Genomic DNA, 117,216 nt, shown 5'->3' on the forward strand with positions numbered 1-117,216 from the left:
TTCACTATTTCACATGCGTCACATTTTTATGCTTAATGTATGTTATCAGGCCCGTGTCAGTCAGTAAGTGTGTAAACTGTGGACAAATCCTTTATCCACCACACTGCAACAAAAAAGTCTCCTGACAAGGCATTTACACATATATGTATCTATATGTATGTATATGTGTGTGTGTGTGTGTGTGTGTGTGTGTGTGTGTGTGTGTGTATATATATTTATAGAAAGAGAGAGAGATTTCTTTCTCATTAACATTCACTATTAAAATACAGTGTTACACAATCTTTTTCTGCCATGCCTCCCATAAAGCCATTATATTTTCATGAACTATGAACAGTAACTGGTGAAATAACAAAATAAGGTCAAGTTTATTGAAATAACAATTTCTAGAACATAAAGTGCACGTTTCTGTTCACACGTTTCTTAGTGAGTTATTAAGCAGCCATCCAGAGGTTGCACGGTAGAAAAAAAATATTGCTGTGGAAATCCATGTGAATGGATGAATAAACTGTAAGCAGGGATTAACAGTTTAATACAATATTAGTTAGCATTTAATAGTCATGTCAGCCAATTGAAAGCACAGAATTATAACTGCTCTCAAAAAATTATTCAAATACTATAATACATGTTGTATGCAATAATTGTCAAATATGACTGATAGTGTCTAATTCATACTCTGTTCTGATTGGCTAAAGGTCACTATATTAAAGGACAGGTTTTGCAGTATTCAGTTTGAATCCATGCGTTGATGAAGTGGGTATAAATAAATGGCATTCTGTAACAGCCTCCGGTATATCCACGTATGCCTGTCCAAAAATCTAAAGTAAACTCTGCACTGTTGTGTAGCCAACTGTGTAGTTGCTAACTGAAAGCAGCCCAAAGTGCTGATCAGTATTGCTGAAAGAACGTCCAATGTAGTACAATATTTTTTTTTTTTTAAAAAGTGTTCAGGGGACAAGGACAGATGCAGTAAATGTCATAGCGATATTAATATGGTTAATAAAATAGTATTTAAAAAAATCAGTATTTGTAGCCATCTTAATAGCAAAGCACAGACACCAACCTATTCCATCAGTTCCTCTTAATATCAGAGACTTTTTTAACTGTAAGTAACTTCATTGTGTGCATGGATTTTTTTTTTTAATGAGAGCCTGCCGGGCTCTGTATATATCCTTATGCTTTGCAGAGTACTTGAATTCATGAAACATTAAAATAGGGACACACTACATTGAAATGTTTGCACATTAAATAGCCGCAAATGTCAGGTTATTTCTGTAAAGGTGTCTAGTTGCCACTAGTGGAGTTTATCTGTTCTACAATAAGTGTGGTGTTGTACTCTACATCTTTGTAAGTATATAGCCGTCCTGATCACGACTAAACACGAGCACAGAATACTGACACTCAAACACAGAGCATGTCTGACAACCTGTGCTACTTTTTTTTTTTATTGTTGTTTTTCAGCAGGTGGATGTGTGAAAGTCTCCCTGTAAGATGCTGACGGCCACACCGTCACCGTGAGTGGAGTTTCCGTAAATGCCAAAAAGAGGAAATCCGATCCCTTCAGTCATCACTAAAGGTTTTTAGAAATGCACTAAAAGTTTCAGTTTTAACTTCATCCATTCAAACCTGGCCAGTAACATTCAACAGAAAGTTTGTTTTGGTTCAAATAAATGAAAAGACGTAGATGATTAAATAGTGGACAACTGTGCAGCCCTACTGAATATTAGTTTAAATGTAGTCTGTGTCTATGATTCACCTGCTTTGTATTTCTGATCATATGATTTTAGCTGTGTGAAGCCAATGGAAGACACTACAGCACATTCACAGACACAGAAAGCTGCTAATAAACTGACCAACTTAACCAAGCCTGCCTCAGTACTTATTCAACAAGTACTTGTGTCTGGATATTCTTTGATTTCTGTGTGTGTGTGTGTGTGTGTGTGTGTGTGTGTGTGTGTGTGTGTGTGTGTGTGTGTGTGTGTGTTTTGAGAATAGCAGTCAGTGTGTCAGGCTGTAGCAGCACATCATTACTGGTATTTCTCCTCTCTGTATTGCCAGTATGATATGTGCTGCTCCTGTCAGACACACACACCTCTTCACCCACATCTTCCTCCTCCAACAAATAAGGAAATATATTTGTACATTTTAGACTTTTCTTGTAATCGGAAAAAAACACATCTGTACAGTGTAACTTATTAAATATGACCTAGTTCAATATGTGGGTCTTTGAAGGATTATCAAGATTTGTTGGATACTATTATACTATTAATAAAAGCTCAATATTGGAAAACAAAGTGTCTGCCCCATTCATGTTTTATATGCTTCTTATATACTTAACTAATAAAGGTGCATGAAACTGAGCTGAAGTGGCAGGTTTCCAAAGCCACTTTCACTTAGGAAAAATAATCCTAAAGTGAAATCCTAACTTCGGAAAAGGACGCATCTCAAATTGTTGCACTCACAGAAAAGAGACTATACAGATAAAATTGTGACTGAAAATGCGAACGCAGGTGGGCCAAACTGGGCCGAGGAGATGACTTAGGAGACAGAATGTAGTTTGATGAGAAAAAAAATCATCAGTACAATCTACAAATCGGTTTTATTAAATAGCATATTAATCTATTAATCACTCCCTCTTAAAGAATGGTTCACTTCAACATGGATTTGTCAACCTTTAAAGGACACCACCACTGGTTTGGTATGTTTTCCACAATTTAAAACTAATAACCTATACTATACATTCCTACCAACCATTTTCCACTGAAATGAATTCATGAAATCTGCTATCACAGTGAGCATGATGTCTGCACTAGTTGTCAAAATCATGTTCATGTGGAATAATATAGACAGGGCTGGGAGATAAATATGAATGTCTCAATAAATTCAAATTTAAATGAACAAGTTAATATTTTACCAAAATCTTACCGCATGGGAGCTTAAATGCTTTTTTTTTTTTTTTAGGTATTTTTTTAAAATTAAGATCTGCACTAGCTTTACCAGTGCTTTCATCCACATCGCAAGGTCTTCATCAGCAGGTGGAATTTGCTCAGTTGTCATGATTTTAGCAAAACATAATATTTGCCCAAACTCTTTACTGTGTTGTTCTGATAGTAATTTATCATTAATGCTGTTTGTTCCCATACCATCCAACTTTCAATGTAATGCAGACTTGTCTAGTCTAACTATACTTATGAATGCGTCACTATCTCATGATAACTACAACAATTAAAGCAGACATGATGATAGACGGGCAAACTTCAGCTTCACATTAACTGAAATAAATGGAAGCCAATGGCTGCCTCAATAATAATAATAGTAATGTCAAATATGTATGATGTTGAATGCAACAGGCAAAAACGTTTGACAGAAGAAACTACAAGCTCACCTGTTATGGCATTTCACCTTCCTTCATTATGTTTTATATGGAAGTCTGGTATAACTATGGGTTATTGCTATAGGATGTCCACATGGAAATACATGATCTTAAATGTGGGTTCACTTTCACACAGATGAACTGATGTCATGATACAGAGCCAAGAGAGTATTTCCCATTAGTCTTTATGCACATTATTTAAATTAATCTGTCAGACCTCATGCCATGGTTATTCCTTAAGTACAGAAGCTGAGATTAATAAGTAATAATGTTAATAACATTTAAGACCTTTTGGTTTGAGGTGTTGGTAGGTGTACTTTTGAACTTTAGACAGTGCCAAGCTAACCATTTCCATCTGTTTCCAGTCTTTATGCTAAGCTAGGCTAATTGCCGTCATACTTAAGGCACAGACATTAGATTGATATTGATCATCTAACTGTCAGACAGTAAAGGAGCATATTTCCAAATTATTTTCTTGAAAAATAATGCCGTTAAGCATTGTTCTTTCATTTGGAAGGGGGGAAAAATGTATTAGCTTTTCGCTAAGCTTTCACACACATTTCGCAGTCTTCATCAGCAGATGATGCCATCTCCACATAACACCTGGGCCAACTCCACCCACTAATGAAGACTTTACGATGTGGTTGAAAGCTCCAGAAAAAGCTTGTAGGTTTAAGTTAGGATAACTGGTGTCCACACCTAGTACCTACTCATATGTGTTTCTGCCATTTTGATATCTCTATGTCTTACAAATGTATACCATCACCATAAAAACATATTTTATCCAAAGAAAATTAGATAATTATATCTCAAAATACCAGCCACATCCTCATTATTCAGTTTCTCCTTGAATGACACAGAGAGTATCAACTGTATGATCTAACCCTCTGTGTTCTTATAACCTCTAACACACTTTAGCTGGCAAGTTAAGAGGAAGGAAGGAATTTAGACAATTCACACTGAAAATATACTGGAAACAATCACTCATACATGAATCCAAAATGTCTTTGTTCTACTTCTAACTACTCTAATGTTCAACACTGAGAATTACGTTCATATCTGCTAATACGATCATTTGCTGAATTGAACATGAAATACTATAAACTAGTACAGACAAATATTTGTTTTATCATCCTAAACAGCCATCTTTTAGAAACATGGGTGCATCTGGATAAGTCGGGAAAAAAAGGCAAAGCAGGACTGTTTCTTCTCATTGATGCAGGCGTTGTAAAACGCTTCTGCTGGGTCGTTTCTATTTTCCTGGCTTCTCTTTAAAGAAACACAGGAAGTATGAATGGTAGAACAGCTTCCTCACTGGATACTGTCTTCTATATTTATGATTTCCTGGATGTTCCTTCAAAGCAAAATCAATTAGCAGAAAGAGAAATGATCTCAAACTAAAATGTCTTGCGGTAAAAAGGAAAAGTAGGATAGGAGTTGTGCGTGACCCAATACAACATCCAATGCTGCTATATTTACTCTGGTGCTCAGCATCTTCTGTCCAGTTTATTACAACTTGTGTCTTATTTTCATAGTTTTGTCCATCGTTTCTATGAAATCCACAGGAAGTGAAAGGTCAACGGGACAGCAGAGGAAGGTCACTGGGATTCATGATGAGGCTGGAGTCCAGGTTTAGGTTATCTATGGAGTCACACAAAAACAGCATTTGTAAAGTCTGGTGTTAATCAATATTTTTCTCACTGTCAATAAAACCCATAGGCAGAACCAAACCAACAGTGTGTTAGTCCATCTCTCAGTACTTCTTTAACCTGTCTAGCTAGATTTATAAAACCATAAAAGTACATACAAGACTGCAGTCACCCAGTCCTGATGTACAATTCAATTAAATTATCGAGGATACAAACACAATAAAGCTCATGTCCATTGTGGCTCTTTACACTAACTTCCTAAAACAGATGGTCACTGTAGTTTTTAGGAAACATTTATCAAACAGGAAGAAATTTGAGAAAAATGCATTTGTTGGGGACTATCTTCGGCCGCAGATTAATCCACATTTAGTGCTTTAGTGAGCGTTTCTGGCAGCGGTGTGGTTCATTGATGCGTTTTTAATAGTTTTTGGACAAAGAAGATATATCAGGCTTTGGATACATACACAACACTTTGCGGTTTGGCTCTGCACATGGGATTTGTTGACAAGACGAAATATACTGAACATCACCAAATATACACTTTGAACATGTTTAAACACATGAATTATGTGTTATCACAAACGTAAACGTGCACATACCATTAATTAAAGCTCCTGTGTAAAAAATATTTGAGTCTATAGAACCTTTTCAATGATTAAGATCTACTAAAAGATGCTATAATCACATTAAAAATCCATAGGTGGGGACTTTAAGCTAAGCATTCAACTTTTAGTCATTTGAGAGTACACACAGTAAACATGATACTTTTCTTGATACCTTTGATAACAATGGAAGAAGCAAAAGTAAAATGTTGTCTAAGCACAAGCAGCCATACAAGAACGCTGTCTATATAAAAATACAGAGTAGAAATGACAAACTGTTGATTTAAATCAGGATCTAAGTCAAGAAGATTATCAATCATTTGATGACAACATTTGGTGACCATGCATGTCAGTCAGTGCCAAAAATAATATTGAGGTTTGATCCACAGTCCTTGTCAGAACTTCCCCTGAATCAACCCCTGTGTGTGTGTTTCAGTAGTTCCTCATGGACTTCACCTTGATCAAAGTTGTTGAGTTTTTTGGAGTTGGATCCTTCACCCAGTCCCTCGATGTCCACAAGATCACTGTTGACATCTGAGTCATTCAAAGCACTGAGTGTCACATCTACACACACACACACACACCAGAAAGATGAAAATGTGTTGTATTATTAGTGAACAATGTAAAAAAAAAAAAAGTTCAGTTAAAAATGCTTAAATTAAAAAAAAAAAAAGATCTCTGTGGTGATGGAGGTTATGCATATCCTATTTTTTGTTTTGGTGACACCTGGAAGTTACTTGACAACCTCCTGATCAGATTCTTATATATTATCAGTCCATCTATAATTTATAATTTTGTCCCTGCAGTATTTCTGTCCTCTTGGTCTATTCTGTACACACACAACATCTATTGCATATACGTCTGTCCTGGGAGAGGGATCCCTCCTCTGTTGCTCTTTCTGAGGTTTCTTCCATTTTTTTCCCCCCGTTGAAAGTTTTTTAGGGAGTTTTTCTTTATTCACAATCAAGGGTCTAAGGGTAGAGGATGTTACATTTCTCTCATAATGAAAAATACAGCTGTTTAGGTTTTACAGAAACATCAATATTGATCTGTTTGTTGCAGCTATCTGTATGTAGGATTTTGTCCTTTGAGTGTATTACATATCTGTAGCCCTCACAGAGCTGCAGCATACATGCATCCCCAAACTGAGGGTTAGGGTTAGGGTTAGGGTTAGGGGTAGGTCCTGGGTTAGGGTTATAGGGTCAGGGTCAGGGCCAGGGTAAGGGCTAGGGCTAGGGTTAGGGCTAGGGTTAGGGTTAGGGTTAGGGTTAGGGTTAGGGGTTAGGGGTTAGGGGTTAGGGTTAGGGTTAGGGTTAGGGCGTTAGGGTTAAGACACATGGTACAACAGGTGACTTCATTCATTATGTAAATCTCCCAAAACGGTGGCAGGACGGGTCAGGATCTAATGGTAATTTCTACACATGAGAGACTTTGGACCAAACTCTGGATCTTCTAATTCCGTTTATTTGTATTATGTTTATTATTACAACGAGATTTCACTTTTGCTGCTTAAATGCAATGTCTCACCATATTTACAGTAGTGACACTACAGAGTGCATGGAAATATATCCATCTACTGAAGGCACTCTCTCTAATCTAATGAGTAAATAATAAAAAAAATATAGTAATAATGCGAACATATTTTACTGTACCATAAGCTACCGGAGTTTTGTCTCATTGCGTGTTTTGTAAGATAAATTATAAATTCAGCTAGTAAAAAGATATTCTCTAGCATTGTCAGCAGATTTGGGCTGATGTATGTTCATATTTGGGATTGTATTTGTGTGTTTTGGGACTTCACAGAGGTGAAACAGTTTGCTCCTAAAATACACCGCAGCCTGTCACTCCCCAGTCCATCCAAAAGGTACTAAAAAATTACTAAAAAAGGAAAAGAAAATGTATTTTCTGTGTTACATCTAGTGGTTTTATTTTCACAGGTTTTGAGATATTTGTCTCTTGAGATTTCTGCCTTCACCCCAGTACACTAGAGGTGAGAATAGAGAATGGAATTTCTTATGTGATGCTCACAGCAATGGAAAATCAACATCTATTTCCATAGTAAATGCCAAATACAATGGAAGTGAAAGTATAATCCATGTATCACGCTGACTTGCATGTATCAGTTTGTCAGGTAAAGTGCTGCTTCACTCACCTGCAGTCTTCTGTTTCTTCATGGGGGGCCGGCTGACAGCTGGACGCTGTAGTCCCGATGCCACGACAACCTGCGCTGTGGGCACAGAGATGACGGTTGGAGTGCCCTGTGTTGCCATGGTGACGGCGGCCACTGCTTTCTTGATAACCTTCTTGGGCCCATCGGAGGAGGCTGGCAGCGCACCATCTTCATACAGCTTCCTTTTCACTGTGCTCTTCGTCTGACCGCTGGAGAGAAGATGGGAACTAACCTGACTTTAGTATTTATACCAGGTTAGCTGTCATCATTAATTAGTTGATCATTAGAAAATTAACCTGCAACAACATCTTGCACTATATTTGTTTTGTTTGTTTTTTTGGTCTGGAGGGTTTTTATAAAAATCATGTATGAAAAAGGTTTGGTTGGATTGCAATAAATTTCTGATCCTCAATAAAGTTTAAGAAGTGGTGGTGTAATTACACTGTATTAACATATAATTTGCAAGCTATTTTCTGCAATGATATATGATATGAAATGATTTATACAGTATATATACACACTAAAAACACAACCACCATCACTTGATAATAATATTTAGTTTAGTTTAGTTGATCTGGTGCTGAACAGGAGTACTGATCTAATAAGTGGCCGATGTCCCTGATTTATGTCCAACTGGCATTCCTTACCACTATATGTTTTATTCTAAAAATGGCCAAATATTTGCTACAATGCAGCAGAAGTCAACCAACACAACAGGACATGTTACCACTTTCAGCACAGACAAGTTAATAGACAAAATAATTTAGTGGAGTGCCTCCTTGTTGAACTGAAAGATAAGGTTGATAAGGAGAAAAATATGCTTAATTAGGCTACATATATGCTAGACCTGTCTGTGCTGAATGCACGGAGATAAATATGATCATCAAGTCTTCACAAGATCCCTGTCGGCTATCATCCACTGAATCAATCAATCAATTTTTATTTATATAGCGCCATATCACAACAAAAGTCATCTCAAGGCACTTTTCACATAGAGCAGGTCAAGACCGTACTCTTTAAATTTACAGAGACCCAACAATTCCCCCATGAGCAAGCACTTGGCGACAGCGGTAAGGAAAAACTCCCCTTTAACGGGTAGAAACCTCAAGCAGAACCCGGCTCTTGGTGGGCGGCCATCTGCTTTGACCGGTGGGGTTGAATACAAAGTGTCGTCGCAAACTTTGCTATTGAATTCACCATGTATTTTATACATGTATAGTCTGTGTGTCTACGTGTGTGCGTGTTACCCTGCAGGACTGGAGTCAGCCACTGGGTGAAGCTGCATGGTGAGCTCTCCTAGTTTGGTGAAGGCGGCTCCAGCTGCAGAAAAGATTTCCCCAACCTGTGCAAAACACAAACACACACTGTAACACTCAGTGTGAGCAATGCAGTACATGGCCAAAAGTATGCAGACATCCAAACATTCCACCCATATGTGATAGTTAAAACTATTAGTCTGATTCCATGTTCATTAATCTGCTGCTACAGCAGCCTCCACTCTGCTGGTTTCAGGGTTTCCAGCAGATGTTGGAACCTGGCTGCAGGGATTTGCTACTATTCAGACACAAGAGCATTTGTGGTGATAAGGTCTGACTGGTGCTGGATGGGGTTTATGTTCCCCCACAGCAAATTTGGAAGACCATTCCTTTATGAGGCTGGCTCTATGCACAGGAGTCATGTTGAAACAGTAGAGGGACAAACACAATCTGTCAGAAGAACACTACTGTCTTCTGTCTGACTGTATGCTCAACAGGGAAACACTGTCTGAGGAAACACTAAGAGAGAATTTGATGCTAAAAAGAATGTAAATGTGGTAGATATCCACTTGATATGACTAACTCAGACTGCTGAAGCCTCATATGAGCTTCACATCAACTTTTCAATGCATTTTTTGCACAAAATTTTGTCCCCCATCACTTACATTGAAAGCACATTTGAAGGATCTTTTAATATCCAGTATGAACAGGAGGAATGATTACAGCGAAGAAACCCCTTTCACTGTTCATATGGACACCTGACTGTTGTTTTAAGACACACTAGAAAACGGTGAACCTATCCTTTAAGACAAAACCAACAGCAACATCCCAGTCGTTCAGTAGAATATGTTTTATAGAACCGTTTCGCCAAACAACTGATTCAAGTCTCTGACTTTCCTGAATCCATCTCACAACACTGACTGATATTCTTCGTAGCTGGAAAACTTGAAGCGGCTCATTTGTTTGTGTAACGTTACAAGTTAATTGGATGCTATTCAGACAGGGCTAACTTCACTCTGCGGCGACAGACAACAACTCAGTGGTTCATGTCTTTAGAGGACTTACTTTAGTGGAAGCTGAGGTCATGGTGCTGCTTTCTGTAGCACCATAGACTGAATACAGTCTGTGAGTGGGATTCAGTGATGCTTTGAAGTGGACCTTGGAGCTGCTCAGATGCTAACAGTGTATGTTAGCTAGGTAGCATTTGGCTAAGTTACAACCTGTGCTGCTGTTCTTCCACTCGTGGTGTCGACGTCTGGAAAAGTCCAACATCTGAACAGGCTGGGGGACAGTGCTATGAAAGCTTTAGCTACAGTAAATTACATTACTGCTGGAAGAAGACAGGTCATTTTATACATCGAATACAATAAATGAGAGAACCGGTGCTGCCTTCGAGGTCTCCTTGTAAACTCCACGTTCGGGTATCCGAATTTATTGTGTGCTCTGTTTCAGAGGGTTTAGGTCGAAAAGTACATTTTGACTCGTGTGTATTATTTTTGACAGGAATTAAGCGCTACGGACTATACAGTTATTTACTTCTTAAATTACTGTCCACACTACAATAAAATAACATGGAGTATTGCTTCTTGTCGCTAAAATATATGAGGTTTCGGGCTTTGAACTCAGCAGCACAGTGACATCTGGTGGCAGAAAGTATAGCAGCAATTCAAGACGACACGTCAGTGATTTCGTAGTTGCAATACTTCGTGTGCTGGTGTAGAAGATTACGTGCTGTCCAAGTTTAACTACAATATGATAATACTACAATAATCTTTATTGTCGATCATTGTGGAAATGAGTCTTTGACTATACCCAGAATAAAACTTTAAGACATAGAACATTAGAAACAACAACAGCATGTAAAACAACAGACCATGCAAGGGCACAAGAAGTATTCAGATACTTTATTTAAGTAAACGTTGCAGTGCCACAGTTTAGAAATAGGCTACGTCATTGCAAATAAAAGTTATTTAAAAAGTTAAAAGTTTATTATTGGTAAAAATGTATCCTGAGAGTATCAAAAATAAAAGTACTCATAATGCAAGAAAATATACTTGGTCAGAGTTATATATTTTAGCCTATCATTTTATTATTTTTACTGATGCATTAATGTATAAGCAGAAAGAAGAAATAGAGTAGTAAAGTAGCATAAAATGGAAAAAATTACTTAAGTACAGTACTTGGGTACTGAGTAGTTAGTTAGTGTCCACCACTGCTAATATGTAAACCATGTGATGCTCTCTCACAATAGTATCCGTGATGATAATAGTGGGAGCAAGCAAAAAAGAGAAGAAAAAAAACAAGAGACAAACAACTTCTAATGAAAATAAATAGGTTGAAATATATATGTAAAAATATATATATTGTCGTCTACTGAATTCAGGAAATATCACAACATACCAGTATATACAAGGAGTTTACTGCAAGTTATCATCACTCACTGGTAAAAACACCACATTAAGTGGATCAATGAAAAAGCCAGTGCAAGGTGCAGGCTGATAACATAAATTCATGCTCATGTTGTTCACTACTAAAAAGTTATATGGGGGTATTGACATTAAGTTGATAACTAATGTCCACCATGTGCTCAAGTGAAATCTCACATCTTGTAGACAACTGGCACTTACCACTTTGTCAGCTGTTGAAACGTCCTGGTTATGTTATAAATATGGAAAAATATGACTTTAGAACATGAGGAGGACCTGAATGCACCATTTTGAAGTCTGTTTGGGAAGAGAAGCCATGTCCAGAAGACACAATGAGAGCCACATCCTGTGGTGGCCCTTGATTTTTTTTAAAAAATAGACAAAGCTAATAAAGAAGAGTGTAAATAAATAAAATGAATAAATACGAAAAAACGAATGAACATGTGGGTGGATGGCCAGATTCAAGTCTTTTGGTATTTTTAAGTCAATGTTCAATTAGAATGCAGCTACTGTGTTATTACCATCTTGCCATGTATAAGGGCTTAAAGGACGTGTTCACAAAGTTTCAAGTCTGTCTTAAAACAACAGTCAGGAGCCCAAATGAACATTGAAATATGTTTTTCTTGCCACAATTATTCCTCCTGTTCATACTGACCATTAGAAGATTCCTTCATAATACATTTACAATATAAGTGATGGGGGACAAAATCCACAGTCCTCCTTCTGTACAAAATCATATTTGAAAGTTTATTTGTAGCTAATATGAAGCTCCAGCCATCCAAATGAGTCAAATCAAGTAGATATCTTTCAACATTACTGAATGTCAGGCTTCCAAAAATGATTCATAGTCCAGGATGTTCATTTAGCTCCAGGACCCCACAAAGCCCCCCATGGTAGTCAACTGACTGCCTGACTGAAAAAAATAAAGAAAATAACATTCACATTCAAGATTATTCACATTACAACATTCACTCCCCCCATAGTCCACAAAAAGTCCTTTCTGTTTTTTGTTTTGTTTTTTTCATTTATGTGAAGTCAAGTCAGTTTAATTTATATAGCATCAAATCACAACAGAAGCTATCTCAGGGCACTTTTCACATAGAGCAGGTCTTGACTGTGCTCTTTAATTTACAGAGACCCAACGTTCCCCCATGAGCAAGCACTTGGCGACAGCAACAAGGAAAAACTCCTCTTTAATGGGAAGAAACCTCAAGCAGAACCAGGCTCTAGGTGGGCGGCCATCTGCCTTGACCAGTTGGATTGAGAGGGAAAGAGAGAAGAGGAGATAATTGAAATCTGACTAATAATAATAGCTGTAGCAGTGGGCAAAAATGACTAATAATAATAGCAGCAGCAGAGGGTGTCACACTGGAAATCCATTGGTCCACAGTTGAAGGTCTCCTGTGAGACAAGAAAGCACAAAATTACAGGGAAGATGTCAAGTTAGTAACATGCATTAATGGTACATGAATGCGTACAAATGGAGAGAGAGAGGACAACCCTAACTATAAGCTTTATCAAAAAGGAAAGTTTTAAGCCTACTCTTAAACATAGAGAGGGTGTCTGCACCCCTGGACACAAACTGGGAGATGGTTCCACAGGAGAGGAGCCTGATAGCTTGAAGGCTCTGCTTCCCATTCCACTTTTGGAGACACTAGGAACCACAAGTAAGCCTGCATTCTGGGAGCGCAGTGTTCTAGTGGGGTAATAGGGTGCTATGAGCTCTTTAAGATATGATGGTGCCTGACCATTAAAGGCTTTGTAGGTAGGAGAAGGATTTTAAATTAAATTTTAAAATTTAAATTTACAGGGAGTCAATGCAGAGAAGCTAAAATAGGAGAAATATGATCTCTTTTTCTAGTTTTTGTCAGTACACATGCAGCTGCATTCTGGACCAGCTGGAGAGACTTGTTAGGGCAGCCTGATAATAAAGAATTGCGATTATCCAGCCTAGAAGGAACAAATGTGGGGACTAGTTTTCCTGCATCTTTTTGAGACAGGATGTGCCTGATTTTTTAAATGTTACGTAGGTGCAAAAAGGCAGTCCTTGAGATTTGTTTTATGTGGGAGTTGAAGGACATATCCTAATCAAAGATAACTCCCACATTCCTTACGGTAGTGCTGGAGGCCAGGGTAATGCCATCTAGAGTAGCTATATCATTAGATAATGTGTTTCTAAGGTGTTTAAGGCCAAGCACAATATCTTCAGTTTTGTCAGTTTTACCTAACCGTCAGTTTATAGAGTATTTCCCAATAATATTATGTAAAGGAAGCATATATATAATGTGAATAGTATTGGTCCAAGTACAGAACCTTGTGGAACTCCGTGTCCAACTTTTGTGTGCGTGGAGGATTCTTTGTTAACGTGTACATACTGAAATCAATCTGATAAACAGAACGTAAACCAGCTTAATGCAGTTCCTTTAATGCCAATTAAATGTTCCAGTCTCTGTAATAGGATGTGATGGTCAGTGGTGTCAAATGCAGCACTAAGATCTAACAAGACAAGCACAGAGAGAGATCATTTGTCCAATGCAATTAGGAAGTTGTCTATAACTTTCACTGGTGCTGTCTCAGTGCTATGATGCACTCTAAATCCTGACTGAAAATCCTCAAATAAACTGTGGGTTATGTAGAAAGTCACTCAACTGATTTGCGACTGCTTTCTCTCTTTCGCTCTTAGAGAGAAAGGGAAGGTTAGATATAGGTCTACAGTTGGCTAAATCAAGAGTAGGCTTTTTGAGAAGAGATTTAATTACAGTTACTTTAAAGGACTGTGGTACATAGTCTGTTTATAAAGACAGATTGGTCATATCTAGTAAAGAAGGGTAAGGCTGTTTAGATGAAGAAATCAGTGAAGTTCAGTCAAGAAGGTCAATTGGAGAAAAACTGTCTAAATATATATCAGGATTTTATAGCTGTTTCTAAGGTTCCTGTTTATTGTGGATAAATCAGTGCCTGTTGAGGGCAGGAGGTGATGAATTTTGTCACTAATAGTTAGAATTTTATCATTAAAATGGCTCATGAAGTCATTACTACTGAGAGCTATAGGAATACATGGATCAATAGAGTTATGACTCTTTGTCAGCCTGGCCAAAGTGCTAAAAAGGAACCTAGGGCTGTTTTTATTCTCCTCTGTTAATGATGAGTAATAGGCAGCTCTGGCATTACAGAGGGCCTTCTTATATGTTTTAAGACTATCTTGTCAGACTAAGCAAGGCTCTTCCAATTTGGTGAAACGCCATATCCTTTCAGCTTTTTGTGATGCTTGCTTTAATTTATGGAAAGGGGCGATAATTTTTAAAGGGGCAATGGTGTCGAGTGTCATTCACAGTGAGCCTGCGGTACTATCAACAAGATGATCAATTTGGGAGGGGCTAAAGTTAGCATAAGAGTCATCTGTTGTATTGAGACATGGCATTGAAATCAATGCTGATGGAATCGCTTCCTTAAATTTAGCTACAGCACTATCAAATAGTGAAGATATTTTTGTCTAATGGCATTTAATCCAGTAATAGAAATTCAAAAGTTATTAAGCAATGGGCTGATAAAATAGGATTTTGTGGAAAGTCTTAAAAAAGTATTAAATGTTCAATTTCGATGCCATATGTCAGAACAAGGTCGAGGGTGTGGTTAAAACAGTGAGTGGGTTTATTTACACTCTGAGAGAAGCCAATTGAGTCTAATAATGTTTTGTGTCCCTGGCTATCATTATCAACATCCACAGGAATATTAAAGTCACCTACTATAATCACTTTATCTGTACTAAGGATAAAGTTTGATAAAAACTCAGAGAATTCAGATAAAAATTTAGAGTACAGGCCAGAAGGGCGGTACACTATAGCAAATAGAACTGGCTCTAAAGTTTTCCAGGTTGGGCGTGAAAGACGGCCCATGTCTTGAGTAATGTGAATATTAATATGACTGGGGGGAGTGGATTAATTTGGGCTAACATATTCTTCATGACAGAACCAGGTTTCGATAAGACAAAATAAATCAATATGATAGATCTAATGTTTAAGAGTTGGTGGTAAACCATGGCCTTCTGCTTAGGGCTATGCTTTCTTTCGACAGTAACCCAGCTTCCTGGCTGCTGGGTTGGTTCACTCCAGCTACTGGGGGCTGGCTAACTAAAGTAGCTAATGATTGATTTTCCACGGTGCAGAGCTGCGTTTCCAATTCACTGAGCCCCGCCTCCAACACTGCAAATAAAAAACATTTATTACATGTACCATTATCACTACAGGAGGCAGAGGAGTAGCTAAACATATGACACACCGAGCAAGAGAGAGGGAGAGAGAGAAGCCATCGCTAACTGCTAAGCTAAGTTAGCTGCTAAGCTTACTGCTGAGCTAAAGTAACTAGCAACTGAGGGGTTAGCGAGAAAGTCGCTAAAAGAAGGAGAGAGTTAAGAGTGCTTGAGCAGAGCTAGTGTAAGTTTAAATGTACAGTGGGTAATTATCCACAGTAATGAGGAATATATCAAAATTAACTGTTGAGAGAGAACTGTTGAGTTGAGAGGAGCCAAAATGCTATCAGCAATACAGTTGACATCCAGAAATGAGACAATATCCTTACCACAGAACTTCAGCAACACATCAGCACGTATGTGACATTGAATTCGAATCTACACTACAAGTTAGGGGGTAGACTTCCCCACCTCAAGGCACCCAAGGGGACTATTCTCCCCCTACAATAACATAGTCCTTGAGTCTAAGTGGGTGCCTTCCTAACTCGCACTGGATAATGTGGCGCCATTTCAGGACCCCTTTCTGGGGGCACCAGCATGACTGCCTCTTGTGCCTGATTCTCTGGTTCAGGATTTGGTGTTTCTTGTGATGCTGAGTCCACCAGGAATCTCTTATCTTGAAGGCTGGATTCAGTCAGTTTCCGGTCATGACATGGACGACTCTGATCCTGATGCCGTCTCACCAGCTTGCCATCCTGTGTTGTCACTCTTCAAGATACTGGACAAGAGGCCCAGTAGCGGTTTGTGGTCTGTCACAATGGTGCAGTGTTTTCCAAACAGATACCAGAAGAGTTTCCTAAGGCCGAAAATAACAGCCAGCGCCTCTTTATCGAGCTGGGAATAACCCTGTTCTGCTAATGACAGTGATTGTGACCTGTATCCAATTGGTCTGTTGGTGCCATCTGGAAACCGGTGGGATAAAACCACTCCAACGCTGTGAGGTGATTAATCACAGGACAAGTAGAGAGGCTCTGTGTCATCAAACTGCATAAACAATTGCTCTGACTGGAGACACTTTTTGGTGGCCTTAAATGCCTGGTTCTGATGTTTTCCCCATCTCCATGGGGCTTCCTTCTGCAAGAGCACATGTAGTGGCTCCAGCACAGTGGAAACACTGGTCAAGAATCTGTGGTAGTAATTAACCATGCCCACGAAAGACTTCAATTGTCAAATACACATTTATCTCTCCTCAGATGAAGTCCTGCAGCTGAGAGTCTGCCCATTACCACCCCTAGGTTCTGGTCACCAGGATACTACTCTCACAACTACCTGGGGAAATCCTTGTAATGGGTTATCCCTGGTGTGCTGAAAAATGCCTTGGTATGACAGCCCATAGGGTAGCCTGGTAGACAGGCCGTGGGTTGTGTTAACTGTTCAAGATTAAAGATTTAGTTTATTGTCATTTTCTTGCATATTTGCATACACAAAAAAACGAAATGCTGTTCCTCCCAGCCCACAGCAGTGCAACAACAACAGAAAGTATAAAGATATACTGTATATCTAAAAATTCCCTTTAAAAAATGATAAAAACATATCCCAAGAGAAAAACAAAAAAAAGAACAATCAGTCAGCAGCACAGTGCATTAAAATGCATTTAGAGAGAAAAGTATATGACTCCGTTCCATGTAGACAGCTGGTGCATGTCAACAAGTGACCAGCACTGATGGGGGAGATACATATATATAGAGTTTGTATGGATTAACAGTTAGCCTAGCTTGCACTTCTCCACGCTTGCCCTGCTTCTGCATCCTGTCGCACTGCTTTCAATGTTTCCTCAAGGCTATGGTCTCCCAAAAGAATCGACTTGGCTCTCCAAATAGAAAAAAAGAACCCAAAACAAGTGACCTTACCTACCACAATGTGAGAGAGAGAGGCAACTTGATCAATTTATATGTATGAATTTATTTTGCATTTCACAAGAAACCATTTAAAAAATACTGTTACTTGTAATTTTACATGTTTTTCTTTTTAACTCTAAAGAAGTTGAATGAAACCAATTGGCCAACAAAAAATGAGGAATGAATAAATTATTGAATCAATGAAAATGAAAGTTAAGAAGTTGCATATAATGAATTGGCCAATCAGTGATATCAGTGAAGGCAAAACAAAGATATCTTGTTGGCCTTTTAAACAAGCATAAAAAATACACATATTGGGCCTTTGACTGGCCACCTCAATTAATGTATGGAAAAAAAAACTTGTCTTGTCCTTGTCCTCCTTGTCTAGTCATCAGCTTTGTTCCTCTGTAACATACACATACACTGTACTAACTTTTATCCCTGATAGTTTAATCTAAAATGTCTGCTAATAACATTACAAGCGGCTGTGGCTCAGGAGGTAGAGCGGGTCGTCCACTAATCGGAATATGGGTGCTCATCCTACTGATGAGCAGGTTGGCACCTTGCATGGCAGCCCCTGCCATCAGTGTATGAATGTGTTTGTGAATGAGTGAATGAGGCTTGTAGTGCAAAAGCACTTTGAGTGGTCGAAAGACTAGAAAGGCGCTATATAAGTGCAATCCATTTACAAGCGTGGTTGTGACAGCAGGCAGCAGGCAGACATACAGGGAGCAATCCCAAATAAGTAACTAAGCTTTGGAAACATGCCCAAAAAACCGCAACCTTAGACCAATATTTGTAAGCGACTTTATAGAAAAACAAACCCAAAGTTGCTTATAATAAGCAGACTACACAATCCCCACAGACACAGCTTATCGCCTGGGTAGCCTATTGCTACCCAACTCCAGTACCCCACAAAAAACAAACCATCAAACAAAAAAAATTCCAGTACCCCACATAGGCCCCCATGGTGGTCATCTGACTGCCTGACTGAAAATAACACTCACAGCAAATAATATTACATTACACCATTATTAACAGTCTTTTTAAAGTCCCTCTTTTTGTCACTATACTTCCACCATTGCTAAACAGGGAAACACTGTCTGAGGAAACAGAAAGAGGGAATTTGATGCTAAAAAGACTGTAAATGTGACAAATATCCACTTGATATGAGTAACTCAGACTGCTGAAGCTTCATATCAACTTTTAAATGCATTTTTGCACAAAATGACTGTGTGGACACACTGTGGATTTTGTCCCCCATCACTTACATTGAAAGCAAATTTGAAAGGGATCTTTTAAAAGCCAGTATGGAAAGGAGGAATGATTAAAGCGAAGAAAACCTTTCACTGTTCATATGGACCATGGACGTATTATAAGAGCTGGATACTGGACAAAAAATGGTGCCCATTCAGTCCTATAAGAATTGCTTGGCTGGCAAATACGCCAAAAAAAGTTTCTAGCTTCGGGGTTAGCTTCCACATAGTGCGGCCCACTGAATATGCGCAGTGCTGGGGGATTTTTCGTTGCAATACTGCCAGTGGCTACAGGGAAAAATTGGCTGCAAAGCTGAGCCCTGTCCAGCTCTTATTACACATCCATGATATGGACACCTGACAATTGAAAAATAATGAACCTGTCCTTTAAGGATTGTATTTCCGACAGTACCTGAACGCAGCGTAGTAGTACCCGCGGCACGACCGTTGAGAGGAAAGTCACGTGACCTTAGACTAGGTCACATGATTTTGTATCAGACAATTAATTTTAAATATTTTGTATCATGCCATGCGCTGTTTTTGTGTTACGCCGATAATTGCCAGTTATAAATTACATAGAATAATAGAAATTCTAATGTATTTATTTACCTTTCATTTAAATTAAATTATCAAATTAAATGTATATAGTTCCATATATTTAAATTCAACAGCATACTTGAGGTGATATTTGTTCTTTCTGTCGATAATTAAAACCCCCAACTTTTAAATTAAACTTCAAAACTAAAAGTAACCCTTTCGACGTCACGGAAACTTCCGGTGTGCAGTCAGAGTCATCTGACTGAACAAATGACACAAGTTTGAACAACAAGTCAGCTTCTCTTTCCTTTCTAATACAACTAATATTAATGATGCGCGTCTTGATTTGTGGACCGAAACTCGCCGCGTGTGGGATTGTATTGAGCACGTGGGGGGTCATCATGTTGGTGAGTTTGACTTTTTGCTGCCTTTTCTTCTGTATTCTCGGCTATATGATTTCTGTCAATATTCAAGTTATATTCAAGTTCAAAAAGGCTCTGAAACCATGTCCAGACAAGACAGACAGTTCCCCTGTGATGAGTTTAACCTGATTTAACAGCAGCATAAACCACAGCTTCCATAAAGTTCAGTAAACGCCTCTCTAAAACAGCTGGAGCAAAAATGTTATTGTTGCTCAATCAGAATGCATTCATTTTAGCCGAATACTAGCAGCATACCTGCTAGTATGGGGGTATGCTGCTAGTATTAGTATATATATTTAGTGTGTGTGTGTATGTGTACATATATATATACACACTGTGCATGCCCTGTCTCCATCTTAGGACTGTTTTTAATTTTGAGAGGTCATTGAGCTCTTTGAAATCTACTCCAGTTGACAACTACGCTCGTTACTGTAGGTGCAACAAAACCGTTGTGAGTAAAAAGACAATAAATACTTTATCAAACCACCTGTTCAACAAGTATAAACATGAAAAAAGCGATATTTTCAACTGCTCTGCCCGCAGTGTCCCATCCATCGCCAAGCTAATAAAACGAAAGCTGTCTGTATGTAGCCTAAATGTTTATCTGAGTACACTACGCATCTTAAAATTTGGCAATTTTTTCATGTAAACTTAGCCGCTGGCTGAGACAAACCAGCCCTCCTCTTTACTAGCAGTACCTGCAGCAGTGATTCACATCAGCAGCAGAGGGAGGAGGACAGAGGACAGAAGGAAAGACCACCTGCACAGAGAGCAGCTGTGCACACGCCACTTAAATCGGGTTGTGGTGACAGATATGTTGAAATTGTATGTCGTGCGTGGATTGTATGTGTGTAGAGTGTGTTTCACAGATGATCTGGCAAGTTGGGTAAGGTCAGACAAACATACAAAACTTGTGGATCTGTGTGTATGACGGTTATTCATAATAAAGTTCATAAAGAGGGACATGCTAATTCCCCCGTTTTGTTTGTTTTTCCCGGGAGAAACAAACAAAACGGGGGCACAGCTGGAGAGGGGGTGAAAATACGAGAGAAACCCAGAAAAGGGGAACTAGCAGGAGAATGTACATTTTGAAACAATGACGTAAAAAAAAAAACACCTGTGACGTCACGAAAGGCTTCCAGCTGCTCACCAAAAATTAACTTTTTTCTTTAAAGTACTTTTGTTTTTTTATGTTGACCAAAGAATTAGTAAACTTAATTGTGATAAATGATAACTTACGCATAACTGTAATTTTTTTTTCATTTTTTTAAAAAACAAGAAATTTTGTTTATATAAGTTTATATAGATATATAGGGCTGCAACTGATGGTTATTTTCATTATCAGTGAATCTGCTGATATTTTCTCGATTGATCGCTTTGTCAATAAAATGTGAAAATAATGAAAAAATTCCTGTTATCATTTCTCATAGCTCATGGTGATGTCCTCAAATATCTTGTTTTGTCTGATCAACAGTCCAAAATACACACAAGACAATCAGTTTTAGTATCATGTATGACACAGAGAAGGTTCACATGCTCACATTCAAGAAGCTGCAACCAGCAAAGTTTTTTGCATTTTTGCTTTAAAAAATGACTAAAGCTGTTATTCATTTAACAAAATAGATGCTGATTAATTTTCTGTAGATAGAATAATCAATTAATCAGCTAATTGCCATACAGATATATAGCCTCACATGTGTTTATAAAAAATCACACAAAACTCTGAATTGAATTGAACTGAATTACTAATCTTAGTTTAGGATCTGTTGTTTACTTTATATAGTGCCCTTCAGTAACAAGTCTCCCTCCTGCCTCTCAGGCCATGCTAGGGATCTTCTTCACAACACATTCAGCAGTTCTGATTGAAGATGTGCCTGTGACAGATGAAGACATCCATGAAGAGTAAGGCTTCTACTGTCACACTTCATTCCAGCTCTCTGCCTAAACACTGTACTGTAGCTGTGATGAGATCAGACTTTCTGTATAGATGCAGTTGGTGGTATTCAGTTCTCCTGTGACTCTCAATGACCTGCAAAAGAGTTCTTTTGTGGGTCTCAATGACATCTCTAGCAGCCTGTGTCTGATGTGTACTTGAAGTTGTGCAGACTGTAATGATGTTGTGTGTGCGCCCTCAGTAAGAACCCTCCGCAGAGGATCTATGAGCTCTACAACAAAGTGGGGTACAACTGCTTCATAGCAGCTGGTATCTACGTCCTGTTTGCAGCCTTCTCCTGCTGCCAAATGAGGCTCAACAAGCAGAGAGTGAGTTCATTCCTTTTGACTTTTTTTGAGTGTACATGCTGTTTTTAGGCCAAATTATTTTCCTCTTTTGGGATCTGTGCTTAATAGGTCAGATGACAGTGAATCAGAGGCGAAAAAGAGGATGGAACCTGACTACATCTTAGCTGTAGTGATATCTCTCCATTAAGATACTATTTCTACTACAAAAGTAGTTTCAGTGAAATCTAAAACGAATGATTGTAAAGCTCCACTTGCTTCCTCCATAAGATTCAGTGATTATTACACAAACAATATGAATGTTTTGGACAGAGCAAACAACATACTTGTTTTTTGTTGTGTTTTTTTTACATGATTACCAGTAATGAGGCTAAAAATGTCTCATTTTGAACATTAAATCTGATACAGTATGAGCAGCAGTTCAGAGCAGAATAAGTGTAGTGCATTCATGATACAATTCTATGTATTTTTCTTACAATCAGTATAATATTAAATGTAACCAATTAAGAATGTTTTTTGCCTCAGCGTGTAATGTGCACTCCTGTTACTGACTTGTTCTTTAGGAGTATCTGGTGCACTAGTGCCACCTGCTGGACTGAGGAGCTGACAGCAGTACTCTGACAGCAGTGGTGGCTGCGTCCGAACAATCACCTGTTCCTTGATCATTGACCTGCCCTGGGGTTTTAAATTGTTAATCAGAAGCTACAGGGAAGAGTCTGGATGCTGTGTGACAGCAGATGGATGTTCTGCACCTTCATGTAATATAACATTTTTCTACCTCTGATCATAAGTGCTTAAATTATTGGAATTTATATCCACTCAAACTCATCTGTTGCATTGTTCTCCAGAGTCTAAATGATTATTCTTGTTAAACATTTCAAGTTGTAATTTATTTTGTCTTTGTGTTTCCCAGACCTAATGTACAAGAGAATGTATTCTGATTATTGCCAGTATCCAACTGGGTTTGGAATGTTAGTCATTAAATCAAGTTATTCATTTCTTTCAGCTAATTTCTGTCCGTCCGTTTCTGTACAGTTTGTCCACTTTTGTCTAATGTCCACCAGATGTGATCCAGCTGTGCTGCAGCTGCTGAAGCAGATCAGTCATTCTAGTGGAGTGTCTTACACTCAGTTCAGGTGCTGCTCTTTTGCATGCTCTGCTTTTCTTAAGATTGAAAAAATGACTTTTTTGTGGATAAATATTCTATTTCTACAGCATTTCCATAGAAAAGTATGTTTCAGGGTTCAGTTACATTTACAGTCCAGTGAAAGGTGCTGTGGTGGACATGTCAAGCTAATGCCTGGCTCCTGTGATGGTTGACCTTGTGTACTGATTCCAACACATGTACTTCACTCCATGTGTCCAGCTGTTATCAGTGGACACAACCAAACTGCTTCAGGTGGACATTCAGGTTACACTGAGTTATAAATGAAACATTGTCTAATTAATTATAGACAAAACATTTTTGCTAATAAATAAAGTACCAACAAGTGCACTTGAACTTTTTCATATTTCTTTCTTTCTTTAAAACATTCACTCATAGATGCAGTTTTGAGGTCCTCTTTACAGTCTCTAATAGAGGTTATGATCCGTGTTAATATGAATGACATAGCAGAGGAAGCCTTAATTCACCAAACCAGAAAAATTTTCCACAGTATTTCATGCCCATTACCCATCCCAAAGTGGACAGGCTCCCTCCTGATAGCTCTGGAAAATGTTGAAATTATAATACATGGTAAAAGAAAGTAAGAAGAACAATAATTAAATCAAAATCAAAGAAAATGACCTTGACATCAAAGCTGTTAAAATTGCAATCAGTTTCCATCCACCTTCTTTAAAAACTCTTACCTCTCAGTCAGTTTAAAAGGCTGAAGAGGATTTGTGAGACTACATGAAAACAACAAACTGAAGAGGATGGAGAGATTTGGCACAATCTGCAATGAGATCCACAACTGGAAAATGTTAATAACAAAACTAATGGTTACTTTTTACAGCAGGAGGAATGTTAAAGACAGGATTGTCAAAGCAGGTCCACATATCCACAATGCATTAAACTGGTCACCAGTGACATGCCTGTTAGGAACTTTATGTGTGGATATTGTGTCAGCTGGAATTTCACAAAGAAAACTGAAAGTTTCACTCATCCAGTTGCAGATGTAATTATACAGAACAAAAAATGTAATATATGATCATCTGTCCATGCAATGAAGTATATTTTGATGACGCTCCATTAAAATAGATTTACGAGCCATTTCCTGAAAAACAAAAAATAATTTAATGTACAAACAAAACAAAAAGTGAAGCTTGTACTGGACAGTCTGTTAGTATTTCTATATAGTGATGCTGTTTTCTATGCGGCTGGGCAGCAAGAAAAGGTACTGAAGCTCCAGTCCTTCATTCTGACTCAGGATGTGGCCCTCGATCTCCTTCAGCTCCTTTCTGAACCTGTCAATCACCTCCTGGGCCTGCCCTTCAGTGAAGTACTCCTCTGTGTATTGGCCTAAAGGAATCTAGGCAGAGGAAAACATGAAGCCAGTAAAACAAAACTAATGTAACATGTGATGTGTGTGACATCATGTACGTTAATGGAGAACACTTTTCAATATAATCCACTCTAATAATGAACATAAAGTAGAATAATCACCTTTCTGGTAATGTTAACAAAAAACACAAAATGTATAAGCTTCATTAAAGTGGAATTTATGGCAGAGCTGTTGAAGTGGATTGCTTAGGTGTTCCTAATAAAGTGCTTGGTGAGTGTAGATAGGACCCTAGTCAAACACTAGATGTACTTTTATACCCTCAGTGTTTAAGATCATATTTTTGCACGTCATTTTTGCTCAAGGGCCCAGCTGGGTTAATCCACACTCTCAGCCATTCATCTCATTCATATTTTCTTCTTAACATGTTCATATTGTCACTTGCATGTTTATACAACCACAGTGCACTTCAATATTTATATCTGTGCTCTGTGTCTGTACTTATTTTACTGATAACATGCAGACCTCACATTTGTCATAGGGACTTCTTTATACTGAAGGATAGTATGTATGAAAACAGACTGTTCTGTGGATTATTAAAATTTATAGGGACCTTGGAAAGACACATCGCTGATTTTCTTTTTCATCGTTTTTCTATACAGTGAGCACCACAAATGAAAGTCCATTCACCTCCATTGTTTTGTGGAGTACAGTCTAGGCCTGCTCTCTGTGAAAAGTGCCCTGAGATAACTTCTGTTATAATTTGGCGCAATATAAATAAAAATTGAATTGCATTTTGTGGATGCAGAATGAGACACATATCTGAAAACCTGGAAACAATAAAGCCAAAACTATCTGCTTGAATAAAAAATCACAGGGGGTAAAAAAAAAATAATTAAAAAATACAATAATTTGGTAAATTATCAGTGATATCAGCTTATTAAAGTCAGATTTTGGAGTCCTCAGCTTTACAAAGCAAACAGAGATGGACTTACTGCATCTGGTTGTGCACGTCCCAGATGCCATGTGATCGCCATCTGCACGCAGGACTGGCTGACATCAGGAAGAGTGGCCATGATCATCTCCATCGTAATGGAATCCTTGTCTGTTGGTGGGGGGTGTCTCATAGTGCAAGGTGTGTTGGGTACCCAGGCACACCAGTCAAACTAAACAATAACATGGAAAGAACGGGTTAACGCCCTGTGGTGGGTGCTGAATGTTCATGATGAGCCAATTCCATCCTAAATTTTAAAAAATTCTAGTTAATTCATGATGTTCTGAAAGTAAGAAGAGTGGACAGTTGAGTTTCAAACCGTCAACACTGAGCTGGGAGCTTTCAGCATGTCTGCAACCATAATTCGCAGTGTGTGAGTGTTACGCACCTGTCCGTTGTTAGTAGCAGCATGCTGGGCTGTACTGGTGAAAATGGCGATGGCCAGCAGAGTGTTGAGTTCCTCTCTGGTGCTGAGCTTACTGGACAGACCTGAAATATGAGTGTAAGACACACACAAGCGGTAAATCATCTCTTCTGCTGACAGTAATGTGTGTGTGAGTGGTTTCAGGTTGTCACTAATGATGTGGTTAGCTTAGTTTAGCATAAAGACTGGAGGCGGTTCCTGCTAGTTCCAACTCATAACTCCCCTACAAACACAAATAGTTAAGGTTCAAACCCAGATGGGGTTAGAACCATTCTTTGTTTGCCCTGGTTTATTATATTATTGTTTTATTATTGTGAGAAATGCTGCAGGCTGTGTGATGGTGAATGAAGTGTGCGATTGCTTTCACTCCTATAAACAGAATTCATTTTTGTTTGTGTATAGATTAAACAAACATGATAGGAAATGTGGAGTAGTGAACTTTAAAGGTGTCTGAAGGTGTACTTTTTGGACTTTGGACAGAACCAAGCTAGCCTTTTCTCCCTGCTTCCAGTCTTTATGCTAAGAAGCTAACCACATCCTGACTCCAGCTCTGGAGAACACACTCACTTCCAGAAAAGAAAGCAAATAAAAATATTTCCCCAAATATAAACTATTCCTTTTTTTAAAGGATGATTATAAGTCCACTTGGACTAGTCCACTCTCTGTTGGGTGTTGCAGTTGAAACTGACCAAAGTTGGGGAGCTCTGTGAAGCCTTCTTGTGTTATGTCTCTGATCCAGGCTTGGAGCTCCAGGTCTTCCTGCACATCATGGTCTGACTGGTAGAACAATCCAACCATATCTGAGACAAAACTGAAGGAAGAGTCACAGTTAGAGTTATTACTCAAAGTCATCTTGTCCTTAATGGTGCCCTAAAATTACAGAATACATTCCCTCAAACCAATAGCCATAAATTAACTCTGAGCCTTAAATTAACCTATTGTGTACAATGCAAACATTTCAGAATTTGGTGACTTTGGCTTAGCCCAACATACTGAAATGCAGAAGAGCATGCAGACCAAAGCACATTGTAATGAGGCTGACATCGCTCAATGCGTTTTACTGATCTTTCCTAGATCTTATCATACTCTTTTTATCCTGAAATCTCTTTTGATAGAACTTGATGTAAACAGTTCAAAATCTCAATCCTCCAACCCTCTCAGATGAGGAGGTGAAGGCTCTAAATGCACCAATTATATTACAAAAGTGGAATCAGGGTACATGGCTACATTTGGGGACCTACTGGGAAAGCTTACGATTGTATGTTTTTCAGATAAAGGTTAATATACATTCAGATATTAATACACAGCCACCTAAGCCAAATAAAGACTGGGCACTGACCATTATCACTTCTAAAGCAATTTGGCCAGGTACAAATGTTATTAATATGATCAATCAATCAATCAATCAATCTTTATTTATATAGCGCCATATCACAACAGAAGTCATCTCAAGGCACTTTTCACATAGAGCAGGTCAAGACCGTTTACAGAGACCCAACAATTCCCCCATGAGCAAGCACTTGGCGACAGCGGTAAGGAAAAACTCCCCTTTAACGGGTAGAAACCTCAAGCAGACCCCGGCTCTTGGTGGGCGGCCATCTGCTTTGACCGGTTGGGTTGAGAGAGAGAAAGAGAGAGGGAAAGGGGGAGGGGGGACAGAAGAAAAACAATGACAACAACAAACAACAACAAGCACAAGCAGCAACAGCCAGGGAAGGATGCCATCAGAACTGTGAAGGACCGCGAAGGTTCGGCCCGGGAGTCAGGTTTTTCTGTGAGATGAGAAAGCACAAAAAACTCCGGGGAAGAAGCAAAGTTAGTGACATGCATTGCTGTTACATGAATGCATACAGATGGAGAGGAGGAGGAGGAGAGAGGAGCTCAGTGCATCATGGGAAGTCCCCCAGTAGTCTAGGCCTATAGCAGCATAACTAAGGGCTGATCCAGGCGAGCCTGGTCGGCCCTAACTATAAGCTTTATCAAAAAGGAAAGTTTTAAGCCTACTCTTAAACATAGAGAGGGTGTCTGCACCCCGGACTGAATCCGGTAGATGGTTCCATAGAAGAGGAGCCTGATAGCTGAAGGCTCTGCCTCCCATAAAAGTTATTTTTTCCAATGTGTTCACAGTCTTCATTACAGTCACTTTTCCACATTTCCAGGCACCCATCAGGGCTGCCTCTGTTTAACACTTTTGTTTGCTGTATAAACTGAACTAAATCTGTGCATCCCATCACCTTCACCAACACCTCAAACTAAATATCTCTTTACGCACACACAACAGTTTTCTTTTTATCCAGTTGTAAAATTGCCTGGAGTCTTTGTGGCTTTTAAATATGACTGACTGCTGAGATTGCTCTTCCTTCATTAAAGTATCTGGGTATAACCAACATATTCTACAGCATTCAAACATTTTCAAGGCATACCTGTCTATAACCAGTTGTCTCAGATTTTGACCATTTGTCAAACCTGCATACCTACAGACCCGTTCTAAAAGATTACAACATGCACAAAAAACATAGATTATCTCTCAGGATTTCAGGGAGCTCTGTACCTCTTAAAGGATAGGTTCAATTGTGTCTTAAAACAACAGTCAGTTGCACATATGAACATTCAAAGGGGTAATCATTCCATCCATTCATACTGGCTATTAAGAGAGCCCCTTCTCATGTGCTTTCATGGGGGCCAAAATCCACAGTGTCCACAGAGTAATTTGCATTTAAAAGTTTATCTGAAGCTTATATGAGGCTTCAGCAGACTGAGTTAGTCATATCAAGTGGATATCTGCCACATTTACAGTCTTTTTAGCATCAAATTCCCTCCCTTTGTGTTTCCTTAGACAGTGTTTCCCTGTTGAGCTGCGGTGGAAATATAGTGACAAAAAGAGGGACTTTGGCACTAAAAAGATGGTAACTGTAGGAATACACTGGACTTGACTTAATGGATATGAACACAGGAAAAGCCGTCAGCAGGTTCCATTTCAAAGCATTTATTCTCCTCTACTTCAGTCAGAGTAAGGTGGTGAGTGGTTTCATTTTCTACAATTGAAAGAAAATAATGTACAAATTAAATTCAATCACATTATCTTGAATACAAAATCAATGATCAGCTTCATATTAGCTTCAGATAAACTCTTAAATATATTTTTGCACAGAAGGAGGACTATGGATTTTGTCCACCATCACTTACATTGTAATTGCATTATGAAGGAATCTTCTAATGGTCAGTATGAACAGGAGGAATGATTACAACAAGAAAAACATGTTTCACTGTTCTTTTGGCCACCTGACTTTGGACACACACACTTTGGACTTTGGACGTCTTTTTATTCCTCACTGATAACCCTTTCTCCATTATCAGTTACCGCAGTATAACACATTTTAAAATGTTACATGGAAAGGTAAGGAGCCCTGTATAAAACGATGTAGTGTAATCAGGTGTGGTTGTATCCTGGCGGTCAGTTGAAGAGAAATTTAGGTAACCCTCATTGATGACAAAATGTACTTTACTCTCATTTCTATGAAAATAGCCAAATTATGTCCAGAACCAATTTTCCCTTCTTCTCTCCATCTGGTGAAAGGTTGGAAAACACTCGACTAAATCTTAAAATGGCACTTATATGCCACAATTCTCTTCTCACTGATAATATGCCATTTTCACTGAGTATGGAAATTCATGTCCAAGCTACTGTATATTTATGGAATGAATATGACCTCTCTCAATCTTTCAAACAAATTATTGGTGAATAGAAACAGAAACCGTTATCTGTGTTCTGTATTCACTTTTTCAGAGGCATTACATAAACCCTTACTAGCTCACTAGTCCCCTAAAGACATATCCAGATCTGCTAGATATTGGTTTGCACACTGAAAACTATTTCATACAATTTAATACTCTAAATTGAAGTTTTAAATCCCCCTACCAGTTATACCCCACCTACATATTCCATTTCACTGAGAAATTTATCACATTACTGACATTCATTTCTGTTTCACTGTGACTTTAAATCTCCTAAATCCTTTGGTCTTTTTCAGAATAAAGCACACCCAGCACCATGCTAGAATGAGCAACCTGTGTATGGCGTCCCACAGCATCAGGCCATGTTCCTTGTAAAAATAGTTTGGGAGGTGGGAAACTCCTCTGTCAGTGAAGTCGTGGCAGGGGTGGAGGGAGCGGTAGGTCAGCTCCTTGTACTCCCTCTGAGCCAGAATCAACAGACCATCACCGCCTGTAGACACAACCTACACACAAACATGACCATCACCATTAACATCGCACCCATCAACAGAACTTGTTTTTCATTTCTTTTCAGAGAGAGAGGCAAAATGGAGAGCCTGGTCACTATAACAGTTTCTGGCAAAGTACATCAAGCCCACATTAATTTGAAAAGCCTGACAAACCCGTTTGAAGATGCCGTTAGCTGAGATGAGCTGAGTGCGCCCCCTACAGTTGATCTCTAGGGTGTAGCGCAGATGAGGAGCCAGGAGCTGCAGCAGGGAGACACACAAAATGATTCAGGGTACAACATGTCTGTGTTGGCTACAGCTTGATAAAGTAACATTAAACCAAATTAGCACAAATTCTCAAATAAAAGCCAGTATGCAAATAGTCAAGTAGAGTCTCAAATCATAGCACTACTCTTGATTCAGAGGAGGAGAGGTGGATGGAGGCATTAATCCAACAGTGGACTTTGCCACAAGAGACCGCTGTTTGTTTGCTGTTTCCAACTGCAAGTCGGGACAGTATTTTAAAAACTGTAACTATGATTGTCCACTTAACCCTAACCCTAACCCTAACAATGTTTTTTTCCCTAAACCTAACCAAGTGGTTTTTGTGCCTAAACCCAACTAAACCTTAACCACAGCGTTGTCACATCATAAAACATCAATGTTTTTAACAATGATGTGTAACAGGTTTTGAAAAGCACATACACATGATGTTGTCTTGCTGATTACTGCTGATAGAGGCGCCAGATTAGAAAATGTTCCAATGTGAACTCAACACTTCTGCACATAAAGCCAGTCAAGGAATACTGTGTATCCTTTGAGAAGGTGGAAGTCTTTTAATTGAAACATCTTAACAGGAAGTGTTAGACTGATTGTAGCTCAACAAAAAAGCAAAAAACTGCAAAGTGGAAGGGACTTAAAATAAAGAGTGAATGAAAAATAGTATGTGTTGAAAAGAGAAAGTGAGAGCGCAGAGTGGTGAGTGCAACATGAGTCTGTTGCTGTACCAATGGAACAGGTGCTGGGGAAATGTACATTATACAGTTTGTCAAGACAACAAGTCAACATGGAGGGAGTGTTGAGTTTGCATTAAGCAGTAGTAGTAGGAGAAGTAGAAATAAAGACATGATTAATATAAGATTGTAAATAAGTACAGGTCTGGTTCTCTTTCACACAAATATAAACTTACAATAACTCTGCTCAACTTTGTCCCCACAGACATCATGGATGAAATTTTCCAACAGAAAAATACAGTTATGAATAATATTGTGTGTGTGTGTATGTTTACCTTATATATAGGGTGTACAGCAGGCAGCTGTCTAAGAGTCGCCACACAAAACACCTCTATGACCAGGTGAGTCCTGAGCAGGTGAGACAGCACCTGGAACACCTGGAACTCAGAGTGACGTACCCACAACTTAGCCATTACCCAGGCCAGGGGTGGGTCTCTGGGCAGGAACATGGGCGTGTCCAGGCCTGGAGTCTGTCCAAGCTGGAGATGAGGAGGGGAAACTGTTACTGTTCCATATCTAGAACCTCCCAGACCATATGAAGCTCAGATATCAGTCACCAGTTTTGTTTTCTCTGTTCTTCCACTATCTGCAACCCAGGGGAGTGTGTCATTTTAAAAAAAAAAACGTCATCTATGCAGCCATTCTGACGTTCATTTTGTATTCTCAATATCCATTAAGTATTTTCAGACATTAATAAAATGTTCTCAGATTTTCATTCAGTATTCTCAGGTTTTCATTTACGGAAGCAAACCTGCTAGTTAGTTCAGCCAGACAGATTTTTCAGATGTTCATAAAATGGATTTTCCTTCTGTATGGTCAAACTTTCATAAAAAGTTGTCAAGCAATAGTCTCAGATTTTCATTACAGTTTCTGTGTTTACATCTACCTGTATCGCAATAGGTATGAGTCCTTGGTCTGGATGTTGGTAAAGCAGACACAGGGGAGCAGCGATGTACTGAGGTTTTCCCCTGATTGTGTTGGTGGGAATCCCATCAACGATGGCATAGTCCAACAAGAAGATGTTCCCTGCCTGGATGGGAGAGGAATCGATCAATGAGAAGAAGTGAGGACAGTGAAGGAAACAGTGATGGAAGAAGTACTCAGATCCTTTACCTCAGTAAAGGTACCAATCCAGCAATGTAAAAATATCCCATTACAAGTACAAGTCCTGCATGAAAAATCCCATATGTATAGAAGTAGCCTACATAAGTATTAGCAGCAAGATGTAGTAAAGTATTAAGCTGAAAACACACTGCCGCACTGCAGCGCATCATATGTCGCTCATCAAGTGATAGTAGTTACCTGGATGTAACTCCAGTTCTATGAGTACAAAGTGGGACAACAAAATGCCATGAGTGAGTCGCCTATTGTGGTTGTCCATTTTTGATTAATAACTTGAAAAATAATACTATTCTGAGCCTTGAAATCATGTTTTGAAAGCAGCTGATCAGCCACCAATACATTTTTGCCTTGTATAGAAGCACAAGTGAAATAGTTGAAACTACAGTGAAAAGCAAGCAACAAACTAACGTCTATAGTTGGGCAAACATTGTATTGATGTGCAAAACAGCTTGGAAAAAAATGTGTTTCTCCAGGGGCGGCAACGCTGGAAATAGGACAGAGGAGCAAAGTGACATGTGCCTAACCACTGGTGTGGGCGTTGTACATATGCACACCATTGGGCAGCGGTGTGCTTTGGACCTTAAAATAAAAATGGTTTGGTCCCTCTGACTGATATATTATTATATATGACATCATTAGATTATTAATACTGAAGCATCAGTGTTAGAGCAGCATGTTACTGTTGTAGCTGCTGGAGGTGGAGCTAGTTTCAACTACTTTACATACAGTTAGTTAGTTTAGTCCAGTGGTTCCCAACCTAGGGGTCGGGCCCCTCCAAAGTGTCAGCAGATAAATCTGAGGGGTCGTGAGATGATTAATGGGAGAGGAAAGAAGAAAAAACAAAGTTCTGATACACAAATCTGTTTTCAGTTTTTTGACTTTTTCTCTAATCTTTGATTTTTGCTGAAATATTGGATCCTTTGAACATTTATTGAAATGAAAGCATGTGAGAAGTTTAGAGGGAAAATCACTATTTGGTGGAGCTGTTAACAACTCATAGACATGTGAAATGTGACCCCGACTACACACTGCTTTTTGTAAGACATCAAAAGCCAAAAAGGTTGGAAACCACTGGTTTCATCTTTAACAATGTGTTGTATTTTAAAAGCTTGTTATATTATCCATTGTGTCAAATCTTCATCTGAAAAAGTAATTAAAGCTGTCAAATAAATGTAGTGGAGTAGAAAGTGCAATATTTCCCTTTGAAATGTAGTGGACTGGAAGTATAAAGTAGCATCAAATGGAAATGCTCAAGTAAAGTACAAGTACCTCAAGATTGCACTAAAGTACAGTACTTGAGTAAATGCACTTAGTTACTTTCTACTGCTGGAAGGAGGAGAGTATAAGATGAATGAACACTTTCCAAACAGAAATCACACAGACAATTCAGAAGTTGATCTCCATGAACTGCTACATTTGTGGTGTCCCATCAAAGCCTGCACAGAGTATACAGACAGATGTAGAGTATTTCTCCACCTTTAGCTCTTTGTTCAGGTTGGTCCTGGGAGGCAGGGAGCTCTGCACCATGTCTGGTGTGACAGGGAAGTTTCCTGGCAGCGTCTTGCACCTCTGGATCATTCTTGGGTTGGAGCCATTCAGACACTGGTATCCAAAGAACCAGTCCTCTTTCCAATGCTCCATACAGTACTCTGAGTCAAACACATATGTCATACTCGGTGAGTAATCAACACTAGTGGCTTCTGTCTTAAAGAGAAATGTGTATAGACTGTACATGCCAGTAATGTTAAGGCAGCCTGTTATATTAACAAAGATAATAGTTATTTTGTTAGCACTGAACAGCAGCACCTCCCATGGGGATTTGATACAAGCTCTATGTCTTAGACTCATATTACATCTCAAGACAGCCTGGTCATAGATACCCTCTTTGGGAAAACTCATTGTGTAATAGAGGCTTTTGGAACAGAAGCTAGCCCAGGAAGTAGGGCAGGTGTAGCTCCGTCTTTGATTGTAGCGATGGCTTTCAACCAACACTGTTCCCGTCTGCTTTGGCCAAATGTTTTTAGCTGCTCAACCACCTCACAGAGGAAGTACAGGGATTAAATAGTAAATTAACTGTTAACTTGGCCCCTTGTTCTGTCAATGTAAAGAATCCTGCAGACTCAAAAGGTGTGATTGGTTTGCCAAAAACACACAAGAAAATATATTTAGTGGTTTAGACAGCTAACTCTGGGTTTTGGTGTCGCAAAGGTCTAAAGGCCTCAGTGTGCTGCAAATGAACTAGGCTGTATGACAATTCATCCGACCACATCTAAAGGCAAAAGTGAGGATAATGGTGCACACTTTCACACAGTCTCTCCTCATGTTGTTGCATGTGTTGTTTACATGAAAAGTGACAGAAGTGGTTGTGGGACAAATGAAAAAAGATAGGTTGAGAGAGAAGTTCTGCACCAGTTCTCATTAGGATTTTCTCATTTGTCTATTAATAAAAACTAAATGCCATCAGAATAATTTAATGTGAAAATGCTATAATCTCATAAAAAAAATGTACTCATCGAGGCTTTACAGTTTTAATCCTTAATATTTTCATGAAATCAGACCTCATTTTGATACTATTTTTCAGCAATAACCATTAAATGTATATATATTTTGCAATTACCTCTTTATGTGTTATTTTTGATAGTTAGTAGCAGGGTCCACCATTCTCACTCTGGATTGAAACTGCACTCACACATGAGGGATTGGTAGGAAATGATGCAGCATGTAATCTTGGGGTTTGTTATTTGAGCTCACTAATATCAACCTTGCTGTTTACTGTTCACTCTCCTACAGCCGTATCAGAACTGTATCAATTTAGTGCTAATCCTACTGTTGCTGCTTCACATTCAACTGGTAAAACATGGTGTGACTTTTTTTGTGAGCAAGCCACAGAAAACAGAATGTATTTGTCACAGATGTTAGCCTTGACAACGTTAATCAAAAATCTGTTGTTGTGCTTCTGTTGTATTTCTGACAATGCAGCTGCTCAACGTGTGTTTGCTGTAGTATGAAACCACAGGTGTCACCAAATCAACCAGTGACAAGCGATAAAGAGCACAGAAAAACTTGCAGACTGACAGAGCGGATGTGTGTCTGTGTATGTATTTACCCACCAGCAATGGGACTTCTCAGCTTCCAGAAGATCCGTTTAAAATCATCCAGGTCATTCCAGGACTTCCCAAACCTGATGGCCATCTTTTTCAGTGACAACTCCAGCAAGCTGATGATAAGGAAGGTTGCATGCGTAATTTATGTTTATACAGGTGTGATTATACAGTTACATACATGAACTCCACTGTCATCCCCTTAAAAAATGTTCTTTCATCAGTTTTACCATTTTATTTGGGACAAAAATCAAGTCCCCATAAAGTTAAATATTAAATTTTAGGGTGAAGACCTGGTTTAAAGTTAAGGTATGGTTAGGGTTGGGGTTAGGGTTAGACAAATAGTGGTTAAGTGGCTAGGTCTCTTAAGTCTTCTGAAGTGATGGAAACACGACTGTGTGTGTGTGTGTGTGTGTGTGTGTATGTGTGTGTGTGTGTGTGTGTGTGTCTGTGTGTGTGTGTGCACACCACCTACGCATAGTGTAGGGAATGTTCAAAGTCACTCCTCTTCTCATTGTCAAAGCGGACATCTTGGGGTAAATCTGCTTCTGTTTTAGCATCGATGCATCTGGGAATCCCTGGAGCCCACGTCACCCATCTGACAGACACGCCCAAACAATATCATACAAATATCTATACAAATGTGAAGCTGTGTCTATGTGTTTTTATTGTGTGTGTATTCGACCTGTAAGTCTTCTGTCTGTCCTGCAGCTCTGTCTGTCTGTGTGCCAACAGCAGAGGTAAGGAGTCATCCCTCAGTGTCCTAGCTAAGGAGACATGACAGAGAGAGAGACAGGAAAGTCCATCTTTAGCAATAGTACAGACCTACAGGGTCTCATGCCCACAGCCCCAAGGTTTTGGAGGGTCCTACAGAGAGGAGGGGTAGAGGTGTGGGTAGAGAATCTACTCGCTAATTAGTGTTGACTTTAGGGTTTAAACTTTTTGTCATGTTTGCCTCTGTGTGGAAAATACAACACCTTGACAAGTATTAGTTGGTTAGTAGTTGCTTTTATTTTCATGTGAAGTTGCTTAGTATAAAATTGGCCTCTGTCTTTAATTTGAAATTTAAAGTATTTCAGATTTCTTTTATTTACTTTTAAGTCATAAAGTTATAACATGAGTCTTCCTCTTAGATGCTCTCTGATGTTGGCCATTGATGAAACATCAGCGGAACCCTGAATATCTTTAACAAATTTCATGGAAATGGAAATGGAAAGCAGTCATAGCAATCCCAGCATTCCAGCCTTTGTGCATGAAGATACAGACCTCTCTGGTTTGATCTAGATAATGACATCTGATCCACAGGCCTTGGCATTTATATTTGGTATTAATAAGTGTTCTCATTATCTCCATTCTGACCACATTGTCATCAGATCTCAATATGTAGATCGGTTAGTCAGGTTGGTAGACTTGTCAACAAACATGGCACATCCCAGGTTAAGGAAAGCAGTGCCATTGGCGGACATCATTCACTTTTAAATCACTTTTTGATAGGAAAGACCTGCTACTGCCACTATTTGTAGCTTTTGCTGGCCAGCTTAAGCCAGTGGGAGGCAGAGTCAGTTGACCTTTTGACTTGTTGTGCAGATATGACCGCTTAAGAATGCAGTCATACTGTACAGATTCTATTTACACCTGACTGAGATCAGATCACAGTGTGAGTCAGATCACTTTCAGATCACATTCTGACCACAAATTGTTCTGCTTGCATTGGCGTCTTTCTCCAGATAGGATATCCAGATACTGATGCATGTTAATGCAAGGTGTACATGGGGTAACAGAGCAGGAAATTGGCAGTGATGATGAAGCTCAGTAGTCCCGAAATCTCAGCCCAGTAACCTAGAAATGACCTTCATATTGGTGGATTCCATAGGCCATGATTTATGTCTGATGCCAACATGTAGTGCCAATGCAGAAAGTAATATGTCTTTAAGTAGACAAGGAGAGAAAGTAAGGGTGTGGAGATTGATGGGTGTGTAGCACATTCAAGTCTCACATGAGGAATGTCTTCTATGTGTCCCCTCCAACCCCTCACCCTGACCCTTTCTCATACCAAGTGTTTGAATTATCAAATCTATACCATTATTACCTAACTCATAATAATGATCTTCCCCTACCTTAACCATACTGTAGTTGTCATGTGAAGATATTGTAGAAAGAAATAATTATTTAAAAAGTTAGCATTGCAAAACTTTGTCACTCAGTTTGCAGTACTTTCATAAAAGATACAGGTGGACAAAACAATACAACACAGAAAGAATGATCAGTCCACAGGATTTGCATGTGCCCAGCCTTGTGCCAGCAAAAAAAAACAGAACCTGATGGCTGATGCTTCACTGTTGAGAAATTTGAATGTCACAATGCCTTCATTTGACACAGTGTAAGAGCAGCTGCTTAGGATAACTAGTCTGCCACTAAGCAGTGTACTGGATCAGTTGGGGTTGACTGCCTTGCTCAAAAGCACCTTGAGTGTACCTTTACAGCTGACCATAAGCAGCTTATTCCAAATGTCTAGAATCTTCCCTACCTGTTCCTTCTCTTATTTCCAGCTTTATGTCTCCTATAAGCCAGCGGTAACATGGAAAAGTCAGCACTTTGTCTCCACCTGGAAGTTCCACAGTGACATAGCGGCAGAACCAGTTATCTTCCACCCAGTATTTCTGTTTCTCCAGTCTGACCAGTAGCAGGGAGCCTAAAGGAGAAGGGCTGTTCACCTTGTACTGATCCACCTGATAGAAACGGGGGGATGGGGGATGGAGGAAGGAAATGACAAAGATAAAAATCATCATTGCAAGCATTAACAGCAGTAATACATATAAACATAGACAAACACTACAGCATTCAAAGGTCTCTGTGTGCCCTGTATGATATACAACTTTACAACTTCTGGCCCTCCTCTCCTCTCCAACCATCAATCCAGACTCTACTATTTATCCCCCAGTCTCCTCCTAGATGAGCCCAGAAAAACTTCTAAAGGGAGGCATACAGGAGGCATCTTATCAGTTGCCTGAACTTTGGCTGGCTCCTTTTGACATGAAGGAGCAGTGGTTTCACTCTTTCCAGACGACTGGGCAAGTCACACACTTTCTAGGTGGGAGACTGGACACCCTGCTTATCTGAGATCTCATTCTTTCGGTTGAGTTCATGACCATTGGCAAGGAGTTGAACATAGATTGACCAGCAAATCAATAGTTTCACCTTTAGGCTTAGCACACTCTTCACTACAACAATCTGGCACACTGCAGCTCCATCTTACCTTCGCTTAGCCTCAAATCTTTCGTCAGATACTTGAACTCCTTCACTGGAGGTAGCAACTCCTGGAGTAGTGACCTTCATAAAGAAGGACTCTAATTCTGTTCGGCTAAATGTCGGAATGTGAATTGTGGGCATCTATCATTGAAATCGTGTCCGCTCCACTATACATATACTTGCTATACTGGCGTTACACTGGTCTTCACATAGAAGTTGTCCCATAATGCTAGAATGACCAAATCAGATGGGATACTTACTTATTTAATTAATAATGGATGCTCCACTGGACATCAAATTGCTATGGCAATTTGAATATTTAATTTAGGTCAGGTCCAAGATTTGTTGTCAGAGTACGTAGTTTGTTTTTTGCAGTTAGCAATCGTATCACTGAATGCTGTGATGATAAAGACAATGCATCTGCCTTCAGTTGAGTCTGACCTAATTTCAGGGTGTTGCTGGTTCTAACTGTTACATTCAAACCGGTGCAAACTAGTTTTATACAAAAACTGTTTATAAGGTTATAAATAGCTCAGCAGCTATCAATCTGCAACAGAGTTACTGCATCATGATTGTTATGCGGTTTTTAATCAGAAAGTCAGATAATGTGGCTTCCTCTGCAGGAGGAGATGATCTCCAATGCTAAAAAAGACTCAAAATTTAGTGTTAAAGATTCATTCGTTCAAGTATGGAACACCTCTAGTAGACATACTGTATCTGTCTCAGTGTCTGTCTCAGAATTTTCAAAATGTTGGAGCACAACTGTGAGATATATCATTCCACCCAATCTTTTCAGATATCATTGTCAACATGGACAAACAAAAGATCTGTCCAGAAAAACTGTAAAAGCAGTTGAAATCTATTTGTCAAATATGACTCTGCCTTCGACACACTTACTGCTCCTCGACAGAAGTCCAGCCCAGGGTTGTCCAGCAGGGTACGCTCACTCTCCCCTCTCTCCCCCACCAGGGTCACAAAGATGTAGTTGTTGGTGCCTGAATACTCGGATGTACCAGTTGCCACTGTTACAGTGTAGACTTCCATCTAAGGATATATATACACACACACAGCATGTTAATGAACAGGGGGTTCAACTGACAACTTGTAGGTACGTGCAGGTCCCTACAGATGCCTTGTTTTCACTGATCAGCACTGATGAACCTCAATCAGATCACCATTGAAAGAAGCCTATGTTTTACAGGCTGTTATACTCTGGTCCTTGGATTATGAAGGGAACTCAACATACACTGTATATCCAGAAGTATGTGGACAATCCTTAGCTGCCTCAGCCACGGCCATTGCTAACAGGTGTGTAAACTCAAGCATGGAGCCATACATTAGCTTAGTCCCAGTTCCATACTACACACTGATACTAATTCTATTGCCATTTCTTAATTGCAGTTATTATACAAGAAATCAATATAATACATCATTTCATATTAGCAGGAGATGATGCAATATGAGCACTGTGCAAAAGCAAACTGCGACGGAATGCCACCGCTAGTTAAAGCTAACAAACACAGCAAAATGTCTCTTCAAAAATTCAGTAGATGAGGTGTTCTTGGAGATGTTCTACCACCATCCGCTATCATTATTACTATTTTAACTGTAAAGTGTCTTTGAGTATCCTGAAAAGTGCTCTATAAATAAAATGCATCATTATTGCTATTGCTATTGTTATTGTTATTGTTATTTACTGCTTACTGTCCAGCTGTGAGTAGCTCGATTTCCTTTGGGCATTGCACTGTGGGACAATATCAACAGCACACTCAAAAATCAAGGGCTTTATAGTCAACATACCAACTGTTTTGAGTACACTTAATTTAGTCACTATTCCAGTGTGAATACACTACATACTCAACACTTACTTAGAATTAGTGTGTAATCTTGGGGCACAGCTATTGTCTTGACTGACATATACAGTAGATTGGATTGTACTGAAGAGCTCAGTGACTTTCAACATGTCATTAGGATGCTATCTTTCCAATAAAGTCTGCTACTGTGAAGTGGAAACATCCATTAACAGCTCAGCTACAAAGGCTCCACATGCTCACAGAACAGGACGGCCAAGTTGTGTAGCATGTAATGTCTAAACATCACTTGCCTTTGTTTCAGTTCCAAACTGACTCAGGGGAGCAAATTCAAAACAAGAACTGTTTGCCGTAATGATGCAGGTTTCCATGGCAGTGACGCAGCACACAAGCCTAGTATCACCATGACAATGCCAAGAGTTGGCTGGACTGGTACAAAGCACAGCGCCACTGGACTTTCTGAAGTGATAAATCACGCTTATCTAGCAGTGTGATGGACACCAGGAGAACACTCCCTTCCTGAATGCAGAGTGCCAACTATAATTGTCTGTGGCTTCCTGGTGTGGGCCCCTTACTTCCAATATAAGGAAATTTTGATACTACTGTATACAATGAAATTTTAGACAATGAGGTGGTTTCCTGTTGCTTCCACACTCAAAGCCGATATCATAAAGAAATGTTTTTCTCAGTTTGCTGTAGAAGAACTTGACTGGCCTGCACAGAACCCTGACCTCAACCCCATCCAACACCAGCCAGACCTCATCACCCAATATCCGTGTTGGACTTCACTTATGCTCTTGTGTCTGAATGGGAGCAAATCCCTGCAACCAGATTCCAACATCTGCTGAAAAGCCTGAAACAAAAGACTGGAGGCTGTTATAGCAGCAGATTCAAGAACATGGTGTCAGAATCACAGGTTCAACTATCACACTAACATTGAGCATCCTAGATAAATGGCTTTACCTAACCCTAACCCTGCAAAGCTGGTTATCAACTGGCTTTGTTAACTCTGGGTTTACCAATCTAGCTATGAGCATCTGAAACAAACAACCAATCACATGCAACATCAACAAGTTCAGAGTTAATATTGAGATAAGATGAACATGTTGATACCTTTGAGGAAGCCTAGTACATATTTCTCCAGGAAATATTTTTAGTTTATACTACTTATAGTCAGAAACATCCCATGAACTTTTTTTTTTTACAGTCTAAGCCATTGCATATAAGCTATTTGATCACCCAGGTATTACAACATAAAGAAACTATAGTTGTCAGATATTCAGCCCGGTAGTAACATGCTGATGTGAGTATAATTTCCTGGTAATAATTTGAATATTATTTCAGAGATACCAAATGTGTAAACCACACAGACGCAAATGAGCTTATGAAAACAATAGATAAGAGGTCTGCAACAGCAGATATCACTGCCCTTATACTTGTGGCAGGACGTGTGTTCACGTAATAGCTCTTCAAAGTCAAATATCTTTATTTCAAATGTGTTACTGTCTTACTTATTAATGAAAAGATCATGATGCAGTTTGCAGACTTGTGATATGGACCTCTGACCTTCAGAATAAAAGTAGTGAAAGGAATTGTACGATGGCTAACAAGCTATGACTCACTTATTTTCATGCATCATATGGCATATTATTGTACTCTCACTAATATGTTATTGCATCACTTTGCTTTTTTGGCTGTGTTTTTCTGTACATTAGTTACATTTATGCAAATGTGTGGATATTTAAAAACAACTTTATTTAGGAAAATGCACCATATTAGCGTAATATAAACTAAAACAATCAAGGTCTTCAAGACGGGGTCACATCATTAGCCACTAATAATGTAAACCCTGCCAATTGATATTTTATTTAGATGGTGCAACTTCCCTATAAAATATGCAATTAATTCAATTACCCAAACCAGTGAATCCCATATAGCATGTGCAGTATGCATTCATCCAGCTAGTGTGGGAATGTCAAACCCAACATCAGATAAAAATTGTGGTATCCTGTGAAACACAGAGAGATGTATTTGGTCGTGATAGGCTTAATCAGCATCGTGTGAACTCGTTTGGCAAGGGCTTGAATATAATATAAATATTGTAAAATATAAATATTGTGTATAAACAATATTTTTTTCTACCATACAACTCCTGACAGGCTTACATTTTTACTTTATTCAAGATAATTATGTGGAAATGTATTTACGTACAGCCATTTGAAACTTCAATATATCACATCACATCAAGTTTCAGAGAAGAGTTGTGGAGGAAATATCCATTCATAACAACTGCAGAGGACATTTACTGTGATTAGTTTATCTGTGTCCTTTGTTGAACCAACAAGTAACTTCTGAACCCCACAGAGTCTCTTCAGTCAAATAAATGCTACACAAAACCACCAGCAAGAATGTTGTACCCTACTTTGTTGGCCATAAAACTAACTAACAATAAAGTACGCACCACACATAGGGCCTGACGTTATGACCTCAATCAAAGAGAGATTAGTGTGTTATCCATCTATCTTTGGGTTTAACTCAGGTTTTCGTAACTTCAGAGGATCAGATCATACCTGCCAACAAGGACACACATAAGTAGTAGATATCGCTTTCCTGTTCCAGAGTTTCCATGTGTCAGATGAAAGTGAGGAGTTGGATAAATCCAGCACTGATGAATAGGTTATTACAAGGGTTTCTTGAAGGAAGTGGGTAGGAATGATATCAACAGAACCAGAGGAGTTACTCATTTTGGTAATGGTCTCAGTTACATTTTCAATTGTTAGTGTATCAAAAGATGTTAAGGCACAGTTGGTGCAAGGAGAGGGTTCAGTGATCAGTATTTTTTCAAATGATCTGTTCTGCACAATCTCCTTTTTATTTAAATATTACAACAATGCAAACAAGTTTCAATTATGATACACATTTAATACATGAACAGAAGACTTATGTAATTAGTTTGTTTGGCACCCCAAACAGTAACTTATTCCTGCACTGAGCCAACAATGGATTTACCAAATAAAGTGATGCAATCAGTGCAATAGCAGTGTCAGTAGGCAGTGTTGAGAGTAAGCAGATGCCCCAGCACATCCTCTCTAGTCCAAATGACTGAGTCAGCCATATATATTGTCAAAAAGATGAAAATACAAAGTATATATTGAATACTTGAATAGTTCGAAGGTTTATTTGAAACGATGGAAGTGCTCAAATTGAAAGATAATGAATACTGGCACAAAATCTCAACTTTGTGTGAAAAATATTTGTTTTGACCTCAAAAGACATGAGTTATATTCACGTTCCTCAGAGGATGACTCCTATTGACATTGGTGATCCATTGGTGAACCACCCTGAGGTTGACATTTGTGGTCCAGAGTGATGTATCTTCACAGCTATTAGATGGATTGACATGAAATTTGCTAGACATTCAATGTCCCTAGAGGATACATTCTAATGACTTTGGTGATCCTCTGACTTTTTCCTCTAGCACCACCAGCAGCTTTTCATTTATCCTGTGAAATGTCTCAGGACCTACGGGATGGATTGGCACACAGATATGCATTGTGCCCTGAGGATAAATGCTACTGACTTTGGCAATCCACTGAGTTTTCCTCTAGCACCATCGTGAGCTTTTTTTTTAAAATATCTCAAAAATTATTGGATGAACTTAGGCCCTGTTCACACCTGGCATTAACATGCATCTTGGGTGATCTGATCACAAGTGGACAGCTCTAAGTAGTTACAACTGTTACAACTGTCCCTGGTCTCCCCTACGTTAGTTCACACCTAGCATTACAATGCTAGGTGTGGTCACAAGTGGGTTTCCACTTGTGACCACTTGTGATGGGATCTCACTTCCCCACCCCATATGCAAATGAACACATATATCATTTCCACACACCCACTTTACTACATGACACACCCACTTGGTTAGATTTAGGCATGATGAGGGGGATGGTTAGGGTTAGGGGTCAGGGGGCGTGTCACGTAACATGTATAGTAAAGTGGGTGTGTCGCATAGGTAAAGGGTAAGTCTGCAAGACTGTAAATAGACCCTTCTCTGTTATGGCTTCTTCTTCTTGTTTCGCACTTTAATATGATGACGTTGGTGCATTTTCACTTACGCAGAGGACATCAGTTGAGGAGGTGGTCCTTCAATGTGGCCCAGGACATATATATATTTGCATACACACAGCTAAAAGCATGTGGCCATATACAGACTGTGGTCTGAGTGATCAGATCTCAATGCGCATTTTATGACAGGTGTGAACAGAACCTTAGTCTTGTTGATAAACATCTTCACACAATTGAAGCAAGATATGATTATTATCTTTATCCTGATTAAATAATAAGAGTCAGCTATGAATGATCCTATTAGCATGTCAGAAGCCAAGAAGCAACAGAAAAACACTCACCTTAGTCCAGAGCTGTGTTCAGAGATGAGTGTCAGCTCCTCGTTTTCTCCTCCTGCAGATTTCCTTTGGCACAGTTTGTATTCTGACACTTGACCCTCCTTTTCCTCTCTCTGCGTGTCTTTAATCTTCTCTCCTCCTCTCTGTTAAGAATCCTCACAGACCTCTGCTGTACACCCAACAGCATAAAGTTGTTTGAAACTATGAAAATCTTCTGTTTCTCTGTGGTTTGAATTTGCTCAGCGGGAGTGTCTCTCACACACACTCCCTCTCTCTGACTTCACAGCTGAACTGACTTTCTCTCTCATACTCCCTTCAATCAGCCCTTTGTGCTTGGCGCACTTCCTGGGGACTTGGTCTCACCTCACACACCCACACAAATGCACGCACTAAGTTGCAAAAGGGAAGTTGGGTCAATATCTGGACTGCAAGTTGTCAGATAAGACCCATGTTACAGAGCTGTTGTAGCAGCAGTAGCTGTAAAAACATGTCTGGTCAAAAAACAGCAAATCATTCAGGAGTCTCTAGTATAGTTTTGGCTCCAGTCTTCAATGCTAAAGCATTAAAAGTTCCAAGAGACGCCTCAACACTGAAAAATATTTGTTGGTGGTCTGTGTTTAGCTTAGCTCTGTCAAAAATGTTTTTAGTTGGCCAGCTACAGTCACCAGTACTTCAAAAAGTGACTTTAGTTCATTCAGTTACAGTAACCCCACGATGAGGGAAAGAATTTTGAGAAGCTACGTTCTATGTGCAACCACCACCCACCACTTGTAGGAATTATTGCATATTTTTTCTCTTTTGATACCTTTAGTTAAGCAGCACAACTGGAGAGAAATAACATATAAGCTCAACATGATCTTCAAAATAGAAAATTAGCCACTTTTAGTTTTTGTTTATGAAGGGGTGAAAGCAGCTTCAAATATTGTACCGCACTGAATTTCTCACTGACTGTCTTATATAGAAGTCAGATTTTGACTCAAAACAGCATTAAATGTTGTTCACCTCAGTTGCACTGAGGTTTCCAAATAAATCAGTAATATTTGGTAAAAGCAGAAGCAGTTACATCATCTCATTCTCTTATATGATGATGATGATAATGTAACCAGCCTTTAAACACAGCTGTGTTGTGACGAATGCTGTATATGTTAATGGGGGTGTTACGAATATTCTGTTTGAAAGTTTGTACAAAGTGCATTTATGTGGAGTGGTTGCATCCTCTTCTCTTCCATCACTAATAGTGTTTAAAATACCACTGAATGGAGACCAGAGAAGCGTTTGCCAGTGCAGGCAGCAGGAATGCTCGGAATTTTCCTTGTATCTGTAAAAAGTCTGGAGGCATTTTGAATCACTTGGAGGCAGAGAACTGACTTTTGACCTAATTAAAAACAAAAAAAAAAATCATCAACTGGAGGAAGCCTTATTGAACCTTATAGTCCCTTAGTTTTTAAAAAAGTGACAAAGTGATCGTAGATTGTCTGAATACAGGAGTCTCAGATTTAGATTAAAGTTATGTGTGCATCCAGCTCTTAAAAATTCTGCTTTTCTTGTTTTCTGTTATTTATATACTGTTATGATGTTGGATATCTATGTTAAACATGGTCAAAGTTTGTAGAAATGCTGCCTGAAAGTCAAAAGCCAGGGCTTCAACCTGCTCTGAACGCTTGGTTCGCAGCATTTTTTTTTTTGGCAAATGCCCATAAACAGCTGTCAGTTCTGTAGCCTTGCTTACTAAGGTTGTTGCTAAGGCTTTTCCATGTGCTGTTTGCTTTGTCCACTCTCATATTTCAGATCAGATTCCGGCTCAAACATGTATGGAAAGATATTCCAGTAGAGCCCCAGATTATAAATATAAACCTGGAAATGAGCAGAAAATATCCTCTTTAATATCTGAAAGACAGGAACAGATTGAAATGAAATGTGTGGCCTCATCACAGTATATAAATGAAGAGTAAAATAGACCCTTGCGGTCACCACAAGTGAGGGAGCAAGATGACAGCCCTATGGTTTCAAGAGATTTAGATTACCAGCAAGGTAGAAATGAAAGAGAAAAGAGAGAGAGAGAGATCATCATTCATGACAATCAATGAAAATAGAATTCAGTACAGAGCTTTAATCAAAAATGAAAAAATGACTAGAATTAGCAGCATTGGTGACCATGATAAGAGCAGTGTTGGTGCAATGAAAGCAACAAACACCACTTTGAAATTCATATAAGAAATCAACTGGTTAAGCTAATTCTAATTCTACATTTTTGTAGATAATAAGCTTGAAATTGTTTAAAACCAAGGCGTCAAAATAGAGCTTCCCAGCAGTTGATGATGGAGAGACTATGTGGGCTACTGCTGTTTAATGAGTGAAATGACTAATAAACACAGCACATTTGGCTGTGGGAACTGATTGAGAGAATGACTCATTGCTGAGCAAACTGTGCCACAACTGGACCACAAACGTCATATTTCACCACAAGGTTTCAAGATTACTATTAAATGTTTGTAAGACACAAAATGTGGTGTTTTTTTTAACATTTGTAAGAAACAAACATTTAATCATAAAGGCACCCAGAAAAGCCTGGCAGAACTGTGGAGTGGAAATGGACAGAGGCAACCCTTAGACACAGAGGTGGGATGATAGCAAACATACAGTCGACCTATGTGAGGCTTGTAAATAACTGCTTTGTGGTCTGGAGGAGGGACGTTATTTTTGGGAGTTCTAGCTGATCTTCTGTTCTACAATGGCGGCCTCTAGTATGCATTGATTGATTGGTGACAGGTTTAATCTTTGTCTTAGCAGTGCCTACTGACCTTTTTAGATCATGTCTTCTGTCTTGGAATGTAATTTATGCAGGCACATTCGGTGTTGTCACATGCCAATACACAATGTACCCATAAACAAAATGCCCCTACTGTTATCAGAGATCAGACATGACGGTTATGAGCCACTGATGTCAAGATGTCTGAATTCAACAGAGCCAGTTGCAATAGTTCATTTACAATCGAAAGTATTTTTTATCTTCAGTCTCCAAACAACATCTCACAAAAAAGCAAAAACGATTTTTGGAAATGTTCTCCTATTTGGTCACCTGGATTTTGGCCATTTCTTGTGCTTCTTTTTTCAGATTTCCTTCAGCTGTGATCTTCAGATTTCTATAGAATTTCAGTATGTTCAAGTTTGTGTTGGCGGCATTGCTTAAGCATATTGAGTCTTTTTCCCAGAGCTGCACCGGTGTTGTCTCAGCTGTCAAACTGAGGTCCTGCGAGTTGTGAGGCAGTTCTTGGCTTTGTATACAGTGTTCGCTTTGTCCTAATCCCTGATTAAGAACAGATGTGTGACACAAGAAAACCATCAAATGTCTTAGTAACAAGCCTTTAAAGCAGCCTCAGTCCTCATTGTCACAGATTGTCCAAGTGAGTGGAACTCTACTGGAGGGATGGACTGAACATATTCCCTCATATTTTGATGATGGTGATAGACAGCACTTTCTAACACTCGAAACACTGTAGCAAATGATTCACATAATCAACCTAATCAAACCATTCAGTGAACCCTTGTATCTGTATTATTTGTCACCAATCTGTATGTGCTCTGCCAGCATGCTGCCAGCAGTCAGGTTGTGTTATTCAGGTGATGACCTCTGCTGTATTTAAATGCCAAATGTAGAACGTCAGTTTTAATTACTTGATTTAAAGTCTTGAATGTTATGCAGCTAATTTTCAAAATAATGGTCTTGCTTTGTCATTATGTGATAAATTGACAGAACAAAAATAGTAAAAAAACAGAACATTGTGAAGATTGTGAAGGCATATTAATATTTAACAAACCCATGGTGTATGAGACTATTGTATGTGGTACATAAAAGATAACTGCTACCATATGTCCTGCAAATTCCATTCTGCATTACCAAAACAAACAAGCTAGCACAGGACATTTGCATAGAAACATAGTTCATGAAATGTTGTCTACAGAGTGTCAGTGGTAAAGGCCACCCAAGAGACACTATCATCACGATCACTATTCACAATCCCAACTTAATCTGCACCACAAAAAACAGATATGCGCACCACAGCCATTTTTTCTCAGAAAAAATGGCTGTGGTGCGCATATCTGTTTTTTGTGGTGCAGATTAAGTTTTTTGTTTTTTCATACTTTCATACTGTTTTTTTCCATATCAAGATAAACTGTTCTCTCATTTTCACAACTGTAACTCTTCTGTCAGTTTTGCCAATAGTCCATGAAGAACAGAAGCTTAAGACATTAAATTCCTAATCATGACAGAACATGTTGAATATCTGCAGATTAGGTTGTTGAAGGGGAACTCCACTGATGTACACATCAAATCACTAATAAACCACTATTAGTCTTGGTATACTAATACTGTAAACAGTTGTAGATCTTCTGTGGCTCTGGAGGAGCTGTGTCACATCAGAGACAACAAACCCTCATGATGTCATCAGGGTTATTTTAAACTTAGATTTGGAAAATACAAATTTAAAACAGAAAGCCTGTCACAATCTCAGGAAGTTTGAAATATGTCATGATGATCAGTGACATTCCAAAGTTACATATTTGTTGACATCTGTGCTGATGCATTGTATCATTTCCTCTTTCAAAAGTGAAGTACACTCATTCCTTTTTGTATACTGACTGCAAAACAAGTTAGAGGATGTGTTCACAATTTTTCAAGTGTCTTAAAACAACAGTCAGGAAACCAAATGAGCATGTAAACATCTTGCTGAAATCATCCCTCCTGTTCATACTGACCATTAGAAGATTCCTTCATAATGACCTTATAATGGAACAACATAATCCACAGTCCTCCTTCTGTGCAAAAATGTATTTAAAAGTTTATCTGAAGCTAATATGAAGCTTCAGCATCCAACTTAGTCAAATCAAGTAGATATCTTTCAACGTTAGTCTTTTTAGTGCCAAAGTCCCTCTTTTTGTTACTATACTTCCACCTGCAGCTCAACACTGTTTGAGGAAACACAAAGAGGGAATTTGATGCTAAAAAGACTAAATGTGTCAGATATCCACTTGCTATGACTAACGCAGACTGACTCATATAAGCTTCACATCAACTTTTAAATGACTGTGTGGACACGCTGTGGATTTTGGCCTCCATCACTTCCATTGAAAGCACATTTGAAGGGGATCTTTGAATAGCCAGTATGAACAGGAGGAATGATTACACTGTTCATGTGGAGACCTGACTGTTGTTTTAACACACACTTGTAAAACTGTGAACCTGTCCTTTAATATATAGAGTATACTATATACAGTTAGTATTTAGTATGAAACTGATGAACACTTGATAGTCTCACTGTAAAGAGTAAGTTCACCTAAAGTACAAACACTTTCTTCTTTTTCTCTCTAGTTGTATCTGTCTGGTAAAATAGTTTTGGTTTTATGTGTCCAGCTTTTAAGATTTCTGTCTTCACCTCAGTACAACTGTGGTGAATGGAATTTAGTTTGTTTTGCTCAAGACAGGAAAAGGAAGTTCATTATCAAGTTTAGTATTGTGTTCTTCCAAAGAGTTTCCTGATAACAGACCTCATTTGTGTGACCTTATGTAAGGTGAAACCTGAGTTCATGTTGTGATGCAGGGGGAAAAAAAGCAATGTCAAGTATTTTTTTTTTACTTTTTTTTTTTTATAACAAAGCATATGACAGTGATGACAAAACATAAAGAGCATAAAAGATACATATAATTCAGAGAAAGCCACTTAGGACACTACCTGTAGGATAATATGCACTGTATACAAGAACAAAGGCTAGCTTTCTGGTAATACCTTTCATATAGCTTCACCTCAAATGCACTGACTTCTTTTAGCTCATGTACTAGTTCTTATCAATTACAAGCTGGGTGATGTGACACAATAAAATGTCTGACTTCCCTTTCCCGAAATATTCCCACATCCCACATCATGTAGTTGGAAGTTAGCGATAATGTTAAAAGTAAGAAAACTGGAGGCCACACTTCTACCGGTGTGAACACTGTGATGAATGACTCTGATGTAATGATGAGAGATGTTTGAAAAAAACTAAACCTTGAAAATGTCACTAATGATACAGTATCCTAGCAGTATCTGCCGTATCCGTGGTAACTTCACATCAGTTCTGGGTTGGCAAGTGTTTATGAGCGGTTGGATCCAGAAGCACCGTCTTCATCGTCAGGCGGACAGGCGACAAAATCAGCCAACATGGAGGCCATGGCTTCATCATCCAGCTGAGGGACACATGACAAGAGAGACAAGCGATGAAACATGCTGTGATCTGTCGTTAGGGAGGAGCCTGATGCTGAGGGAGGGGAACTGATGGGAAATGTTTCTACATTAATATTTTAAAGCCAACATGTATAGAATTTTAAAGTGATTATGGCATCCTTCAAATGATTCTGATGGTTTTGGTTTCAGACAGAAAAAAAAAGGTACAAAAAACTCAAAATTATGAATTGATTACTAAATGCATGTTGGTCTTCTGCAATTATTCCCATGTAATTCATTCGACTTCATACAAAACTAACTACAGTAAGTACAGCACGTCAAAGCTGAAGCAGGAAGCGGGTTGAGTTAACAACAGATTCACCTTCATTTTCTCTTCAAATGAAGTTTGTGTAACCTGGACATTTGTATGGTGACCTAACTGCAATTTAGAAAATACGTACAAATACACAAAACAAAAGTATAGTGAGAAAACACGACCAAATAGAGAAACACACTGCAAATATTTGGTTGTTTTCTAGTTATATCTTTGCTCACACAGCAAACATGGCAAAGGCTGTAGCTTCAAAGTGCTTAATAGACATAAAAATGAAAAATGTGTGAAATAAATGACACTTGAAAATTAGACTACAATGTCTTTATTTATTTTTTTTGGCTAAAACTAACAAAAACCAAATAACACTAAGACAAAACTAAATCAAAATCAGGTGCCAAAATCTGGCTTAAAAGTACAATTTACATCTGCAAGAATCCTGTTACCTTTACATTGTATGCCATGATTCATGTTGCCATAGCAACATCAGACACACGTAGGGCTGCAACTAATGATTATTTTCATTATTGATTCATCTGTCATTTTCTTGAGTAATCGATTAGTTGTTTGGTCTATAAATGACATTCTCAAATGTCTTGTTTTGTCCCAACCAACAGTTCACAATCCAAAGACATTCAGTTTACTGTCATAGAGGACTAAAGAAAGCAGAAAATATTAAAATATTCACATTTGAGATGCTGGAATCAGAGAATTTGGACTTTTTTTATTTCTTAAAAAATGACTCAAAACGATTAATCGGTTATCAAAATAGTTGCAGGACAAAGGAGTCTAGTGCACACGCCAGTCAGAGGGTGAAGCCCGACTCACCTGCCCAATCAACTCGCCCTGAAAATAGATGGCACTAGAGCGTCAGGCCCATACCCGGCCTTTGCTGGCAACAACAGTTGAGAAGGCTACGAGTAGAGGAGGGCGTCCGTGGTGAGCACAGAAGCCTAAAGCGCAGTCTGGATGGAAGTGCTGCAGGTGCAGATCTTGGTGGTGGTAGCAAATATTCAAAAGGCCGTTTCAATGGTTTAATAGTTGGCAACAACTGATACAGCTCTTGACACATTGTTAGGAGTAAAGGGGGCGGGGTTTATAGTTCCTCTTTCTTCCTTTCCCTTTCCTAAACTGGACTGGTTTTCATTGAGAAGATAACAAGGGGGTGTGGTTAAGCTGCGGGTTGATAAAAGGACGTCACGGTGAGGTGCGCGCGCAGCCACTGGAGTAACGTGATGCGGCTCAGCTGGGAAAGCGTGAACATTGAAAGTGATACGAGTTGAGTTTAAGCCCAGAGAGACGTCCCTTTTTTAGAAGCGTTCGAGACCTTACAGCTTCACACCTTTCCTGCACCCGGACCCTTGAGTAAAACCAGTTTTGTTCTTCGGGGACCCATCCCCCCCCCAACCACCAAAAACTGAACTGAACCGCCAGAAGGAGCTCGCGGCTCACGAGAGCAACGCCCAGCGCTGGCGAGGCTGAGTCGGAGGGACTTGAAATGCTAGTCGGCGTGGAAACCCGATAAGGTAACCCACCTCCAGACTGTCTATCTCTAACATTGGAAACCAGTCCGTCTTCCTCTGTGTTCTTCCACGTTTTCTCCCTTTCTACACCCTCCAGGTTAGGACTAGTATTGGTGCTTAATACTGAATCCACTAGACTTGACTAGTCTGTAACAACATGGATTTGTTATGTGGTTCTTTTGAGGTTATTATTTCAATTATTCAATTAGTGTTCTTGATTTTATTTGAATCTAACTGTAATAATGGTAAATGGACTGCATTTATATAGAAATACTTTGCTGAGTAAAACATGTTTACCTACATAAATCTGCAAACAATGTGGTTCAAAATCAAGTTTCCTGCACCTTAAATGATTATATCAATGTGAAATTAGTCATGAATTTTTACCTTTTTCTTCTCAGGGGTTTGTCCCGCCTCGTCTTCCCTGTGCACCTCCTCTCTCTTTCTTTTCACTCCTTTTCCCTCTTCTCCGTCACTGTCTCCCACTCCTCCCTGTGTCTCCTGCTGTTCTGCTTCCGTTTTGTCTCTTTTCTCAGCATCCGTCTCCACTTGCTCTTCTGTATTCAGGCCTGTAGAGGTTTCGGGATCTGCGGACGACGCCGAGTCCCCCTCTTGAATAGCTGCCAGCTGTTCCTCTTGATGACTGGATGGCTGGTTATCGTTCACACTGGCTTCCTGTGTAGGTTCATCCCCTGGCTCCTGTTGAGAGGAAGACCTCAGTTTCCTTGTAACAACACTATAACAATACCGGCTTCATTTATCAACACCAATGGAACAAAAACACGCATAATGGAAGAAAAACACAGATAAAGTTCAATAGAGAAACATTCTGGGAGTCAGACCAGAAGTTCCATTTGAATTTAATCTACTATGTTTTTGTGATCTAATGTCTGCTGCCATCACCTAAATGTCAACTAGAAGCTGGATGAAGGAGGAGTAGTCATGATAAAACACTGAGACTTATCATCCTAAGATGCTCTGTACAGTTTGACAACATAACTAAGTGTAAAAGTGGATGTATGTTCTTTCAGAGCTGTGAAGAAAGAACATGAGGAATGTGAGGAACGTACTATTAATTCATTGGATTGAAATGTGCTCTATCAGGACAGGTATCAGGATATGAAATGATCTATATCAGGATTACACCTGATTCACTTATTACAGCTTAACTTGTCAGCATGTACATTTCAAATCAAAGTTCAGCTCCTTTCACCATACTACAGCTCATTTCTATGCTTATTGATGAAAAGCCACTTCAAGTCCTTTCATAGACTCATTATCGGGGCTTGCTTTGTTTTATGAATCCTTCTGTCCTTTTCTGGATCTGTGCGAGTACTTTAACGCTCTTCAGGCAGGATGCTGGAAGCAAAGTGCTTGTCAGAGGGTCGGACAGTGTCTGAAACCACCTCTACCTCTATCTTTCCACAGTGGCATGAGACATACTGAACCCTTAAGTGACTCTTCACCTCCTGTTAGTATGACTTTTATCTGACCCTATGTATTTCACTGATTTTGGATGTTGGACATGGGACCTAAATATTCCATAATTTGCATGTCATTTTAGGTAATATGTTATAGCCCTTCTTGGGGGGACCTTTAAATACAAATAATGGGTTTATGGTCAAGTTTGGAACTGTTCCAGATGTGGTATGTTGTGACACATAATATGTTGTGAGGTAGCTGTCAACCACTTGATTGGAGGGCTCCCTACTGACCTAGTGCCCATGGAAAACCTATGTTATTCATGTGATAAGATACAGATGTGTAACCCCATATAAGCTATGCACCGACAGGGGTACGGTGCCCAGACCATCTTTGTACATGGAATGGACCCGATGGCCGTCGTCTAATAAACGTCTACAAAATAAGAACTTCGTCAGCTCTTCCTTTGAACGATATCATCACACATCCTTCCTTTCACCTCCTTTCAGCTAAAACAATTTTACTACTTTCAGTTCTTATACTTCCGCTGACGCTTAAACTGCTTGCACTGCTTATATTTCAACAAATGGTAATGGTCTTCTCACTGATTACAGCTCCTTTTTGTTTACATTTCTCTAGTCGTTTCTTTATCCTTCCATCATGTTTGTATGTCAAACTACTTCAGCGCTCTGAAGTTGTCCGAATGCTTCAGATGTGACATAAAGTTGTGATATCTACCTGCTGATTCGGATTAGTTGCGCGTTCTTCTGAGGCGGCAGTCAGCTCCACTTCATTGGCTCCTTGCTCCCACGAGCTAGTCTCCTCCTGCAGTGCTCCTCCTCCTCCTCCTCCTCCTCCTGCTGCTGCTGCTGCTGCTGCTCCCCCTCCCTCCCTCTCCGTCTCCTCCCTCTCCTCCAGCGCTCCTCCGGTGACGCACAGGATCTGGGGCATGGTGGGGTCGTCCATCCTCTCGCTCTCGTCCTCCTCTCCCTCCCCTTCCCTCGTCTCCTCCAGGACTCCGATGCTCTCCACCTCCTGGACCTTCATCCTGTCCTCTCCGAACATCGCTCTGTTGGTCTGGATCTCCTCGATCCCTCCTTCCGCCTCTCCCTCCACGCTGAATCCAGCCATCCCTCCTTCATCCACCGTTGCTCGGAGCACCTTCCCCTCCTCTATGCCCGCTTCTCCTGACTTGTCCTCCGCTCCCTCCAGAGGAGGTATGTCCCCATCCTCCTCCTCCTCCTCATCCTCAAGTTCTTCTCCCTCTTCTTCGTCATAATCGTCATACTCCTCCCCGTCATAGAACTCTTCCTCTGCGAAATCGCTCACCTCGTCCTCCTCGTCCATCCCTTCCTCGTCTTCCTCATCTTCCTCCAGCTCTTCGTCATCCTCCATGTCCTCCTCCTCTTCCTCCTCATCATCGGTGCTGTTGATGTTGATGACGGTGGAGTCTTCGTTGCTGGCGGGTGGTGGTGGGTGCTGGTGGACGTGCCTTCCCTGCTGGCTCAGCTGGTTCTGCAGCTGGTGCATTTGGAGGGGGATACCCATGGGGCCTGGCTGGCCTTGTGAGGAGGGCTGCATCAGCATCTGCTGGAGCTGGGGTCTGCCAGGCAATGAGTCCCCCAAACTGCCAGGTGGAGCTGTGAGTGTGCTGGAGTTCAAAGGTGGAACAAGGGAGACCACTGAGGCGCCGGAAGGAGGGAAGGAGTTAATAGGGGTGGTGGAGGTGGTGAGGAGGGGGGAGGAGGTGGCGAGGTCATTGGGGAGGGAGACTCCGTCTATTGTGGTTGTTGCTGCTGTGGTGGGGACCATGGTGACAGATTCACCTCCTGGTAGTGTGACAGTAGCACCCCCTGGTGCAGTGGAGGACAGGTTCTGGGAGTTTGCTGCTGCTGCTGCTGCCGTCTCATCCTGCTGGTTCTCCATGTTGAGCATCCCCGGAGGAACGATGACCACGCTGTCGTCTGAGTCGCTGTCCAGAGAGATCTCCACGTCCTCCGCTTCCTCTTTGTCGTAGCGGACAAACACGGGTCTCTGCCCCTCTGGAGGGCCCAGCCCAGCGAGGTCTGGCTGGTGGTGTGTGTGTGGAGACAGGATCATGTCGCCTGGCCCATGGCCCTGGCCCGGCAACCCCGGAACAAGGGAGAGGTGGTTCTCCAGAGAGCCCAGCAGGGAGGTGGAGCCCAGGCCGAGGGAGTGACGAGTGGGGAAGGGAGGACCAGGGGCTGGGCCTCCTAGGAGGGTTGGCAAGGTGAGTCCAGGGGTTGGTCCCTGGGAGGAGGAGAGGACGGGAGCGGTTGGGGTGGGTTTCAGGGCGAGGGGTGGTAAGGGGAGTGCGATGGAGGGAGTGCGAGGGTGGAGGAGGGCATTGCAGATGGTCAGAGCCTCAGAACAAAATGAAGACACCTGACAGGGAAAAGAGGAGGGAGAGTCATTAAAAAATTAATACAACAGACAACAAAATAACCAGTACAGACATCAGCAGAGTACATGACACTCTGCTTCAGTGTGTGGTGCTGTTTGCATATTGTGCATTATCAATTTTGAAAGCTTTGTATCAGCATAGCGGGGAAATCATGTTTGGCATCCCGACCCTTCCTGATGGATGCTCGGCCCTCGGGTATCTTTATCAGACCAAAAGGCATACTGCATGGCTAACAGCTGTAATTTTCGCTGTAGGACAATTAATATGTCACTTTATGAAGTTTTAACATTTTTTAAGGCATGAAATTAACCATTTAGATTCCCAATATGTGGTCAGTTTAATCCAAATAACGCCTATTTGGAAATTTGCTCCGACATTTTCGGAGCTGTGAGGAGCTGCTGGCTGGGTGAGACCAGGTTGGCATACGTCATGAAGCACATGTCGACAATGTTTTTGTAATTACTCAGCCGGAAGGAGAAGACAAAAGTTACACATTGCAGGTTTAAGTTATATTTGTTGAATTTCCCAGGGTTCATTTTTGCCTGTTTCATGAATATTTTTGTCAATAAACATCTCCTTTTTTTTTGCCCATAATTCAGCCTGCCAAACTGCTTCTTTAACATCCCATCAAAATCTGAACAACAGATTTTTTATATGTATTTTTAAACAATTCCATTTTATTTAGATATAGAGCTGGTTCCAATTCAGATCTGGTTCTCAATACCCAACTCTGACCAAAGGACTGAGTACTGAATAACACACTTCCACTACTGTCCATTGTCTCCCTCCCTCCCTTAATCATTCTCTCTCTCCCTCAGAGCAGTCACCTTGAGGTTTCGGTCGGTGCGACAGTTGCTGAGGATGGACACAGCGCAGGTCAGAGGTGGGGGCCAAAAGGGTGATGGGACCAGGACCAGAGCCAGCAATAACCTGCAAATCCACACAGACAAAACAATTACGTAATTTCTACACTGACATTACACTATACAACTCTCTTATAGGTTAAAATTCCTTATATTGATTATAATCATTTTGGTTATTTTGCTATTGATCAATATTAAATAGGACATATTCAGCACATTTCCAGGTCAATATTTATATTCTGGGGCTCTACTGGAATATCTTTGCATGATTTACAGTTAAAAACTCCTATTTATCTTATACTGGCCCTTTATGCAACCCCCTCAGTTCAGCCTTTGTCTGAAACAGCCCATCGCTCCTGATGAGCCCATTCTGTTCTGATTGGTTAGCTTCAGGAAACTGCAGCATATCCAACTTCTGGCCACTCGGAGGCTACGTCAACAAACCATGAAACAAACTTTAGTAGCGGGTTTCACTATTCAGTGTTTCCCACAGAATTAGATTCTATTTGTGGTAGTAATTGACCAGGGGGTGGGAGGTTCAATTTGCCGATGACAATTTGATGAGATTTTTTAATAGAATATTTAAAATGTGCCTGGAGCTAGTGCCTTCATAGTAGAAATGAACGGGGTATTATTGTTACGATTTTAGCATTTAATTTTAAAAAATGCGGTAAAACAACAATCATCACGAAGAAACCTAGAGACTCATTGTACATTGCTGATAACTGCTGCTAACAATTTGATTTGATTATTTTATGGAAGTTTGAAGATTGCTACTATGGTTGTGCTTTGATATGTGATTATTAAAAATGCTGCAGTGAAAGGACAAGAAAGTAATGACAGATGTATGTATTTCAACAAAGCAAAATAAGACAAAAAAAATGAAAACTTTCCCCATTTTAAACAATCTTTGTGGCTATTCGAGTATAGATGTCTGAGTTTATGAGGTGCACTGGAATGCAGCATGAAGTCTCACATGCTTTGCTGTACAAAGTGATGTAGATTTTAGAGTTTATGATGTGCACCTGAATGCACCATGAATTCCCTTGTTTTTACAGTCTATGGTCGGCGCTTTACAAAGCGATGTAGACACACAATCGATCTTTAAGTGTTTAAGGTTTTAAAGTGGAGATAGTACGACCGTGCCTCTCAAGTGTAGATGGTGTGATGTGATTGCAGGGTAAGCTCAGAGAGAGAGAGCTCAGAGCAGGGTGTTTGTGTGCAGCACAGAACGAGTTGGTGCAGGTTTTTGCGTCTGGGAATACATCACAGAGACAGAGCATGAGAGCAGGGCGCGCAGCTCCAAAAATAGATTGACGGGCAAAGTTTTATTGTGGCGGTCTGCCACAAATAAATGAATGTATGGGAAACATTGCAATTGTCCTTGGGTGTGGCACGTCAGCTCTATAGAGCCCCCTAGCTACTTATTACATTTCTGACGTGCTAGGGGTGCTTGAAACTTTGGAACCATACCATAAGTCCAGCAGGAAGTCAGCCATTTTGAGTTTACTTTGCAATTTTTTCCCCAAAGTGAGGCAATTCACAGGCATTGCACTTTAACAAACTCCTCCTAGAGATTTAACACGAACAACTTCAAATTTGGTAGGTTACATCCAAAGATCTTTGCAATGTTAAATTGTGAAGCTTTTGAGTCTTCATGAAACACCCTTGGTGTGGCATGCTGGTCAATTTTGCCCAAAACATGAAACAGGAAGTTGTTGTAACTCCACTGCACATTGCCTTATGTTCCCCAAATTTCTCATGCTTGGTAAGAGTCCAAGCCTGAACACATCTACATGTCAATATTGAGTCATAGTGCTCCCAACTTACAACAGGAAGTCAGCTTTATGTGACAAACATTATCTGATTTACATGAAATTTACATGGTGTGGTCTACGATATATACAGCAACATGATGAATAATTAGTGGGTGTTCTCTAGTGCCACATAGTGAACACAGGAAGTGACATTTAACTCCTATGTGCAATGTCCAATATTCATGAAAATGTATATCCATATCAGTTGCCCTCTGGTAAATGTATTGCTGCATTAAAATTTCAGTTATGTAGTATTGCCTATGGGCAACAGGAAATGAAACCTAAATGACACATAGTTCAGTGTACACCCAATTTCTAATATGTCATCTCCAGCACCACATGCTGCCCACAGTAAATAATATTCTACCCATTTACAGTGTCCATTAGTCCTGAAAATTGAGAGCCATGTCAACCGACCTCCAGTAGTGATACCACAGTTGCCGCTACCTCTGACGCACACAAAGTGCAAGGGCCTGTTCATTGTTGCTTGCAGCTTTCATTGTTTTGATTTTACCGATTCAAATGCAGTTTTGGAGGTGCTAGGGGTGCTCGAAGAGTTTTCATGGAACGCTGTCGAAGAATTCAAAGTCAAAACAGCTGATTGAGATTTCCTAATTTGACCATCCCAATTCCCACTCATACATTCAAAGGCGTCAGCCTTTCAACAGCCGGCAGTCACACTGCAATTTCTTCAGAAATTGCCTTTTCTAGTTAACTTCTAATATCTAATTCCATAAGTTTATATTTTTTGTTACCACTGGTTCTTGTGATAAAGTTTGTATTGCTCCTCCCAGATGGGCGACAAATTAAAGGAAAAACCCACATAAAGTGTTTTCGTAAAGTGTTTGGCCACCACGCGCTGCCAGAGCAACTTAAATGTGCCCTGGCATTGATTCTACAGGTCTCTGGAACTCTACTGGAGGGATGGACAACCATTCTTCCAAAAGATATTTCCTCATTTGGTGTTTTGATGGTCGTGGTGGAGAGCGCTGTCTAACACATCGGCCTAAAATCTCCCGTAGGTGTTCAACTAGCCAAAACTGGGCCTGCTCAGCATATTTTTACATGCCACAGAGCATGATTGGATGTTAATTGCTTGATTGTACCAGGCAGTGCACCTGTGTGGAAGCATCTGCATTCGGGTTTTTCCTTTAATTTCTCACCCGTCTGTATTTTGGGGGCATTTTGCCTTTATTTATAACTGAAGCTAACAGGAAATGAGGTGAGAGGGAGAACGACATACAACAAAGGTATCTGCTTTGATTTGAACCAGGAATACTGTGTCTTAAAGAGGACCTATTACGCTCATTTCCAGCTCTAAATATTTATTTTTGGACTCCACTAGAGTTCAAAAACCTCCTTATTTATCTTATACTGACCCTTTATGTAGCCCCTCAGTATAGCCTTTCTCTCTTTACAGTCCGTCTGAGCTCCTGTCTCTTTAAGGCCCTCCCTCCCGATGAGCCCACTCTGTTCTAATTGGCCAGCTTCCCTACGGGCAACATGTATCGGAGTTGTGTTAAGTTGCTACTGATGCAAACCCAACATTTCCTGCTTTACAGGAAATGAAAAATGTTCCTTACTTAATCAGCTGATACCAGTCCTTTTCGCTCACAGGGATTACATATACATATGTTTAACTCATTATTTGACACATTGGCCACTTTCAATATGAACATCCGACATTGTAACATATTATATATATGACTGAAAATAAGAAAAAGCATAATAGGTCCCGTTTAAGCTGCATTCAGACTGAAAACAGCCCTGCGTTAAAACAGTGCAGGGGCTGCGTTGGTGGGGGTGTGTTGTAAAGGTACGATCCAGGAAATCCAGTTAAAGCTACAGATTAAGTGTCTAAAGCATCAGATGCCAAAACACTGCAACACCCCAAACTTTGTGCAGTACGTGGTAAAAGGGCTATATCTCTCACTTGGTTCTTTCTGTATTGATGTAAACCTACTTAAAATTAAAGCTGAGAATTGGCACTTTAATGTAGTATCCATTATTTTATTTCATATTGAATGTGCTGAAGCACACAGCCTTAAGAACAGAAAACGTTGAACTGTCCAGATACTTACTGTCTGAACTGTACTTGGATTGTGTGGTGTGAGCGAAGGTGCTACCTGTATAGTTCTCGTCGGGTGAGGGCACTACCATACTGCCCGCTGACGCCGCCTGCAGATTCACAGGCAGTGCTGCTGCTGGACTGCTGCTGCTGCAGACGCACACACAGCGGCAGCACCACGTCATGGAGACGCTATGAGAAAACACACACAGACCAGAAAACAGGTTTTGAGAATGAGGTATCCATTCTTAAATGGGCAGAAAAGGGGAGCTATCAATGTCATCATCTTGTCTAAGAGCATAACATCCACAGTAAACCACAGACAATTCCAAACATAATGATTCTCCACAGCGCCCAGTCCAGTGCTATTTATGAGAGTGCAGGTTTTTTACTACAGCAGCTCATTGCACTGGTCAGCTCAGCCTTACCTTGTGTATATCATCCTTTAGCAGTGTACCACTCGTCAGTATGATGTGTCTTAATGCTGTAAAAAAAAAAAGAAAACATCTGTGTGATTAAACCAAATTTACAGAAGACCAGCACACCATTCTGTCATCAGACTGAGGCAGGGTCTCACCCCTCAGGGCTGAAATGCAAGTATCCTGATTGGCCAACAGGTCTCCTTTCCTCTGGAGTGACGGCCCCACTGAATCTGCCATGACCAATGGTTTTGTCCTCCGAGGGCCTGGTTTCCCTCCAGGAACCACATCAGCTGACAGACCCGCCCGGAGCTGGAGGACAAGCCAACACAGAGAGCTCTTTTTCAAACTTAACAACCTATAAGCTGGAGCTTCCCCTAACTTTAACTTGTAAGAACATGTAAAGGTCTGGTTCTAGGTTCTGCACTGTTGGCATCCACTGTGTTTTACCAACCAAAATGTAATAAATATACATAATGTTATAGGAAAGACGACACTGTATCAAGCATTGTCGTTTTTAGGGGTGCAACTAACAATTATTTTCATTATCGATTAATCTGTTGATCATTTTCTCAATTAACCAATAAGTTGTTTGGTCCATAAAATGTCAGAAAATGGTGAAAAATGTTGATCGCTGTTTCCCAAAGCCCAAGGTGACGTCCTCAAATGTCTTGTTTTGTCCACAACCCAAAAGATATTCAGTTTACTGTCATAGAGGACTAAAGAAGCCAGAAAATAATCACATTTGAGAAGCTGAAATCAGAGAATTTGGACATTTTTTCTTAAGAAAAATGACTCAAAACGATAATCAAAATAGTTGCCGATTTATTTAATTGTTGACAACTAATTGATTTATTGACTAATTGTTGCAGCTCTAGTCATTTTTATGTTCTGTTTGGTAGGTGAGTGTGTTGAGTGCAGTACAGTTGTTGGACAAACATCAATGGAAAGCGTGGAACCAATATAGTTTTTCTTTCACATTTACAGTCAAAAGTTTGAACACACTTTCTCATTCAAGGCAATGGGAAGGTGTATCCAAACTTTTCACTGGTACTGCACATGCAATGATTTTTAAAAGGTCATTACAGTATTTACATTACATTACAGTCACAGCAAACAGACACCTGCTCCTACAAACTACTGGTACCTACAGGTTTTGAAAAGCTGATTGCTAAAACAAGGTATTTTTTGTGTAAAATATATGGTTCTTAAGTAAATTTAAATGAACTATATGGAACTTGAACTCACCTTGACAGACTCTGCCCCTGGTGTGATGTCACCGATCAGGTGGCTAAAAAGGAGTTCTGAGTGACCGGGGCTTCCCTGAAGAATGCTAGCAGAAGCTCCAGCCACCTGGACCCAGAGCTCTAAGGTTCTGTACACTGACACCCGCACAGAGCTGCAGGAGGAACAAAAAGAACACCAGAAACATGATTCAAATTCTTCAGCCACCTCATCACAATCTCAGGTTACCACATCATCAACACCCTGCTGGCTCCCCCGTTTTGCTTAAGGATATCTGAATAGCTTCAGCACATTATCGAACCACAACTGTGTATCAACCAAGTCTGTCAGTTACCTGTAGGCTCTCTGCTGTCCCAGGCTGGCTTCAGGTAGAGGTGTCCAGGCAGACAGAGTTTGGGAAAACAGCCTTTGTAGTACAGCTGCATACTGAACCATGCCGCTACGTACACTGCAATACATACAATACACGGTGTCAACATCACACAACCATCAACACAACATTTCAACTGCTATGTTGTGTACTTGTATTCTCAGAATCATCCAGCTACTTCAAATGATGTCTATGAACTTAAAAACAAAACAGTGTATGTGCATCCCTACTCACGCTGTGATAAGAGCTGATAGGACCTCCAGTGTGTTGGTGTGTATGATGGGCAGGACCAGTAACCTCACACTTCCATCTCCTGTTAAATTCTGACACACAAACACACAAGCTCTATTCAAAACATGGCTTTTAGTCCCTTTTAGTCAGACATTGATGATAATTGTGGAATATTGAGTGTGTGGTGTGTGAGTGTGTGCTCACTATGCTCTTGGAGCTGACAGCGAGGGCCCGACACACGAGGTTGAGTATGGGTCTGACAGGCAGACGCACAGCTGAGGCTGGATCCACCCTGATAGATGGAGATAAGAGCGGTAAACACAGGTATGAATTAAAGCTGTTTTTATTGTATGCATGTAGATGTCTTCATGCCTGGACTCTTATCGGACGTTGCAGGAAAGAGTTAAATATCACTTCCTGTGCCCACTATGTGGCACTAGAGAACACTGTATATATCTGTACACTGCTGTATATCATGCGTAGATCACACCATGTAAATTGGATGATGTTTGTCATGTAAGGCTGACTTCCTGTTGGCAGTAGGTGGCGCCCTCCCTAAGCCCAAGACCCATATCAGACAACAAAATACTCCCCTTCTGACACGTGTGCCAAGTTTGAAAACTCAAAAGCTTCACTATTTAGCATTATCAAGGTCTTACAACTTAGCTGAACAAATTTTTGGTGGATCTGGTTAACTTGCTAGGAGTAGTTAGTAAAAGTAAAGGGTTTATAACTTCCTGTTGCTAGTAATTAGCGCTATTACTACGATTCAATGTTGGTCTGTACATGTCAGACCGGGACTCTTATCAAACATAAAATGTGGGAAAGATCTGATGATGTGGAATCAACTTACAATAGTTTGTTTTTCATGGCGAAATTCAACACGTTGCCACAGCAAATGCGTTCAATGAAAACTCAAAAGCTTCACAATATAGAATCCTCAATGTCTTAAGACTTTCCTGACCAAAGTCGAGGTGGATCTGGTTAACCTGCTAGGCAAAGCTCGTAAAAGTAAAGCACCTGTAACTTCCTGTTGCCAGTAAGCGGCGCTATGGCTAAGACTCAATATTGACATGTAGATGTGTTCAGGTCAGGACTCTCATTAAGCAGGAGAAATTTGGGGCAGGTTGAATGATGTATATTTGAGTTACAACAACTACTTTTTCATGACGAAACATTTGAATTTTCTGCGTCACCATGGCAACAGATTACAATGAAGTCACAATTTTGATAACTTTGCATCGCAAAGATCTTTAGATGGGCCCTAATGAAAAACTGTCATCCTCAAACTGGAACTGTCTGAGCAGCTTTGAATTAAGGCTTTATATAAATGCAGTCATTTACTATCATAATGATAACAATATTGATATTTGGCATTTTACAAAATCTGACAAGGCTATATTGGCTAATATTAACTTTCTTTACATAACCCATAACATGAATACACATTTTTGATAGGGTTTCCAAGAAATGTGCTGGTCATTTCACTGTTGAGAAATAAACACTGCCCTCTGCTGGACAAACATCTTTGCTTTGGCATTTCCAACCAGAACTACTGTACAGTAATGGCTTAGTACCACTGGAGGTAAATAAGAATTTCTTTAGTGTTTTGGGTGAACTGACCCTTTAAGTGGATTTTCTCCTTTGAGGTTGTGTTCACATTGTAGTGTGTATTTGTGTGTTGTACCTGAGTGTGTGTTTGAGAGCCAGGCAGACAGCTGTGTATCTGTGCTGGAGCTGCAGGAGCAGAAGGGGATCTGATTGGTCGAGATGAGGAAAGGCCAGCTCCACCCCTGGACCTTCATATTGCACCGTTCCATCTGTCACATCAAACAGCAAGTACTTTTTCACAAACTGCCGTGACAGAGCATAATACACATGTGCACAGATCATGGCGAAGACAAAACTAAAGAGCTTGAAAACACAGACGGGTAACAGAAGCCGTAACCAGCAGAAAGCTGAAGGATTTACTGGCTGGCGTACATTTGCATTTTATATAACAACTTATGACATATCAGCTGTGTAAATGAGCAGATCTATTTCCAGTACAAACATTGTCTTTGTAGCCACTGTGTTTGTTCTGTATGGCAAAGGGAATAAGCATAGAGGATGTACCTGTTTCTGAACCCTGGTAGATCTGAGACAGCAGGCCATTGGCTGAGGCCAGGAGGCAGTGAATCTGACTGGTCCATCCCTCAGCTCTACCAGCACCCACCCCTCTGTCCAATAGCCCCCCCAGACAGGGGAGGCGGGCATAACACTGACAGGCCACCTGACAGAATGGAAGGAAGGAAGAAGACAGAGAGACAAAAACAAACAGCTTGAATTCTGATGCTTCACTTCCATTTGCTGTATTTAAACCTGGTCCAGAGTCTAAAAAAAACAAAACTTATATCTTCTAGATAATCAGAAATCATGTAAGGTAACTCCCTACATTATGTTCACCTCAACACAGAACACAATTACAAACCTCTTGTGTTTTCTTGTTAGTACTGTCCATTTTGGAGAGGAAATAGGCTCCCAGTTTGTCCTGAAAGACAAAAATCACAGCTCAAATGACTAAATATGTATGATCTAAAAGAAAAGTAAAATTTACACAAAGTCAAAGCCAAAGTTTCTACATCCAGAAACAACCCCTTCATTTACTTTTCCTCCATTTCTCTGTCTTGTGTCTCTAGGTAGTGTGTCTTACCCTGAGAGATCCACAGGCTCTGGGGTAGTAGGTCATACAGGCCGTCATTCCCTCCATGGCTGCCAGCTCACACTGACACATCACAAGAGGAAAAGAGGGTTTCAACAGGTTAGCATCAGGACTGCAGCAACTGTCAATTCATCTATTGATTACTTTTTCAATTAGTCGATCGATCGTTAAGTCCTTAAGACACTGTAAAAGTTTTGACGACCCAGTGGGTAGCGCTGAAAAAAAAGATACTTTAGCCGACAGAAATGCATGCTGGGACTCCAGGACGTTTTCACCAGACCTCTCATTTTTCTACAAACAGAAACGTATGCCATCAGAATTAGAGGTGTCAGGATTTGATTTGATTTAAACTTTTTTTTCCAGTGCTGACGGCTATGCCATTGTTAGAATATCCAGTCTTGATTTGTAAAGATCAACAGATCAATGGTTTTATGCCCTGACAACTGTCATTTACATTTTCAATTTCCTCTTCAAAAGGATAGGCTACATCATATCAAGTGTGATATAAGTGCTATATTTTTTGGGAATGTAACGCACTAATTTAAATAATTTATTTAAAATGTAATAACAATAACTTATTTCACCAGTCAGTTGGGAACAAACTGTTAAACCACTAGATGGCAGAAGGGTACTTTACAACAACAGTTTCCCAACCTGCAAAAAGCCACCAGGAAACTAAGTTTATGTGTGTTGCACTTTGTAGACGGTCCCTGTGCACCTGTCTCACAGTCTGCTGTAAAAAGAGACTAGCATTATTAGTTCAGCTCTCAGCCCTCAGAGGACGGCTCGTTGTGGTGAAAATTAGGTTTTAGCTTGTTGTCTACCTAACTATGGAAGAAAAGAGGTGTTGTTTGTGTTTTAACAACATTTCGCTTATAAGTTATTGATCCAGTAATTTCTGAATCTGTCATTATATTTCTAACTTTACATAAGTGTGTAGCATATCCTACAAATTGTGGTTTTTCTGTCAGCGACACGTTCGTTGTTTACACAACTCACGGGGGGAAGGCAAATGTTGCCACACCTGTGACTTCAGGGGAAAAAAAAGGAGGATTCTCCAGTTCTGTTGTTTCTCCATCGTCTCCGACTCTGGCAGTGGTCACGGTGTCTCGAAAAAGAAATGCAGCTGCAGGCTAGCGGTAACCTACGCTGTGTCGTCTATGAGATGCTGTTTTTTCTTTTCTTCAGACGCGTGCGAGTAGGCGGGGGTGAAGAGGAAGAAAATACAGGGAAAATCGCCGATTCTACTTTTGATTTTTAATGGTTGAAACTGAACGCTCATTTCCATCGATTTTTGATTTAGAATCGAAACCGTGAAACTCTTGATCAGAATCACTTGAAAATGCTCTAATCACATAAAAAAATCTACACATAGTGATTTCCATTTTCTGTTAATCAACTAATCAGTTCGTTCTTTCAGCGCGAGTTAGTAAAGAGTGACAAAAAAGGTTGTGTTGCCATGGCCACATGGTGATGTGACTATGGCTTTGCTACATTTGGCTGTGTGCTTGTAATATAGCTGCAAGGTCAGAGAAACACTATTAAAGTGCAGGCAGCATATAGAACTGTGCCATTCAGGTTTTGGAGCACCCAAACAGTCTTAAAGATATTTGCATCTCAAGCCAAATGTAATCAGTCAGATGAAGTTCTATTTTATTAAGAAGAATTTTAAGACTGTGTTGTCATGTGGCCCTTCAGTCACGATCATCTAGCCCCCAGCCACCTTGATTCTTCCTCCTCATTACTTGGAGGGCCCTGCACAGTTCCCTCACCTCTGTCTTGAGGCCCAGTAGAGATGTGAGGATACCCAGGACGGAGTTGAGGCCAACCTCTCTGGCCAGCTCTGCTAGCTGGGACGAGTACTGCAGCAAATCCTTCAGAATGTTCACAGCCAGCTGGATGGTCTGAACCGGAGCCTGAGACTGTGGATGACAGCATCCACATACACAGAGGAAAGATTGTTGAGCTCTGGGAGATTTTCAGGCTAGTTAGTTAGTCATATTTAGATGTGATAGAGGAGACAGACTAATGAAGAAGAGTGTGTGTGTGTTTTTGTGCATTCCCTCGCATGTGTCTGGATGTTACCTGTATGACCTGCTGCAGGGAGCGCAGCCAGGAAAGGCAGTGTTGCTGGAACAGATCACTGGAGCTGTCCTTAACAAGAAGGGAGAGCAGGCAGAGTCCCTCAAACCTATTCAAAAACACACACACACACACACCATTCCTCTCATTAATCACAATTCACAGTGACCTTAAAAAACAAAACTATGAGTGTTGGTGAAATTCTCAACTTTTCAATGGGACTTTTGCACATCCCAGGAGCCTAAAACAAAAAGGAAATATGTAGACAGTAGACTGAGGTCGAGGGTGTTATTTAATACTTAAAGCTTAATAATCAAAAAGGTTTTACTACAAATACTTCAAATGAATATATTCATTCATATGGTGAAGAGAATCTAAGGTCAAATTTCCACTTACTAATGATTACAAGACTGAGCTTCTTGAGAATGAAATCAGTGAAATGTGATTGACAGCTCTGAATCATTCAATAAGTTGCTTAGCTCCTCTTCACCATATGTTGTTCTCAGAAGTCAAGAACAAACATCGATGCACTTTTTCATTCAAATCTACATTCATATTTACATAAACTTTGAGGGGAAAAAAATATGATAGGAGGACTTCATCCCTATGCTTCACCTTTATTTTGAAATTTTGAATGTGAAAGTTTTAGTTTTGTTGTTAGCTCATAATAGACATGAACAGGCAGAGGCATTTGTGGATGCATTGTTTACAGAGTAAGCAATAAGAGAAATAGTTCTAACACCTCGAACTGTAACTGTGGATTTTGTTAAGATTTGTTTCTCAAATGCCAATTTTAACCTTTCAATGATTAGAGCTGGGTATAATTGTTCTCCCCCCAAAGTGTGTCAGCAGCATCACTTATGAAAAATAAGTACCATCAAGGAACGGAAGTTAACACTGAATGGGTGCTGTTTCATAATCTTGATTACTTATTCTTTGATCAGACAGTAGATTCAAATCACAAATTTGGACTGTATTTTATTTAGGCAAAGTTCTTGTACAGTGCTCATGTTTAGACATGGTGAATGTAGGCTTTTTATTTAATGTAAGGGGTCAAAATAAAAGTGTCATTTTGGTATTAGTACCCAAACTCAGTTATTATATTGGCACAGCAACTATTAGAAAAAAAATCTAATGATACCAAGCACGATCTTAGAATGAAAATGCACCATATCTAGTTACATAATGGATCTTACCAAAAGTGATGCCAACTGAACTGTGGGAAATTTCCCTTAAGGCTGTGTACCTGTTGTCTGTATTCTAAAACTTTAACATGCTCATAATAAGAAGTGTTTAAAGTTCCCCTCCAGTCAAAAATGTGTTTTCTTTACTATTCTTACAGTTCCTACAGAGCTTCTCTGTGCAGAGTTTGTTTACACATTCATCTGCTTGAAAGTGGAATATTTCTGTGTGCGCACCGTCAATTTGACTAGTTTGGAGCCAATCGTAGGCCAGTATACAACTTACACAAATGTGATGTGAAAAGCCTCCAGTGCACATACACTGAGAATGCACTTTACAGTAAAGTAGGATATATCCTGTGTCTGACAGGAAAACGTTTGAAATAAACATGTTTGCACATTCCTAGGTTCTGAATTTTTAATGAGGTAGATGAAGGAGATGCCATTTTAAGGATTTTTAACATGGTGGCTCAACATTTTTTGTGGAAAAAAACGTCAGACACAATTTATTATTCCAATCAGAGGAAATGTATATATATGTGTCCTAAAACATGTCTGGAGGGGATCTTTAAATTCTGCCCTTTTGCTACATAAGGAAACTCTAGAAGAGATAAGCAACACTGACTGAGGATAACGATAAAATCCCCTGACACACAAAAATGAAACAAAAACATCACATTATGCTACTCTTGACTGAAATGTTATGATAGATAATATTCCAGTTAATATGAAACATTCATTTTCTCACTTGGTCTTGCTCGAGCCCAGTTTGGCATTGCTGAAACCCACGAGACCCCCAACGGCGCTCGCGCCCTGCAGAGAGATAAACACAGGTGTGAGTTGATAGTGGACAACAACAGGAACACCTGACCCCCCCTGTGTGACACACACAGCCCCCAAATGTCTCCAAACATTAGCTCAGTGGACTACAAAGCCCCCCAGCCTGCAGCAGCAGCACAGCGGCAGCAGGCTAACAGGTAACTAGCTTCCGAGCTAACGTGCTTCCCTGAGCCGGGCTCTACCTGTGTCGGGAACACGCCATGTTCTCTATAGTTGGCCAACAGAGCAGGTAAATACTCCGGACGCTGCTCTTTCAGAACCGACACCAAACATTCTGTTAGTCGCATCGCAGATGGGCCATGCAGCCAAGCCGATGTAGCCATCTTGCCTCTCTGCCAAGCGAACGTCACCACTATGCGACGGGGTGACGTCGATTGAGTGAGCTCTTTGTTGTTGTACACTTGTGCAGCCTGAGTCTCGTGAAGGTGGACCGAGACGGAAGATTTAGATTGACTCCTGTGTGCACCGAGCTGAGCGGTTAGAGACTACACTGTGTGTTGCTGAACAGAGGACCGTGTTGTTGGACAGCTGCGGACTGAAGCTGTTGCCTGCCTGCTGATGGCCAATGAGCGGCTCCGAGCTCTTGAGGAGGTGGAGAAGGAGATAGCGATGACCCTGCAGTGTGCCGGTGAGGACATAATATACAAAACTTACCCATGAGAACGGTATTTTTGTAGAATTTAGACCGATTGTGGATTTACATTGCTATAGTTCATCGCTAGTAGCGATTAGGGTCAGACGGGGCCGGGGCCCAAGCAACCTGGGGCCCAACCAGGTGATTTCCGTATGGAACCCCGTGCCCATTTGTGCCCTCTCTGCCTTCACTGTCTCATGTAAACATGTTTTTTACATCTAAGGCTTCAGCATTGCTTATTGCTCCTTCAGTTGGATGTTGTTCTTTTCTCTGTTCAGAATGATGTATGTGCAGAGTTTGTTTTCACATTCATCTGCTGAAGGAGGAAAGTTTCTTTGAGCATGATTTGTGACATCACAACTAGTTTGGAAGCTAATCCTGGAACCAGTATGCAATTTACACAAACGTGATGTGGAAACTTGAAGCCTCCAGTGTGCATACACTTTATATGAACTTTATAGTGAAGTAGGAGACATATTGTGTCCAGCAGGAAAACTATATATATTTGCATATTCATAGATTCTAGAATCTTTAATGAGGGAGAAGGAGTAGATTTTAAGGATTTCAATGAGGGCTCTGTTTGTGGAAGAACCATATTAGGCACACATTATTATTCCAAGCATTTTAAAAAAAATATATCTTACAACATGTCAGGATGGGATCTTCAATAAAAACGTTTCCTAAAGTTGCATCGATCACAATTTTAACGGTGGATCAAATGACTAGAGCTCCTTTTCAGACTCGCTCATTGTGTAAATGTGATGGCTGTGTTACATGTTGGTCCTATTTCTGAATAAGCACGTGACTCACTTTTCTGTAAAAGTCACAACAGCATTCTGTTGAGGATGAAATCCATGTTTTTTACACTCTCTCTTAACAGCACTGAAATAAAGTTATAATTTAATTATCATCTTGCGCACAAACTAAACCATGTTAGGTCAATCTTTAAAAATTTCCATTATTGTTTTGGAGGCTGTAGTTTGGGGTGCTGTGGAACTCTGCTGGGTTATACTGAGAGGTGTGATTAATATTTAGTCTACCCTAATTCATATAAATGCAATGGACAACATTGCTGTATTTTACTGCATTAGTTTTTCTAGGTGTACTTAATAAACTGGGGAGTGGATGTACTTTCATCAGGTGGGAACAAACATGTTTCGAGTTTAGTGGAATTTGAATTTAAAGTCATGCTATTGGCATTGTCACTATACCTGGTCATTAATCTGATATATTGATATATGCTTGCCCTGACAGGTAATATTGTTCTGGAACTTTCCAAAGACAAACACAATGCCAGCGCCCTGGACAGACAGCTGGTCCAGTTCCAGAGTTCCGTCAACAGAGTGGAGAGTGAACTGAGCTCCCAGATCCGCTACCTCACACAGGTCAAACTCCGCAGTAATATTAGTATTTTTTTGCATTGTGCGTTATAACTCAGGGCACAGCACTACAACAACAACAACAACAGAGCTTTGGTGTCTTATGGACCAAATGTTGAATGGGAAGCTGATTCACCTTCACAAGAATAAAGTTTCTATCTTTCATTTTAGGTAGTTATATTTAGTATATGCACAGATATACTGCTAAATATACACATGCATATTTATGTGAAAGCTGATCAAAAACACCTTGACAGATTTGACTTAAAACTGTAACTTTAAATTGAAAGCTAGACAGTATTATAATCAAATATATTACTATGTTTTATCATTTAATTGTAGGTTTTTTCTTTTTTTTCAGTTTTTTTTTCTCAATTGTATGTTTAGTTTGATAATTGAGAGGTACAGTACCAGTCAAAAGTTTGGACATACTTAATCATTCAAGGGTTTTTGGAATGGAATCATGTAGGAAACAAAAAAGTGTTAAACAAACCAAAATATGTTTCATATTTTAGATTCCTCAAAGTAGCCACCTTTTGCTTTGATGACAGCTTTGCACACTATTGGTAATATTTCATCCAGCTTCATGAGAGAGTCACCTGGAATGCTTTTCCAACAGTCTTGGAGGAGTTCCTCACATATGCTGAGAACTTGTTGGCTACTTTTTCTTCACTCTGTAGTCCAACTCATCCCAAACCATCTTAGGCAGGTTTTGTGGAGGCCAGGTCATTGGATGCAGCACTCCATCACTATCCTTCTTGGTCAAATAGCCCTTACAGAGCCTGGAGGTGGTCAGACCAAAGTACAGATTTGGATCTGGTCTAATGTCCATTCCTTGTGTTTCTTGGCCCAAGCAATTATCTTCCACTTATTGGTTACTCTGGGAAGCATTGATGTGGGCTCTAATCTAAGGTGCCTTAATTGGTGATTTGTGAGGCTTGTACCTTTAATGAACTTCTTCTCTGCAGCAGAGGTAACGCTTGGTCTTCCTTTCCTGGGGTGGTCCTCATGAGAGCCAGTTTTATCATAGTGTTTGATGGTTTTTGTGACTGCACTTGGAGAAATTTTCAAAGTTCTTGAAATTTTCCAGACTGACTGATCTTCATGTCTTAAAGTAATGATGGACTGTTGTTTGTCTTTACTTAGTTGAGTGGTTCTTGCCATAATATGGATCACTACAGTAGTGGAATAGGCCTATTTGCTGTATACCAACACTACTTCAGCACAACACAACTGATGGTCTCAAATGCATTAAGAAGGCAAGAAATTCCACCATTTAAGTTTTTACAAGGCACACCTGTTCATTGAAAACCATTCCAAGTGACTAACTCATGAGGCTGGTTAAGAATCAGAATCTGTTTATTAGCCAAGTATGGACCATACAAAGAATGTGTCTTGGCGTCTGCTCCCACAAACAGTGATGGATGATGTGAAGATGGACTCGACAATGATAGTGTAGAACAGCAGCAGGTTGAGCTTCTTCAGCTGCCTCAGGAAGAACATCCACTGTTGGGCCTTCTTGGTTATGCAGCTTATGTTGATGTCCCATTTAAGATCCTTGGAGATGGTGGTGCCAAGGAATTTAAATGACTCCACAGCTGCGACTGCAGTGCTGTTGATGGTGAGTGGAGGGAGGGATGGGGGGTTCTCCTGAAATGTATTGTCAACTCTACTTTCTTGAGGGTGTTTAGCTCCAGGCTGTTATGGCTACACCAGGATGTTAGCCATGCCACTTCCTGTCTGTAAGGAGACTCGCCCCGTCCTGGATCAGACCAATGATGGTTGTGTTATCCACAAACTTGAGGAGCTTTACAGAGGAGGTTGCGGAGGTGCAGTCATTCGTATAGAGACAGCAGAGGAGAGGGGAGAGCATGCAGCCCTGTGGCCTCACATGCTGCTTCCTGTCTGTCAGGAAGTTAGTGATCCATAGACAGAGAGGTCAGGCACAGTCAGCTGGGAGATCTTGGTGTGGAGAAGCTCTGACACATTGTGTTAAATGCAGGGCTGAAGTGAACAAACAAGATCCTGGCGTAGGATCCCCGGCAGCCCAGATGCTGGAGGATGAAGCGCAGGCCTTGGTTGACTGTGTCACCTGTTAGTCCAGTATGCGAATTGCATTGCGTCCATAGACGTTGAGTTCTGTAATCCTCTGTTTTTTAAGCGACTGGGACTATGGTGGAGGAAGCAAGCAGGGACTGTGCAGAGTCGCAGTGACTGGTTGAAGATGTCCGTCTATATGGGGGCTATTTGTTGAGCACAGTGCTTTAAAGTGGATGGTGACACATTGCCAACAGTGTGCAAAGCTGTCTTCAAGGCAAACAGTGGCTACTTTGAGGAATCTACAATATGAAACATTTTGGTTTAACAGTTTTTTCCTTATTACATAATTCCATATATATTATTTTATAGTTTTTATGTCTTTAGTATTGTTCTACAATGTAGAAACTAGTAAAAATAAAGAAAAATCCTTGAATGAGAAAGTGTTGACTGGTACTGTATTACTCAGTACTACTCAGTACTATAAATATGTAAAGATGGCGTGCATCATATTGTGAGCAGCAGAATAAAAGATATCTTTTCCACAGGTGGCTACTGGTCAACCTCATGAAGGCTCAACTTACTCAGCGAGGAAGGACTGTCAGATGGCACTGAACAGAGCAGAGTATGCCAAGGTCAAACTGGGTGAACTGGGGCGGACCTGTGAAGTCATGCTGGAGCAGCAGCAGCAGCAGCAGCAGCAACAACAGCAGCAGCAGCAGCAGCAGCAGCAGCAACAGCAGCAGCAGCAGACATAAGAGCAGAGAGGGCAGCTGGCTGACTGGTGGATAACAGCAGCATCTCATGCTGACACCTGATGTGACTGTATCTGCCCTCATTCACCACTTCTGCCACCAGTGTTGAAATCTTTTCACTGGTCCTTTTTTATTCATACTTACAAATGCTGAAGAATCTCAAGACAGAGAAAAATGACATAAATACAAGAACTATGTTTAAGCAGTGTACATTGTATTTCTGGGTCCACTTTGTTGTTAGGCAGTGCATTTTTCCTTTTTACGTCTATAGCAGGATATATAGAACTTATTATCTTCTTCTAATGAAGCCTCAGAGTGATGAAAGTTATGATTTGAGAGCACGTAGGGACAGACTCAGAACAAATATCTGGATTTGGTTTGCACTGTGAAACGTGTTCTTAGTATTTCCTTCACCAGTTTTGTCAAATTCTAATCACTTGATAATGTTAGGATTTGCTTTCCAACAAAATCTGGCTAACAGGTGCTAATACATGCCCATAGGGTGCCCATGGTTTATATTGACTTAGACCTGAGGTCTAACAGGAAGAAGCTTCACTTTTTTGGTCAATTGCAGCAAACCTTGCTTTCATTTTTCCTGAGGACAGACAGTGAGTGAAGCTAAGTTTGTTTCCTTACCTTTTGAAGAGTCTCTCATCTTCAAAACCTCATTCTGTATTAACTCTCACTTGTTTTGCTTGCTCAACAGTTGAAAAGCTTTTGTCATGTCACATAAAGATCACATGTTGTCTTCCGTTTGACAGGTGGAAAAGTTTATTTTCACAAACATGAAGAAGCTGTGACAACCTTTTTTAATCTTAAAGCAACAAAATAAAGATATTTTTGAGTAAGTTTTTTCATTTTATTGACTAAAATATATATTCATACAGTTTCTGATTTCCATACTATATTGTGTAGTCAGATTAGCATATAGCACTTTAAGTATCTGATAAATCTCAAGTTTGATTATAACAATAGATGTAGCTGGACTGTAAAAAAAAAAATCTGACTCAATCCTTAATCTCAAATTACATATCATGATGAATATAAAAACACAAGTGTCCTTTTGACAGAGACACTGACAAACAGTGGTAGTGACATAGGAAAGACTTGAGCCAGCTGTACACTGTAGGCTGTAGTATCTTTTTCATTGGAACTCACAGCCTTACGTGTGGTTAGGACCTAGACAAAGAGCTGCTCAAACAGGTCCAGTGGTTGACTGTGTAGCTGGTGGACTTGCATGTTAAAGGAAGATACAGACAGAATCATCCATGTACGACTCTGATGCTACATGCTAACATATTTGTGCACACATTTTGGCCAAGTCTACTCCTACACTGTGTCCCAATTCCATACTACAGAGTGATTACAATAAAGTATAACGTTACAATATTCTGCATACTAATGTTGACAACATTACAAAGCTGTACCAAGAGATGCCAAACTGCGACTCTGCAATGCCGTGCTAGCTGCTCTGTGAGGCTTTGCTTCGGCACAGCGACGCTTCAAGCTAAATGGTGCAGCACATGTAATGTTCAGTAGTCACCATCTTAGGGTGTTGGCATGCTAACATGTGCTAATTAGCATTTAACACAAAGCACAGCTGAGGCTGATGGGAATGTCATTGCAGATATTTAATTATAACCTGAAGCATTATATTCATTAAAATTTAGATTGACAAAGTGATGATGGTGCTAGAAGAAGTCAGAGGATCACCAGAGTTGTTATTCATCCTGAGAGCGACAAATGTCTGAACTTAATTTCATGGCAATCCAACCAATAACTGATTCATTTTATAAGTAAGTACATATTGCATCAGCATAATAATACTGTATGCTATTGGGACACAGGATAGATAGATATCCAGATACTATATTGCTACTGTGTTCGGGTCCAGGAAAGACTGCATTTTGCCCAACACTTCAAAGAGTAACGTAACACCCCCTGAAAATCTTGAATCTTCTTGTGTGTGGTTACAGGGGGCAACATGATTGTAACTTCAACCAGAGAGGGCAGTAAATCAATTCATCTTCTTGATATGTGGTCCATATAACATAATAACAGAAATGACAAAAATACAAAAATAAAATGATTCCTATTCATTTTTGAACACTAGCCTCTAGCTTGTACTGCTCCAGATATGGTGTATTTGATTTTTTTCATTATAAAGGGGTTTTAGACAAATCCATAGGAAGCAATAAAAGCATTTACTGATACCTGAAGACAACAACTGACCTACTATCAATATAAAATCTATATAAAAATATCACTTGAATGTTTCCTTTTAAAGACATCCCTGCTAGAATTATAAATCCTGAATCACAGCAGCATGAATAATATTGCTGATATCAGCAGTCAAGCAGCAACATTTCAATCAAAAACATGTTACTGTAACTCCTGTTAAATGAACACTATTGTTGCCTGATGCATTAACCGTCTCTTGTTTATACAGTAACATACTGGTTGCAAACAACAGATTTCTTAAATTGTTGGTCTGCTCCTTTAACAAGAGACACACATCTAATAGCCCATACAGTATAAAAAGGTACAATTTATGCATGTTCTTGAGGCTTCCTGTAACGTTCCGCTCAGCCACGTAACCATGGTACCCGAGGAGGGGCAGCTAACAGAATGGGTCGTCCTCATCCTTCATTCCCGTTAACCGCAGTCTAGCAAAGTCTTCAAACACTAGGTCATCACCCGGAGAGGTACTACTGCAGAAAGAAGGTGTTGGTGTCAGACAGCTGGTTTGATTAGGTCAATCTAATGTTATGTATAATACCCCATTCAGACTGGATTTATTTCTCCAGGGGAGGTAGGTTGATTTTACCTCCCCTGGTCAGTGATTTGAATCCTGTCAGGACCGTGTATGTGGGTAATTTTTCACCTCAGTAATAATTACAGCTACTTTTGACCTATTACCTTTTGGCAAACCCACTGCTCCTTCTATAATTTAAATCCCATCCAGACCAATGTCCTTATATTTTAAAGGGGATCTCTGGGTTTTTTCCTTGAGTGAATCTGCTTGTCCTTCTACAAAAATTTTTGCTAAGCTGACACATGGAAACATGCTAACACCAACATATAGACCTATTTGGGAACCGATATGACAACAGGTAAGTGCTGCTATCCCTTGAGCCTTGTTTTTATCCAAAATATGTTGCAAAATGACACCATTGAAAGTATGCTGAATTAGCCATGAGCAGTTCCTGTTTGCAGTGTAGCTATGGATGTACAGAAAACTATCACTGGATTACTTTGATACTAAAGAAAACTTTCAAAATTCTCAAGCAAGTTCTGAAGCCTCTTTTTTCTCTGATATCTGAAGGTTTATTGGCGATGGACAATGAAGATAGGAAGTCACACTGAATGATATCAATATGTGCTTCATGTCTGTGTTAAGATTTGACTCCTTTGAGAAGGAGGAAGGTTTTTGACTCTAATGCACTTAATGCAGACCATATCCTGTCGTTTCGTCATGATTAATATGGCATTCGGAACGACGAGTTAAATTATTGAGGAGCACTGCAAATACTGAATTCCCCACCTCCCCCCTGTATTGTTAATCCCAATTGGATTTTTAGTCACTGTGTGTAATCAACAAGTGTAATCACTGGTGAAAAAATAGTATCATCTGGTCCCATTTGCATCATTCTTACTCAGGGAGATGAAACATTTATCTGGTCCAAACCCTTTGATGTATCAGTAGATTATTTTAGGACTCAAATCACAACCAGACAGCCAGTCTAGGAGTGGAATATGGTGAAAAAATAGTTTAAGGCTAAGAGAAATCTCATCTTTCTTTACACACACACACACACACACACACACATGCTTACTTCATCTCAAACTCTATGAGGTTTGTATCCACGGGAGCATCAGCCTTTGGAGCAACTAGAGAGAAGAACACATTCATTTAATTACACTCTAATCCTCACAGCTCACACAGCTCAACTGTTAACTGTTACGAGGTGTGCATGCGTGTGTCTGACCTACCTGACTGTTGTTGGGAGCTGGGCTGCTCTGTAGGTTTGGGATGCATCAGGACGAAAGGAAGCTCCACTGCTACATCCCTACACATACACACAGTAATGAACACACCAAAATAAGAAATATTTAAAAAAAAAAACTGGAATATACATTTCTATTATACTGTTCAGCACAATGTTGAATCATAAATTCCCATAGCTCACAGCTGTCAGTTTTCCAAGGACGTCATGTGAAACCTTGACACCAAAATCTCTGTACAGCTCATTACCTTCAAAGGGAGCTTGGGTGAAATTTTGGCTTCTATGATCTTTCCAGTAGCACCACTGTCGCATTTCTTGGATAATAATGGCTGGATTAAAGTCTATTTATTTTCTATTCCTTTTGGTGACCATAATGACCTTTTTTCCAACTTTTCCATTTTCAAAATGAGTGTGTGTGTCTGACCTGTTAATGGGCAGGACAGTGTTTTCTATGTAAATGTGTGCTTTCAAGTGGAGGACACCTATGATCTGTGAAAGTCACACTCCCGCTCAGTGTGACTGTTGAAGGCAGGACTATCTTAGACAAAGCTGGATTAACAACCCAGCAAAGCAGGCACCTGACCCAGGCATCCAAAAAGCCCCTAGTTAATTGATTAATTGTAACTTTGTTTGGGAATGGATGTACAGACATGCTCCCTTTGCACTCGCCACCTTCACTGTAGAGATTTGGGGAAACTCATGCATCCTCTTATAGGTTTCTAAATAAACATGATTTTTACTGGAGTTGCCGTTATGGAAAACTGCAAAGGGTTCTACATCTGGTTCAACTTGCTGGCTGACCTAACCACCCTGCATATTCATCCACACATGCCAGTTTGTTTACATGGATCAGGGTGACTTTCACTGCTGTTAGACTGTCTTCAAAGGAAACACAGTTCCTTGTCCTTGTCGGCGATTTATTCAGAATTCAAGGCACACTTAACCAGCATGGCAATCACAACATTCTGCAGTGACATGCCATCCCATCTGGTTTGTATTTAGTAAGACCATCTTTTGTTTTTCAAGAGGACAATGACCCAAAACACACCTCCAGGCTCTGTAAGGGCTATCTGACCAAGAAGGAGAGTGATGGAGTGTTGCATCAAATGACCTGGTCTCCACAATCAACTGACATAAGCCCAACTGAGATGGTTTGGGATGAGTTGGACCACAGAGTGAAGGCAAAGCAGCCAATAAGTGCTCAGCATTTGTGGGATCTCCTTCACGACTGTTGGAAAAGCATTCCAGGTGACTGTCTCATGAAGCTGAAGACACTTTTTTGTTTTCCTACTTGATTCCATATGTATTATTTCATAGTTTTAATGTCTTCAGTATTGTTCTAAAATGTAGAAACTAATAAAAATAAAGAAAAACCCTTGAATGAGTAGGTGTGTCTGGTACTGTATACTAGGACTTTATTATTATTGCTATTATTATGGATATGAATGATGACGAAAAAACAAAAACAAAGACATAAGACCCAAGATGTCATAAACTTAAATATCCTTGTTCACCTACCCTCCAAGAGACACCACCAGTTTGACTTTGACTCTGTAGGAAACCATGATCCCCATCATCTCCTTGTTACACCCTTCTTTTACTCTGTAACACACACAGAATTCAGACAACACACGTATGAGAGGTATACAATATACAGTGCATATCCGTAAACCCTTTTCTGTCATGTGTGTGTATATATATGTGTGTACATGGTGCTGGAGGCCAGGTTGGTGTCTTCATGCTTTAGCTTTCCATCCAGGGCCAGGCCTCTCTTTTCCCTGTTGGTACCCAGCATGGGGGTCAGAGTGTAGACCTGGCAGAGGGTGGAGCTGGGAGAAACCTGGTCACTAAGGAGAATAGGGGTGGGGTGGGGGGGGGGGAGGGGGAGGGGGGAATGAGAAGGTGGAAGAGTTTAACAGAGTGATCCATTTGTTCTGTCTGCTGCCACTTGCAATTAATCATAAAAACAAAAGACTTTTGAGCATTAATGTTCAACATTACATATAACATAATGTCATCCGCATACAAATGTAATTGACAATCGTGCTGGCCTTGGTTATTCATGTAGATTGTTAATACAACACGACCTAAAATGGATTGTTGTGGGACTCCTTTATGTCTTACATGTTTTCAGACATATAAAAATACTCTAGCCGTTCCCCATTGAAAAACCTACAATCAATTAAAGCGATTATTTAACTGCTGGATACAAGATGTTTCCTACTTCACTGTAAAGTCTATTCTTATTGTGTGGTCAATTAAGGCTTCAAGTTTCCACATCACACTTGTGTGTTTTGCATACTGGACCATGACTGGATCCAAACAAGTTGTGATGTCACAAATAATGCTAGGTATACATGTTTAACTCAGATTTAAGGTGAGCACAGGGAAACTTTCCCCCTTCAACAGATTATTGTGAAAATTGCCAATAGTCACATAATCTTCATAATACTCACTCTGCTTCAACCTGGGCTACTGCACACTTATACTGGGCCGTGGAGAACAGACAGATATCAGCATATTGACGAACTGAGAAGAGAGGAGAATTATTTTAGTACTTCCTTTAGTCGGGCTGTTTCTAACAAAGGTCTTCCTTGGTAAAAGTCAGATAGATTTAGTTATAGTTAGTTACACCCGATGACAATATATTTTTATCGCAAGTGGTGCAAAAGTTGTTTAAATTGTTTATTAGTGGTAATAACTGAAAGAAGAGTGTGAGTGTGTAAGAGCAGGTGGAGTTACCAGAAATCTTCACCCGCTTAACAGTCTTAGTGGAGTTGTTGGTGACGTGGACATTAACACTGATGGGCTCACCATGGTAGTACAGCTGGAGGGAGACAGAGACTGAGCAGTGTTTGTATCCCACCAATCAAATAACACATCAGCGTATTTCTGAGTGCGTTACCTCCTTATCCAGTGAGACCTCCAGGTGAAGAGATCTATCAGACATCAGGAAGCTACGGCTGGTCTCCACTATCGGCTGTGGACCCGGCTTCTCTGGGGCGTACTGAACCTTCCGGATTACCAAATGCACAGAGTTCCTACACACACACACACACACACACACAGCAGGTTCATATATATAGTATGTGCATTTACAGAGGATACAGGCTTACATTCTCCACAGGCATGGAGTTAGCCATGATCAGGACTGCAGTGCAGAGGAAACTGGATATTACATACTGTTGCAAAATATTAGCTATCCACAGCTGGTACTGAATAATATCTTGCCAAAGGACAAACTGATCAGTGACTAGTCTCTAGTATTTCTTAGAGAACCATACTGGGTTTCTCTCTAGGTGTATTAGTTTGTAGTCTCAGCTGTTTGAATATGTTGGACCTTTGGTGGATCTTCTCCTCCACAGTCTTGGCACAAAACGCTTGAAGCTCATAGTCCACACCACACGCTTTCCCAGTGTCCTCTGGGCCTGGCTGGAGGGTCACTGAGCAGGGCAGGTTCTGGGGGATCTGACACATCCGAACACACAAACCAAGTGAAATCCAAGTGTTAGTTCTGGGTGCACTGTAATCCACTTCATGTCACTTCACTTCACTGTATGTGAAATGGGCAAGTGGACTGTTTAGCACTTCACTTCATTTCACTTCACAGGATGTGAAATGGTTAAGAGCAGGTATGTATACCATTTTAATACTTCATTTAGTTTCACTTCACTTTGCAGAATATAAAATAGGTGACAGCTTTGATGTGCACTGTTTGGTAATATTATATAGAGTAGTTATGAACTCTGTTAAGTAGTATTATACACTACAATAGTAAACCACATGCTCTTATCCATTTCACTCCACAGTACTTCACTTCACAGAATGTGAAAGGGGTAAAAGTAGAAATATGGAAATTTTTTCTCTGAGCTGGCCTCCAGAATTCATGAGAAATTTCTTAAGAAGTCTCTTTTATTTGTGTTTCGACCAAGTATATACATATTTTAATTTGATTGAAACAAGTATAGTTTATTTTTGTTTTAATTTGTAAGATTAAGTTGAAACAGTATTTTATTTTTAAAGTAAACACCACTGAAGATTTGAGTGTGGTCACATAAAACCTTATTTGGCATTAAACACACTTTACTACAAGCCAACCGAAGCCTGAATCCTCAACTCAAACTGAAATCCATAAGCAGACAGCGACGCCTGAAAATGGAACATTGCCAGCTTGCTGACCACAGCCAGCATGAAAATAATTAAAGTAATTAATAAAAATGTTATGTTACAACAACAGTATATAACAAAACTTAGTCCAACCCTGGTCAGCATCCCTGAAATGTTAAGTACAGACACTCAATTCAGTTCGATTTAGTCTATCTAACCAGTTTGTTTTTAATTATAAATAAGATCTAATAACCTACACTCCACGCTAAAAACACGACAATTATTGTAAGTTGATACAATGTTGAGTCATCATTTCAATGATATTGCACAGGGCTGTATTCCGTTTTGTTATATATTGCATAAATTATTTCATCAGAGTAACAACAGCAACAATAGCAACTTTTAACATCTTGTTCTTCTCACTTTTCTTTTTTGCCATCTGTAGAAACTCTGACTTGCACAACAGCTGCCAGTAAAGTCAGCGTACAGTAGAGTTAATGGTCATGTGAGATGAAAGGCTGTGTATAATGGGCTGAGGTAGTCTCAGGGGTGGTGTTTGGTGGTCTTACAGTGAAGTTGAAGGGGTAGGCATGCTGACCAAGCTTCTTCAGCAGCCTCTCCTGCAGACGGCTCAGAGGTTTCTTGTTCTCCTGCAGGGGAGGGAAGGCCTGGAAGGTGCTGATGTACAGATCCTTCCTGAAGGAAAGGCCCAGGACATCCAGGTCCTCCCGACCATAACGGAACGCACAGGTCAGACTCATAAACACTGAGGACATTGATGAAAAAATGAGGAAGCTCAGTTATATACAAATGCAATCTGTCAGTCAACTGGTTATGCGGTCTTTATTGGAGTCAGTCACTTTGTGTCTATCTTCAAGTTTTCTTACCTTTTCGATCTTTCAGATACTCTGGATCTACAAGGAGCACTCCCACTAGAAAACACACACACACATTTACAGCTGAACATTTGGCACTTGAGCAGCGATGTTGAATAAATACACTGAGGGTGTGGTTGTGTGTATGTTATAGTCTATATACTGTATGATTCTACAGAGCTATAACTATAACTCAAACATTAAGGGACACAATAGATATGACACAATATGTATAATACTGGTGTCCATATCTCTAAACCAAATGACATAAAGGGTAGACAAGGTTTGTGTCATATCTAAGTCTACAAATGCAAGAAACACCGCTTTCTTTTCTCCAAATGTGTCTTTGGCAGCCCTCAACATCCCATAATCTAGTGTCCAATAGTGTGTTGGAATGAAATGTCATAGCTTATAATGTAAACATAGGAAATATGAAACTTGGTGGTTTGGGGGAAACGTATTGGTGATAAACCTGTTACCTGTTACAGTTGGTTACCTGCATGCAACTTCAAAACTCTTCCCACTGTCAACTTTTCCGACACACTGCTGGGCACAGCATCTCATTTTACACACAAAAGCAAATCCTTCCAGCAGACACTAAAACCACCTAGCTTTCAGGTCTTCTGAAGAATCCACCTTTGTGGGATCCAGTGTCTGATTTGGAAGCCAGTTAGTGTTTATAGTGACCCATTGTGGACAGAACACAACCAGGGTATGAATGGGATGAATTTTACTGGTATGTTGAGATGAGACTGTGGGTGTTCCAGCAAGAATATTTTCAATCTTTAAAAGGTCATGTAATAAGTATTTCTTATGATGGCTTTGTAAACTCAAGTTTGATCTAAAACTCAAGTGTGTGTGTGTGTGTTTAGACTCACCTACTGGATCTACATGGTCTGAGTGATCTACAAAGTCTCGCTTCCCCAGATAAACTGTGAGCTGTGGAAATAAAGAAAGGCAGACAAATATGGAGCAATTAAGATCATCTACATCAGCTACTGAAAGTGAAGAGATGGTTGAGAGATAAAGAAGAGATGACATGAACTCCTCATACACACACACACACACACACACACATAACCTACCTTACAGTTGGGGCTGGACTTCTTAAAAACTCTGTAGAAAGAGGGAGAGAGCTAATCTTAACAGTCTGTTTGAAATGAATGTATCAATGCCATCATATCAGTAACCTGGGTTGAAGTAGGTACCAATTCAACAACACATGCACAGGCAGCGCAACATTTTTTTTTTTTTTTTAAAAAAGGTAAGTATAGTCTACTGTTATTGGATATTTCAACTCTTGGATGTTGATATCGGTATTAGCCTCAAAAATCCAGCATTGGTCAGAATCTAAATTAAGTTTTGCCATTTATTTTTTTAAAAATGAGTTTTGTGGCTTATTTTCCTTTATTAGACACTTAACAGCGGAGATGCTGACAGGAAACAGACAGAGAGGTTTGACATGAGACTGAAATCGATCCAGGAGTGTTGATGTTGCTACACCACTGAGATGCTCATCATCGTGTCATTTCAAAATAAAGCACTTCCGTATTCATGGAAAATAAGAAAATTAAAGCAAAATAACATTTAGGAATGCAATCCTTACACATATGTACCACACTGTATTGGGGTCATTTGCACCATTTCTAACCTAATGCATAATTCCTTTAAAAATGTGTATAAATATACAAGCAGATATAAATGCAACACTCCCTGCTGTCTCTCGTGTAGTTTGAGGGTGAACCAGGAAAGGCCTGGTTAGTCAGACTGTCGAGGATAGACAACAACAACAACCTCTGACTGTGGGAACTGTGGATCTCATTACAGTCCTGTACACACTACAGCACTGTTTACTTACATCATATTTCCTGTCTCTCCCTAACACACACATACACACACACACACACTCCTCCAGCTGCAGAGTGCTAGTCCTTCAGTCTGGTGGAAGGAATAGGAATTTAAATAAAAAGCATTTAGAAAGCAGCAGCAGAGACATTCTTACTGAAGTGTCACAGAGACACAACTGAGTCTGGATGATGTTTTCTCTCAATAGTCTCTAGAACAGAACAGAATAAACAGCAGCTCACTTATTTGAAGGAAATCTCCACTGTTTATTTCTATAGGACCTTTAAAACATAAACGTGTTCTTCAGACATAATTTCGGTGAAAACTGTTGTACACATTTCCACCAACGTCCTTTGAAGGCATTCAGAAAGTTTATATAGGCTACTTACTTTTAGCTATGCAATCACATGCGCATGATGGCGACTGTTGGTTGTGCAAGTTCCCAGAAAACAACCAACCAATGTAACAAGATGCAATTAAGCCCATGAAGAATAGGGGGCAGTATATCAGGACGTCAAGTCAAATCAGCAGTAGACTCTGAACAAACCACAACAACAATGGAGGAAAGTTTTTAGGATAAACTAGAATACAATGGTGCCACTGCCACCTTTTCACTGATCTCAATATTAGCATTAATATTAAGGGAATAGTGTAAAAGGGGTGTTAAAGGAGACATATGCTTTTTCTGGTTTTCTGTTATTTATATACTGTTATGATGACACATGTTCAACATGGTCAAAGCTCCTTGACTTGACGTCGGCTTTGTCGCACATCCTCATAAACAGTCATCCGTCCCATAGCCTTGGGTGCTAAGGTTGGTGCTAAGGGTTTTTCCACCAACACATGGTTGTCTCACATATTTCAGATCAGATTCTGGCTCCAACATGTATGGATGTATTTAAGAAGTTGACATTTCAAGTAAAGAACAAGAAAAATAAGTGAAATCCTATTAATATACCGTAGTTTGTTTCATGGTTTGTTGACAAACCGAGCGGCCACAAGTCAGCCGTGATGCAGCTTCCAGAAACTAACCAATCAGAACAGAGTGGGTTCATCAGTAGAGGGCCCTTAAAGAGACAGGAGCTAAAACTGGCTGTTTCTGACAGAGGCTGAACAGAGTGGCCAGTAAGGTAAATAAGGAATTTTTAAACTGTATCATGCAAAAGAGCTGGAAATGTGCAGAATATGATAAATGGTAAATGGACTGTGCTTATATAGCGTCTTTCTAGTCCTCCGACCACTACGAATCACATTCACCCATTCACACACATTCATACACTGAATGGGTACAGGGGCTATCATGCAAGGTCCCAACCTGCCCATCAGAGGAAATCTAATCATTCACACACTGATTGGATCAGCCATCAGGAGCAAATATCTTGCCCAAGGACACGTCGACATGTAGACTGGAGGAGACGGGAATCGAACTGCCAATCTTCCGATTAGTGGACAACTTGCTCTACCTCCTGAGCCACAGCCGCGCCTTCAAGTACAGAGCTGAAGTCAGGACGTGGTTAGCCTAACATAGCATAGAGACAGGAAGCAAAGGGAAACAACTAGCCTGACTGGGGTTCAAAAATACACTTAGGCCCTGTTTACAACTGGCATTAACATGCATCTCAGGTGATCTGATCACAAGTGGACAGCTTTAAGTACGTCTGTTTACACCTGGCATTAACATGCACAGGGCCTTACAGTACCATCAAATCTAAAGCTCACTAATGGAGACGATTTATCCTGTTTCATTAAAGGTGCAGTGTGTAGGATTTAGTGGCATCTAGTGGTGAGGTTGCAGAGTGCAACCAACTGAATACCCCTCCCTCTCCCTTTCCAAGCGTGTAGGAGAACCTACAGTGGCTGCAAAACTCAAGAAAAACATGAAAGCCCTCTCTAGAGCCAGTGTTTGGTTTGTCTGTTCTGGGCTACTGTAGAAACATGGCGGTGCAACATGGCGGACTCAGCGGAAGATGACCTGCTCCCTACATAGGTATAAAGGGCTCATTCTAAGGTAATAAAAACATACCGATTCTTATGTTCAGGTTATTATACACTAATTAAAACATCATTATGAATATTATATTCCATTTCTGTCAAGTCTAAAAATTATACACACTGCACCTTTAATACATACACAAACAGAAATATAAAAAGACTATTTGTAGTTCTTTTGGGAGTTATACCCTGGAAATTTTTTTTGACAAACAGCTTCCTGAAATCATCAAAGTGAGGTTGTCAGGTTTGGTTTCATTGTGTCTGTACAGAGACCAAAACTAAAACCTGTGCTCACTGACTGTATCTGACAGCCTGAGAGGCTCCACAGTAGACAAGTACTGGGCGGATGGATGGAAACTGTTGTTGTCAAGGAAAAGTTCCAGCATGTAACTCCGCCTAAAACCATAAACCTTATCTTTATATTTTTGTTGGCATGCAGATTAAACAATGTGCTAATTAGTGAGCTTTAGAGGTCTTGGCACTGCAGTATGCTAAGTTAGGCTAACCATGTCACAACTCTGACTCTGTATTAAAGGCACAGACATGAGAGTGGTGTCTGGGCACCGAGCAGAGAAAAAGCAGAACAAAGAGCAAGCAAATAGCTAAATGACAGCAAAGCAGAGAGCAAACGAGCAGAGTGTCCTTACTGCAGTCTAACAGGAAGTGGGGTGAAGTGTTTTCCAGGAAATGTGGGTGGTGTATGGCAGAAATTATTCTGTGACCAAGAGTTATGATTAATCTGCCAACTGTTTGTGTCCATGTGTACGACACAACAGCACAAAAGGAAAAAACTGCGTAGTTCTCATTTACATTATTGTAGGAAAATGATTGTTGTACATGTTCTGGACTACAAGCAGGACTGTCGGAGGTCAAGTCAGCTTTACCAGGTTTGTGCAGACAGCTGCAGTTTTAAGAACCTTTAGCATGTCCCTGTGCAGGAATGTGCTGCCTGTTGGATTTGAGGAAAGAAAACAGGGGCAAAGAACAAAATGCACATCCTGATTATCACAAAAAATGTCCTTTACTTCCTTAACACTGGGACATGTGAACCACTTCCTGTCAACCCCTTATCCTCAAGGCAAAAAAACGTCTAGTCATGATAAAACCCCCCTCAGGCAAAACCTCTTCCGTATGGAATATAGTAAGTGAAGTCAGAAGTGAGGACATGATATACTCCTCAACACTTCACATTTGATTTGAGGCTAGTTGTTAATCGCAGCTTGCACTTTTGTATTTGTGCATTCCAGATCTCTCTTTGTCCAGGATGCATAAATAGAATTTAAAAAGTCAAAGAAAAAAAAGGTCTGACAGTACAAGACCAGTTTTAACTTAAAGCAGTATTCATTTTGTTGGCTACTTGGAGCAGCAGAACAAGCTGTAAACACAATACAAACATATTATCAAATGTTGGCTAACAGACATCCAGCAGACACAGAGCAACATTATCGTTCCTTAGCAGAGAAATATCAGTCTCTTTAGCTGCTAAATGCTCCACTATGTTCACCAGCTAGTCTCTAACTGTGTCTGTCTTCTGTTTGGTGCTGAGCCGGTAGTGGATTTATCAAACCTTTTCACTGAAAACTGCTGTCGGAAACCAGGTTGATGAGCCTAAATTAAAGGCTCATCGCCTTTAATGAGTGTAGTTGTGGGCGGTAAAAAAAACCTGAAAACTGAACTTTGAAAGATATTAAAGAAGGGAACTCAGTCAGTGCTGAAGGGAACAGCAGAGTCACAGATAATGATCTGTGGATTTGTCATTGTGACTGACCCTCTCACATCACACATTAAATTCATTGATACTATCAAAATATTAATTAGTGCAGCTTTGACATCTCTTTGCAGTGAAAATTAATGAGCACATTTATATTCCCCAGAGAATTAACCCTTTCTAGTTTGGACAACAATTACTGTCCCTCACCACTCAGGTGATGCATCATAAAAGGACAGGTTCACAATTTTTTTAATGTCTAATAATAACAGTCAGGTGTCCATATGAACAGTGAAAGAGGTTTTCCTTGCTGTAATCATCCCTCCTGTTCATACTGGATATTAAAAGATCCCCTTCAAGTGTGCTTTCAATGTTAGTGATGGAGGACAGTGTTTCCCTCTTGAGCTGTGGTGGAAGTATAGTAACAAAAAGAGGGACTTTGGAACTAAAAAGACTATAACGTTGAAAGATATCTACTTGATTTGACTCATTATTAGCTTCAGATAAACTTTTAAGTACATGGGGGGATGTTTACAGCAAAAAAAGCATGTTTCACTGTTCATTTGGGCTCCTAACTGTTGTTTTAAGACAGACTTGAAAAAATGTGAACTGGTCCTTTAAAGGCTCAAAGACGAACATTTATGACTTTGGCGATTCTGTGGTTCTACAAAGGAACACACCGTCCCCAAACTTAGCTGTCTCTTTCATGTAAGCATCCTTCTTATATTTAGACGTGTGTATAGATTACTGAGGACATAGCTGTCTTCCTTAAAAAAAAAAATAAGTCAAACTTTTAAAACTCGGACAGGAGTTGCCGCTACAGACATTTCCAAGCTGTACGAAAAAGTGTTAGACTGTAGCCAAAAGGCTGGCTTGATTGTTGCGCTTTTGTCAGCCAACTATAAATGTTACAATGTAAGAACTAATGTTTCCAAACGGGTCAAACCCCTACTCTACTTTACACCGAGAGGAACAGTTCTTTTCCTGTAAGAATTATGCAAGAATTTCACGTCTTCAAAACAGCGACAGTGCTGTCAATCAGCCTGCCGTTTTACCTCCCAGTGTTCGACTTCTAAATATTCTTAGGAAGCTAGTGGCCTCGAATAATAATTGAAATAAATGTAAAAAATATTTACTAGAGAAGTTTACTGGGGAATACACCTCCTCCCTTTAGTTTCGTGCCCGTTTTCTCTCATGAGGAAGTTACGCCACACTCCTTTCGAAATGTATACAATTTTTTTGCAATTCACCATTCCCACCCTAATACACAAACATAACAACTACACAGTCTACGTAGCAGGACCAAATTGGGAAGTTTTTAGTAATTCTTAGCATTCATTTTTAATTTTTACATTAATATCAGTCAACATTTAGCCTATTTAAAGAAAACGTCAACTTTGAGTCGTGATGTTGTGTAACAGTAGATGTTGTTTAAATGAACTGCCGGTCTGCTAGTGTTAAATAGATGCTAGCATGCGATAATAATAGCATATTTAATGTCTCGTGCGATGGTTTCAGACTCCTCTCGGTGGTAAACAACAGCTTTAAATGGTGCGGGGTTTTTAAAGGATGTTGGAGTTCCCTTTTTTTTCTGCTCACGAGATAAGCTAACTTACTTTATTTCCATCATTTGACAGCACTAGTGAACCAACAAGATGACTCTCTTACCTGGTCCCAGTTTTGTCCCCCATCTCCTCAGACCAGCGGACAGTGTGTGTGGTGTGTTGGCTGTTGCTGTCTCCCTGGATCAGGTTAGCATGCTTCTGCAGCTGTCTGCTCTCTGGGACCACTCAGCCTGTTTCCGCAGCTGAGGAACTAAAAGCCACGCCTACCAGATAAGATGTGCACCATAGTCACAAAAAAAAAACTTTATTACTCCTGCGAATCAAACTGTTCTAATACTACTACTAATGATAATCATCATGATTATCATAATAATGAGATGTATTTGCATACAACCTTTCAAAACAGTAGTTACATGGTGCTTCACAGAGAGTTTATTCGGGCTCCTGACTGTTGTTTTAAGAAAATTGTGAACCCATTCTTTATGAAGGGATGAAAAATGACCTTTGCACACCAGTATTCTATAATCCCAGGTGGGGGAGAAGAATAAGTGATGAGCCAGTGTAATAAAAAGCAGCTCATTCACACTGTCAACACTTATGGTGAATTGGATGAGTTGACATCTGTCAATATTTAACTGTAGAACTGTAGAATGTTTCATCAACAGTATAAGACTGAGGTGTTTTATTAGCATGTAAACGTGCCTACAGATTGCTGGCACCACCATCATCACTATAATTACCACCTCTGTGCCAACTGCCCCATACTGACTTATGTTTCCTTGGGGAAGTCAGTAGGAGTGATCAGAGAAGACGGTAAGTTACTTGGTATGCAGAGAGAGGAGATTCTTTTAGAGGATTGCACCTGGGTGAGTAGGGAGCTAAGCATAGCAATACAGAACAGGGCATCACCAAATTCAAAAGGAGTCTTCCTCTGGGATGATTGGGAACATGAATTTATTGAGTAAATGTTGAAAGCACTATATGACATTTGTACAAGTGGAAATGTTGGTGTAAGAAATTATGAAAATCCGGCAACCTTGGCTCAAGTTTCCTGTAATAACCATAATGCTCTATAAGAAAAATGAAAGAATTCAGTATATTAATTCAGATTAAATCTGGTTTTGAAGAGTGTATATAAAATGTCTTGGAAAGAGAAGAATGTAAGGCTGTTGCACCAGGACAGTGACCCTGTGACTGGGAGGACAAGCCTAATCAGTGTTTATGTCCAAGAAGCTCTGTCAACAAAACACAACTCTCCAGTTGAAGATAGTAGAAAAGATGAATGTGGGGAAAAAGGACACTGTGTCAAAGTAAATCTGAGTCACAAATGAAGAAACTCATTTGAAGAAACTCCTCAAGATAAAAGAAAAAGAAAAAAACCTGGTGACAAAATGTATGTGAAGATGAAGGAGATAGGTGGAAGGGATTATGTTCAAGTTTGTAAGAAAATCTGGGTGTTTTTTTTTATGGAAAATGTTTGGATGCTTCTAAAGATGATGCTAGCCAGTTTGATGCTTTTTTTTACGTCTTTATTAGATAATGATAATGGAGAGATCAAGACGAAAATCCAACAAATGTTCACAGATATGCAGCATTATTACATTCATCAGTCTCCACATACAGTACATTGATTTCACGTCTTCTAAAATCAGCCATTGACGTGATTTGAACTTTACTGACGCATGTGTATGTTTTTTTCTGATGTTTTTCAACATTACAGTCTTTTTAGTGCCAAAGTCCCTCCTTTTGTTACTATACTTCCACCACAGCTCAACAGGCTCAACTGTAAATGTGTCAGATATCCACTTGATATCACTAACTCAGACTGATGAAGACTCATATAAGCTTCACACCAACTTTTAAATGCAATTTTGCACAAAATAACTGTGTGGACACACTGTGGATTTTGTCCTCCATCACTTACATTGAAAGCACATTTGAAAGGGATCTTTTAATATGAACAGGAGGAATGATTACAGTGAGGAAAACTTCTTTCACTGTTCATATGGAGACCCGACTGTTGTGTTAAGACACACATGTGGCACAATTGTGAACCTATCCATTAATGCATTAGCAACAATAGTCCAATAATTTAATCTATAACAAAGTCCATCTGTCTGCATGCAGGACTCTTACTTGTAAAAGAGCATTTTTACTACTTTATGTAAAAAAAAACGATTCTTCACCTTTTGGGAGGAACAGCTGGGCTAAACAGGGGCCCAGCAGCTCACTTTTGTCCCTAGGGCCCCTGTAGTAAATAAATCCGGTCACGTGTAGGCTAAATCCAAAATGATTAGGATGCATGTCAGTCTTGTCCAACACACTGCATGCCTCCCAATGAGGTAATGTCATTGTAAGACAGAGAAGTGAAACTCAGTTAGCTCCATGTTAGCACAATGCTAAATAGCATACTGCTAATACAAGAGAGGCACACAGTTGTATTAAACTGTTGTCGGGACTCAGTCAGTGCTGCTAACTCTTCACTTTTATGTTTGGAGACAACAGCTCGCTAGCGAGTAGATGGATTTATTTTGAAAGGTGCGGCAGGAAGTGTATATGTGTGTGTGTGGGAGTGTCACCGAGTGCCATAGTGAACGCCTAGACTGCGGTTTTCCAACAGACAGACGGGGTGAACGGCAGGCTGCAGACGCTTCTTCTAACGGTGACGGGCCATTTATTAACCGCTGTATTCTCGCTTCGGACACTGTGTTTGTGTGTGTGAACACCGGAGTCATGGCTGAACGCTCTCTGTGGTTTGTGTGTGCTCTGCTGGCGCTGCTGCTCCCGCTGGAAGGTAAGTTAAGGCTTTGTCCTGCTCACCTCAGCAAGTCCACATGTTCTGCCTTTTGTGCCGCACTTTGATTCAAGGCCGAGTAACGGTCCACCGGCCCACCGGCCCACAGGCACACCGTTAAAGAGACACACCCACTGATGAATCATCCTTTCTTTCAGTAAATTGATATATATCCATGTGTCCTGTATTTGATCAGTTATTACAGCATGGCTCCATGTACTCTATCTAGGTATTAGTACTGATGCAGTTCTAACAGATACTAGCAGCTGTAATAGATTCAGTAACAGATTATTACATCATGTCTGTGGAGGTAGTCACAGCAGGTTATTTTAGATATCATAGGTATTATAGATCAGTGATGTGCATGGCACCACCCACAGTAACCTATCTGTCTGGATCACTATTACACATGCCATGCTGAAAATGATAACGTCACACACACTGATGATGAATATGAAGTTGAGGTGATACTGCATCACCTGTCCTCAGACGTCCGTGGTCTCCACCTGACATTACACCATCCAGACAAGCGTTCTATTTTTTATTATTTCTCTCTTTCAGAAGTGCACGATGATCCATGTGTTGAAATGATGGAACGACTAAAAAGCTGCAGTCATAGATTGAAAAAAAATGATGTCAGCCAGCAGTCTGCTATTAAATGCAATGTGATGCAGATTATGTACATGTGATGCAAATGATGTGAATGTATTATAAGCAGGGTTATGAGCAGGAGCCAAACCTGGAGGTTGGGCTTACGCCTAAGATTGAAAATACCTATGTTTAGATAGTTTTAGTAAAACATTGAAAATGGTTACATTTACAGTTAGTTGGGGTGAGGTAAGGCTGCAACTAATGATTACTTTCATCATCGATTAATCTGTCGATTATTTTCTCGATGAACCAATTGGTTGATTGGTCCATAAAATGTCAGAAAATTGTGAAAAATGTTCATCGGTGTCCAAGATGATGTCCTTAAATGTTTTGTTTTGTCCACAACCCAAAGATATTCAGTTTACTGTCATAGAAGACTAAAGAAACCAGAAAATATTCACACTGAAGAAGCTGGAGAATTTTTTTTTTTTTCATAAAAAAATGACTAATGATGATTAATCAATTATCAAAGTAGTTGGTGATTAATTTAATAGTTGGCAACTAAATGATGAATAGAATAATTGCAGCTCTAGGGTGAGGTAAAGGTTGGTGTGGTTAAGGTGAAGGCATCCCATCATCTCTGGGCTGTAGGTGGGTGGGGCAGCATGGAGGATGAAGAATAAAATACACATTTGGGTAGAGACTTGATAATCAAGTGATGTGTGGGAACAACCCCTTCATCATCAACAAGATGCCAACTGTGTCTTTCCTGCCTTTGACCCCTGATGATTTGACCTATTTGATCCTGTCTGAATGCAGCACTCCCCCCCCTGTTCTTGCCCCCTTGATTTCACCTACCTGAGAGTCCCCCCCGCCCCCCTTACTATGCTGCCTTGATCCTGTATGCAACCCTAACCCTAACCCTTACCCTACCTCCCTACCTTTTGGTTACCAATTGTTTGATCTTACGGTATAAAGTGTTTCCATCCCTTCTGCTCTGGGTCAGTCTATTGTATCAGATCAGTTCTGTGTCAGTAAGCTCACCGCATTTCCGGAATGCTATTAAATCACTTCCACCACAGCAAACTTTGAACAAGGACTTGAGTGATTTTTGTCAACAAGGACTAGCAGACAGTCAGGTCCAAATTGTCATTTGAACATTTAAAATGAGACAGGAGAGGTGATCTCTGGCATGTGTTGGATGATCTCGTAACAGGATCCATGGTAAAAATAGCTATAACAGAGGTCCCTGAATGCCGCACGCTGCTCCATCCTTTAAGGAACAAAAATGGAGCTTACTGTAACTAAGAGCACACTGAAACTAAACCTAGCTAAGCCTGACTTACATTCACATCAGAGGATTATGTGTAAATCTAGATTGAAGGATTGTAGAGCTTCACTAATGGCAGCTGGGAGTTTATTCCAGACAGATGAGTTACACTAGGATTTATTCTCATAGGATTTTGCCTCAGTTCTTTGAATAATGAGGAGGCATCCTCAAGAAATTGATGGAACATAGACTTTTAAGTTTGGTGGAACAAATCCAGTCAATATTTTACATGTTAATCCTGAGTTTTTCAGGTTTACTTGCTAGTAGCCTTCTTCACTGCCTCTGTTGGTGTATTGCCACATTACTGTAACAATTATTTAAAACTGAAATAGGCTATATTTGGTTTGCAAAATGACTCATAGTGAAACCTTATAGTGGTTTCACTATGAGTCGTCGTCCCCCCCCCCCACCACCACCACCACCATCACCACCAATTCTGCCATCAGAAAAGAGGTTTCAGATGCTGTTAGAAGATCTAACAAGCATACTGATGCATACTGATGCCTTCAGGCTCATACAGTATCATGTAATTACACACCAACTCCAATCTCATATTGTTCAATTCGTGCTGGGGACCCCCCCCCCCCACCCAAAAGTTTCTTGTCTGTCTGTACTGTCAGACACTGAATGAAGGCAACAACGACAAAATATCCTTAAAGGATAGACACTAACATTAAAGGACAGGTTCACAATTTTTCAAGCATGTCTTAAAATAACAGTCAGGTGTCCATATGAACAGTGAAAGAGGTTTTCTAAGTGATGGAGTGTGTGTGTGTGTGTGTGTGTGTGTCCACACACTCATTTAAAAGTTGATGTGAAGCTTATATTCAGCTTCAGCAGTCTGAGTTAGTCATATCAAGTGGATATCTGACACAGTTACAGTCTTTTTAGCATCAAATTCCCTCTTTGTGTTTCCTCGGACAGTGTTTCCCTGTTGAGCTGTGGTGGAAGTATAGTAAGAAAAAGAGGGACTTTGGCACTAAAAGACTGTAACTTGGATTGAAAGATATCTACTTGATTTGACTCATTTGGACGCTGAAGCTTCATATTCAGATAAACTTTTAAATACATTTTTACACAGAAGGAGGACTGTGGATTTTGTCCTCCATCACTTCCATTGTAAGGTCATTATGAAGGGATCTTCTAATGGTCAGTATGAACAGGAGGAATGATTACAGCAAGAAAAACATGGTTCAATGTTCATCGTGACTCCTGACTGTTGTTTATGAACCCATCTTTTAATCTGGCCTGGCATGAACAGGAAACCAATGCAAGAAGACTGGAGTTATAAGATTAGACTTTATTGATCTCCAGAGGGGAAATGAGGTGTTACAGCAATACAAGAAACAGAATACAAAAAGAGACACAAAAGATTAGAGTCAGAATAAAGGAAGAAATCAGTAAAAACACATCATAAATCAGAATTAGATAGTTAAACAATAAGAAGTAATAACTTTACAATAAATAATAATTAGAAAGCTATAGGTAATACAGTACATACATACATGTTCAGTAGTTTATGTGCAGGAAACCAACTTCAACCAAAAGTTATTATTAGAAAAAGTGACATATATAAATGTATAACGATGTATGACTTTTATTGTTTACCCTTTAATTTTCTAAATTTGTTTGTGTTTGGTTTTTCCTTGTTTCATTCACACCGTGTGATTTTAAATTGAACTTTATTTAATTATAATGATTTGTATTATTATATATTCTGTAAATAAAACTGTGTATAGTGCTTTGTAGACAGAGGTGAGAGTAGACATGTAATCGGAATGTGAAGGTTTCCTCTGCATGCTCAAACATTCATATAGTCAACAATCGACCACACACACACACACACACACACACACACACACACACACTCACCATGTGTTTATCTGTGGCAGCCAATGAGGTTCTCCAGTTTTTGTTTGTCTCTGCTTTTGTGTCAGTCCTGGTAAATGATCTGTGGCCTGGAGTGCAGAGAACAAACAGAGAGGATTAGCTCTCTCTTGGCACAGTGTGGCCCCGGGGCCCAGGGGTTTTTGTGTCTGTGTAAGACCAGCAGGGCCTGAAATGCTGATTACTGAATGGTCATATCTCTACTAAATGAATCAAGTTTTAATCAAAGACTTAAAGACAGTTTGTGTTGAAGGTGTCAGATTCAATGTAACGCCTGCTTCCTCTGTCTGTCCTGTCTGGAATTTAGTCCTGTCTCAGGACTTCGACCTGGCGGATGCTCTGGATGGTGATAAAGATGACAGTAAATCATGTAAGTACAATGGAACACCACTCAACTGTTTAAACGTGGAGGTCCTTGATGTGTGTAGTTTGCATTTTTTTCCATGTGTTTGCTGGACTTTCCTTAGTTGCATGTTGCCCCCTATCTCTCTCTCTCTCCCTGTCATCTCTACTGTTGCTATAATAAAGGCATAATATGCCCATGTGTTGCTGCCAGAATCACATTCTGATGGAAAAATACAGAATCCTTTATTTTTGTGATTACCTAAAAGAAATAATCCTAAAAAAAAATGCTGGCGTTACCTTTTTTAAATTGTAGAATGTAAATTCCCTGAACAAATAAGGAAAGGACACTACCTCAGTCTTCAGAGGTACAGCAGCTACAGCGCTGGACAGATTGAGGAAACTTCTTCCTTTACATGCCAAGCTCTCAATTTGCATCCAGAAAAGTTCATTATTAAAAGATTTGTATTATAATTTCAAGAACATTATCTCATAATTACAAGAACTAAATCTCTTTTTTTTCAACAAACTATCATTTCAAGATTCTAATAAAAAAGTGCCATCAAAGACAAAACTTCCTCCGCAAACTGAACTCATTTGGAGTTTATTGTTAATTTGGATCCCCATTAGTTGTTACCAAGTCAACAGCTTCTCTTCCCCGGGTCCAAGCTAAGAACATACATTTATACACATGCTTTCACATACATGCATACATAAATGCAATTACAGCACTAACCCTGCCCCCCCCACCCCAATTAAAACAGTCTAAACATTGAAAAACCATGTAAAACTCTCTCTCTATGCATCTCTCCATATATTTATACATATATACTGTATGTGCATACACACACACATATACACACACACACTTATTTACACATACATACATATATACATACATATTAATCTGTCTTCCACTGTCAGCCAGGCAAGATCAGCATGCATTCGGTCTATATTTTCTCTCATTCAAGATGTGCTGCTCTATTCTGCACTAACTGAAGCTTGTACAGCTCTTTATTTGCTGCACCTGACCAGATTGCTGAGCAGTAGTCAAGATGAGACAATACCAAGGCTTGTATAACCTACAAGGTGGTACTTGGTGTAAGGAAAGAGGAGCATCTTCTTAAAATAGATACTCTTTTCCCCATTTTTCCAATTATTTTGTCTATGTGATTCTGCCATGATAGTTGCCCATCAAGGGTGACCTCTAGAGGTTTAGCCTCAGTGACATGCTCTCTACAGCTGCCCTTGACTGAGAGGTGTACCTGCTTCTCCTGCTTTAGTGCATGGTTTTAGCCAAAAACAATACATTTAGGGCCAGATCCACAAAGAATGGATTGTGCCCGCTAATAGCACCGTGAATTGCGCAGCATTTGCACCTGCAATCTGCCCTGCTTTAAGGTCTTATTCACAAAAGATTTGGCGCAAACACACCCATAAAGTTTTACAGCTGAATGCAATTTGCCCTTGTTTTGCATCTGTTTGAGTGAACAGAGCTGTTTCAGCACAGACATTGGTCCATAATGAAAACTGCAGAGAATACAAAAGCCTCAAATTCCATCTTTAATTAGCAGAGGTGTGCACATAAATCACAAACCAACTTTCATGTACTTTGCTTCTCTAGTATTTTGCATCTATAACATAATCTACTGAATTATCCATCAAAATAGACTACAGCTATTAATGTGACTCAGGCAGGTCTGAAACATGTTAGATTAATGTCTGAATCTTACAACAATGTTATTCAGGTGTCACCGAACGTATCCGGGATTTCACAGAAACATCAATACTGATGTTCTGTTTGTTGCCCAAAGCTGGATCTGTGTCACAACTGGCTGTGTGTCACAGCTGGCTGCAGCATCACACAGCAGCTGAAACCATAAGTGCGTCTCTAAACTGAGGAAGAGGTTGTGTGTATTTATGTACGCGGCACAGCAGTGGCAATTTCATTACGCTGAATCGGTCAGGATCTGACAGTAGTTCTGTGATCCGCATAACATCTACACAGATCAGCTGTTACTCACAGATTCAGGTTTATACGGTGGAATTGTTTGATTTTGAACTCCATCAGCGCTGTCAGGACATGTTTATTTATAAGTAGCTGAACATTAAGAAAATACATCTAAAAACCTAGAAATGTGAAGCATGCATTTAGAAATGTGAAGTATATATGATATTTAGTTAAGGAGCTAAAACTTGACAATAATTCATCTCTCACCCTCACAGCAGTGACCCCCTCCCCAAAGCCAGCAGCACCAGCAGGTGGACCAGGACGAGGTAAGACCTACACAGCAGCTACTGACATGATGAATATTTAATTCTATAATATCATGTAATACAACATGAGTTTAAGTAGGGACAGTGACGGGCTGGAGTTAAGTTCATTGTCTAATAAATGAATCTGATGTTTGCTGTTGTTGGTGCACGGCTTAATGACACAGGAAACCAACAGGAAACAGTAATGAAGAAAAAAAGAGTTTAATTTGAATTTGGTAAAAATGCACTATGAGGTAACCTGTAAAAATGTTGCTGATGTCAGTGGATGATTATAATAATGACTGTACTCAATGTTCTCTGCAGAGCTTGATCTTGAAGACTTCTTTAAAGATGATGGCCCCACCACCACCACCACCACCAAAGCTCCACCCAAGGTTGTGCCTAAGCTCCCCACAGGCACCAAGGCCCCAGTCAAGCCCAAACCAAAGCCAGGTGAGAAAATGCAACCCCCCCCCCTTTATTTCTAATCTCCCATTTCTGCTTCTTTTTTTAATTTGCTGTTTTGTTTATCTGTAGTCTTACTACATTCATGATCAGCACTTATTCATGTCATACTCACCACTATGCTAAGAGTACTTATGGATGGCAATGTCAGTCAGTCAGTCGGCCATTTGAGTTGAGTTGTAATAACTGATCCTCTGTCTTCTTCTCTGTCTTTATTATCAGGTCACAATTTTTATTTGTCTTAATGCAGAGGTAGGCTGATATATCAACCGATATTGGCTTATCAAAGATTTATTGGGTTAGGTTAGGGTTAGGGTTAGGGTTATGGTTAGGGTTAGGGGGTAGGGTTAGGGTTAGGGTTAGGGGTAGGGTTAGGGTTAGGGGGTAGGGTTAGGGTTATGGTTAGGGTTAGGGGGTAGGGTTAGGGTTAGGGTTAGGGTTAGGGGTAGGGTTAGGGTTAGGGTTAGGGTTAGGGGGTAGGGTTAGGGTTAGGGTTTACTGGTATCAGTGCATATATAACAAGAAATTGCAGTACAGAAATGCCAAACAGTATGTTTGAGGTCACTGACAAACGTGTCTTCATTATATAGTTTGTCCACCAGACGAATGCTGACATGTTGATTTTTACATTGTAAAATGTCCACCTTCGTATGTGTCTTAGTCACAGTTCTTTAAAAAAAACTAATTCAAGTGATACATATGAAGATTGTTTGTTTATGTTATGTGTATATGTAAAAAAAAGAAAATTACTATTGGCCAATATATTGATATTGGATTTAGTTAAACTCCCAAATATTGATACCAGGGTTGGGTCATGGTTCTCACTCACTAATTAAGCTCAGTCAGTTCCACTTAGCCGTTTTTATTATTAGTTGTTTAGCTCCAGCAAGTTGTTCCACAGCTCATGTAGACACCTGTATTGATTAAAATAGAAGCTGTTCCATCAGATAGGCCAGAGACAGACAACTGAAAAATGCGTCTGACATGACACTCAACACTTACTGCACAGATGCAGTGGTTCTAATGGAAATAAGACATTTCCTGGTAGGCTTTTAATGTGAAATATCTGCGGGGAGTGTGCACTTTTATTGACGGTAGCTTAACGACTGAAAAATCAGCAAAGCAGAAGCAATGGGAATTCATAAGTGATGGTAAACAGGTATTATAAAGAGAAACAGAGCAGCAGAGTGGTGAGTATGACATGACTCTGTTGTTGTACTGATGGAGTACATGTTATGGAAATGTACATTATACTGAATTTACCATATGAGCTATTAGTGTATGGGTACAGCTCACAGCTCTGTTAAGTACCAGCTCTTTACTGATAAAAGAGTATATAAAATATCCAGTATATGTGGGCACAAATGTCCACACAGTCCTGTGCAGTAAAATAGATAAAGACAATCACATGAAAACATTTCACAGTGCAATCACATTTTGACTTTTGATGAAATTGGTTGATTTGTAGTGTGGTTAGGTTTTTCAGTTGTTATTTTCAGTTTACAGTAGAAGTAGTTTTACTCCTGCTTTTGCCTTTATTTTGCTGTAACATGTGTCACTGATCTTTTGACCCTTACAGCTGCTGATGAGTTTGACCTGGCTGATGCCTTGGACCCCAACAATGACATTGGTGGCAAGGATAAGAACAAGGGGCAGGGAGGTGGGTGGGAGTGTCTTCCATAGGTTTAGCATTTGAAGCTTATAGTTTGGTAACACTTTAAATCACCAGTATCTATTAAATCCAATGACTTAATGAATACAAACATGTGGGATTAAAGCCACAATGTGTAGGATTTAAACATTTCTGAATTTGGTGCCCCCTAGTGGTAGAATTTAAATACCGCAGTGCAGATCAAAAATATCCAGATAATCTAAAAATTAAATGCTCTAATTACATAAGTTCTACACATAGTGGCTTTGATAAATAGTATGTCATGATTTATGATTTAATGGTGGCATAGAGTATATATAAATGGTTATTTTATAGGGGACATATTCTGCACATTCCCAGGTATATATTTATATTCTGTGGCTCTACTGAAATATCTTTGCATGATTTACAGTTACAAACTCCTTATTTATCTTATATTGGCCCTTAACGCAGCCCCTCAGTTCAGCCTCTGTCTGAAACAGCCCATTTTAGCTCCTGTCTCTTTAAAACCTTCTTCCTGATGAGCCCAGTCTGTTCTGATTGGTTAGCTCCTGGAAGCTGCATAGCAGCTTGGGAACAAACCATGAAACAAACTACAGTAGCAAGATTTCACTACTTCTTCTTGCTCTTTACTTGAATCGTCAACTTTGAGAAGGTGACGATTCTCTACATATTGGAGCCACAGTCAGATCCGAAATATGAGTGTGGACAACGCAAACAACACATGGAAAAACCTTAGCAACAACCTTAGCAACAAGGGCTATGGAACAGATGGCTGTTTATGGGCATGCGCAACGAGCCGATGTCAGCTCATTGTCAAGTTGGAAAAAAACGTAAGCGAAGTGATCATGTTTGACATCCGGCATCATAACAGTCGATAAATAACCGAAAACCACAAAAAGCAGAATATGTCTCCTTTAAAATTTTGTTTGGTACCAGTGCTCGTATGATACCTCTCTCCATTAGAAGTACTGTATACTGCACACTACATCTATAGACTCATCTGCACTGAGCACTCTTTCTTTTTCCCTCTCTTGTTCATTTTACATGCTGCCTCCATCACTCCGTTGCCATTCAAGCTCTGCACCTCTCTCACATACATCCTTTAAAAAGTACTAAACATATTTTCAGATTAAAAACTATTTCTAGGGTGTATTTTTCTCCAAAATGGAACCACAGGCAGACTTGTCTTGTTTAGCAGTGCAGTCACTGGGGATTATTGACACAATGTTTTACTTCTTGCTCAGATTTAATCATACATTATTAGAAAGTGTAATCAGAAACATTTCATCCTCACATTTAGAGTAAAAAAATACCAGCAGGATTAACATGTTGCACCACAATTTGTAAAAATCTGTCCCACAATTTATTCTCATCATTTTAAAAGGACTAATTCAATATTTTGGGAAACTAATTAGCTTGCTTTCTAAGAGTGAACTATTTCTTGACAAACAACAGTTCTAGTATCCATCTGCCTTGCATTTCTGTGCAGCATTCTGGGAAGTCACTACTCCCTAATACCACAAACTGTCATTTTTACATTTCTGTTTGTGTACAGATGAAACAACACATTAATCAGAGCACTTTAGAGGTGTTGGTACATGTATTTTTCAACTTTGGACAGAGCCAGGCTAGCTGTTTTCCACTGCTTCCAGTCTTCATGCTAAGCTAGGCTAACCACGTCCACCTTCATACTGAACATACAGACATGAGAGTGAAATCAATCTGAACATCTTACTCTCACAGAGAAAGTGACCAAATGCTACAAGGAGCAGAGCAGGTGGACCCAAATGCAGTAAATACATAAATACAAACTGAACTAATGAGGGAATAGGGGACAGGTGACTACACAGGAGAACAGGCAAGGAGCTGATTGGCTGGGGGAAACACTAGGAGCAGGGCAGGTGTGGAGGGAGAAGCAGGCTGGTGAAAGAGCGCAGGAGGCCAGGGACCACAAGAACAACGCACCAAAGACAGAAATGACAGGACAGTGACAGGATTGTGACAAATAGTGGATTATTGGACCATTGTGCTGAGGTAGTTAGAGGTAGACGGTATTTTCACTTCATAGCAAAATCAAAGAATAAAAAAATGTTAGATATGACACTCTCCTGTCATTATATATATTTGGATTATAAAATGATCCAAAACAAAATTACACATTTTAAATAATATATAAAAAGAAAAATTGAACCACAGGTCAGCTGTCTGTCCAATAAAATAACTTGTGTAATGTTTAAAGAGGGTAACGGATCAGAGGATTTACAGTCTGAGATTGTTTTACGGGCTCAAATGAGCTCAAACCTAACTGAAGAAAAACTTGTTCCGTAACTGAAGAGCGCAGAGAAATATGAGGAAAAACGTTAACAAACAAAACATCTGAATGATGGACTTTTCCCATCAGGTTGCAGATGTAAGATGTGAGATTCTCCTGAGATGCTGTCACATTCCAGTGAATTTCACATTTTGTAGCGTCTCCATCTGGACTGTCGCCCCCCAAAATAGTTCATCCTTCTTTTTACTTAATGGAAAGACAGTTTCATGATCTCCAAACACACAGTCTGATTCAATAAGTCCTCTGTTCTGCAGCGACACAAGAAATTTGAAGAACATCCCTCCAAGTCTTTTCTCTTCATGAGAGGGAGCTCATTGTTTCCATCTGCTGCCCCCAGACACCCCCCTTCCCCCCCTCCTCCAACTGACAGTCTATCACTGTCCTCTGCTTCCTGTGTTAGTTTTGCATAGCTTGTAACTGCTGAAAAGAAGGTTTCTAAAATCCTAAAATGCATATTTCACCCATTTTTCTGTTTGATAATCCCTTATTTGTAGGTAGGTGATCTTGTATAAACAAAATATATTTTTTATTAATAATTATATTTACTCTGATTCATCATATAATAAGCTGTATGACTGATCCAACCTTTAAATATATTGTCATATATAGTGAGTATAAATTATTGATTGTAGACAAACCAGTTTAAATGTTAAAGGTACAGAAAACTTAATTTAGAAACATGATGATATACAGGTGCACTAAACACAGTTACACTAAACACCAAATAGCAATTTAAAGCAACTACAAGGAACTTTGAACTGGTTATGAAACAGTCTCATTATGCATCTGATGCCTCTATATGACCTACATAATGAAACAAGACCATCAGTGAGAAGATTGGCTGTTTCTATGCAGTTATTCTAAATGTCAGATTCCCTGCAAAATCAGATGAAACAAAGAGGAAGAGACTATGTTTACATTACATGTTGCATTGTAGCACGAGGGAGTACAAAGACATTACTGGGATGAGGGGAGGACATTTCTCTTCGTTTAAAGTAAAGTTAGACTTCGAGAGAGACAGAGAGAGAGATCAAGCGAGCTAGAGAGTGAATGAAGAGAACGAGCGGCGGTGGTGAGAACAAAGCCGTTAATCAGATAAATAAAATTTCTGATTGTTTCACGGCGGTTATGTTCTAAAGTACAAATAAACACACCCACACCCTGCACCACCCACATGTGCATACAGAGCTTCATCCTGTCAGCTGTAGCCTCTCTGCTCTGCGTGTGTGTAGCTCAGTCAAGCAGACACACAGACCTGCTGCTCTTTATACGTCCATGATACAGAGACAGAGAGCAGAGCGGAGCAGAGGAGAGAGACAGCGATGTAACCTGGTCGCTACGCTGCAAGTCCCGACCTCACACCTCCTGCGTGCTGTTATTGGCTGCTGGCTACACACCCACTGCCCAAAGGATGACACCCAGAAGTGTCCTGAACAAAGCAAAATAATAAGAAAATCAGAAAATACAGGTATAGCAGGGTTGAGAAATGTGCATCTTTTTTCACCTTTAACATCACTGATAAATTTTATATCTTTATCATCATCACTTTACAAAATTGGTTTAATAAAGCAGGAAACACTGTGACAGAGCCAACTTTGAGGCTTTGAGGAAATCAATCTTCTCAGATCAGTCTGTAAAAACTATTTGACAAGCACAGTAATATAATCAGAGCAGCCCACCCTCTCTATGTTATCAACTTTCATTCATGCCAACTATGCTTTACATACAGTACATCTTGTGAGCAAATAGGAATTAAATGAGAGTATCAACTTAACTTATTTAATACTTGTGTATGTGGGACTGGCAGCATAATTTGCTCTAATAACGTTAAATGATGAAAGTGATGTGAGAATGTATCAGTGGATTCACTGTGAGGAGTGATGGAGAGCGCTCCTCGCACTCTAACCCCAACTGCCTAACCCTAACCCTAACCCTAACCCTAACCCCAACTGCCTAACCCTAACCCTAACCCTAACCCTAACCCTAACCCTAACTGCCTAACCCTAACCCTGGCCCGAACCCTAACCCCAACTGCCTAACCCTAACCCTGGCCCTAACCCTAACCCTAACCCTAACCCTAACCCTGGCCCGAACCCTAACCCCAACTGCCTAACCCTAACCCTGGCCCTAACCCTAACCCTAACCCTAACCCTGGCCCTAACCCTAACCCCAACTGCCTAACCCTAACCCTGGCCCTAACCCTAACCCTAACCCTTCATATTCCTTGTTTGAAGAGGTCTTAAGAGTCTCACACACACACACGTGTCATGTTTGTCTATTTCATTCATCCATCTGTTTCAATTTTGCATGTGTATGTGTCTGTGCTGTGTGTTTTAAAGCAACCTCATGAATGACAAAACAAGCTCAAATTCAGGATTTTGTTTTTCCTGCACCTTTAAGTTACAGTTTACTATTCAGTGGTTTCACTCTTTATCTTCAGTGAGGTGATCATCTCTGTCACGATTCTCAGGTGGATTTTCTGACAGTGATCTGATTGACGTTGGGAAAGACGACACCTACAAACCTGACAAAGGCAAAGGTAATGTCTGGTCTGTATAACCCTGTCAGTACAGAGAGCAACAGTCCAGACAGCTGTGACCATGGCTGTTATTCTGTGTTCCACAGGTGGACGTCCCAGTGGTGACAGTGATCTGATTAATCAATATGATGACAACAATGGTGGGTGTTGTGTGTCTGTCTGTAGTGTGTGTTCATAAATACGTGTTTGTCAGGCTGCCTGAGCTTACAGTATATCTGTGTGTGTGTGTTTCCAGAGACCACAGCAGAGGTGGGAACCATTGCAGGGATTGTTAGTGCTGTTGCCATGGCGCTGGTGGGTGCAATCAGCAGCTATATCTCCTACCAGAAGAAGAAGCTGTGCTTCGGTATGCAACGTAAGTCATGTGTTTTAGAGGAGTCAGTCCCTCAATGTGTGACTACTGCTGCCAGCTATAACTGACAATACTGAAACCATGCTGTTTACAAGCCTTTATGTAAGTTTAAAGGACGGGTTCACAATTTTTCAAGTATGTCTTAAAACAACAGTCAGGAGCCCAAATGAACAGTGAAACCTGTTTTTCTTGCTGTAATCATTCCTCCTGTTCATACTGACCATTAGAAGAGTGATGGAGAATGTAAGTGATGGAGGACAAAATTTACAGTCCTCCTTCAGTGCAAAAATGTATTCAAGTTTGTCTGAAGCTTAAATGAACCTTCAGTCATCTAAATGAGTCAAATCAAGCAGATATCTTTTTTACAAACTGTTAAGAACATGCTATATAAAAAGTGCACTATATTATTATTTCTATTATAGAAGCTTCCAGCTTCAGAGTTAGTAGCATTCATGCAGTTTAAAGTAAGAAGGAATTATCCAACTACTACTGTACGCCCTATAACAGAAGCAGCAAATAGGGCCTGTTAATAAAACCATGAGCAACAAAACCACAACAGAACATGAGATATGAATCTGTTTCTGGTGTTACATGCTTCTCTTAAACCTCTCTGGATAATGAAAACATTCCAAAAAAACAAAAGAAGCTAATGATTATTGGCTGATAGCAGAGGAAGTGGACCACTGACAAATGTATCTGTTGATGCTCACTAAGTCTGTTCCTGTGTTGACAGAGAGTCTGAACGCTGACATGGTGAAAGCTGAGAACCCTGAGGCTGTGGTGGCTACAGAACCCCAAGGTAAACTCCACTCTGCTGCACTCTGCTCACATCTGCTCACATCTCTTTTCTAGTCTCATCTATTACCACTGTGCAGTAGTAGTGCACTTCCATAAAGTTGGGGGATTAATAAAAACAAGAACAAATGATTAAAGATCCCCTCCAGACATGTATTATGACATATAAAAATACTCTGCTTGGAACAAAAAAGTATAATTACCATGTTAAAATCCTTCAAATGGCATCTACTCCTTCTCCCTCATTAAAAATTCCAGAATCTATGAATATGTAAATATATTTTACTTTGAAAGTTAAACTGCTGGACACAAGATGTCTCCTAATTCACTGTGAAGTCCATTCTCAGTGTATCTCACTAGAGTCTTCAAGCTTCCACATCACACTTGTGTAAACTGAATACCGGACCACGATTTCAACTGTTTGTGATGTCACAAATCACGCTCATAGGCCCCGCCCCTTAAAATCACATTTTTAATGAGCACAGAGAAACTTTCCACTTTTTCAGCAGATGAATGTGAAAACAAACTCTGTTACATTTATAATTCTGCACAGTGAAGCTCAAACATCCAACTCAAGGAACAAGAAGAAAAATAACATTTTGAGTGGAGTTGGACTTTAAGTATAATATTAAACCTCTTTCCAGGTCACACAAATCCTGTCCTCAAGTAAAAACCCAGAGCTTCACGCCTGCTAAGCCTTATTTGATTTAGTTTTTATAAACTGGAAATGTATTTGCATTTATTTAAAAAAAAAAAAAGTAAAATATGAAATTTAGATTAATGGACTGCAAAAGTAGAATCTAATGTGAATCATATATACATATAAAAACAAAGCATCCTTTGCAGTACAGATATTCAGTAATGTCTGTTTCTTCACTAGCTGAGCACAATCAGCAGTGCGTCAGTGTTTTCTCTTCACCTTCTACTAGTGTAGGAACATTCTGATCTGTCTGAGAGAATCTGTATATTTTTGGTGAAAATTGGTGAAACTTGAAATGATTATCTTTACTCTAACTGCTTTCTAAATGACCGTCTGTTAGTAGAGATGATCTGTGTATCAACCATCATCTGTTTGTTTGTTTGCCTCTGCAGTCCAACAGACTCTCCTGGAGCCACCCAGTGCTGAACCTCCCACTGCAGAGAATGCTGTGTAACACACACACACACACACATACACACACACACACATAAACAAACACACACACATACACACACACACACACACACACACACACACACCATGCTACAGGATAGACTGTCTGTTGTGTAGCATGTCCTTGTTGATCCTGCAGCTCCTGCAGCTCTGTGCTGTAGAAGCTGGGAATTGTTCTTCTACGCTGAATGTGAACACCATTTTTTTATCCTCTGCTGTAAACATGGCAGTGTATTGAACCTTGCCAAATGTATGTGTATATAGTAGTTTAAACAAAACTAACAGCGTCTGTTTACAGTTAGCAGCCTTCAGTGTGTGAGTTCTCCTCTGTGAGCTGGAGCTTCAGTTGTAGCCTTTTGCTGAGCTCCTCACACAGCGAAGGTGGAATACTGGCAAACAAAAAAGGCAACAGATTGGCTTCTTGTATGTAAGTGAATTTTGTTTTTACTGTACATTGTGGAACATGTTTAGGGAGCTGAACGTCCAGTGAATCAGAAGGAGGATAAGGAAGCTTTTGGAGAATATCTGAGTCCCTGGGCAGAGCTACCGATCGCACCAGTGAGAACCTTGACACATGCCCAGTGTGTTTTTTTTTCATGGTGGTTTTTAATATGAGTTGAAGATGTGAAGTGTAATCAGGAATTTCCTGACTTTAACTGGAATGCACCAGTTCTCAGTTTTCCCGCTTTGACACATCACATCACATTGGTTTGTTTGTTGATGCACAATGATGGAAATAAGAAAACAAAAAAAAAACAAAAAAAAAAAACCAGAGTAAATGAAGAACATTTGACAATATTCCTAATAGATTTCTACTTTGAATAGATTTCTATTCAAAGTCTTGTAGCCACTGATTATGTTATCACTTGTGAAATGTGATAAAATGCAGATAATGTAATAATCTGACATTACAGTAGCCACTTACTGATAAGAAAAGTAACATGTTAAACTGAGGGTGAGGCACATACAACTGGAGTTACTGCATGTAACAATACTAATATCAACTAATGTCATAAGTTTCCCTTATTCCTACAAAATGTGACATTTTATTCCGTTTTCAGTTGACTCTATTATTATGAGTGTTATCTATTAACAATCAGTGATCAGTGACAACAGGCTTCATTACATTTGGTACCTGCTTTGTCCTCTGATACGTTTTTACTATTAGTTAGTTATCCACTAGTAGACAAAGGTACACACTCATAGAACCAAAGTTACGACAGGTAACTGCTGTTTACATCATGTGACAGTTACATCATTAGTCGCTACATGCTACTCCATCTCAACCCTCCTCTTATTGTCTATCTTAATGTACAAAGTTGCCTTATTCAGATTGGGATCTTTTTGCAGTGGGGGAAAATTAAGGCGTCAAAATTTTTCTGTCTACTTACAACCTGTGACTTTTTATAGTGTAAATAGCCTAATATGAAATGTTTTTTCAACTAGCCTTTAATGACACTAATGAAGGAAGCCTGGAGAAGCTTGGTTTTCCAAAGTGGTGATGGTAAAACAACTGTAGTGAGAACAGTCATTAATCTACCAGACTCCTCCTGGTAAAAGTTCAGCCCTGTAACACTCACAGTTCAGGGTCTTCACTGTAGCACCAAATATGAATCATAAACAAGGACTCACCACACTTGATGTAGCAAAAAAAAAAAATGATGCTAGCTAAATCAGTTCCTCTGCAGTTTAAGCTTAAAAATGCAGTGTGTGCTCTTCTTTCTCAACTCATTTGAAAGGGATCTTCTTCTTCAGTGGTGAAGTATTTGAAAAAGAGAAAACCACAGCACTTTGTTTGGAAGAATCAGGCTGTGATGAGGCTCATGGACAAGGCAGAAAATATGTGAAATGTGACTTTTGTTGAAGAAAGTAATATACTAGCTTATATTGTTTGGTTATTTATGTCTTAATTTTGAGGTGCCATGTTTTTTTGGAACAACTCCAAATTGATCCTTTCTCCCACAGTGGCCACTTTGAATTTACATGTAGTGAGAAATTCTACTGGGAAGACTGGGATATGTATAAAAATAGCTCTGCGCCAGACAGCTATCAACTCCCAAGCATTTTGTAAGCCTCAAGAAGAAATTGATAAAGACAACAAATTAAAGTCTGTGGAATTTTCTTGTTAGTTTTTCTCACCAAATACATTATGTGTTTCCTTTAGTCCTAAAAAAAACATTCAGATTTCTCCATAGCAACACTTTGGTCAAAAACTTCATTACTCCTCCTCTAATTACCAGTACAAAACTAGGGATAAGATATTATATTATATAATTCAATGATAATGTTATTAAATATAAACATGTGAACTCAGTTATCTAAAATTAGTCAGTAAAACCAATTTATTTCTGAAATGTTTTTGGTTCGGAATCAGTGAAATTATTAAAAGTTTGTCCAGTTTTTTACAGTCCTGTAATATGAATTTTGACATACAACAGTGGGACATAAAGATTTAGTATAATAGTTCTGTAATAGATATTGCTTTTGTGATGTGCTTATTTAAAGCTCCTACATGTAGCATTATTCTGTGTCTTCTTAGATATTAGAATGCTCTAATCCTAGACAGGGGCTTTCACGTTTTTGATGATGTTAAGACCTCATTATGCTTCAAACACACTAGACTGTTTAAGGTTTTTAAAGGCAAGTATATATACTTGTTCTGATTGGCTACACTTGAAGGCAGAATGAAAAGCTTGCTGTCATGCCTCCTTCTGACTGCATCACACTGCCTCCCTGATCTCCCTCCCAGGAGCTCTGTCTTTAGGTCGTCTTTGTAGTTTTACACAAATATGGAACAAACCTTCCAGTTAGTCGGAGGCCTTCATGGTGTCGCAGTTGTTTGTACTCACAAAAAGTCTTGTCAGCTTCGTTTGCAGCATACTGAGGTCTTTACTATGTTTTATTTTGTCCTCTCCCTGTAGCTTGGTAGAGTTCAAATTAGCTGCCACAGGAATAAAAATACAAGGGTTGAAGTTTTAATGGAGTGGCGGTATTGATGCGATGTCAGAGCATCAATGACAGACGTATGAAGTGGAAGAGGAGTCGGCACTGCCACAGAGATGATACTGATTACAATAATATGCATTTCAAAAAAAATAGAAGTCTGCTTTAGCTGTGTAGATGAAGTTAGATAGCGATAGGATGTTGAAGTATCGTGACGAGCGTTTTTGGACAGTTGTGATGGTTGTACATATTACTGTGAGCAGTTCTGTGTTTGTACTCTTAGCATTAGACTATACTCTTTAGTGTGTGTGTGTGTGTGTGTTTACACTCTAGCCTGCTCTTTTTACACTTTGTACCCAACTGACTTTTCCTAATAACTCAGCTTAACTTTTTGTAGCTAGATACTGCTTCCTGGTGAGTGAGTTTGTTCTGTATTGCCAATGTTTTTCCTAAAGACTCCTGGAATCTCATTTGTTCCCTAAGCGAGAAAGCTTTTATTTGGGAGACCTTGGTTGCGTCTGAAATCATTCACTGTTTACTAAACAGTCTGATACTGTATTTAGTCTGTCTCGTCATTTTATAGAACAATCTTTAGTATTTAAAAGCCTGTATAGTGGGGCTTAAATTATTTCACAGCATAAGATACTGGATAAAACGTGAATAAGACCACATTCATGTTATGTGTGGAAGGTGACACTGAGTGTTCACATTATGAGACACCTTAAAGCTGTGTGATTGCAGAATTGGTCGTGTGAGGGTTAAAAAAAATACACAAGCTATATACAGTGTATAAGGTGTTGGGCCACCACGTGCCACCAGGACAGCTTCAGTGCACCTTGATTCTACAAGTCTCTGGAACTCTTCTGGAGGGATGAACACCATTCTTCCAAAAGATATTCCCTCATTTGGTTTTGATGATGGTGGTGGAGAGCGCTGTCTAACACATCGGTCCAAATTCTGCCATAGGTGTTCAACTGGGTTGAAATCTGGTGACTGCTCACATCATTTTCATGCTCATCAAACCATTGAGTGACCCCTCGTGCACTATGGATGGGGGCATTGTCATCCTGGAAGAGACCACTCTCGTCAGGATAGTCATTTCAGCTTGCACCTTCCAGCCAGTCACTTTGAACACGCTTTTGAACCACCTAGCTTACATATGTTTTAAAACCTGAAGAAGAAGAAAACAACACACACATGACATGAACGTGGCATAAGCGATGATTGGTAACCAGCTACCATCATGCATTGCACATGATCTGAATAGTGTCTGATAGAAGTGAATGTGTGAAGGATTTCAGGTTTTGACTGAGTGAGTTACATCATGTCCTTAAACATGTCAGATAGTGAAGCAGTATGTGTTGTATGAGCTGTAAATAGTGTTAGACAGAGCTGCACTGAAGGCCTATAAAACAAGTGTGTTACATATCTGATGGATGCAGCACAGTCCTACTGAATGCCACACCCTGGTCTCCTCCATGTTGCCTTGGAAAAGCAGCCGTTTCTACCCACAATTCCTTTGTGTCGCTCCTTCTCTCAAAGTCCCTGAACACTCCAAGCTGCTTGTCACTGTTCTTTATACAACACTGTGCTCAGAGGCTGGTTGCACAAAGATAAGCTTTGTTTGTGGCAAATAAACTACAAACATGTACAGTATGTTCATTAAGCCAGCTGGTTCTTGACAATCTTAAGCAAGACAAATCCACTATGAGTTCTTCCTAACCCTAACCCTAACCATAACCCTAATCCTAACCCTAACCATAACCCTAACCATAACCCTAGAAAGGTGCTTAGCTCAATAGAGGTTTAACCATCATAAATTTTAGTGAAGAGTGTAGCAACAGCAGAACTGCATTTATAAAGTCTTTCCCTTGTTGCTGTTCATTTGATTAAGGACCGTACGCACCTACAAGCGAGCCAACTGTGTGGAACACAGATGTATACATTTTGAATTTAAGAGCAACAATTGAGATCAGCCTAACTCAGCACACCAGTCTAACGGAACCTTTGTGCACCAGACCCTGAGAGATCTGTGGTCAATGCTGTAGTCTTGGCAGCTGAGAACATCAGTGTGGTTTTTGAGCTGCTTTTTGAACCTGATTAGTGTCTGTTAGTGTTCAGAGACAATGAGTAGTTGGAGTAGCAAGCTGTTAAACTGATCAGCACACTTTGTAAGTCACGCATGGACGACCACCTCTGTCCAGTCAGCTGTGTATTCAAATGGTGCTTCTCTCTTTGCCTTATACCCTGCTCAGCCCCCACAGGGACACGCTGCAGTATTCATTGAACACCCCCGTAGCTGCACCTGAGCACGAGCAACAGCCACGACTTTCACGTCCTCTGGGTGGTTAACTTAGTAGAATGGGAGGAGGGTGGGGGTAAAGCACCCAGGGGACTGAGAGGTGCGGGTGTTACATCAAGCTCAGGCTGCTGAAAGCTGAACTTCACACAAAACACAAAATAACAAACCTGTCTGTTAATGAATGTATTGCATATCTTAGATATCTGCTATTGCAAAAACCTCTAGCTTGTAGCAAAAATTAAAATTCACCAAAGATGTAGCATTGATTGAGATTGACTTTGCCTTTATGTATTGGGATTGAATTATCTGTTTGTAAGTGATGCACTTAAGCAAAACGGTTTTGAAACGATAATGAAGGATTCTGTGCTTTAACCTGTAACTAAAATGTCCCTGCAGTCTGATGTGAACGTTTGAATTAGCTGCGATGGTTGGATTAGGACTTGATGGATTAGAGGGAAGAGTAGAGTGTGTGAAGACGTAGAGAGGGACATTTTTACGTCCACGAAAGGAAAGTGCAGATTTGTTCTGCAATAAATTGCACCTGATATCTCACAAATAATGTGTAACGAACGACACTTGTCACATCTGATCTTGTACAATCCTCACTTAAATACATGTGTGAATGACTCAGTTATTACTGGCACTGTGGATGTTGATACTGCTTTAAATACCTGTAAATGGTCAGGTTTTTGGACTCTGGTGGGGTATTCTCTTGTAGGGCTTGAGACAGACCGCCTGGTGTGCTGTCAAGGTCAGACCATTGTAGAGAAGACAGTTGGAAGGTGTACACAGTGCCAGAGCAAGAAAGGTCCAAAGTAGCAGTAGTGGTGTCACTACTGGTCTGAAGAGGAGGCATTTTACAAAGCATGCTAAAATAATTGAGGTGTAAAGTGAGATTTCAGCTCACTCTTTACAAAGTCCAGGTTTGCCATTTCACAAGCGCTGTTTAAAAGCTACAACAGCATGGCAAAAAAAAAAAAGGAAAGCAGCCGTCCCTAGTTGTATGTTAGATGGAAATCACTGGATCAACCTGGCTAAAGACACATATTTAGACTTGACAACTGTTGACAATTTATAATTATATACAGTATATAAAAAGGTGCTTCTAGGAGCATTCTACATTACACCAACAGAACATGTCAGCACATAAGCTGCCAGCAAATCCATATATGCTTTCAAAGTAGTTTTTACAGTTTTAACAAATTCTAACTAACAAGCTTTGTTTGAATGAATTCAAACATGTCCCTCTTGCAGTGTCTCCACTGCCTCACTGAGTGACAAGCTAGCAAACAGCCTTACTTTCATCCATCGTTTTTCCATCTGTGGTGTTGAATCCAAAAAGCTTTATCACATTACTCAGATAGTTTGGGGTCATAATGATTCATTTAGCACAGCCTGTTAGTTTGCATTAGCCTAGTTTACTGACAGGACAGCAAGGTCATGCAGTGGATCAGACATGCAAACTAATAAAAAGTGACAGCCTTAGATGAAAGCAAGCCTTGGGCTAACTGAGTGACTGCTGACATGACTAAATCATAATCATCGGCCACGCTGTCATTTCTTATAAAGTCTTGCCTTTCAAAAACACAAACACATGGTTCTGTGTGTCAGTCAGCAGAATGTTGCTTTGTACTTCAGGTTTAAGGCATCAGAATAAAGATATACTGTTAATTCTGACTTAAAATTTGGTATTGCACTTCCATAAACTTGGGGGAGTTGTCAGAGACTGATAAAAAAAAAAATACAGTGGTCTGAATCGAAGCAGCAAAGGCTGAGATATGCTGACTGTTTGTCCACGGTAGGGATCAAGCTACAAAAACTCTGGATCCTACATTTCCCATAATGCAACTCCATGGCAGCTTTTATCAGACCCTCCTTGCCTGGAAATGTTGTGTTCACGTCATGTCAAAGTTTTGAGGTTCTGACTTGTGAATAGCGTTCATGTCAACATTGAAGTCGTAATAATGATTAATCGATTATCAAACTAGTTGGTGATTAATTTAATAGTGGGCAACTAATCGATTAA

At 39.9% G+C, this 117,216-nt stretch overlaps 7 protein-coding genes and 1 long non-coding RNA gene across 10 annotated transcripts in view; 4 read left to right on the forward strand and 4 right to left on the reverse strand.

Annotated features, from left to right (window-relative positions):
* The window catches only part of LOC121889466, an 11,683-nt gene extending 9,672 nt beyond the window's left edge, over window positions 1-2,011 (forward strand). The window contains exons 2-3 of the long non-coding RNA XR_006093542.1: window positions 1,459-1,573; window positions 1,785-2,011. This is a non-coding gene — a long non-coding RNA (uncharacterized LOC121889466). The remainder of the gene's footprint in view (window positions 1-1,458; window positions 1,574-1,784) is intronic.
* Window positions 2,012-3,536: 1,525 nt separating this feature from the next.
* zgc:92664 (uncharacterized protein LOC436695 homolog) lies at window positions 3,537-10,648 on the reverse strand. 2 transcript variants are annotated; one of them, XM_042401438.1, is made up of 5 exons: window positions 10,113-10,648; window positions 9,039-9,133; window positions 7,774-8,018; window positions 6,078-6,185; window positions 3,537-5,011 (listed from the first exon to the last, which is right to left on the reverse strand). In XM_042401438.1, exons 1-5 carry the CDS (start codon window positions 10,131-10,133, stop codon window positions 4,947-4,949), a joined length of 534 nt encoding a protein of 177 aa, XP_042257372.1. In that variant the 5' UTR covers window positions 10,134-10,648; the 3' UTR covers window positions 3,537-4,946. The 2 variants fall into 2 exon arrangements, with proteins under 2 accessions (XP_042257372.1, XP_042257373.1); XM_042401439.1 differs by having other exon boundaries at window positions 7,774-8,000; window positions 10,113-10,647.
* An 8,905-nt stretch (window positions 10,649-19,553) lies between these two features.
* On the forward strand, window positions 19,554-23,023 carry rnaseka (ribonuclease, RNase K a). Its single transcript, XM_042401034.1, has 4 exons — window positions 19,554-19,760; window positions 21,595-21,677; window positions 21,911-22,037; window positions 22,577-23,023. Exons 1-4 carry the CDS (start codon window positions 19,683-19,685, stop codon window positions 22,592-22,594), a joined length of 306 nt encoding a protein of 101 aa, XP_042256968.1. The 5' UTR covers window positions 19,554-19,682; the 3' UTR covers window positions 22,595-23,023.
* A 504-nt stretch (window positions 23,024-23,527) lies between these two features.
* alox12 (arachidonate 12-lipoxygenase) lies at window positions 23,528-45,120 on the reverse strand. 2 transcript variants are annotated; one of them, XM_042401033.1, is made up of 15 exons: window positions 44,837-45,120; window positions 39,517-39,663; window positions 37,898-38,099; window positions 36,056-36,137; window positions 35,846-35,968; window positions 35,380-35,486; window positions 33,746-33,918; window positions 32,034-32,177; window positions 31,423-31,626; window positions 30,309-30,395; window positions 29,980-30,149; window positions 26,601-26,722; window positions 25,876-25,976; window positions 25,489-25,659; window positions 23,528-24,523 (listed from the first exon to the last, which is right to left on the reverse strand). In XM_042401033.1, the coding sequence occupies exons 2-15, from the start codon at window positions 39,661-39,663 to the stop codon at window positions 24,344-24,346; spliced, it is 2,013 nt and encodes a 670-aa protein (XP_042256967.1). In that variant the 5' UTR covers window positions 44,837-45,120; the 3' UTR covers window positions 23,528-24,343. The 2 variants fall into 2 exon arrangements, with proteins under 2 accessions (XP_042256967.1, XP_042256966.1); XM_042401032.1 differs by lacking the exon at window positions 44,837-45,120 and adding an exon at window positions 40,324-40,348.
* A 5,700-nt stretch (window positions 45,121-50,820) lies between these two features.
* pelp1 (proline, glutamate and leucine rich protein 1) lies at window positions 50,821-70,875 on the reverse strand. The gene is made up of 19 exons (XM_042400534.1): window positions 70,734-70,875; window positions 70,460-70,524; window positions 68,534-68,639; window positions 68,221-68,370; window positions 66,440-66,511; window positions 66,218-66,277; window positions 65,863-66,019; window positions 65,435-65,567; window positions 63,952-64,039; window positions 63,751-63,839; window positions 63,481-63,594; window positions 63,150-63,300; window positions 62,060-62,213; window positions 61,911-61,966; window positions 61,541-61,674; window positions 57,562-57,664; window positions 55,048-56,715; window positions 53,275-53,586; window positions 50,821-51,056 (listed from the first exon to the last, which is right to left on the reverse strand). Exons 1-19 carry the CDS (start codon window positions 70,872-70,874, stop codon window positions 50,964-50,966), a joined length of 3,846 nt encoding a protein of 1,281 aa, XP_042256468.1. The 5' UTR covers window position 70,875; the 3' UTR covers window positions 50,821-50,963.
* Window positions 70,876-71,098: 223 nt separating this feature from the next.
* med11 (mediator complex subunit 11) lies at window positions 71,099-76,204 on the forward strand. The gene is made up of 3 exons (XM_042400536.1): window positions 71,099-71,179; window positions 72,440-72,570; window positions 75,150-76,204. The coding sequence occupies exons 1-3, from the start codon at window positions 71,110-71,112 to the stop codon at window positions 75,357-75,359; spliced, it is 411 nt and encodes a 136-aa protein (XP_042256470.1). The 5' UTR covers window positions 71,099-71,109; the 3' UTR covers window positions 75,360-76,204.
* Window positions 76,205-76,637: 433 nt separating this feature from the next.
* On the reverse strand, window positions 76,638-91,688 carry LOC121888930 (arrestin red cell-like). The gene is made up of 14 exons (XM_042400535.1): window positions 91,559-91,688; window positions 85,431-85,461; window positions 85,224-85,284; window positions 84,358-84,402; window positions 84,040-84,236; window positions 82,704-82,831; window positions 82,269-82,404; window positions 82,106-82,190; window positions 81,820-81,892; window positions 81,073-81,210; window positions 80,882-80,965; window positions 79,350-79,426; window positions 79,193-79,247; window positions 76,638-78,067 (listed from the first exon to the last, which is right to left on the reverse strand). The coding sequence occupies exons 1-14, from the start codon at window positions 91,579-91,581 to the stop codon at window positions 77,977-77,979; spliced, it is 1,224 nt and encodes a 407-aa protein (XP_042256469.1). The 5' UTR covers window positions 91,582-91,688; the 3' UTR covers window positions 76,638-77,976.
* A 1,768-nt stretch (window positions 91,689-93,456) lies between these two features.
* On the forward strand, window positions 93,457-113,801 carry cd99l2 (CD99 molecule-like 2). Its single transcript, XM_042401177.1, has 12 exons — window positions 93,457-93,993; window positions 94,076-94,249; window positions 98,365-98,427; window positions 100,626-100,676; window positions 100,980-101,108; window positions 102,700-102,780; window positions 107,577-107,645; window positions 107,732-107,785; window positions 107,881-108,000; window positions 108,731-108,796; window positions 109,885-109,942; window positions 110,417-113,801. The coding sequence occupies exons 2-12, from the start codon at window positions 94,189-94,191 to the stop codon at window positions 110,433-110,435; spliced, it is 771 nt and encodes a 256-aa protein (XP_042257111.1). The 5' UTR covers window positions 93,457-93,993; window positions 94,076-94,188; the 3' UTR covers window positions 110,436-113,801.
* The last annotated feature ends 3,415 nt before the right edge of the window (window positions 113,802-117,216 follow it).

This window comes from Thunnus maccoyii, chromosome 22, assembly GCF_910596095.1.
Source record: "Thunnus maccoyii chromosome 22, fThuMac1.1, whole genome shotgun sequence".
NCBI classification, from domain to species: Eukaryota; Metazoa; Chordata; class Actinopteri; order Scombriformes; family Scombridae; genus Thunnus; species Thunnus maccoyii.

Coding starts and splice junctions, on each gene's coding strand:
- alox12 (XM_042401033.1), bottom strand. CDS start 39,663: ATGGAAGTCTACACTGTAACAGTGGCAACTGGTACATCCGAGTATTCA. Junction 35,487..35,845: donor GAACATTCCCTACACTATGC/GTAGGTGGTGTG, acceptor CCTTATCATCAG/CTTGCTGGAGTTGTCACTGA. Junction 31,627..32,033: donor TCATACCTATTGCGATACAG/GTAGATGTAAAC, acceptor CCTCATCTCCAG/CTTGGACAGACTCCAGGCCT.
- LOC121888930 (XM_042400535.1), bottom strand. CDS start 91,581: ATGGGGGACAAAACTGGGACCAG. Junction 84,403..85,223: donor AGACCATGTAGATCCAGTAG/GTGAGTCTAAAC, acceptor TGTGTTTTCTAG/TGGGAGTGCTCCTTGTAGAT. Junction 79,427..80,881: donor CTGGTGGTGTCTCTTGGAGG/GTAGGTGAACAA, acceptor GTGTATGTGTAG/GGATGTAGCAGTGGAGCTTC.
- zgc:92664 (XM_042401438.1), bottom strand. CDS start 10,133: ATGACCTCAGCTTCCACTAAA. Junction 9,134..10,112: donor TGACCTCAGCTTCCACTAAA/GTAAGTCCTCTA, acceptor TGTTTTGCACAG/GTTGGGGAAATCTTTTCTGC. Junction 6,186..7,773: donor GAAGAAACAGAAGACTGCAG/GTGAGTGAAGCA, acceptor GTGTGTGTGTAG/ATGTGACACTCAGTGCTTTG.
- pelp1 (XM_042400534.1), bottom strand. CDS start 70,874: ATGGCTACATCGGCTTGGCTGCATGGCCCATCTGCGATGCGACTAACA. Junction 64,040..65,434: donor GCTCTCAAACACACACTCAG/GTACAACACACA, acceptor TCCATCTATCAG/GGTGGATCCAGCCTCAGCTG. Junction 51,057..53,274: donor AAACCCCTGAGAAGAAAAAG/GTAAAAATTCAT, acceptor TGTGTCCCTCAG/CTGGATGATGAAGCCATGGC.
- med11 (XM_042400536.1), top strand. CDS start 71,110: ATGGCCAATGAGCGGCTCCGAGCTCTTGAGGAGGTGGAGAAGGAGATA. Junction 71,180..72,439: donor GATGACCCTGCAGTGTGCCG/GTGAGGACATAA, acceptor TTGCCCTGACAG/GTAATATTGTTCTGGAACTT. Junction 72,571..75,149: donor AGATCCGCTACCTCACACAG/GTCAAACTCCGC, acceptor TCTTTTCCACAG/GTGGCTACTGGTCAACCTCA.
- cd99l2 (XM_042401177.1), top strand. CDS start 94,189: ATGGCTGAACGCTCTCTGTGGTTTGTGTGTGCTCTGCTGGCGCTGCTG. Junction 102,781..107,576: donor TAAGAACAAGGGGCAGGGAG/GTGGGTGGGAGT, acceptor CACGATTCTCAG/GTGGATTTTCTGACAGTGAT. Junction 107,786..107,880: donor TCAATATGATGACAACAATG/GTGGGTGTTGTG, acceptor GTGTGTTTCCAG/AGACCACAGCAGAGGTGGGA.
- rnaseka (XM_042401034.1), top strand. CDS start 19,683: ATGATGCGCGTCTTGATTTGTGGACCGAAACTCGCCGCGTGTGGGATT. Junction 19,761..21,594: donor CGTGGGGGGTCATCATGTTG/GTGAGTTTGACT, acceptor CCTGCCTCTCAG/GCCATGCTAGGGATCTTCTT. Junction 21,678..21,910: donor GATGAAGACATCCATGAAGA/GTAAGGCTTCTA, acceptor GTGCGCCCTCAG/TAAGAACCCTCCGCAGAGGA.